General features: G+C 40.0%; 3 protein-coding genes across 6 annotated transcripts; 1 reads left to right on the top strand and 2 right to left on the bottom strand.

The window, feature by feature from the left end:
- Positions 1-2,714: 2,714 nt before the first annotated feature.
- Positions 2,715-61,720, bottom strand: itga11a (integrin, alpha 11a). Of its 2 annotated transcripts, XM_069525877.1 has the most exons (31): positions 61,580-61,720; positions 59,684-59,751; positions 36,923-37,037; positions 27,164-27,276; positions 26,617-26,708; positions 26,235-26,349; positions 25,986-26,113; positions 25,590-25,738; positions 25,354-25,498; positions 24,650-24,815; positions 24,094-24,164; positions 21,791-21,935; positions 20,863-21,011; positions 19,197-19,340; positions 16,326-16,529; positions 15,631-15,761; positions 15,360-15,526; positions 13,534-13,673; positions 12,951-13,061; positions 12,760-12,845; positions 12,397-12,607; positions 11,991-12,089; positions 8,103-8,179; positions 7,751-7,834; positions 7,011-7,101; positions 6,799-6,912; positions 5,268-5,351; positions 5,061-5,171; positions 4,788-4,883; positions 3,979-4,092; positions 2,715-3,143 (listed from the first exon to the last, which is right to left on the bottom strand). In XM_069525877.1, exons 2-31 carry the CDS (start codon positions 59,697-59,699, stop codon positions 3,066-3,068), a joined length of 3,546 nt encoding a protein of 1,181 aa, XP_069381978.1. In that variant the 5' UTR covers positions 59,700-59,751; positions 61,580-61,720; the 3' UTR covers positions 2,715-3,065. The 2 variants fall into 2 exon arrangements, with proteins under 2 accessions (XP_069381978.1, XP_019954978.1); XM_020099419.2 differs by lacking the exons at positions 59,684-59,751; positions 61,580-61,720 and adding an exon at positions 44,574-44,792.
- Positions 61,721-62,208: 488 nt separating this feature from the next.
- coro2ba (coronin, actin binding protein, 2Ba) lies at positions 62,209-99,652 on the top strand. Of its 3 annotated transcripts, none has more exons than XM_069525884.1 (13): positions 62,209-62,350; positions 64,919-65,032; positions 87,753-87,953; positions 93,327-93,443; positions 94,511-94,660; positions 95,001-95,165; positions 95,574-95,690; positions 95,837-95,941; positions 96,476-96,572; positions 96,657-96,769; positions 97,369-97,459; positions 97,547-97,686; positions 97,992-99,652. In XM_069525884.1, exons 2-13 carry the CDS (start codon positions 65,018-65,020, stop codon positions 98,124-98,126), a joined length of 1,446 nt encoding a protein of 481 aa, XP_069381985.1. In that variant the 5' UTR covers positions 62,209-62,350; positions 64,919-65,017; the 3' UTR covers positions 98,127-99,652. The 3 variants fall into 3 exon arrangements, with proteins under 3 accessions (XP_069381985.1, XP_019955133.1, XP_019955134.1); XM_020099574.2 differs by lacking the exon at positions 62,209-62,350 and adding an exon at positions 64,680-64,698; XM_020099575.2 differs by lacking the exons at positions 62,209-62,350; positions 64,919-65,032 and adding an exon at positions 85,068-85,211.
- A 1,208-nt stretch (positions 99,653-100,860) lies between these two features.
- On the bottom strand, positions 100,861-106,326 carry anp32a (acidic (leucine-rich) nuclear phosphoprotein 32 family, member A). Its single transcript, XM_020099527.2, has 7 exons — positions 106,050-106,326; positions 104,033-104,182; positions 103,829-103,951; positions 103,548-103,746; positions 103,338-103,453; positions 103,170-103,242; positions 100,861-102,139 (listed from the first exon to the last, which is right to left on the bottom strand). The coding sequence occupies exons 1-7, from the start codon at positions 106,101-106,103 to the stop codon at positions 102,072-102,074; spliced, it is 783 nt and encodes a 260-aa protein (XP_019955086.1). The 5' UTR covers positions 106,104-106,326; the 3' UTR covers positions 100,861-102,071.
- Between the last annotated feature and the right edge of the window lie 14,266 nt (positions 106,327-120,592).

Genomic DNA, 120,592 nt, shown 5'->3' with positions numbered 1-120,592 from the left:
AATTATAAAGAGACAAGATTTGTGTCTTCATCTTATTTAAGTCAGTTTTAACTGGAGATATTTGATGATACATTTGATTTCTCAAAACGACAACAGAGGGAAGTTTTAGTTGTTGTTTTTATTGCTTGTATTTATTTCATTTTTATCTTAACTTCCTTTTAATGATACAAATGATCATGATTCATGTTTACTGTATTGAGGGTTAAGAACAGAGGATGTCACACCTTGTTAAAGCCCTATGAGACAAATTGTGATTTGTGAATATGAGCTATACAAATAAAATTTGATTTGATCAACTTAACTTTCTTTTATTCTTTACCTTTCTGCCATTGAATGTTTTTGAATGTATTAGTTTTTAAATACACATTTTTCAAACTAATTTTAAATTCATTTTAACGTCCCATGTTTTGATACTATAATAGATATTTAGAGTAGAGCTACAATCATCCAGTTAAAAGTGACACTGATGAATGAACAAAGCAAAACTGAATCCATCGTCTTTCATATTTGTCTCATTCACGTCAATGTTCTCCAGCATGTTTCCATTTAACATCACATTATATCAACTGTTGTGTTCAGTATTTATTGTTTATCTTTAATTCTGTTTGTGTGTCTGCTGCACACATTTTATTCTATCAGTGAATCAGATTACATTTGCAGCAGTGACATTGTGACTCTAATTTCCCCTCAGGGATTAATATGTTGTCATTGTTGTCGGTGGCAGATGACACTTCAAACCGAGGCCACACAGCATCATTATTTATTTATTCGTTTGAAAAAAAAAAAAGAGAGGAGCACAGAGAGCTGAAACCTTCTTTGCCTTCAGCCGAGGTTTCTGCAGCTCTCATTGACGCCACTGCAGCAACAAAAGCAGCGGATATGAATTGGCTCTGACCAGCAGGGGTTTTTGTGCTCCAAGGTAACCGAGTCTCTGTGAAGCTGGAAATAATCACTGAGGGTTCGAGGTCTTGAGATAATTTATATCAAGGTTGGCGCCAGACTAATAAAAATAAAATAAATCAGGACATGACCCAAGTGTTGAAAGCTTTCGGTTTAATTGAACAGACACTGACTTGGTTAAACTTCACACTTTGAATTAAGGACATGGCGCTCTGCTGTTGTTAGGAACGTCTGATGGAATACAGCAAAAACGACTCATTCCAAACCTCATCTCCAGAGGACGCTGGGTTTACTGTCTTCAAGTGTCCTCACAGTTTCAGGTGCAGCAGAGTGAGCAGGTTTTTTAAAGAGATAAGAGCAGAGGTGAGAGTGGATTGAAGTTCTTGTCAGGAACCTTCAGTGCTTGTCCTCCTACACTGAGCTCCATTCATCCCTGAACACACACATTCAAACACCTGAGTGGTCTAAACAGAATGATAAACACCTTTTCTGATACGAGATATGAAAATCAACCAAGACAAATATTAAGAATTTTGGTGGAGACGTTTATTATACATCCGGTGTAAATGACATCGATAACGTTAATGGTTGGTGCAAGTGAAAAAAAATGGAAGTACGCTGTCGGGCAAGTCTTGTTGTTGGAAAATCGATTGTAATGGGCCTTATTGTTGCCAGCTGTCGTCCATTCTGGATCAGGGGACTGAATCTTTTGTGGTGTGGACAAATGGATAATACCAGCACAGGATAAAACACTGGGAGGACAAATCAATTACCAATATATCTTCCCCCTCTTTGTTTCCTTCAAGTCAATACGGCTGATAAATGAGGCTTTATCCAAAAGTAATTGTGAAAACCGTTCATATCTCTGCAGCATTGGAGAAACTTTCTAAAGTCTGGTTAACAATCCTGTGTTTGAAACACAACAAATGCATTTATCTGATTTTGTTTCTCGTGCCTTCTCTCTAAAGTTGCATCTCTGCAGATAATCATTCAAAAGACATTTGTAGACATATGTTTACATGTTTTATTTGTTGGTGTATTACATCTGTACACCTCATCAAAACAGAACAAACTGACATTCATCTGTAACACTGGGATGGTGCTGACTTATGTGCATTCATACGACTCATCTTCAGAATCATTTAGTTACAGTTTCATCTTTAAAGTTTTGTTAAAGTTTTGCCAGCAGTATTCAATGCACACCCTTCGCTCTGATGCAGTGCATGTTGAAAGGCATGCAGCCGTCTCACACTGTGACAGGTTCAGTGACATACTTTTACTTTTTTAATTTGCCTTGTAAATGCCATGAAAATACTGAAAAGTACTATAATACTGAAAGGGTATAAAAAGCTACTTGACTATTTACAAAGTTCAAGTTAATTTTGTACAAAGTAAAAGTGCATCAAATGTTTAAAGACCATCCTGCTTGTTTTCCAAGATGAAAATATTAATAAGTAAAGAAGTGAAAGTTACGTATTTGGAAGATTTGTCTCTGCAGCGAAAGATCAAGAAAGTCTTTCGAAGTCAAACGTCATGAATCTTCCTCGTGTTGTGGAGACGTGTGTTCAGTTGTGTTTCTTTATAAATTATAATGCAAGTCGACTGAACATGTTGCAGATAAAAATCTTTTAAACATCGAATTCAATATACAGAATAGTAACTTTACACTTGCCGTAGCTTTCGGGTGGCGAAGTCACCCTTGAGGTTTTTAATGTTTTTCAAAATTTACCATAAGAGTTAAATAAATACACAGAAGAGACAAGAGAGTGATTGGCTGACGTTCGCCTCAGGGGGAGGAACATGCGGCCTGAAATTCTTGGAACAAATCAATCAAAGTTTGCTCTTCTCTTCATTTCAAAGCCGAGCACGAGCCGAGAAAACGAGAGCGGAGGGACGACACGAGGGCAGTAAATACATGAAGGAAGAAGGCCCTGACGCCGTAACAGTGCAGGAACGCTAGGTGAGTGTGACAGTGCTGACTCTTGGGGGTCAGGGGTCGTGGCGTGGGACAGATCCAGTGCACTGAAAAAAGCGATCATCATCATGCGGAGCTGTCGATGCAGTGCCACTGTGGTGGTGGTGTTGGGGAGCAGGGGGAGGTGGGTTGGTCCCTGAGTGTTGGGTCCCCTGTGGAAAAGGTGTCTGCTGGGGGCCCTGAACCTGCGTTACCGCTCCTCTGCCACTTTCCCGTTCACCTCCTGCTCGTCATCGTCTCTTCTCTTCTGCCTCCGGAAGAAGCCGAGCTAAGTGGAGGTTTCAAACAAGCGTAAAATCAGCCAAGAAGTAAAGTTAGAGCTTTAGTGTCCAACACGGTGTCAGTGTGTTAACCACTGAACTCTGGTGGGACTGTTTCTTCTTCATGTCAGTGACAATTAAAATGACGAAAGCTTCAAATCCAAACTGAAACTCCTCTGCAGAAATACTAACAGCTGTGTGGCTGTCATCATGCTAACATGCTCACAAGGACAAACATGCAGATGTTTTAAGGTGAAGCCTGTATTCTGCTTCCAAATGTGAATATGTGCTGGTTTTTCTTGGTCTTCGTTAACAACATTAATTAACTTGATGTCTATTGATTTTGTTCTGTTGACGACATTTGAAGGTTACTTTACAAACATTTGTCATTTTTTTCTGACATTTGTTAGATATTAAATTGATTAATCAAGAAAAACAACTGGTACATTTATTTTTAGTTTAAAATGACTCGTGACTCAAAAACAAACACAAACATCATTAGACTTTAATCACACTGTAATAAGGGAAAACATTTTTTTAAAGGTTTGACATTTTTAAATATTTAATTAAAAAAACCTCTCTTAATAGAATCACTTGAATCACTTGCACTGCAGACAGATGGTACTTCATTCTCTACTGGGGGGGGGGGGGGGGGCAGTCTGACTACACTGAATGACTTAAGTTGAGGTTCAACCACGAGTAAAGTACATAGAACAATTTATATAATTGTTTAAATTACAATATGACCTTTTTCATTATTTATGAAATGATAAATAGGGATTAAAAAGACATATTGTACATCTTAATACAACACACCTATTTATAATGAGTGTGATGTCTTACCTTCCACAGAGCGAGACTGAGCAGGGCTAACAACAGGAGTCCTCCCAGCGTGCTGCCAACGATGATCCAGGTGGGGATCCTGTAATCGCCCTCCTTCCTGATCTCCAATATTATCTGTCACACGAAATGAGAAAGGATTTAATTTCATTTATTTTTCAAATACAAACAGAACCCAATGTAACTTACTATAGGCTATAAATATTTGTTCAGGCATTTCTTTCGTGTACAGTTTAACGGATGACTCATCAGATTCACCGAAAAAAAAATTCAGTATAAAGCACAAAGCACTTGAGTCAGCTAAAATAAATCAGGTTTCATTTCCTCATGCAAACAGTAAAGAGAAAATGTATAAGTGCTTGTACTGGCCAATAGATGGCAGCAAACATCAGTGTACACGTCCAGACTTGGACATGTTGTGCCGCTGGTCCTTTCGGTCCCTGAGCACCACACAGCAAGTGAGCTCCAACACCAACCTTCACTGTCTGACTCTACACTGCCTCAGTCATCAACTGAAGCAGGGCTCATTCATGCTCTTTTAGAAAGTGGGCCAACAGCAAAATATGTCTTTGTTTAGTTTTTGATGAAATGTTCCATTACATTTAATAAACATGTTTGATTCTTTCAGTTGTTTCAATACATTTTAACGACTCATCTCCTGGAGCTGAAAACACGTTATTCACACATGGACAGGATTAAAATCAAAGAGAGGCTATGTCTGAATACATTAGGATGTGTCTGTGAACTCGGTGTCTGAGTCCGGTCAGTCTCAGGGCAGGGACAGTTTACAACATCAGTCGTTGTTGACTCACATGTCTGACAGGCCTCTCTTCATGTAGAAACATGGGGCTGGAGGAGGGGAGCTCCACTGAGGCACTGGTTACCAGCTCGAGGATTTTAAACTTCAGCTGAGGAACAAATCAAAACAAGCAGTCAATCTTCACAAACACGATGACGCAGCTGGTAGACGACCAAGCAGAATCAAAGCAGAGTAACAGTAAGAGGAATGGAGAAACTGCATGCATGTGTATGTTGTTTTTAAGCTGGGCGAAATCATGATCATTACACGTTTGGTTTATACTCACTGCGTGTAAGGTATCTATTCGTAGCGCTCCTGTGATTCTAACTGCAATTTCTCTTTGGGAGGCCACATTGACGGAGCATTGGATTGGCAGAATCAGGGTGTTGGATCGGTTCTGTGTGTAGAAACCAGACATTAGCCTCAAGCAAAAATGACAATGGAGGAAATTAACTCTTATTTTGGAAATTCATTTGACTTGTATGTATTTTACCAAGCGGGAGAAGCGTGTGAGGTCCTCAGGCGACGCTCTGCTCTGTGCCACATGCTGAGGTGGTAAACAGTGAGTACCATCTCTCTGGGGGGGGTGACATGAACGTAGATTACCTGTTAGTATATTACAGTCTCGTGTCCGCAGAGAGAAGCTGTGTCTAAATTCAGTGGCTGCATCCTTAGGAGAGCGCTCATGTCACACCGGCTGTCTCATTTAGACAGCTCCTTCAAATGTGCCTGCTTCAATTCCCGATGCAAAAAAAAAATCTATCTGATGGGGATCATAGAATCTATTGAGCCAGTGATGAGGCTAACAAACTAGCTATGTGGGTGACCGAGCTGCAGTAAATGCAGCTGCTCGAGGAACCCAATGATGCAGCGGTAAGAGACTAGCTGGAGCGGTAAAGAGGAAATTCTCCGTAGACCAGACCGCTTCACCTCGCTTCAGCCCCTCAATTGGGATACAGCTGAAATAATATTATAAGTTGTATGTATGGTTGAACCTCATGAGATCAATGTGAGAAACTGAGGACTTAGTTGAAAACAGCTGTCAACTATGTTAAAATGGAAAGTGGCTAAAACCTGCTTGAAAGGTCACTAAATGTCACTGATGATACAAGCTAATTAGTATATTAATGACGTGATTGCATCATTGTTGTGTTACACCTAGTTTAAGTCTTTGTTTGCTTCTCTCTGCTCAAATAAAACAGCATTTTAATACACAGCTGAATTCCCAGTAAAGCTTCTGTCATTTAATTTTTTTCTGTTCCTGCTGTCCAACACTAGACGAGCATGAAATAGAAACTGCAAGGCTGGGTCAACGTGTCCCCCCCCCCCCAACAACGTTAACAAAATAGACAAAACCACCTGAGCGCCAATCCCTAATGAACAGGGTCTGAAGAGATCAAATCTACAATGGGCCACAAATACACGTAGAGTAACTAGATTTTTGTTGCTAACAGAATCTGCAAAGTCAGTAAATCAAATATAGTGATCACAGCACTAAGCTGCCTTAACCCCCTATTGACGTAATAGAAACTTTATTTTGAAACAGCACCGCCAAATGGAGAAACTCTACACTAACACAACACTATTTATAACAACCTTATACGACTTTTACTGAGCAACTGTGACCACAAGAGACAACTGCTCCATAATTGTAGATGCTAAAAAATAAACGGACTAAACCCCTACTCCGAATGGCTATTGTCCAATCACAGCGTAGCAAGCTTATCCAGGCACCGCAGAGGTGTCAAGCTTTGGATTTTTTCACTTGTTGAGGTGAAGTGAACGATGCTGCAGTAAATATGAACATAAAAAGTTAGTTTTTTTACCCTCTGGAAAAGTTTAAGGAAAAGATTAAAGCATGTGTAGTCTCCTCCATCACGACATTAGCATGTCTAGCTAACCTTATGACCAACAGTCGCTGCAAAGCTCCTGAGAGTATAATAAACTGAGCAGGGAGTTCAAAAAGAAGAATGTGCTATTAATCTTTCATCAGTGACACATTCTCACTGAGGCTCCACACTCACCTGATCAATTTGGAATTCAGATATCTGCAGGAGTTGGTTCCCATTTTTTGTCATTTCTGGGATCTCAATGTTCAGCTGTAGATCTTTTACTGGAAAGTAGCCAAGGTTCTGGATCTGAGAGACAACAGAGCGGAAACTGTGAATTATTTCTCATCAGTGTTTTCCCCTGTTGCGTAAATTAAACTCAGGGAGACGATGTTGTTGGCTCTTACCTGGAAAGTGAAGTTGACAGGGGGACCGATAACTCCAGGCTCCTCCAGCGACAGCTCTGATTTGATGTCATACCGGGTTGGATTTGAATCCCTTTGGAGGCGACGAATAAACATGAACAAGTAATGTGTAAATAAAAAATCTTCAATTTATCTGGGGTTTGAGGTATATTGCAATAAATAATGTGAAGCTAAATACATGATGACAAATCACACATTCCAACGGGTATCAGGGGAAAAGGGAAAAATATTATCAAGGCCATTATATTATGAGAATAAGGTGATAATATTTGGATAGATGTCATTTTAGAGGAGGAACATCTCAGAAGATCAGCCTGTCGTCTTGAATTATACTGTTTAACAAATGACAAAGTACCTAATAGTTTGACACATCAGCACATTATCAAAAGTATCAGACTTATTTTCCTTGTAATAATATGACTACCACTTTATCTTGGTAATATTATGACTCTCTTTTTTCTTCAGTATGGCCCTAATACCTCTTCGCATATGTCCATACCTGGTTCTAGGCTTCATTATTTTTTTAATTGCCAATACTTCGCTTAAGTATGTGCATTTAATATATGTTATATATATATATATATATATATATATATATATATATATATTAATAAATATTTTTTCCAGAAGACATCTAATCACTCTTCTTACTTCTACGTTCACTGCCTCCACAATCACCTCGCCATGCTTTGTTTGGAAAGAGTCTGAGATAACTGACAAACCTCGTGAAGAGAAGGTCTCCCTCGTATTTCAGTGAGTAATAGATGTCATTAAAGTTATCAGCTGTGCTCATTTCCTCGCCGTCGCTGTCGAGAGAAGGAGACAAAATATAATACAACTTGAGCAGTGATGTCACAGCGGGACACCAGATGAAATATTTATCACTGCAGCTCATTTGGGTTTTCAGCTTTTTAGCTTATCTCGAGCACAGTACTTGGTACGTACGGTGGGAGTAATGAGTGGTTGTTATTTTGTTTGTGTCAGTTAAGGACAGTTACAATAAATGCAAAGAGGGACGATGTAAAAGTGTCCAGATTTCAAAATACAGGGAAGAATTTTAATTGATGTTCACACCTGCTGGCCTCCAGGATGACCCTGACGTGCTCCAGAAAGACAGTACGACTGAACTCAAACTCCAGGCGAAACGAGACCTACACGGTGGAGAAAATAAAGTTCAGAGGAATAAATCACTCATTTATTACATGGCCTTAAAACAATCTAATATTTCATCTTTTAATCAGTATTCCTTTCGCGGTTTACCCGTTTATCATCATTACATTTTATAACAACACTAAAAGCACAAGTCAAAGCTTCCCCTGACTTTGTGCTGCAGTACAGTATTTACCCTCTGCAGCAGTAAGTCCTGCATTATGGATTAGGAGGTAAAGCCTGTAAGTCTCAGGCTTTGACCTCTGGCAGCCGGATGCACAGTTGCACCAACTGCTTAAAGAGAGCAAGGGAATTTCCCCCATGGTTGGGGACAATAGCATAAACCCACAGCGACATGACTACACACACACACACACACACAAAAATAAACAAACAAACACACACACACACACACACAAAGTAGAAGTGAAAGTCAGATCGAGGATAGAATACAGAGAAGGAGAAAAGAGAAAAAGAAGAGATGGTCAAAAACAGAAGAGACAAAATGGAAAACCATGGATGAACAACAACAGAGGGAGAAGTCTGTAAAGAGGAGAGTAGAGGAGAGACGAGAGGAGGAGAGAAGGAGAAGAGAGGAGGAGAGGAGAGGAGGAAAGAAGGAGAAGGGCGGGGAGAGGAGAGGAAAGGAGGGTTGATTGGCAGCAGAAAGAATCAGAGCATTGTTTACAGTCTTCTGTGCAGTAATGAAATCCTGACAGATTCAGTCTGACCATAGCGGGATTGCATAACAATGTTTAATGTTGCGTCCCTCCTCCATATAGAGTTCTCCTTGACAGACCACAGATATAGAACACACTGCACATAATCTTTTACTGTTTGTGGAGAATGTTCCCAAGTCTTTTCTTAATACCAACGTTCTAAGAGAAGAAAACTTTTTGTCCAACCTATTTTCAAAATAGTTAAATGGAAGAGAAGCAGATGAAAACACACATCCACATAAGAATGCGCAGACACACACACACATGTGTTTGGAAGACATTACTGTCTGTGGCCAGAGGATTTTTTTATGCGACAGCATAGTTTAACATGGAAATTCCGTCAGCGCCTGAAGCTCCTGTCCCTCCTTTGGGTTGTCATTGCCTGCCCACATCACTGGGCCACATTCACCAAATGATTGATTGCAATAAGTAGTATACACCAAGAACACCAACAAGAAAACCTCATTTTGCTGCAGCTGTACTAAAGTTTACAGTAAATCAAATTCAACCGGAAAAGTCAAACATGAGTGAAAACTGGCTATTTAAAAAAAGGCTTGTCCTCAGGTCCTAACTTTCCCTCTGCTAAGAAGTGGTTTGAGCTGGATTGGCAGTGGCACCGATGTACAATCAGCCGTGTTTAACTCTGTGCCACATTTTTAAAAGGGCCTCGACCAGAACAGATCAGCTCTGTGGCTCTGGATGCTGTTCAGGCCGAATGAGTGGGTATGAATCACTCAGGGAGTTTGAGGGGTGACCAGAGTCCTCTTGGTTCGGTAGCTGGAGAGTGCTACAGAGAAATGTGCTGATATTTCCATTGCCAAGGAGACAACTATTGTTTGTGATAATGACGTGGTCATGAACTCCTTCATTCACTTTCATTACTTCATTCCTTCGATATTCGTCAGCAGATTTTGTATCTGTATAGTAAGAAAGTTTAAAGTCGGAAAGACGAGGCATCAATGGAAAAGACTGACGATGTGTAATCTGCTCGCTGTTTAATAGCTTTTAACTGCAGTGTGATGTACGACCAGTGTCATCCCCATCACAGTGAATTCAAACATCACCCTCTTGGAAATAAAACTTGAGGCAGTTGCGTAAACGTAAACTGGAAAGTGCAGAGTTTCATAAATATCTTTGACATTACAAGCCTGTGGAAAAGCTTGGAAACAGCATGTGAACGTGAGAATCAGGAACAGATGAGAGAAAGAAATACATCTCACTGTCTCTGACTCCATCTCACCTGGTGCACCAGGGTGAAGTGGTAAAATATTTTAACTAAGACAGAAGTTTCTTCTTCTTGTTTATACCTTTCAAGCTCTATCTGCATATCAAATAAAGTCATTATAACCAAACATGACATTTTAATTATAACAGCGAATAGAGGAAGAAGGAACTGCTCCACTGATAATGAATAACCTTTGCATAGTTAAAAAACATACAAAGTCTCTTTCAGAAAACTACGTGTGTGATGGCAAAAGGACTTGTTCACACTTTAGTCCCAGACCGCAGACTGTAAGTTTTTGGTTGGAGCGGACTGTAGAGGTTCAATCTTGACCCCAGGGACACATAAAATACGAACCCACAGTCGTCGTCATCAGGGACATGACCTAGGTGGCTTAGAAAAGGGATCATAAATACTTTATGGTCAAATATCACATCACCAAACCCTGAGCAATGGCATTTGCGAACCATGGCCTTTAAAGAACAGTAAACACATTTAATGTGGAAGAATATCACTCAACAGTATATAACACTTAAAAACCACTGCTCATTCACTCTCCCTCCACACTGCTAGAGTCTTCTTTAACGTTGCTGGTTAGAGTCTTTATTATTCTCAAATGGTAGCGTGTTTAAAACCCCTAATTTTGGATGATGGATCACGGAGGCACTAAAATATGTCAAGCTTTAGAAAATAAGATACTGATACAGAGGGCTCTCTACCAACTTTATGTGGATCACTTACAATCCTTTATCATTGGTGCATGATGATGATGTCACACTAAGCATTTATTTTAATTAATATATCAAATAATCAATTTCATCTGTATGTAGAAAAAAACGACATAATTTGGTAATAATATAACAACAACTGCAAAAAGAAACTTAATCTGATGTCAATGTCTAACTGAGAAAGAAAAAAATCCAACTAATCGAACTGAAAACTACAGGAGCCATAAAATAAAGCTTTACCCAAAATTTATAAATAGTATTAGCATATAAAATCTCTCATGAACTACAGTATGACGCAGAGTAACTTGATATTTAATGTGTTCAGGTTTAAGAGCATGTAACGGGTCTGGTAAGAAACACAAAGCATCAAGTTTCAACATCATAAAGAGTGAGAGAACCGTCTTCTACACATCGAACCATAAATAAGGTGAAATCACAGATAAATCAAGGATGTGTCTGTTTCTTTAATGTGTTACTGTTAAGCCACTGAAATATTTTTACACAAGTATTCGCGGATGTTATCACAGTTTCTTATTAGTAGTTTGAAAGTTAAATACAGGAGCATGTGTGTTTGTGTTGGAACTGTAGACTTAGATGTCAGATTAGAGAAAGAAGGGATCTCACAAACCAGAACTAAACTGGTTTCCTCTGGCTGGTTTGTGGTTCTTACATTAACCAGTGTGGTCTGTCGTTGTCAACTCAAGCCTTCAGCATGTGTACTTGGTCAGTGTGGCCTAATACAGGCCACATCTATGTCTTTTGCAGCCTCTGTCAGAGCAGACATACGTATCTGAGATTTTTATTTTAGTCAGAGGTGAAAGCTTCTCAACTGATTTTTTATCTCATGTGGCAATCAGTCTGAAAACTCCAGAATGAATGAATTTTTCATGGTTGGAAACATTTTAGATCTGCTTTCCACTAAGTCAGGTTAAATAAAAATGTTAGATATAATGTAGGAAAATACTCAAGACTCCTGAAAACCTGCCAATCTATTTGGTTTTAGTATTTTTACATTACATTTTTACAAAATTTACGTCAGATGAAGTAAATTTTCCATAGTTAACTATATAATGGCATAAACAATGTCACCCAGTTGAGTTGAGTGTTGTAGTTTATTTCTTATAATAAAATGTGGTTAGCTCACCTGAGACTTGGCCCTCATGAATGGAGCACTGACGTTGCAGATCTTCTCATTCCTCAGTTTGTCCTCGATGTAGCACTCAATCTTGATGTCAGAGTTGTCCTGCATCAAAAATAAGAACGTTTTTTAAATTTTTTATTACAGTACTGGTCACTTAATTATAGCACGCATCTAATATTATCAGCTGGTTAGAATTGTTTATAAATCTAAGGGCCCTATACTTTGTTTGGTTCTCAGTAGAGGTGGTCTTTGTCTGAATAAAACTGAACCATGGTTTGGTTTGTTTGAAGCAAGAAATTGTAAACCAAACCCAACAAACAACCAAATACAAACAACTTGGTGAAATTGTGAAAAACAGCCTTAGAATCTCACAAATGAAGACACTTGGTTTATGGCGATGAGAAGGTACCTTGACTATCAGACTGGAGAAGCGAAGATTGTGTGAGTAGGAGATATTAAGGCGAGCGCTGTAGGCGTTCTCTCCTTTGTTCTCCAGCCGGAGGTCCACCACCATCCTTCTCCTGTTTCCCTCCAGCACACGCTGAGATCCCTCCATCTCTCGTTCACTGAACTGGCGGCAGAAAGCACCACGAGACTGTACAGGCTGCGCACAGAACTGACTGGGATCCAGGGAGGGAGAAGGACATAAGAGTAAATCATAAGAAAAGAAACAAGTCAAAGAATGATTCTATGTTTTACATATAGTAGATGTGTAAATACAGTAAATCTGGGCCTTTCTCTGATTGTGCTTTGTGTTGTGAGTGTCACCTACCTTCGAGTCATCAGGTCAGTCATACTCTGCAGTGCAAGGTCCGGTATGCAGCGGTCATCCTCATCACACCCATTCCAGAAGGGCAGCTAGCCAAAGAGACAAGCTTTGCTAAGTCAGAGTAACATTCAATGCTTCCCTTTCTATTTGTATTTGTGAGAACCGCATGAGGATTAACTGTCAGATTGACTCACCTCAGTCCTCACAACAGTTGGCCAGCTTTCATCTAGAACTGGTCCTTGCTCTGGATCTTGCAGTCCCACTTGTACAGCGAAAATTATGGGTCTTGCATAATCTGTGGTCTCCTAATATAAAAGTTTAAAGAAGAGGATTTACTCTATCGTGGCACTTTATCTATGGCATCCAACAATTTATTTTAGTGATTGGTTCAATCCAGATGAAGAAACCCTCAAAGGTTACGATTATAATCTCACTCATGTAGACTTCTGGAAGTTTGCTGAATTTAAATGTTTAAAAATATCAATAATTTAACACAAAATGATGAATACCAAGTGATTCTGACAGAAAAACATCTGAAACAGCATTTAACCTCCATGTGATACTTTAAGTTTCCACAGAATCATAGATGCAATAAACGTAAATCTTTCTTCCATCTCACATATTCAAAAATGGAATAAAACGCTTAGTGAATGAAAAACATTGTTGGGATGAATTACAAACAAAGTTAAACGAACTAATCCAGTTCCCTCACTGCAAATTATGTCTTTGGAATCCCTGGTCGTATGAGGCTCTTGCAACTGTCATCACAGAACTCACCATGACGTGGAAATAGATGTGTTCGCAGGTCTCCTCTCCAGGAAGCAGCGTCAGGTTCTGAGGCTGCAGCTTGTTCGGGTTGTCCAGTACGGCCCGGGGATTGAAACGTCTCTCCGCGATGGAGACGTTGTATTTGATTCCTGGTGGGTCATAGGAAAAGTGAATAGATTACACTTGAAAGATACTTTTCTATTCAAGTGTTTCTAAGTTGTATGGGCTTCTGTTCTTATCGTGTAGAGGAGATTAATTGACAAATGGCAGAGGCCATAGAAAGTGAATATATGATGAACGTGTGATCAACGCGTACAAGAATCTAAACCCTCTGGCGTCAGGATTCACAAGCCACGTTGTTTAAAAAGCTTCACATTTATTTACAGCTTGTTGTAAATAAATGTGAAGCTTTTTAAAACAATGTGGCTTGAAAAAATTCCACTGAGACTAAATCTGTGTATTTGTTGTGTTGGGGCTCACATAGAGAATAATTAGAAGATTATAGATACTAAATTTAGTTTTTCTCCACTTTTCAAACATCACAAATATCAAAAGATATAAAAATATATATTTTCTATTGAGAGAAACTGAGAATAACTAAACACTTTAATGTATTCACGTTTAAACGACACCATATCAAGAGTGATGGGGCCTCACAGCAGCACCCGTCAATCACCTCAAATCCCCACGCTGCACATCTGAAAAGAAGTTTGTAGAGTCTCTTTGTTTGAAGACGCCACCCTCAGATGTTGTAAATAGACATTTGCATAAAAAAGATTTACATGAATGAGACAGAAAAAAATCCATTTCATGCAGCAGACCACTGCGAACTCACAAACACCAGCACATCTGCCATGAATTACCAGCCAGACAAGGAGAGGAAAATTAAATAAACCTGTTCCACTGTATGTAACCGTGGAAGAAAAGATAACTCTGTCTGTTCTTCTTCTGCTCTGTTTTGACATAACTGATAGATTTGATGAAGATGTTGGAGGGTCAAGAGGTTAACTCAGAACACGCTCCCCCTGCACCTCTGCTTCCTCCCCCCAAAACACCGTGAAACTGGACCCTGACATGAAATCTCTTAAAACAAATTGTGGGCACAGAAACCTGACGTTTATTTACAGGTGGGCCACCCATCTGCTGAACTGAATTGCCTGTGAGCTGTCACTAACACCAACAGTTTGCTTTTTAGAGCTGAATCAAACAAAAAAGAAGATGAACAAGTAGATGCATTCCAGCCAGTGTTGACACAATATAAGGAACATTTAACATCACCAGCGTGGTTCAGATATACCAGCTTTGGAGGCGGCAGCTTTAGCTTTGGCAGAGGAACAGCAGTGAGATCAAGATATCTTTCCGCAGTTTTCAGCTTTCGAAGCAACCCACATGCTGAGAAGTCTGATGGATCCAAGACATGGAGGATAATATACGTTCAGAGGGGCCTAATGCCTTTTCTAACTGGAAACCAGCCATGTTTCATATCCATATACCAATGTACAAACAGTAACAGCTGATTTATTGGACATTGCGAGTTACAAATCCAAAATATGAATTTCTCTACTTGAGTGTATCAGTGAATTGGTCTGTTAAAGTGTGACAGTATCCAGATGTTTCATTCCAGAAAAAAAAAACTGCATTTGCTCCTTTATTGTGTCTCTTCATCTATATATATTTGTTAGGCTGTAAAATGTATAAAAGGCTCTTTATTTCTAATATATAAACTAATGATTTGTTAACAGTTCGGAAGATGCCAAACATCAGGCAAAGACATGGAGAGGAACTAGGAAACTTTGCAGTGCTTCAACAACAGTGGATTATTTTTGCTGGCTTACCAATTTCCTGTGTGGGCAGAATGGCTGTCCTGGCAGTGATGTTGAAGCACACAATGGCTGACATACAGGTCACGTCTTTTCCACCTCTCTGACAGTCCTTCACAAAGATGTTGACCTTACTGGGCTCAAACCTGACTGTGGCATATATCCGGACAACACTCTGTGACCTGTGAGGGCATAAAGGTGTTACATGTGACCTACGATATTCTCAAGACGCACATAAAACGCTATTGGCTGACGACAGTATTTTCTTAATGGATGAAATACTAACCAAAGGAGAACAGCTGCACCGAGGGAACCTACTGCCAGGTCCACTAAACCGTCATTGTTCATGTCCATTGTGCCATGAATACTGCGCCCAAAGTACTGCAGGCCGGGAGCCAAATCTACTGCGGCGATCCTCTGAGGAACAGGCAGAGGAAATCACACAACCACAGTTTCCAATGTCATGATTAAGTCATTGTTAAAGTAACCAATTAAACTGTGTTTTTAAAGTTTTGGGGGGAAAAGAGTTTGCAAATGTAAAGCCACAATAACAAATAGACACTACTCATTACAATGATTTGGTTAAGAATCATGACAAATTCATCAAGAATCCAGGATTTCTCTAACTAGATTATTAGTTTCTCAGTGCCTCCACTTCCTGTTATGAAAGAGTCAGAAAGAGTTCAGAAGTCCTATTAGTTCATTTTGAAAAAAACTTTTCCCCCCGTTCTACGGTTTATGTGCTGTGTCCTGTCATTTTCAGTCACCTGATCTCCACATCTGCTGGTCTACCTGCTCCTCCTCCCTTCATCAATCACTCAGTGTGAATGAATCAACTCCATATTATTAACCACACTGATAATAACGTGGTAAACTAAATGAAACACTGGAGCGTGATCTGCAGTAATTGTAGTCAGGAGACAAAAGACGTCCGGATACATTTGCAGTGTCTTTCGACTGTACTTTCGGTACACTCCCTACCTGTTTGTATTTGCGTAGAATTCTGTTTTGCTGGCAAAAGAAAACATAAATGGCTCCTTTGTGGTCGTCCTCCAGTGGCGCTCCCACCACCAAGTCGTTGAAGCCATCACCGTTTAGATCAGGGACGGGAGCGAGAGATGAACCAAAGCGAGCGTTCTGGCCGTCTTTATGGATTTCCAACGCCCCTTCAAGAATAAACCGATTCTGAGGGAGGAAGGGAAACGTAAAGTCACTAAAGCTGGTGTCGTAATTTGTTTTTGTGCATATCTTAATAAATACATACTACGTTACACGTGTGACATATTATTCTCGTCTTGCTGCCATGAGAATGTACTTGATTTCTCTTTGGATCCCATTTCATAAATATCTGGAAACAGCTGGCCCTTGAAAGATAGTTATTGAATTCTGCATTAATGGGCTAATGTTAAAGAATGCCTGGAAAAACACAGTCAGCATTCAAACATCCTGATGACAGTATGCACATGTGTGTATGACATGAATCCATCAACAAATATGCACTGAACAGGACAAAGGATTTAATGGAAACTGAAGCATATGCCAAAACGACATGATAAAAATAGCACTTATACTGTTAGTGGAGAGATTCATGTCCTCTGGTACAGGGGTCAAAGGACTGATCCATTTGTTTAATGATAAATGCCATTATTTTTTTGTAAGACATTCTTGTCCTCTCAGCAAGATTGTTGTTTCAGTTATCTCAAAGCCATCTTTAAACAACTAATCGTTTCGTAATTTACACAGGAAAAAGTAGCAAACAAGAGTTATAAAAAGCTTTCTTCTGGTAAAGCGGAAGATAAATGTTGGATCAGCTTCTTTGTTTTCCACTTAATCCTCTAATTCTGCCTTTTTGAACTCAAAAATCTTAAACATCTGGGACCGCAGAAGTTTGGAATTTTACCTAAGGGTCATAAACGGACTAAAGAATGCCATATCGCTTTAGTACATTTATCTGAAGTTCTCCTCTTAGTGTGTGAGTCTTAAGTCACATGGAAAATATCCTTGTCTTTCAACAACACAACTGGAAATAAAGAAAAAATCATGCTGACAAACCGGAGCCAAATACTTGAGCCCATTAGTAGTCATGCATATTATTGCTCCACTTGGCATCCCCAGTTCGTAATATAATTTAGAGTCGGCAGACAAAACATGAGATCACTTGTTTTCTCAGTTAAACAAATGGGAAGAGATTTGATTTAGGACGGTAGCTTGTACTTCCCAGCTACTTGATGTGAGCATGTGTGCCAGAGGGGGAGATTGATAAGAGAAATGCGGAAAAATATATTCAGCACTGTTTCAATTTGAAACATATGGTTTGTGGGGAGGTCGTGAGGGGTCATGACCGGCCCGTCACTGACTCCGAGGGTGAGTTAAAAGTGCAACTTCTCCACGTGTTAGACTCAAATGGAGTTTTATTTTTGTCCAGCTGCCAGATTTTATTTAGATTTAAACCTGGAGTTTTTGCTTTAAGTTTTAGTCAGAGTGCTTGATGCAAAAGCAGCTGAGTAGCAACTCAGTATTTTAGAAGAAAACAGCTGCCAGAAAAATGAAACCACACAAGTAGAGACAGTGAAGCAAAACAAAGTGTAATAGAAAAACAGAAGAATAGGCTTAAAGACATAGAACTGAGGGAAACTGCAGGCTTGGGGGACAATCCTTTGGCATTACGAGCGAATCCTTCCACCTACAAGAACTAGAGTGGCCCTCAGTGTAGCGTATACCTCTGCTGAGTCCTCTTATGAAATCCCATTTAAATCCACTATTGCACACACCCAGAGATATCAATGATTTTTCTTCATCAAGATCATTGAATTATTCCCTTAGACATCTATGAAAAAAAAAGCCCAATCTCATAATGATTAAGTGATAAAACTTTCCTGGATCTGCACCAAAATTCAATAGGTTTAAAATGTTGTGGCAATCTGTGCAGTAGTTTTTTTGTGAAATGCTGCTTAATAACAATGAAAGCATAATCTCCTCAGCAAAAGTATTGACTGTGAAATAAAATTGATTATAGCCATTTTAAAATGCATAATGTACTAAATGTCATGGGGATCATTTACTGAGGGAAAATGAAGTAGCAGGAAAAAAATAACTTTTTTGATAAGATATAAATCGATAGCACCATATATACACATTGCCAACGGAAATGTTAATGTTCTCTGTGATTACAGGGACACATTCTTGGACCAAGAATCCCAACCTTAAATTTCCAGACCAATATCACTGTGCAGCATCTGCAGCGGCACCTATATCAACAACACAGTGATAATTGATTGCCCTGGACATATGGTATTTCTGTCCTGAAGATGACAGACCTTTTTAACAGTGATTTCTTTCTGTTTGTGTTTTTGGCTGTTAGGTTTGGCCTGCCACCTGTGATGTGGTTTGGGCCACACCAGATATTTAAATACCTCGTCTATGCCTGTTCAATGGATTCAAAACAACAGAGGACATTCATTGACATTCAATGAGCAAGACAGACCTGGAACACCGGGAAATTTCCTTCTATTAAAGAAAGTTCTCGCCTCCAAACGCTTCGCTGGAAATGGTTTTAAAAAGCCCCGAATACTTTCCTGTTGAGTTCATTATATACATCTAATAAAGTCTGCACACTGGCATGGCAAGGTTTTCCAAATGTCTGCCTGCAGCATGGCATTCTGTTAAAAGTGGAGCTGGAATGCAAAAGAGTCTGGTTTGGTGTGTGTTACCGGATACTCCTGGTGAGGTGTGTGAGAAATTACTGTGTGATTCTGGAGTTTAAACAGGTGCTGACCCAGTTCTGTGAGGTGGGGTAACTTGGTCCGGAGTTGATTGTATGTGGCCAGCCTCTGTGTATTTGTTTCTACCTACCAGCTCTGTCACTCTGTAGATGTAGACTTTTCCCTTCTCCATGCCGCCACTGAAGAACATCGGGGCTGCCACTAAAAGGTTGTCAGTTATGCCATCCCCATCAATGTCCAATGGTGCAATCTCACTGCCGTAATAGGAACCAATCTGTAAAGAGACACATGCATGCCACTCTTATCTTTACACAATTCAGTAAGTTGTTAGACTGATGCATGTATGTAAGTTTGCATTTCATTAATTTAAAGGACAACTTTCTTCTGTGACATATTCTTGAATGTTGATTGGTTTTGATGATTTGCTAGAGAGCTGGAGAGGATGAATATTATAAACAAATGGAAGCGTGTGTTGAGTCACATCAAGTGGCCAGAGTCCTGGTGGTTTTTGTTGATGCTGAAACTGTGAAATCTTTACAGATATAAACTGGATTAGTCACTGGAGTGGATGGAACATCATCTATGGGTTTTACAGATTAGAAACATCTGCCTATAAAAAGCTTGTATTTCAAGAGCTATTACATAAAGAAAAAACATTCTCTTCAAAAAAACATCTGCTACTCTGGATGAGCTGTTGCTGACAGGGTACAATGTAAACTGCTGCAGGATCAATTCAGACTTGCAGCCTGTGAAGAGCTGCCAGGTATGAGTGTAGCGGACATTGACACACAGCCATCATTTTTCAACTTGATGTGACAAATGTGATTGTGGGATTAAAACCCAACAGATGATCTGCTGCACAGTATTAAAACCCACATGTTCACATGTTAAAACTATAAAACACCAATTAACCAAATCAAATCTATCAAATAGTCAACACAGATGAACATAAAGCAAATTTGTTGCTATGTCAACTCACACCATCAGTGCAGTGTGTTATGTTTATGTCATTTGGACTGCAGTGGTGGAGCTCAGTCTTTTTATTGAGCTTAAATTTCAAAATCAAAGTGGCCGGTTACGGTTAGTGGCCTTATCCGTTGAAAAATACTTCCCTGTCATGATTTTTTCTCTGGTCCTTTTGTCTAAATTAATATGCTCATGAATTGAAATAAATGTAATTCTTTCCAAAGTTAAATACATTTGATATCCTGAGTACTAACATACTTAAAAGTAATACAGAGAAAGAGGAGATGTATTCCTAAAAAGTAGTGTCTGACTCTGATCACACTCAGTTATAATCCAGGGGTTTATGCACATTATTTAAGGATATGAAAAGGTGCATTACTGAATGTTTTTCTTTCTTTCCTTACAAACGTACTATAACTGTCTTCACTATAACTTAATTTTAAAATGTTAACAAATACATTTAAGCCATACAGAATTAAAACAGATCAATTTTTGATGCTGCTCAGAGGGAGTATCAATGGACAGTGGCAGATGGCATGAGTATATTATTAATAGGCTTAAAATCACTCAGACTCCTCCAGCATTCGCTTTTTCTTTTTTGTCAAAAAAGTTTTATGGCATGAAGTTAATTTGTAGGATGTTGAAATCACTTCATAATAATCTACATAAGACTATGATAACCAACTAATCTGTACCAGAGGCAGTAAAAATGTGTGTTTTATAACAATGTTTCATAACACGTCCTTATCGACTGTGGCATTCTTCCAAAGCTTACAGCTGGCGAACCTTCATCGTATCATAAGTAGGGTAAGTGTTGGACACTACAGTACCTGCTGGCCTTTGAGGGAGTGCTGGATGGTCAGGTTGCCTGAGTTCTTGAGAGTGAAGATGATGACTTTCCCCGTGTGGTTAAATCGTGGAGCTCCAGCTACGAGTAGACGTCCATTTTTGGCTGACACCACAGACGTCACAGTGTAACCTGGTTACATAAAACACAAACCTCTGAGATACACTTTGATTAAGCTTTTGACAAATCAACCCATGCAGCGTATCGCTTCTGATGTAAGTACTTGTGTTTATTTACTTTATACTATGTCTTACTTCTTTTGGCTATGGATTGTCTAATGATCAAATTCAAACAATCATTCTCGGGACCTTTAAGGTAGAATTTCATAGCAGTGATTGCTGTGAAATATTGCAATTTGAGGCGTTAAAACTCAGTCAGCTGCATTCAGCTACGCAGAAGTGGCAACTCTGGTTATCAGATTTCTTTTTCTTCTGTTTTGTCTTTTCCCACTGAAAATTCCACTTACTCCCTGTGTACTTTTCCGCCTTCTTTTCTCATCTTCATACCTCTTTTTTCCCAGCTTTGACTTTCTCCCTGCCTGTCCAAAATTAAGCTTCCACCTCATATTACTATTGAGTCTAGAATGGCTTCCATTGGCAGCCTGGTGGATATGCTCAAACACAAACCACTGATGGTAAAAGCAGAGGTCTGCGGTGGTGGAGTGAGATGGGGTCGGATATGATGGGAAGCACCGGAGCAATGGGTACACTTAAGAGATGGAGTTTGGTTTGCAGCTTAGGCAGTTGGTGCTAAACCGCAGGTCTGCTATGAGGGCAACCATACATCCATCCCTCCAAAGAAGGATTTAAACCAAAACTAAAGGCTGACGAGTTAGCGTGCAAATCATCAAGGGGTAACTCAATGATAAAATAACAACACTGTCCTATTCAGTTGTTTTGGTTGTCACTTACCCAAATAGGCACCATGATTTTTGAGCTCTTCAGGGAACTCCTGTGTGTAGGATGACTTGGGAGGGACCACCTTCCCCTGACGTGTTTCTTTCAGCACTGCTCCGTTCCAATCATAAGCCCCAACAGCACCCACCAGAATCCCATCCTGTAGGTGAGAAGAGGTGTAGTACATTTTTATATTTCAAGTCAATGGTGTGCCTTTGCATCAATTATAATGATACCAAAGAGGAAGTGGTACCACTCGTACAACAGCATTCTGTCCCTTTAGCCTGTGATAATGCCTTTTTACAATAATCTTACAATTTACTAAGCAGGCTACTGTGTTTGTAAACTAGGCTGACTACTGGCCACCGCATCAATTGTCTGTGTCATTGTTGTATATGCACATTTGGGAAAAGCCTGGAGTCTTTGACGGTTGATGAACTATAGCTAGCTACAGGCAAGTCACTGATGATATTGCCCAAATGATTATACTCATGACGCACATGGAAACTGTGAAAAATTGCACTTCTTCTCTTTGGTTCTACATTTCCTCTGAAGCGTAAAGAGGTATCCGTAGCAAATGACAGATTTATCCCTTAAATTCGGTATAAGATGTCTTAATAACCACATTGGTCAGCATTTGGTAATGACTATGAGTCAGGGTGTACTTTAAAAGGTCATGAAGAATAAGAGATTTCTCTACCACAGCACATAATATCTACTTCATTCACAAACATACTCACAGTTTTAGTCTTTGTGCAGTCAAAAACATTACAAACCACAGACAAAAAATCTACCTTAACATCTAAAATCAAGCCACAAAAAAAACCTTTGTATTTTTAAACAATATCTAACAAAGCAAACAAACCAGCCAGTGCAATTTGTTGCAGACACGAGAAGAAACAAGAGGAAGGATTTTCTGTATTCCAGGGTTCACCATACTCTCTATCACTGACAATATAATTATAGGGTTCTTCTGCTTAATGAGCTAAGTTTTTTTTTCTTGCCAAGCACAATATGCCAACGACACATTTTCCAGCGTTAAAGTAAAAGCACGAAGGCTTGTGATTTCCTTCCTGAAAGACGGAATTGTGTGCTCACCACGCTTGCACTACGTCACAGCAGCGTTATGCCAGTGTGGTTATATGTTTTGGTCAGAATGGTCTCCATGGCAAATGAATGAAAACTCAAAACAGTTCAGCCTTTTAAATCAGTGACCTATTTCTGCTGCAGTCACTGCATGTATGGACATGTGCCTTGCTTTGGTTAGTATGTCAAATTTGTATTTTTCTAGAGGAGCCCAGAGTTGTGGTTATACATAAATATAAAGAATTGTATAGAGGGTTTGTACACTTTATACTAGTTCCAAAAACAACTAATGTATGTTCTGCATTATGGTCAATACAGGAATCAAATTTGCAAACAAGCAAAAGGTTTATTTAGCAAACAATGAACTTTAAGATTTCATTCACAAAAAGAAAATACACAAAAACTGCTTCGTATGCAGATGCATCAAACCTCTGGGTCGTATATGACATAAGCAGCCCTCAGAGCTGGCACATATCTTATTCAGAAAAACCATCTGGACTTTTAGGACTGTTTTCTCCTTTAAGGCCCTGACATTCTTTCCAAGAACTTATCTTACTCTTGACGCTCAGGCTGATGTTGTCGAGCATCTCTGGAATCTGACATTGGGGACTGAATTTCCAACCAGTCCTACCACCCGGTTGCACATTCTGCTTTATGCTTTATTTATTTTTCATCATAAATAGGATATATTTGCTTCACCCTCAATAAATCACACTGTCAATTGGAACTGGAAAATGAAAGGAGTTGCATTAGCAGACAACTGGAAAGAGGTAGAAAGTGAGGAATGGTAATAGATTAATTGGTATGAAGTACAGAAGAGATGAGCTTTATCTTCCTCCTCCAGCTGTGTCGCCCTGCAGCACACCAGCATCTGTCTGATCTGAGATACATTCAAATATCTCTAGGAAATGAAAAAGAAAAAAACCCATTCTGAAGGATGACTGTCTCAACCTGGTCCCAGGTTCTCACTAATATGTTTCCCTGGGGAACAAGTGGTTTCTCATTTCGCGTTAGTGCACGGTTGAAGTGGAAAAAGACCCGTCTCTACTGTCAGGGGCTCCTAAATCAGGATTACCTAAACCTCTGGGGCCACACAACAGGAATCTCAGGGGGGACTGGAGAGTGATAAATGGCAAGTTGTGGGAAGCGACGATGATGCACCAGAAATTGAGACAATGTGTGGTGTTTTACAGACGCTATGAGATGACGTGGTAGCAAAAGTCAAGACTCACCTCAACGTTGTGTGCGGAAAATCCAGCCTGAGACATCTGGAGGCCAAACGCTGTCCCATTCTTACTGGTTCCTGTGTAAACAAATCATTCTTCAAGAGCTCTGAACCACTGCGGCAGCTGAGAAACTTCATCTTCCTACCACAATTATATTCTAAGAAGAATGGCATTGAAATCCCATGGAGGGTATGTTTCATATTAAGGAGATGTCAGTGATATTCTTAGGCACTAATTGCAACAGGCTTAATTTTAGGGTGACCACTAGGGCTTCAACACATAATAACTTTCATAATCAGTTCATATTTAATCTGATTATTATCTAGCCTCTAAAATGTCACAAAATATGAGAAGACGTGCATTAAATATCCCAAAGCAGTCCAAACCCCAAGTGAATCCAGTTTACAAAGACAGAAAAGAGAAGAAATCCCATAAGAGAAGCTGAAACTAGCATTTTTTTGGGTCATTTTTTCTTGATAGATAACTTTTTAAATTAATATATCGGTTGTAAATAAGGTTTCTGTCAAACAACTCATTGATCGATAAGCTCATCTTTGCTTACCTTCCAAGCTGAAGATGCGCTCTCCAAGAGCATCCACAATGTCCTTCAATGCTGACTCATCTGTCACATTAAAGAAATGTTTGTCATCTGGGTCGCTGGCGATGTACTTGATTTCATTGAGGAAGGCCTCAGGGTTTATTCCTCTACGGTTGTAATAGCCGAGGACCTGTGACAACAACAATGAACTGTGATATTTTGCATGAAGTTCTTTTGTGTCATCCAATAATGAATAAATCACATCTTAACAGCTCGATAACAGGTTAATATTAGCTCTCTCTCAGAAGGTTTTAGAATTGTTTTACTTTTTACACCAAATGCCAGCACTTTCACCATCGACTTTAGAGCTTCAGTTCAGATGTCTTTGCCCAGCTGAGCCACTGGATGGAAACAAGTCTGCCATTAGTTGTAGCAGCAGACGCACAAACCAAAAACCATCTGGTCTGGAGGATATCATTTGCACCTTTAACTGCTCTTCAACTGAGATTATGGATGGAGCTCTTGGAGAGGTCTGAGTGTGTTTGGCTCTGTTCTTAACTCAGTTTTTAAGAGACTCACTTTCACTGAACTCCGTGAGGTCATCACATTAATGTTTACAGTGTTTTTAATACTGCAAAGAACATTTTATTTGACATCAGAAAACCAAGTGAAAACTAATAAAGTGTAAGCCATCTAAGCCAGGTGAATAATAGGTTTAGCAGACTCACAGCGATGGCATAACGTGTGATTCCATCCTTCTCACTGTCCTCGATGGCTTGCTGGAGATCTGGACTGTCATGCGACTCTCCGTCAGTTATCACGATCATCACCTTCTTGGCACCGCGTCGACCTCCTTGTTTGAAAGCTTGTGAGCTGTGTGAACATATTTGATTAGTTCAGTGAAATGAATTACAGGATGGAGGAGCAGTGAAGTAGAGCATTTATACAAAAGCAGAAACTGTACCGTGCTGTGTTGATGCCAAGTGCTGTGTTGGTCTCCTCACCGCCCCGCTGGTTAATGCTGCGTGCTCTTTTCACCACTTCCTCAACTGATTTGTAGTCGCTGAGTTTGAATTCATGAACGACTTTCTCACCATACTGAACGACTCCAACCTGAGCCCAAGAAACAACAACAGTGATTAATTATAATTAATAAGAGTTCAGTCTTTTTGCAGCTGGCAATATTAATGATTAAATACTACCAATCTACATATAGGCACAATTAAATTAAAAACAGAATTAGCTGAAGTAAAGAACACATATAAATCCAGTAGATCCAATATTTGACTGTATCCAACAAGGAGCATTACTAACATACAATATCTTATCTTCTTTTAGTATTACTTCCTGTCTTACACACCTGTATTTGACCTGGTCCAATATAAAACTTCTGAAGGATGTTGATGAGAAAAGCCTGCACTTCATACCAGGGGTAGATGGAGTTTGAGCCATCCAGAACAATAACTATGTCCATATAGGTCTCACATCCTGAAAGACATTTTAAAGATGAGACTTGCAGCTGAGATCATACATGGAGAAAACAGATGCTCATAAATGAGTAAATAATCCTCTGCTGTGAGGAATACAGAAAGGATACTTTAAATCTTACTCTGAAAGGCAGGCGCGATCGTTCTAGAGAACTTGAAGCTTGCATTGACCCTGGAGCATATTCCTGTGCTGTAGTAAGAGCTGCCACACTCGTAGGACCAAAGTGGCCCACAGGCCTGAAACATAAAAGAAAGCATTTACGCAAGCAACTTTACTGACCCCAGCATATTACAAAAAATTATCTTTAAGCTCTCAGAAAACTTCCGGAAGGAGGTCTGCTGCTTGACAACCATGTAATCAAAAGACAATCTTGTGGGATAGTCCTCTTTTCCCAATTTGACCATTGCTATTTCATCAAATGTGTCCATAATTACTTTAAGATTCTGCTGCAACATGCCATTACTTTGTTATATCTCAAGATAAAGTTTTAAACTCGCTCTCACCACAAAGCTGTTGTCTTTGGGGTTGGATGTGAGCGTCATTCCCAGCCTCATCTTGTCTTTGCGCTCTGATACGTTGGTCAGAGATATCCTTCCTTAAGGGAAAATGAATCTCACTGAGATGATCTTAGATACACAGACTCATACACACATCAATACATGCACAGTCCTCCGGAGACCAAACGTAAGTTCCACCATCTGGGACTTGGGTTTGTTATTGCTGTCTGGGCAGGCGAACCAGTGTCTACATCCTCAGATCTAAACGTTTACTTCACAAAACTTCATGTGCCTACCTTAGCAGCACAACACATGTGCAACCCATATGAAGAAGCATGCGGTGGGATGTGTGGCATCACCCACATGTGGAAATATACATAAACCATTTAAAAATAATAGTAAAAGGTGGAATGATAGGTATGGTCCCCACACTCACACCATGATGTTTATTGGAAAAAAAACATGCTGACATCTAAAACACACATGCAAACACATTTTAAGCACATTCATCATTGCCAGTCTTAAGGATTTAGTGTTGTTTATGATACTTTACCTAAGTTGAGCTTGGAGCAACCGTTGCCATTGGTTCTTTTGCTCAGTGAACATTTGTAAACATCCCCTGTCTGGTAAGGGCCATTCATTTCATACGGGGCGCCCACTAATAACCTGCAAAAAAAAATAAAATACAGGGGTAAGAATCACTTCAAACTAATGTCAGTATTAAAGTATGCTTTAATAAAAGGTCACAGTTGTTTATTTATCATCTATAAACAGTTGAATAGTGATGATAGAGCCAGACTGAGAACTACCTTTGTTCCATTTAAGAGCAGTCAGTCTTTGCCTGGTAGCTAATCCTCTGAGGGAATATGACTGTGACTGTTGACATCAGTAACCCAGACAAAACATATGGGCCAACCAGGAATATTTTAAACCTTTATTTTTCCAAGAGAGGATAACAAAGCATGTTTAATCATGTCCAGCAGCACTAGACTTCACTGTCATTCACAGTTCCACACAGTCAACACCCAGTAGCTGACCAGTACAACCACTCATCTGATCCCACCCTATTTCTTAAGCTTTATTCGCAGAATGTGGAATCAAATGTTGCATAGTCATACACTTATCTGTTTTAATGTTGTGGCTGATTGGTCAGGTTGTGTGCTAGTCTCGTATTTGTACAATGATGTTATTTTAAAGATAATTTTGGGCATTAAGCCTTTATTCGATAGGAGAGCTAAATGTGAATGGGTAGAAAGTTGGGAAACATGTAGCAAAGAGCCGATTCAAAACCAAACCTGCAGCTGCTGCAGGAGGACATGGGGTGAAACTTAAACCATACTTTCTTAAGAGCCCCAACCAAAGTATGGTCATCATACTATCATATTAATTATGACATTGACATTAGATCAGAGGTTGCCTCCAAGAACTTCTTATTCAAAATACAGAAAACTGAAAACTGTTGCTGGGCAGAAGCTACAATGATCTTCACATTGGGACCAAAGAGAGAAATCAACATGACTGAACTGAAATCTAATAAGAGGTATTATAGACCACGATGGGATTTAAGTTTCCTCCAATATCACTGTTGAATGCTGGACATTCTTTTCACATGACATAGTGGAGTCAGTCGAGCACTTGATTTAACAGTGGGGTTCCTGTGCAGGGTCAGTGTGGTCTTATAAATGTCACTAAAAGGCCTTAAAGGCCTTAAAGGGTATCGTTTTTCAAATTTATTACAGAGATAAGAAATCTTTGAGTTATTTACGTGAAACACAAAAAGGCGATTAAAGCTGCTGTTTTCATAAATGACAATATCCTTAAGTTCATTCATTTAAATCCAATTTCTGTTTATGTCTTAAGATTAAATTGTTCACCAATTCAATGCTGCACTATCACAAGATGTTAAGTCCAACTGCCTTAGGTGTTAAAGGTCCAGTGTGTAAGATTTAAGAATTATTGACAGAAATTTAATGAAGAATAATCCTCATGATGTTTTCACTAGTTCATTTCATCTAAATTGTATGAATTGTAGTTTTCTTTACCCCAGAAAAGGCCCTTTATATTTAAATACTTTATATTTAAATACTTTATATTTACATTGAGGGGACCCTCTCTACGGACGCCGCCATGTTTTTTACATTAGTCCAGACTGGACAAACTAAACATTGTTTGAGTTTTTATGACAACTGAAGCTACCACAGGTTCTTTTTTATGTTTGGAAGGGGAGGGTGAGGTGAGGGGTGTTCAACTGCAACAAGCAATTTCAACGCTTGATGTCACAAAATTCTACACACTGTCCCTTTAACAGTTATACAGTATCTCAGCAGATAACGTGTTCTTTTTCTCTTTAGTTATATTCAAGTAAGGGATCCCAAGTTGATAAAGTCTGAAAGTTGTTTTTTTATATTTTATTTGATGAAAGTTTATAATCCAAGAATTCAATGGCTTGTGTTTGGCTGTCCTCAAGATATCACATATTTGGCAAAGCTTCAGTAAATACAACAGGTCAACTAGGAATTTAAACATCAGTGGTGTCCAAGTCAAAATCCCAGGGAAGGCAGGCAGCAAAGGAACAACTCCCAGGTCAGTTGTGCCCCAAAGGAAAGACACTCGACACCACTTTATTGAAAAAGCAGATCACAGCCAACCTCCTGCGTGGCCTTCTAGGGTCAGGGACTTACAAATAAAGAGAGACAGATCTTTAAATTGAGGAGTTTTACTTCAGACTTAAGGTCCCTGGAGTTTCTTAACTGCTCCAAAGTCCTAAACAATTACTTTTTTAAATATCTAGCTGGAAAAGTCTGATGATCATTCCTAAAAGGTTAGCATGACACAACAGGATATGCACTATGATTTCAGAGTAAATCCAGGGTGATCCAGGGATTGCAATGTATTAAGTAGGCTCAGATACAAAGACAGTGTCATTCTCATCTAATTTACTATGGCACAACAACATTAGATAAGAGTTGACAGTTGACACTTTGCAGCTAAGGTCGAGAATTAACTTTCAGTCTTTCTAGTTGTGATGAGACCTACCATCTTTATTTGTGAATTTCCTTTAGCTCAGCTGGACATATAATGGAAGGTATTTTCAGGACACGTTCACAGAATCATACCAGCAATGACGAGATTTTACAGCAGCAATTGAGGTCAAGAGGAAATGTTGTTCAAACAATCCATCACGTCACATCAAAGAGCGACTCATATGGAAGTAAGCTTCGGTGTTATTGCTCCTGAAGCCAACTCTTAAAGTCTCACAGACACTGGAAGTCATTTTCACCGCAGTTGCTCCAGCAGAGTACAGAGCAGTTCCATAGCTATTAATATCATGATTATTACTTCAGTTACTGCAATCCGTTGACATGAGGACACTGCGGCAGGAGTTCAGGTCAGGATACCTTGATGAAAAGGGACCATTGTTGCCTTTGACTTGGACTCCTGCCTCGGTACCTCCTGAATTTCACCAGAAGCTGTTTAAAAGATCATGTTCCAGAGCTAATTTGGGTTGAATGCAAGCCTCAATGCATCAGTGGAAGAATTGTAATGACACTGAAAGAAATAACTTGACCCAAAATCAATACATGGACTATTTTTTACCATTTGTTACCAGCATCGAGGATTTTGGGGTTTGAGGAAGCGCCATCCCCAAGCCCAGGCTCTCATTAATGTTGTAATGTTTTTCAAATTTGGAAGGAGATGTATACGCTATAAAACCACATCCTTGTCCCAAACACAAATGTGCTACTCCAATGTTGCGCTTGCTCATCACATTCCATTCGTCTGAATTAACAGGGAATTATTTTGTTACTCATGCTGCCACAAAAATAAAGGCAATTGTATGGTCACATAGTTATTTTCCAAAAATATTAATTAATGTGCCTGTTTCACTTGAAAGTATTGTGTCAGAGGTTTATTAGAAGAGGAAATTACAAGCACTCATTGACCCACAAACATTTTGATTGTTCTCAGCTGGAATATCAAGCTCTCTTTATTTATTTTTAAAGCTATGGCAGTTAGTTGTTCCGTCACAATCATTAAATTGGATTAAAAAAACAGTACTGGTCCCCACAGGATGAATCCTGCTGACTTTATTCCCTCACTTCTCCCCAAATGAATGTACTTAGATAAAACATTCAACTTGCGCTCAGTGTAGATTATCATAACTTTGATGATCCCTTACCTTTCCATCTGTAGTGCCATCATCAGGTCAACATTTTAATTTGTCCAATAGTTTGGTTTCATTCTCACAGTCCTCAGCTTTACATTACGTTTGGTGCCATTTATGCCAAATGTTAGCATGCCAACATCTCAAACTAAGATGGTAACCATCAAACCTAAAGTTAGCGCAACTAAACCTTAATCCCCTTGACATTGCCATTGTGTGTGTTAGCATGTTGAGTTTAGCATTGAGTTCAAGCATCACTGCACCTACATACAGCCTCACAGAGCTGCAGGCTTGATTAGACTATTGATCCCTTTCTTATTCAGTAATTTAGTTTTAAATTTTTCTCAGCCCCATAACAAGCATCTCTTTGTATCTTGAATACTTGTATAGACATTACAATAACATGACTGCTGTTTCTCAACTAAAATAGATAGATCGAGTTCTGTTTTCCTTCCAATCTCAGAAGGCGTAAAAAAACACTTTTCTTTGTAGCTCTGCAAACAGGCGAAATAAAAGGAACACTATTTAACGCCAGTGGTGAAAGATTTCACAGAATCCCAGTAGTTCTTTGTCGCGGGCAACTTATAACTAAGGTAAAGAGCAAAGGTCAGGTCTCCACTGAGAAGACCTGATTGAACTGTAGAAAAATAAACAGTGGAAATAGAAAGTGGGAGTAGTATGCAGGTCCGTGTATCCCATCAAGTTGAAAGGCCCAAGCTATTTGCCAATTGGAAGTGATGTGGCCTCCTCTCAGCTCCCCATAGAGTCTGCTTTGCTCTGGCAGAGTGTTTAGAGCACCTCATCGCTGCGTGGACACGTGAGGAAATGATACATTCTTGACACAGTGACCTTTCCTTAGCTTGACAGCCCCATCAGCCGCCACAGACAGAAACTGTCAACAGACATATCATCATCTAGAAATCAAAGTAACAAAATATTTTTGTTTTACTTACTCAAATTTAGATATGAAAAAAAATGTGCTAAGGGGAAACCAATCTTAAGAATCAGGCAAGTTTTCTTTTACACACTGTTTTAATATTCCAGATATATGAAAGCTCTTGTCCTACTAAAATCAGCAAATACTATTTTCCTTCACTATTTTTCCGAATAGAAATCCTTTTCACTGCGTGCCTGCCTTACATAAAGATCGGGTCATAAAAAGGTTTTTTTCTTTTTTAATACAGAGTCACTTTCCATCTGTGATCCTGTTCCTATCCAAACAGAGCCGAGGGTTTTGAGAAATCAGACAAATCTGGAAAAATTGACAGTGCTGGAGTTAGGCACAGATTCTCACAGGCAATGTTGGTAGAAATTTAAATACTCTTGAAAGCTCAATTGAGGAGAAACCTCTTGGCCTGAAGAAAAAGTGGAGGTTAGAAAGTAAAAACATGAATGGTCAGTGGCAACAAAGACTATTTTCTTCAGTTTATAGTAGAATTAAAAAAGTGTGTTCCAGTTTTCTATTGGGCTTGTGGTGTTTTTCCTACTTTCCTTTGTGTCTCTTGCCTTCCCCCATCTATTTATCTCTGTGTATAAGTGAATTCACATTTCTGAATCGAGTGAACACAATTACTCAGGCCATCAGATAAACACACTAACCCACACAATCAGTGAGAAAGCCCCCCTGAAGTGCTGACACTTAGCAAGCACATGTCTTGCTGCAGAGTTGCTGTCTGTAACTTCAAAGTTGGATTTTTCATTGACTCGAAAAAGAAAAGACCAGATTCTGTCCTCATGTGCAGAAATATTTGCTCTATCAGCACATTAAGTTTGAGGGAAACATGTAAAGTAATGAATTAACGTTACTGTCATCCCAGACACAACTCCACAACAAAGACTCACTGATCTGGTAGTGATGGAAAATAACAAATAAAGTGTGTCTGTGTTCTGTATAATTCATTCTTCTACTTCAATTGATTTTAGAGAGCTGATTTTACTACACACATGTTTTTCAGAAGTAGTGACCATGCAGTTTGAATGCAGAAAGCAGGGCCCTTTAATTAAATGCTATGATTTATAATTTCCTCTACAACTGTCAAATAAATGTTCTCATTCTTTAAATAAGATAACACTTGTGAAAGTAACAATATCCTGAACAACAGTATGATTGACTTAGTCAGAAAATAAAGAAATAAAATCAAATTGATAATGCTGCGTTTTTCCCATGTATCCTCAGATGCTGAGACATTCCTTCTTCCTGCTGTGAACTGTCTGACTATGCACACTCCCACAGACGTACACAAATAAACAGTCTTGCTTGATTATGCGAATGCAGCTGTGTGTCCACATACCCAGACCAAAGCATCCTGCTGCACTGACTTTAGAGACCTTAAATCAGCTGGGTGAGTAAGTTGTCTACTGAGCAGACAGACGAGTAATCACCAAGTGTAAAGCGTGGGAGACTCAGTAGTGTTGGATCCACAAGGTTTGGCTAGGCGGTATATTGTATTGCCCCAAAATAGAAACAGAACTTCTATTGCTTATGAAAAATGTAACTTTACAGAAGACATTTGAACACCTAATAAAGAAGCCAAAACCCTGGTCCCTATAGCTCCATTTGGTGGTTTGCTGTATGCATGGCCTGAGCTCCACTATTCTTCCACTGCAAATCTTTTCACCTCGTTCTCAGGCATTTACCTCAGTTAAGGCAGTGTCTCTAGTGACCTTTATTCCACACATGTCAGCCTCATCAGACCTTTTCAGTTCAAGTAGTGGTGAGCCGACAGTTGCTCGGAATGGTAAAGAATCTGGATTTTAAATGTCCAGTGTCCATGTGTGACCAGTGGCAGAGGAAAACTTCGACTTCTGTGTGTTGGCAGCTTTTGCCAGTTTGAAACTTCATGTATGTCGTTGTCCCTTCTTGTTCACAAAGAAAATGCATTTGCATTCCCTAGCCATTAACCTATACCTCAATGGATAGTAATGGTTATTACCTGTGAGTGGTTCCTATTAAAAAACCAAATCTTTAACAACCGGTCACAAATATTTACATTTTCATACAAATCTTTACAACCTGCATTTACTGTGCCTTTATTGTTTACGTTAAATTCAACTAAATCACCATCATTTATAGTGGATTAGTTTCAGCTGTAGAGTTTTTAAGACAGCAGGATGGTGGTTCTTCGATCGCCTCATTCATTAACTACAGTTCCTGTGTTCATTATAATGACGAAACATCACTGACTCTACCAGTGTGGTTGCTTTAATAGTTTTTCAACATCTTTGGCACAGACTGTTGGTTTTTGCCTTTAACCATCAGAGCCTAAAACCTAAATGTCTCAAAGCTTCTAGACACCCACACAGCTGTTTTTAATGACTCTGGATGATTAGAGCTAGTCTATGGTGGTACTATGGAGGGAATGCATGATGTCACCAAACCCTGAGTGCCAATAAGACTGATTACACGTCAACAAGTCACCCCAACCAAACAGGTGCTATGAAATAAACAGAAGAGCTGACCTATAATCAAACTATAGGTGTGCAGAGGCTTTAACCCTAAAATCACCCTGTGAAGAAATTACACTTTCCAAACATGTGTCACTCTCATGGTTAAAGGCTCAAACTGGGCCTCACAAAGATTTGACGTCCAGAACGCATCAAGATACACACAGAGTTTTTCTAGCTTTTTTAACTTTGAGTTTACTAACACACATTGTGATCTGGGATTTCGAGCAGGATATAGTTATTTCAGTGCCAAGCTAAATATTCCAAAGCATCTTTATATGAATACAATACTCCCTCTCTTCCACATACACACCAGACGTCATATCTTGCTCCAAGGTGATGGATAACTTGCCAATGGAACAGTAAAAATAATCAGCATGGGACACTAAGCACAGAATGTTATTTACCGCATATACGTAGGTGTCCTTATGTTAACCCTACAGCACTTGATGTAAAACCTTTGTTGGATTGTCCTTATTTTTTCTGTTAGCTGTATTCAGCATGTAATGGCATAAAGGGTTATGCACTTCTTTAAATAAAACTTATCCTCTCAACCCAAGCTGTATGTTGTTGAACAGGTGTTCAGGGAACAGAGGAGAGAGATGCACCACCAGGAATATTTTTTCTTACCAGTCACCATGTGGTGGCGTTCATGTTACAAAGTGCAGATTGACATAATTACAGATGACACTTTATTGTGTAGATGTAAATATTGATCTTGACTTCACACAATGATCCAAATCAATCAGTGCTCACGCACTTCATTTGTCTGTCTGAATATGGCTTGTAAGTGTGTGTATGGAGCATAGACTGTAATATAAAGATGGACAACGTGTCTCCACTTTCTCCCACTATCCAAAAATCAGGCCAAAATATCCTAGATACGAATGCAGCCACCTTGCTTCTTTGGAGTCCCTCGACCAATCGTGAGCCAGTCTCAGCTCATGACGTTTCACCAATTATTATAGCATCAAATAATAAATAAATACCAAGCTTATCAGAAAAGTTAGCACTGGAACATACAGCAGTGTGATAACAAGTACCTAAACTGACAGAAACAATCTTTGAGAAAAATGTATTTTAGTTTGGCCCACGTTGTATCCGCTAACATGAAGGAGGCAGAGTATATGACCTATATTGCAGCCAGCCAACAGGTGGTGATATAGATGCTTTGGCTTCACTTTTGGGGATCAGTTATGTCCTCTAACTTTAAATTCAGTTTACGGTATGAATAGGTAAAACTCTGATCAAACAAAGTTGAGTGTTGGAAGGACTCGGGATGTGATAGCGTCGATTTTGCATCGACTCCACCCTTAAATGAAGCCACTCAGAGGATACAATCATTATTTACACAACTACAGGAAGCCATTTGCCAGGAATTTGTAAATAAAAGTTGTTTTAAACATTTAAAGAAACAGCCAAAGCTAAAATATATGCAATGAAGCAGGTCTGCATGTCACATTAAAACATATATAGACAAAACTTATGATTTAAACACATTCACATGCACAGCACAGCACAGCAGCATTGCTGGAACTCTGCATGGTCATAGAACAGTTCTCGCAACCAGACATATTGGGGATGCCAGAAACTAATTTTGGCCACAGCTTTGTGCCAGTTGGCGTAATATTAGTGTGCGTCAGGAGTCCGCTTGTGCTATGAGGTAAGATGATGAATGTGAGGTATCCTGCTCAGGACTACAATTTTTTCTGCAAGCACAAATTATGGGAGGAAACTTTGCACATCACAGGAGAGGCACAATAGATCACTATCTTTCCAGAGATAAAAGGAGACATCCTATTGTCTCGCAGCCAAGTCAGTCTTTCAGCACTACACCTTGTCAGCATGTGTTTTACAGTCATAATGTACTTGCTCACTGACATAAACTCTGGCAGGTTTACAGAAACTCAAAAAAATATACATCACAATAAGACATACAGATGTTTAAGGTCATAAAGTACACATGATAAAAGTTGACACTCCAATTCAAGTACTTGTGGAGTTGGAAGCTGGAATTCTATCAAAACAGCAGTTTTTCCAGTTGCTGGAAAGGTCTATTAGAGGCTGTCACATAATTGGCACTAGGGCAGATGCACAATGAACTCAACTTGAAGCTGTAGGAATAGTTTGCAATCCCAGAAATAAATACTGAATATATTTGATCCATGATGGATGGGGAGATTGCTAATAGTGAGTGATTTTCAAAACTACTCAATTAATTGACTTTAAAGAGCGGAATAATTTCAAATTTGATTACAATTATTAAATTGTATAGAAACCAGACATCTATCAGGAAATAACTGACAGATTTACAGCTGCAATGGAAGTGAATTAAGCCTTGAAAGTTCATGCTGTCTGCACAAAGAAGTATTGAAACAAACTGTGATGCACCATCCGATGCATTGTTGGGACAATGAGCAACCCATTTGGGGGATCTCCTGCAACAAACTTTTCAAACAATGTTACTCTGTGCTTGGCTGCTTTAGGATTAGGATTTAAGATTTCATCACTCATTTTTTCATTTTTACTTCTGCCAAGAAGTTTTTGTTGCCATTTCTCTGTCAGCAGAATTACACAACTACAACAACTTGGTGGAAGAACTGGACATGGGCAAAGGAAGAAGTCAATAAATTCAGGTGCAAATCATTATTAAGCTACAATATTAAGCAAAGCGGCAATGTGTAAATCATAGGAGTCTCTTACCACTTTTCACCTCCAGCACCCACATGTTGCTGCACAGTGTATCCAAACTGGGCATGTTTAGGGCCTTTAATTATCCTGTGTTTCTTTGTGTCAATATTGAAGCAGTCATGGAATCCTTGAAGAAAGAAAAGACAAGTTTCCATCAGCACTGAAAGAAGAGCTTTACATTTTACCGCTAATGCCAGGTTCCGTAGTTCTACAGCATTAGTATAGATTATCTGAGCTTGTTTTATGGATGTTTGTACAAAAAGAAACACAGATTACATTAACACTGATTAAACATAAGCATTTGGCCAGAGTGCAACAAATAGCAGCAAGTCATCATTACTCAACCCTAAACATATCTCAACCGTGTCTCGTGTCTGTTTGTCCCCCTGCGGCAGTTTAAACACTGACTTCCCACAAAGGAAACAAAAATTAATTGTTTCAGCAGAACAGCTGTGCTGTTGTCACATTTGACTGATATTCTTCCATCGGAAATTTGCAGAGCCAGAGTTTTGGTTAAGCAGCATTGTATGAAACTATGAATAATCTGGCATATCTCATCACAACATACACATGCAAGAAGCCTTCAAAACAGATGACAGATGTGTTCTTTACTCTGTAAAGGTGAGGGAGCTGGAGGAGCTGCAGGAAGTTCTTTCCATTTGTAGAAATTACAAAAAAACCTTTATTATATCAACTTGCCTGAAAGTTTGGACCAAGACACACACCAATTTACTGTAGGTTCATGTCTCTATTAAACTTTAGATTGAGTTATCCAGCAAGCTGCTTCTGCGTCTTCCTCTTCTACTGTTTAATGCTGTCTCAATTTCCAACAATTGGTCCAAAAGTCTGAACTATCAAAAAAAACAAACCAAACCATGGCTCAGTTTGATCCAAACCAAGACCACCTCTCTTGGTCAAGCTAATTTCTGGTCTGTTGATCCGGATCATTGTCAAAAGAACATTTCACAAATGTTGTTTTGGTTCTGACTAAACTGAATAGTTCAGAGGTCTGGACCAAACAAGGTATGTGTAAAAGCCGCCAATATCAGAGGCTATTATTTTGCCACTTCAATAATAAGATCAGTAAGGAGACTCAGCAGTGAGTTCTGTGTTGTTGGAATTGAGAGCTGGTGAAGTTTAACTTGACCTGTAGACAAAGGGTACAAAGTGAAAGCTAATATCGGACCTGATCAAAACATCTGTTCTCCTGGTTGTGTATTTAACTTTATATCTTAGCAGCAGTGAATGCCTGCTTTCAATTAAGATCCAGTCAGAGAAGGTATTTGTCAGATTTTGTATGTCACCAAGTCCCCCCATTTTGGCTTACTAATAGTGACAGCATAATTTGGCTTTAAATTTCCATGAAAACATGATGACTGTGAGAGGACATGGAGGTGATAGGATTTACTTTTTGGCAGAGGAGAAGAGGGAAAATATGTAATCGTCTACCACTCTCCTCTTCTCCATCCATCTCTCTCCGTTCATCTGTCTTCTACTTAATCTCCTGCTGATCCTCCGTTTTCACCAGTTTCCAGACTAACAGTAAGTGTGGGTTGATCGTCGTCATTGATGTTTCAGCTACTGTAAGGTCAGTGATCGTGTTGATCTTACCACTAGAGCTCAATGATCCTTTAAATCCCTGAATATAGCAACTCAGATTGGGGAAAGATGTTTGAAGAAAAGAATGTGTGAAGGAAAGTGAAGTATATCTTATGTTCAATGAGACATTGTGGGTTGTCTTGTAAAAGTTGGAGACTATTGAGTAAAAAAGTGTTTTCTCACAGTTTGAGCTGCACAGCTGAACTCAGAGCACAGGGGCCTCTGCTTTTAACCACCACAAGACCCCCCACTGTTGGACATATTCATTCCCTCACGCTTAAAGTCGCTCACAGCTCACTCCCCATCTGTTAGGCTTCGGGGTCATGTCAATCCAAGTGAGCCTTTTTTTCCACTGGAAGGGGAATAACAGTTAAATGCTCACCACAAGGTGAATGAATGCTGGACAAAGTTAGAAAACATCTAATTCAATTTAACTCACAACAAAGCACAGATGAGTTCAAATCAAAGTCCAGGTTGTCTTGATGAGAGGAGTGAAGTTTTGTGCAGGTTATCGCACTTAAAAACTGCCACTGCACCACACGCAACCCAAAATCTGTGAAGTACAACAAAAAAGTTCCTTGGTTGCACCAGTGCGCCTAAAATTTAGCTGGTGTGTCTACGTGTATTTGATCAAGTCTTGTAGCTTCCTCATCTCATCTCCTTAGTGGAGTTTACACTCACACACACACACATACACACACAGGCAGAGGAGAGTCTGTGAACGAGCTGGTAAATGTTGAACAGTGGCATCAAAAACTGTTTGATACAGGGTTTCCATGACGGGCCACAAATGTAAAACGATTAGCGCAGTGTATTCAGGATCAGGGCAGAGGTTGGTTTATGCCATGTCAGTTTATCCTGTGTGGGTGTCCTACCGCCACACTTCTCACTTTACACTTTAACAATAAACACCAGCACTTATCTCAAGTTATTAGGACCCGAACAGAACTTAAGTTTACTTTGTGTTTGTTTGATTCGCTCCAGAGTTTATGAGGCACGTATTTAAACACATTGAAAAAAAGTCCAACATTTTGTGTGCATGCAACACACACAATAAGTGATGCACACAACCAGTACATCAGTGTTTAGGTGACCCGAACGATCCAGATTTATGATCTGACATCATCGATAAATAACTCAATACATGTTTTAGTTCTCTGAGAATCTCTTTCATATCCAAGCAGACTTGGCATTGTACAATTAAATATCCTAAATTGAATTGATATCGAATTATATCAGAAATCTGATCGACGCCTTGTGAATTTGGATTGAAATCGATACCCAGCCCCAGTTATGAAATCACCGATGTGTATGGAAACTGTCAAGAAAAGGTAAAATGTGTTTAATTTAATTCTATATTATGAACATATCCCATGTTACATTTCAGTCACGGTTCGAAGAGCTGCAACTTAGAATCATTCTGTTGCATAGAAGATAAGAAGAATTTGTTTGGGTGTGCAGTTGTTTGTGTTTGATTTGCAGATACATTTTGAGCAGCTGTACGCCCTCAGAAAACAGTCATTTAACAAGAATGCAACATCATCAACATTCCTCAGATAGTGACTATTTAGGAAAGTTAACAGATTGTGTCAACAAACAGTAAACCATATAACTTCTCCTGCTGTTCTTTTGCAAGTATCCATGGACATTGGACTGAAACAGAGAGTTTTCCGGCTGCAGGCACCATCAAAACAATTGTGCCACAATTTTACCACAGGACATTATGTGAGTGAAGTGACCACAGAGTGAATTCATTCATCGTTGACTGTCAAGTGTCCAGGAGTATATCACACCTTGATTGCCACAACCACAGACCATTTGTTCTGTTTCATGAAAACCTCCATTAAACTAAAAAGCCATCTCTGCCATGCAGAGATTTCATGTAAATATTGACACATGCTCCACTTTGCTCATTTCCTGTAGTATGAATGGATCACATGTTCAGCTGGTCTTTCATCTTGCCACCAAACTTCCTCCAAAAGTTTCTGTTTGTCTAGAAACATTAAAGCGTTGGCTGAAAATAGATGGTTGGGAACAGATAGGTGTACAACAAATAAATAAGAAACCAGTAGGTGACTATTTTACAAATGGAGGGCAGTGAGCTGTATCTTTCTGGCATCCATTGCTTTTCAACTGGAGCTTGTAAATATTCCGGTTCAGAAGCTGATTTAATGCTAGGATGACTTCTAAGCGCGGAAAATAAATTTCCCAAGATGCGATCACAGAAAAGCTGAAGCCTGACCAAGAAATGAGCGAAAGCTAAGACGGGCACAGGGGAAAGTGTCAGGGTGAAAAGCATGAGAATGGAGGTGATCCAGTTTCCATTTCTACTAATGTAGCAGAGCAATTTAATATTCCCAGTAATATCAGCAGCTTCTGAGGCAATGTTGGATTCCTACTGAGTTTCCTGTGTACCGGCTTCCATGCCCAGATAAATAAACCTCAGGCCGGTGGCTGCCGGTGTGACCCACATTAGGCCCGCTGCTGCCTTTGGATCAACATCAAGCTGCAGGAGCTCCACCACAGACACACTGACATAGAGCAGCCGTGGGGGTGCATTGTGCAAACTGCTGGCTTGGAGACGTCCTCATCTCAGAAATGCATAATGAAGTAATTTTATAAGAGTGAGACGGTTTGGATTTATGAAAAACACACTTCTTTACTGCTTTTTAGTCTGTTCATTTTCAGTTCTGGTATGTGATTCTGTAGACGTTGCAGTATGATGGCATCTGGTTGATGTTACACGGCCAGTGGCGCAACTTTTTAACAAATATGATAACAGAGTCCCCACGTGAAGTAAACCTCGATGGCAACACAATGTACTGTCCATTGATCTATTCTGACTTTCCATTTTAGCGGTTTTCTCTGGAAAGATCCTTCACAGTGGGCAATATACTTTCAAAAATTTTGGCACATTATATCAGTGTTACCCCACGCCAGTGCAAATACTCAGAGAAGCACAGGGTATCTAAAACCAGATGTTCCCAATACACAAAAGCCAACTGGGCACTGCTTAACAATCAACAAAAGCACCTCCAGGGAATGAAACCACATCTCTGTGGCAGCTTAATGGAGGATGTAAACCACCAGCTATCACAAACAACTACATGACAGTGTCAAGACCTTTGCAGAGTTAGTGAGTGGTGAGTTTGTTATTTCATGATGTGGATTTTTTTAAAGGGGGAGGATTCATTTCTTTTGACCAATGAAATATTAACTGCGATACTGAAACTTTTAACAGCCAACAAATATAAATGCTGTCAAACCAAATTTCTCTTGATTAATGAGCAAATATTTTCCCAACATTCTCACATTATTTCAAAAAATACTTTTTTTTTTAATAATGAGACATTTTAACTATAACTACAACTTGGATACCTATTGCTACCATATTAAATGTCAGTAAATGCTGACAATTGACTGTATATAAAGATGGATGCTTCCCAAAAGTGAAGCCTCCTGGTGGCTGGCTGCAGCGTAGGTCATAAATCCCACCTGCTCTATGTTATTCGATGGGACAGGAAGCAAACTAAAAGTCAAAGTACATGTCAAATAAATTTTGCTCAAAGATGGTTCCTGTAATTTTAGTTCTTGTCCCACTGATGTTTGTTCAAGTGTTATTTTTCCAGTACGTTTGCTTTCAATTACTTATTTGAGGTAAAACAAATGGAGTGAAACATCAAGATTGACAGCTGATTCTAAATTGGTCGAGCATGTGTAATGAATGGACCTTGATACTGTTCCCTACTTATGTGGAAAAGAAAGACACCTGACACAGCACAAACATCTGCAATCATTAAAAAAGGAATAAGAAATTCAGATTCAGACTCTCATCAAACTAAAATCCTCATTTTAAAGTGTAATTTATCAAGATTTCAACTTTGGTTTCTTGTTAAAATGATTACCCATGAAACCAAAACCCAGATGTCTCTGTTAAACTAACTGGGCATTTAACTAGGAATGCAAAACACTACCTGATATTCCTAACCATGCTGTTCTTGTGCCAAAACCCAACCAAACCTTCACCATATACATACATTCACAACATGACCAGCACAACGCAAGTAAGCAAAACAGATCTATAGGCAGAGTAATATTGGAATCTTTTAATGATCACTTTAATTAATGCTAATGTTGCTACATATTAGCCATAACAAAAGCAGAAGATGATATTATGACAGGAAAGAGTGTCTGCCGTTTTGTTTTGGAGTTTATCTGTCCCCTAGTGGGGAAAAATGGCAAATGCAGCTAGAAGTATAAAGATAAATATTATGCACAGTGAGCAACAATATGGCAGACAGAAATACTATGGTTCTCTTCATTAAGCTTTGTGCTATGGTATCAACTAACTCAGTGGTGAAACAGATAGGAATGGGTTTGGAAAACAATAAATGCTATAAGTGGAGGATGAAACCAAAACTCTTTCCACCGGGAAGCGGCCATGATGTAAGTGTGACAAGGCATTTGAACCTTACTCATTGGAAAATAATGTATTGGGCCCTTTATAAATTATCACAACACTTTATAAAGTATTATTGTCTAATCAATCTTGTCACTTTCTGGCATACTATAACATTTTCCCTAATGAACCACAGGTTTTGTATTTCAGGGGGACTCCAATAATGGCCACTTCATGTGAGAGTTAGGGTTAGGGTTATTTTATCAGCCCTGTATTGAGTACCTATGTTTAGTGTCGCTGAGAAGGATGAAATTATAAGTTCAGATAGGTAAAATCCTTTTAATCTACTAATGAAACTGAAAGTGCTTATGAGGAAATGTCTGATTAATGGATGAAAAAAGGATAGTGTAATATTGAATATATACGAATATTAGGTTAAACTTACATGTCGAAAGGTATTATCTGAGGAGATGCTCTCCAGCTGTTTCCACCTCATATAGATGAGCTATAGGACATGGTTATACTCACACTTATCAGGAAATGGGATCATTGGTCCAGAAGTCCCAGGATTTCACTCAAACAACAGACTTAAATACAACCTCCCTCTTGTGTGCCTGCCAAAACATCTCCCACCACAGCCAGAATCAAATCTTCTCTCCGCAGACTCCAGCTACAAGGTCAGTGTCTCCCTCACTGTGGCATCAGTCCAAAAGTGAGTTCCAACAAATTCCAAAACCAAACCAAATATTTACATTACAGATTTCCTCTCCCCCATGCCTTTTATTTACCAAACCAAATTCAAGATTAATGAACTACTACATCTAAAAACAATTGCAGCCTTATTACCCCTCAAATCCTTCAGTATTACCTCGGGATGATGCAGCTTAACAGAACAGGAGTGAATAATGCTTTAGAGAAAATTTGGAAAACAAAATGTTCATATGCAGCCATAATGACAATATCCATATTATGGAAAGGTTGTCTCACTGTAGTGCATTTGAACAATGTGGTTACAGTTAACAGCTTCACAGCTCAAAACCAAACCATATAGAGAATTGAATGCGGCACGACACCAGCTACTGAACTTTTTACTGTATATTCAATGTGGGAAATGCATCAGGTTTGATTGGTTTTATTCACACATGCAGTGAACACTTGATGTAGAATTTTGTCTCTTTCGCACTTTCTTTCCTGCAGACAAAATGTGTTGCTGCTATAGTGATTTCACTGGTAATTGAACACAGTTCTGGCTCAGCACCAATTACTCTCCAGTCACTGGAAACTTGTGGGTGAACAGATAGTTAGTAGTATCAACTTTCATAGAAAGTTTCAGAGAACATGTGAGGGACAGCACCTCCGTAGAGCTGAGGGTGACAACACATCCTTCAACTTTCAAATAAAAAGTTATTCAGTGTCACTTCTTTTTAAAACTTTTTCCCTCTAGCTATTTATGTCAATCCTTTAAAAGCAACAGAGTCAACGTTTCCTGTATCTGCTGGAACCGGTCAAAGTATAATTAACAGTTATTATGACTTTATGATACTTTCCAAAGAAAGAAAGAAGGTCAGATTCATAAGTCAGCACAACACAATCAAAGTAAAGCCAAACACACATACACACTGTCACTTTAACATTAACACACATACATAAACACCTTTCACTCACCTAACTGCTGGCTGCAGATCCAGAGCAGGATGAAGCAGTAGTACTCCATATGTTTGTCGGTGCAAGTGTGCATGTGTGTATGTGTGTGTGTGTCTGTGTGTGTGTGTGTGTGTGTGTGGGTGTGGGTGCGGGTGCGGGTGCGTGTGTGTGAGTGTGAACTGCTGTGAATGTGTATGTGGTGGGCTGAGGCAAAGAGACCCAGTGGCAGGCACAGTTAAAGATCCCACTCTGATTGACTCTCAGTCTAAGTTAAAGCGCTGCCTATATCTTGGGGAAGTAGGAGGGGACTGTAGAAGAAGAAGGAGGTCCACTCTGACCCAGGAGGCAGAAATACTCTCTCACACACTCATTCAACTCAGACAGACTGGGTGAACATTCTCAAAGGGGTCACCTTTGTTTTTTTTTGTGAATATGTGTTTATGTGGAACAAATAAAATCAGAATTGTAATGAACTGAAGCTGAGCTGTACAGAGCTGATTTTATGAAATGCATAAGGTAACTAGCATGGGGTTGCTTGATTGAGAAGGGAATAATGAACCGACAAGTATAAAGGTCATGAAAGGGAAAATAAAGAGGCAGACAGATGCATAACATCATCACATTATTATGCTCACCATGATTTTGAAAGGTATTTAGAACTGTTGAAATTAAAAAAAACATACAGTAGCACCACCAAACCCTTACTAATAACAGACCAAAAATGTCTTGTGTCAGACTCAAGCTATGCACCGCAAATGCTATCATCATGGCACAACCACAAACTAACCAGTGTATTAGCAGTGGAACGCAGATTGTGGGGTTTGTATGTTACCTCATACCTTGAACCATCCAGTCCTAAATACAGAATGCATAATGATCCTACTTACGCAACAAGACAACGTTTGTGTACATTAGCTATCCCAGAATCCATTTTGTGGTCACCTAGTAGATCTCCAGTTCACCATTGAACTACTGAATGTAACAGAGGAGAAAATCCTCATTTTCACTCTGGTTTGGAAAATGATTTTTATACTGACAATATTGGGGACTATATCCGATTACACCAACACCTGTGCTAACATAATAATCCATTTATGTATACACAGAAATGTTAGGATGTTACATCAAGCAACGTTGTGACGTAGGTGGCATGTTCTACTGACACAGAGACAAAGCCATGATATTTATGCTAATTTATTTAACTAAATGATATCATGTATATTGTACTGATATTAGTACTTAGAGAATAACATCAGTAATACACACTGTCCGGTAGATGAAACATCATGATTGACTGCTGAGACTCACTCACGATTGGACAGGCCTGTGTATCGACAGAACCTTCACATTGTCCATCTTTAGAATTTGTTTTTATAGGGATACTATAGACTAATAAGAAAATATATTGCCAGAGTCAAATACTGAGACTTATAGGGAGCAATGAATAAAAGAGTTAGGGAGTAAGAATAAGTAGCCTTTAACAATAGGTGTCCTACATTTCTCCTGTGCTGCATATACAGTATTCAGCAGCAGACACAGGGTCAGACAGTCCATGTTAGACTAAAGTGCCTGTGAAACTCATTAACACTGAGTTTATCACACATCCAGATCTGATATCCATCCTGTGAGCAGCTCTTGATCTGAAAATCTGAAAAAGATATACTTCCTTGGTTTGAGCAGTCATTTCCTCTTAGTTTGCAATCACAGTCCCTTCTTCTTTTCAACACAGGCAAACCACACATCACAAAACATCTACCAAATGTTTGTGCTTAAATGACTTAGCATCAATTAAACTCTAATAAAAGAGAAACAAGCCTTGCTTTCATTAAAGGCGATTAAAAGCTCATTGGATTGATTTCCTCCATCACTTCTCCTAAGTCAATTACCACCACCTATGTTTCTTTCAAGTCAGGAAATTAAGCTCCATGCCTTCTACTGCTGCTTGAAAATGTCTACAAAGCACTGCTGATGTAAATATCAATGAACAAGGCTCATGAAATGAGTTACTGTATTAAGTGAAGCAAAGTAAGTGAAATTCCATGGTTGGATACATTGCAAATGTTTGCATTTGACATTAAGACTTTCTCTCTGTCCCAAACTATACAAACATTAACACAAACACTGACTTTATATTGTTTTATAGCATTAGCAGGTCTACAGGATATACAGGGTTACATTATGATGACGCAGTAATTCCCTCAAGCACCTTAACAAGATAGTACAACAAAGGAATGTTTTAAAAGGCAGCATTCCTTGACCATCAAACTCTATTGAAATAAAGGACACAAATTGCAGGGGAAACTAAAAAGTTATAGGGCTTTGTCTGACATTATAACATACAGGAATTCTCCTTAAACATGAAAAGTTTCATAACAAGAATTGTTTTAGCCAGTATTGTGGGTACATACTCATAGCTCAAAAATCTCCCACTGTCAGCTTGTAAGACAAATGATAGATCAGGGAGGAACCTACAATTAAGATGAAGGTCTGGTGCTCTGAATCAAGGCAGTGTGCCAAGGTAGTTAAGGAGTCGGGCTCTTTTTGTTGATTTTTCAAGACCAATGCTTTGCTGCTAACCAAAATTGCCATGTAGATTATTTAACTCACTGTCAGTAAGGGGGGAATGGTGTTAGGGAGACCAGAGGAGAACTGAGTGTGACAAATTTGGTTTTTAAATCCTAATCTTTCTCCCTCCTCCAGACCATATAAACCATACGGAGTCTCACTGTTTAGAGCAGCCTGAAATCAATACTCAACAGGAGCTGCACATACATCACCTTTTCAGGGCCCTCGCCAACACTCCGACACAACTGCAAGCAATTACCTCAATCACCCCAGGATTATCTGTTTGTGTGCAATATATGGCTGCCACCCCAGGCTACAGCAGGAGCTCTGGCTAGACACAGGACAAGTCTTCTCGGATCAGATGTAAAGAAGCAAAAAGCCAACCCCCTGTCAGAGTCCAGGCGTAGTGCATGCCTCATGTTGAGACTCACCATTAGAATGTTGTCAAGTAAGAGACCTCCAAGCCTGGTCTCTGGGGGCTTTATTTAAGTGCTTCTTAACTGCTTGTTCCTGAGGCATCATTATTTAAGCATTAGTTCAATGGCCAAGGTAAGAAGTGAATGATTCTGTTTTTTAAAATGGCCAAACTTTATTTAAATGACTATTAACTTTAACTGTTTTTCCAGGCATAAGATGGTCAATGCATCTTCACTTCTTGACATTATCCAGGAGCCAGATTCTGCACATTAGTGATCAGGGGATGGAGCCACATGTGTTGGAGGTTCTGCAGATACACACTCAAAGTCAATCTCAGCTGTCATCATGACGTTCACCTTATTTGTATAGCATCAAATAAGTAATTAAAACCATGCCAGAGAAATGAACACTTCAGTCTGAGAAGAACTACCTAGAATGACAGAAACCATCTTTGAGAAACTGTAGCCACCAGGGGACAATTGAAACGTTTTGGCTTCACTTTTTCGGAACTGTCATATTGTTCATCTTTACAAATAGTCTTTTACTGTAACATAACTTTTCACATTTTGCAAGCCATGTGAACATTATAAAATATATTGATGGATTTTTGACTTCGTAGTGGGTGGAAAACCATTTGCACAAGTTTGACAGGTATACAACCGCCATCAAATTTCCAGCTTTTGAAGTCATCGTGGCTGATACGTTAGCAAACAATGGCTTTCTTTCAAATCAAGAGAGTTTAAATATTCTGACTAATTTGACAGAATTTTGGTGGATGTCATTTAATTTCATCAAAACTCCAACTAGTCCAACAACTTTAATGTAATTAATATACAGAATAAAGAAAACACAACCTCCTGTTTTATCCATAAAAACATGCAAGAACATACACAACAGACACAAATTCAAACAGTGATGTCTATGAACATCTCACAGCACTGAAAACATTACGAGTTACTGCTGTAGATCTTAAGCCAAGCAGGCACAAGAGCTCAGTTTTCTTATGAATTGAGAAAATAATCTTTCTCTGCCCATTACTGCTACTGTTGATGTCAAGAGGGAGTTACTCAAAAGTGCATGAGATCTGAAGCAAGAAATCAAAACAATGCAAGGGAGTGTTCACCCAAGTGAGAGAGAGATTCAGAACATCCCATCTGGGTGTAAGGCCTCCGCTGTCTAGTGATACTGAATGCTTCATATGGAGTCACAATAGCCATAGCCCCATATCTTGATGTCAGAAGTCATCACCAGATACTTCTTGGAAGCCCTACATGCTGAAGCTTATTGCCCAAGGAGATGTAACTTTCCACAAATCATAGCCAAGTAAGGCAGGGGTGGGATGAAACAAAGGATGTATTTTGTGGTAAGAGAGAACACATTCAAAGTCCTCTAAGGAGCTTTTGAAACATGTTACTGTTCCAGCAGTTCGTTTTTGGCCATGTACCATCTGCTGTGAGGACGGCAGGGAGAAACCACTGCTCAGCTCCAGCAGGTATCCCTGCATAACGCATTAACCTGCAGAAAGTGTTGGGAGGTCATCTGCAGGAAGCTCTTGACAAGCCCTCTGTCAAGCATTAAATGCTGTACATGAACCAAACAAGCCTCCAACTATTATCTGCATAGAAAAACTCAAAGATGAAACGGTTTCATCAATCATAGGCTAACATTTCTGTAATATGGTGTAATTGTATATCTGCTGTGAAAGTATTTTCACAAGCTTAAATATGCCAAGTGGACAGATATTAGGAGACAGCAAAGAATCATGTCTGCACTTTAATCAAAGATACTAAAAGATTTTGTCAGCAGAAAAAGTTTCCTTTAGAATGTTACTTAAATAAATGTTCACAAATTATGAGTGACAAAACATAAGATGTACAACAGATCTCCACTTCCTCCAACTATCCAAATTTGAAGCCAAAATATCCCAAATAGAAATTCTGCCATCTTATGCTGATGACATGATTTGGAGCCAGAGTCTGCACAGTAGTGATCAGAGGGATGGAGCATCTGTTGCAAGGTCCTGCCGATACTTGACCAACCGTGAGCCTCAGTTGTCAATCATGATGTTTCACAGTCATGACAGCTCAACTAATTAAAACCAAATTTTCAGTAAAGAATGAAAAAACATCAGTGTGGTAAAATTACCTCAAATAATAGAAACCGTATTTGAGATATTTTGTTTGGTCCATATCCCTTCCATGAAAATGAAGGAGGCTGGATATATGACCTGTACTGCAGCCAGTAACCAGAAGGTTATCAAGCCAATTTGGCGTAACTGTTTATATAGAGTAAACATAAACAAACTATTGTATTTAACTTGTCAAAACTGTATTGATGATTATATCAACTTTGGTTTAAATATTTGAAACCCATGACTTCTGTTTCACCAAATGCATTAAATCATCTTTCTGGTATGAGAAGAGATGGTCAACCCATGTGGAAGCAACACAAATCAAAGCAATGTGAGTGGATTTGGATCAGGGGAACCTGAGTGACAGAATGCAGTCTAGGAGGAATTCAGTGGTTTTCAGTCTGCCATGCAAAATCCAGTTTCTCTCCAGAGAACAGACAGTTCATTTTTCATTATTATTATTATTCACGGTTACGGTAAATCTTAGACTTTCTGCTTGTTCTAGTTGGCTTTACGTAGCTTTATGAAATTGTATTGTATGAAGGTGATGTGTTTACTCCACCAATAAACAAGATTATACTGATGAGTAAATAAACACAGCAGGAACCTCTCTCTGTGTTTGTTAAACTAAAATAGACTTAGCTTGGGATGTTCCACCAGGGATGTTTTTTTCTGTGAATGTTTTATAAAGATGACATTCAGGATAAGCAGTCTATGTTAGATGTAAACTCAACGTGAGATCTTTGGTTTTAAGCTTTAAACACTGTCTACCCACATGGCTGAAGTGGACATGCCTCATATCATTATGTGGAAGTCACTGCAGCATCTTTGAAAACTGCTAAATCGGAAATGCAAGCTATATACTTCTGTTCAGGGTCATGGAGAGCTGAAGTGTCCCAAGAGAGCAGGAAGGAGGACGTATCTTAAATATCTTAAACAGGCAAGTAAAATTTATAGTTTTGGATAATGTCTCCAAACAATGAGAACTACATATTTGGGTAAATTATTATATAATATTTACCAATTTTTTTATATGTACTTACTGAATTTTTTTTTAGGGCTTTCACAGTCATAACCACTGATTAAAGTGAATTTCTGGCACCTGCATTTAGTGGTACTAATATTTAATAACAACACTCATACAAATTTCACACCAGCGTCTACCAAGAAATACAAAATTAATGAATTAAGAAATGTGTTCATTGTTGAGCACCAGCTTGAAAAATTAAATCTGTGTAAATGCTGTAAATCTTAAATGTATGTTATAAAATACTCTATCAAATTGACACTAAATCAAGTTGCATCTCGTAATGTTAAAGGTCCATTGACCTCGAGGAAAAAAAGGAAGAACGAATGCTTTACCCTGTAACTCTGAGTAGCTTTTTAGCTCTTTTAAGACACAGCACTCACATTTACAGGATAGACCAAAGCCTCAGCACGTCTCCTCAGTCATTGTCGGCTGAAAGAAAGGGGAAACCTCAGAAAGGAGAGTGAATAAATGAATGTGAATGTTGTTGTGCTTGCTTGCTGTAAAAGTAGGTAACTGCTGATGGGATGTTAATTCTTCAGTCTCAGGTGACCTTGCTCAGCATTTGTGAGACTTGGCCAGTACAGAGTCAACTCAGTTTGAGAAAACAATAATAACTGGAATCCTGAATCTTACATGGTTCAAACTAAGAAATGTGACCTTCCCAAGGAGAAAAACAATTATTTGATTACAGACACAATCTTATCAGTAGCTGACTGCCTATGGAAAATTCCAATATAAAGTAAAAAAAAAAAAGAACATATTAAAAAAGACGCATGCAGAGAATTAGAAAAGTAAATTTTTCTGTCTGAGCTTGAGTGAGTCATTCTAACTTTTCCAGATCTCTGGCTGTGCGTTGTGCAGGTCTAGTTGTGCCAGTAGCAATAGTGGGAAATAGACTAATGTGGAAACTAAAGCCACACGCCACAAGATGGACGACAATGGAACCCGCAAAGCTCACACATTCCAGATTCAGGGCAAAGTCTTGTCTCTCGACACCCAGCTTAGACATAAAGCCTTGCTGCCCTTATGAAATTACTTTCAAAAACGTAGTTATGTGCTATATGTCACTAAGGATTTTTTTCCCCAATAATGGATTTCAATATCGTGCTGAGTGTGAGACATAGACATAAAAAATAATCAGCTCTTACAAAACCCCCTTCTTGGAGTTTTATTACTTTCCAGAACATGTTAATATCATAATGAATTATGCTCACTCACCATATTCCTATATCCAATCAGGCAACTCACAAATCATAATTTCTCATACAGAGACTTGGGTCATAACGTTTTGTGGTAAATTAAACTTCAACATGTCTTCATCATGGGAGAACACACACTCCTGTTTCATTGCGCTTGCATTTACATTCATTGGGAGACAGATGGAAAAATTGTACTCTGCTTTTTTTTCCCCTTTTGGATCTCAACGGAAAACCAAACAGTCTACAATTTTTTTTCATGTAATTATTAGGTTTCACGAAGCTTATATGCAATTTTCTCCTGCAGGTTGACCGCTCTTACACCAAGTTAAATCTCTCTCATAGACCTTTTTAAAATGCAACCTTTATGATAACACATTAATGGCTAATGCAACACAACTTGTGGTGCAGTGTTTCCAAGGGGACAGTCTACATGTGATGGCGTTGTATGTTGTTTTACACTCTGGCAGCTACTGTTCTAATGAGGGTTTAAACCTTCTGTTTATTTTTGCACCAGCCTTGGCTATTCATTTGCTCACAAGAAGACAGATTCAGTTTCTTTAACTATGTTTGTATTTTCAAAAGAACTATTTAATTTGCAAAGCAGAGGATCCCTGCCCTTAATAGGTGCTAATCGAGTTCAGTTTTTTTAGTATTTAAAAAATACTGCCAAGATTACAGCGAGTCAGGGAGCACAATCTGCATTCGATGTTTAGCTTTAGGTTTTACAAACTAAATGAAAATGTCCTTATCTCAGCATGAATTTAACAGTTCTCCATGCATAGTCAGAAAAAGTATGCTAGAATGGCACAGCATACCCCCACCAAGACCAAACAGTCCCCTTATGCAAGCACATGATCCAGATTTACTTTTGGATCTGCACCGAATTGCAAATTATTCTCTGAGAAAGCAAGGAAAATGTATGTACATATACATTTTAAAAAAGCCCTATCTCACATTGTTAAAGAAAATTGAATGGGTTTTCCCTCACCCATGGTGCTTCATTCCACTAAGTTTTTGCACAAACTTGCTTACAAACAAACCATAACCTCTTTGGCAGAGGTAATATATATTATTATCATATTAGAAAAAACACTTAACAGGTGTATCAGTGTATCTTGTAGGGAAACATGTTATTTACCTTAGATAGCTGATATGGTTAAATAACTGTATAACAACCAATTCAGAAACGGAAGGTTTTTTGTTATGCTGTACATAAAGTGAGGTTTGTATTTTTGGCATGTGTCACTTGGGATGGATAGTTGACAAAGCCTTTGGTCTTTAGCCAGAGGCCTCTCACCTCCAGGGGACTTGCCCTTATGTTGGCCTTAGCCCCCATATTCAGAGGCCCTGGGGCCTTCTTGAAAAATAAATAGGAATGTGTGAATGGGGCAGCAATGGCCTTAAGGTTTGAGGAGTGAGCTTGTGACCAGAGAGTTGCCAGGTTCCTTACACTGGCAGAATACATCTGGTCAGGGAAAACAAAAGAGCAGGCTGTGTCCACCACTTAGTGCAGCTTCCCAGTGGTCAAACCATCTTACTGTGGTTATACTGGGAGGCTTGTGTGACACCTTAAAATTGTTTCTTTGGAATAAATAATAGTACAATGTGAAATGAGTCAGGAATGTTATTGGTGTCTCTGGTGACCACATGATCTGGAGAACAAACTCAATTTATGAAGTGTCAACTATTAAAACTTTACATGTGCACAAAGCCTTGACTGAGTCAAGTACAGGCGACATACCGCTGAGCCTTTCATGAGCTAATGAGTGTTATGTAAAAGGAAAGATTGGAAAAAAGGAAATAAACCATTGTACTAAATGTGTTTTCAATTTCTCAGGGAATGTAGACTATGTACCTTAAATGACTGTGCACTGATATGTATGCCTTCCTTAAAAGGACATACTGATGTGTGATGACAAATTACACAGTCTTGATTATACAGCTAATTCTGATCAATGGATTATGTGTTGAGTTGAACTAAATTTGGTCGAGTTTGGAGGGGTTTCAGATAATCAAAGTGCAGTCCATGTGAAAGTCTTATAATCTCACCACAAACCAATTCTTGCACCACATGAAAAGACAATTGACCAATTTAAGCTTAACTCCCCGCAGCAATAATAGGTTTGAAGTAACTGCATACCCACATTCATCTCATATTTCATGTAACTGTAGAAATCCAAATGGGATCATGGTGGCATGGAGTGAAATACACATTTTCCTGAAGAAATTTAAAACTCATTTATTTCATCTTTATACTTTTGTATAAACTGACTACACTGGAAAAAATGCAGACATTGGCACTAAATGCAAGAGATTTAATGATTCTCACAAATACACTTGACTATATTCAAAGCCACAAAAATTTTGATTTCTTCAACTGTGCCACCTTGGAGGACATTTTTATAGGCTAAGACTATATTATATTATTAAATGTCCTGGGCGGCACCTGGAGTATAAAACATTGAGTGGACTCCCCAGTACACACACACTAAGTATCTTTCTATAGATGTGAGGACACTGCAGCAGTTTTCAGACATGCAATGCAGTCTGAAGGGTCTGCATACAAGAATGCAAATGTCATTTGCTTGTTCATTTCGATGGACATTTTCCAGAATTTTTCTGCCAGACCCCAAGCATGATGTTCGGAAAATGTCCAAGTGAGTCCATGTGAGAATAAAGTAGAGAAATGTTCAGAAAAAGAAAGCAAGCAGGCATGTGAATGACATTTCTATCATGCCACGGACTAGAAACTGGAGTGATGGAAAAAGAGGTGGCATACATTCACACAACAATTTGGACAATTTCACAATTTGGAAAGACAATGAGACTGGAGAGCTTTTGTGCAATAAGGGCCAACGTCAGTGTCGATGTGCTGTAAACAAAAAACACTGAGCTTTCCCTGGTGGAATTGTGCTCAGGCAGTGAAAGGCCATCTCCATGGACATTTTACAGAGTTCATGCCTGATGCTTCATTGACATCTGCAGCCTCATACCATAACCATCACAAATAAATGCCTTACCCCAGAAAATACTCAAGAAACACATCTTAACCCTAAAAAAAAACCTTTGAAATAAGGGGGACCGACCAAAATGTTCTTACTAAAATTATTTCTTAAGATATCTTGTGTATAGGTTTTCAGGTTACCAAACAAAAACAAATATACTTTTGCAGTACAGAACCCCTTCCTCTCACACATCCTTCCCCACAACCATAGAAAGACACCATGCCCTCGCCAATCAGACACTACAACTAACCTAAAATGAGCATCAAATATCCTCCACGACAAAGTCTGAATAATGAGCCATGGAAAATATACCACTGAGATATATAGCTGGCTGGTGCCCCATTTTTACTCTCCCAAACAGCTGGTGTCCAGGAATGAGATGTTTAGCTGGAAATACCAACTCAGACTTTTAAACTTTTTCAACAACCCCTACTGCTCCGTGATTTACTGTAAGAGGACAGCACGATTCCAGGAGCAGGGTCCAGGGCTGCCCAGGGTCCCTGCATGCTGAGTGTCTTGCCTTTGCCAAGCACAGGTAAATATGTCCCCTGTGGATGTCAACAGCTGGAACCCCTTGTTCAATTACACAGTTTATGAGCACTGAGTCCATTCTGTACCTGAAGACATCTGGTCACAAACATATCTTTAGTTTCATAAAGTACTGCTGTTTTTCTATCAGTGGTTATTTGCCTTTGGGGGCCTTCAAACACTTTTATCACAATTTTATCTCACCTTGTATCACCTTCTACACCTTTCTGAAGAGAAGAAACAGGTCAAACCCTTCAAAGACCACAAACACACTTATTCAGACAATGTAATGATTGTTTTTGGCCTTCAAGTAAAAAAAAAACCCACAGGCCTCTCACCTAATTACTTTGGCTGTATTCTTTCTCACAGCTTCAAATACTTTTTCACCAGCTGTTTCCACACAGATGTGACTGTGCAGTGTGCATATGAGCTATTAGCTGCTACATGGTGAAGCATTAGAGAGGGACATCTAGCCCTAAACAGGCAAAACAAATTGCAGATGGACTGTTCTTGTCGCAGTGACAAAATACACAGTTTTCTGGCTTATATTAAATCAGGATCATGATTACTGGACGACAACAGATACTTCCAGCCATCTGTGTAAGTTTCTTATTTGTCAATCTGAATCAAGCCTTGCAGCCTTCAACTATAGAAAATGTTTGTTTATGTCTTCTACTCACATGATCTCATATTCTTAAAAAAGCATCCCAATATCCTTGTGAAAATATAAAACCAATACATACAAATGCATCTTATGTATTTAAGGAGTACGCCACCTGGAGCAAGTTTGTGATTGGGAAATATCTTTATGACATCCTTGTGTATTCCCCTGAGTTTTGAATACTATCCAATGCTCTGTCATGTGGGAATTGAATCTAAATTGCTTTATGTCATATTGAATCAAGGAAAATGCATAGATAGAACAACAATGTGTCGCTTGTTGCATGTGGTAAACATATGCCACTGGTTTCTGGCGGCTGGCACTAATCAGACTTTGCAGGCGTTCCAAGTTTGATTACTAGCTCAATCAAACACAATCAAGAGGAACGATGGAATGTAGTCAATCCTTAGCATTTAGCATTTAAGATATAAACAACAAAACAACAGACCACGAAACAGGAGGAGACAAAGAACAGACACAAATTTACAAAACAGAAATGAACCCCACAAGTATTTTAAGATCACGGAGATCCTAAACCACCCAGAAGGAGTTGATATGATACCAGACATTGACAGAGAATGCGTTTCTCTGGGACATCATTGTACTGTATATAGTAACTGACCTGACTTTTTGATTCCTGTATGCGATTCAACACAATTCAACTTCTTTTTTTATTCTTTAAGCAGTACGCTGAAAGGGATGCAGACTTCTGCAGAAGGTTCAATAGCATTCCACTGCTTTTATGATAAACCATAGCCTGTTAGTGTTAAGCCTGGGAATGAAACTTCAGGCTGGCCAGCAAGCTGTGTAAGCAATGACAGGAGCTGCAGCGATTGAAGAATGAGCATTGGTCTTAGTGCTGGACTAGGACCTAGCGTGTCTGTCCTTGCTTCCTTTGAGATAGGAAGACCACACAACCATGTCCACACCATTTTTATTTTTGTTACTCTATCATGTTAACAGAGGATCGACACAACTTACTTAGATGATCATAGTTAGAGCCAACAAAGAAAAGGACAGAAACATTCTGCAGTTTATTTTTTTGGAACAGATCCAGGAGAGAAAATTATAGTTTCGCTTAATTAAGATGGTTATATTTGAATCTGAAAGGCTACTATTTCTGAAGTCTCCATTAAGAGAGATAATTTACCTTGTCAATGAATCATTGACCATGGGTCAGTATTAAATAAATATATTTCACTAGGTTTTTGATTATTGAATTACCTGTGAAATAAAGCTAAGGGAAAGGTCAGTCAAGGAGACTGTCTGGATGCCTTTCCTTTTCATACTTGCACTTGAAGCACAATGACTCTGTGAAGTCTTTTCTTAAATGTTGAGAGGGCATCAGAGAAAAATAAAATGACAGCATCAGAAAAGGGCAAAGAAAGCAACACAAACAGAACAGTTTGGACACCGGTTTGTTTCCTCCAGGAGCACCACTGTGGGCTTGAGCACGTTTCTTTGCCTTGACAAACTGGTCAAGGAGGATTTTCCAAAGTTCCTGCAGAATTACTGTCTATACCAACAGTCTCTGCAAAGTCCCAACATGAGCCAACTGGGAATCTCCATGCTCCCTGATGAATGATGGGACATAGAGATAGGCCTGTTCACAGATTCCTTCCTCTAGATCATCCATGTTGCGCTAAACCACCCAAGTTAAAAAAGTAGGGAGGTGCACAAACACACGAAACGGCCAACGAAAACCAAGCTTACATCACATGCAGAGTTCCTGCTGTATAGACTCCACCACCTCATTTTTCTTTTACACACTTCCTTTTCCTTCAATCAGAACCTAATCAGCTCGCCTTGAGCCGATTACTTGTAAGCCGTCAAAGTTTTGAATGTTCTCTCTCCCTCCTGTCATTCAGCCGTCAGTTTAGCAACACGATCACAAAATGACACACCTTTACCCTTGCACTACCTCAACCCGGTCATCTCTCTTCCAACCAGAAGCCGTTCATGAGATGTCCCGACTTCATGCTCCATTCCTCATCACCATTTTCTAGGCTCCAACCATTCCTCTTGGCCACACCAAATTTAATTTCATTCACACTTGTTTATCTAAAAGTCTTGCCAGATTGAAATATATACATATACCTGTCACAACCACGCCATGAAACATAAAGAAACAATTGGTGGTATTTAGACCTCACAATGAGACCACATGAATATTAAGGACACTTCAAATTCATTGATGGGGACCTAGCTGACCAAAGTAATATTTCAATGTGCAGTGTCAGCAAAACTGACAAACTCAATCAGTTCAGCTCAGTGTTTTCCTCTTACCTTTTATATGAGATCCAAATACATGGCCATGGAGCATTTGGGACAAAGGTTATCTTTTTCTATGGTTTATGAGAGGTTATGTGCTATGTTTGCAGTATTTTTTTTCTTTATTTGAGGTCTATTGAACTGCAAAGGTCTACTTAACTGCTACCACATGTTAAGTCTTTGTGCTGCTGTCACTGACTTAATGTGTGTGTGTTGTTTTCCAGACTCTGTGTGTGGTGAATGTGTATGGGAGAAAGGAAAAGGGAAAAACACAGTGATAAACGGAGATGAAAAATAATTAAAAGAAAAGAATGTATACGTGTCTGGTTACTGAGTTTGGGTCTTTATTCCAAATGATGGCAGCACTAAATCCAAATCATTGATATATTTCTCTCCTTAAAGCATCTTAATTGCATTATCCTTATCTAACTCTCTTGAACTCAACAACAGGTTTACTAAGGTCATTAAAAAAGGCAGGAAGAGAGGTTATGCCAGGTCTTAAAAATATAGCATTAAGTTCAGATGTGTCTCTCCTTGATGCTGACAGGAGTCTGGTGAGGACTCAGAGAGTTGGAGGCATTTTTCCATCAGACAACTTCGTAAATGTGCCCCAATGACCGGCAGGTGAAAAAATAGAACAAACGAGAGGCTCTGTGAGGGGAAACGTAGCTGGAGACAAGACTTGGATGAATTAAAAACCAGTGGAAAATGACTTAAAGAGAAGGCGAGAGTGGAGCAATACATTTGTTCGCATGCTATGGAATTGTCGACTCATGATTAAGCTATGCATCACGTACACAAAGAGGCACAAACTTGTGAGGACACTGCAGAGTGTGCTTCCACGAAATACACACGACTGATTGCTGACGACCTCAATCACTCTCATTCCCACTAGCTGCACTTCCTACGTCTGTCAACGTCCATCAGCTGCTTTGCCTTGCCTCCACTCATTTGTTCATGGCCTCACTTGCTGCCTTCCCCTCTTCTGCTTTTCCCTCTCCTTCTTCACTTTGCTTCTGTTAAAGGAAGTGGTTAGTGTGCAGACTGTGGCTGGCTGGAACACTGTGCAGTGCACCGGAGAAGCCGAAATCTGAGCCCCCGTGCATTAAATGTTCCACTAGAGCAACAATTTCTGTGAGGGGAAATCACGCGGTGGGCCAGTGTTAGAGGATCCAAAGGGGGGACTCAGTCAGGGTACATAGGAGAGTATGAGAGAGGGAGCTGGGGTAATGGGGCAAATTGCTCATAACTGTAAATAAAAACTTGGCCATTCTTTTGGTTCACACTCATATATTGTAAATCTGATTTAAATCTGACCACATACCTTTGCTGTGTGTCATTGTCTTCTTTCTCCTCCATCATTCTTATCTCTCTCCCTCCCTCTGCGGTCAGCTGGCCAGTGAAGCAGAAACAAGAAAAAGAAACACAGACATTAGTTGCAGCACAGAAGGAGCAATGTATGTGCACTGTGTGTGTTTCACGACAAAGAACCACAGCGCCACCTGTGGATAGGATCCAATTCAATACATATTTTATGGTGATTCATTTAAATTCATTGCAAGGCTCAGCGTTTCAAAAAATACTTGTTGAGGTCTCACTGTGGAAGTTATGAGCAACTAACTTAGTAAAGGATTCACAGTTTTGTAATCAGGGTTAATTAACCTATGCAGGCAGGTGTAAGAACAGCTGAGGAGAGTTTGCACTGCAGCCTATATGCATATATATCTCTTGATTGATGGATTAAGTTCCTAATTTGTCAAACTATGGCTAAAATTTAAGATGCACAGTAATATAATATAGTAGTATTTGTTGGGCTATAGTCTTTAGGGTTATAGATCATTGCTATGTAGCTATTCCAGTAAATGGAAACATTAGCCACAGTTCAGTTTCTGGATTCTGTCGGCTTCCCTTCAAGCATGAAATCGTTTTTTAAGTTGCCTATGCAAGCAGCCTTTAGTCTGTCAGGCAAGTGATCGGATTTAATGATTATAATTTGTTTTTTGAACGGTGAGTCAGCTGAGGGTTCCTTGAATCATTGCAATGACTTCCTGTGTGTCAAAGGATAGATTTTTAAATTCTATTACTTCGATATATAGTCGATATAGCACCTAATGTTTGTGGGCCTGAATGCATCTCTGATAGATTTGTATTACAAAGCCTCCAGACCTGAAGACAGGTTTACTCAGTGACAGTAGAATCAAAAATGAAGTGAAGCAAATATCAGTTTCTTTTCCCCACCTGTAAAAACTTTTTTTAAATCATCTTGTAGGATTAACAAAACAATAAAGGCAATACTTTAACAAAAATATTAGAAAATATGAGGCCTGCTGGCAATTTTAGGCTTTTAGAAATTTAACCACATATCATATTACTGCAAATTGTTGCTGGAGGTGGTGTAGTTCTAGGGTTTATGGAGATCTTAACTGAATCTGAAATATCTAAATCTCTAAATGATCAGATTACATCGAGAAAGATCATCTTCATCATCTATGCCAACAATCTCCATCAGAACAAGTAGACTAGTTGTCATTATCATCTCGTCTCTAAAGTCAACAGACAAACAATCTTTTGATGAGATCATACATGCGAGACAACATGCCACAATGTTACTGACAGTTGATTTTCTTTGGGCTCAACACATCTGTCTGGAAACCTCACAGTCTTTAGCCAAACAGAACCCGTCAAAGAAGCCAGGCTCCTCATCCAAAAATGGAAACATCTCTATAAAGCCAACACATAAAAGTTATTTTTGTTCACAGAAAATAAAAATGGAAACTAGAGAGATTTACTGTTACCATTACAAGTAAGGTTAAATATTGCCGGTATATTGGGTTGTCCTGTGTTTGTGTGTGTGTGTGTGTGTGTGTGTGTGTGTGCATAAAACTAATTTATTCCCACTTGAGAACCTGTAAAGTTTCCTGTGGCCATTCAATGACAAAAAAAACGTTTCAAACCCATCACTTATCGAGAAAATGCAAAAAGCCCATGTGGAAGACATTCAACTCATTTAATCTTCAATATAGAAGATTATAGTATAGACATCTAAAATATGAAATAACTGAAATATGTTGATGTTTGTAGCCAGTTGAATTCACAGATACTAAGTTGTGATTAATTAAAGTATATTTGACATTCAGTTTCTACACTAATGGATATACTGTATATCATATATGGTTTTAATAAATGGTGACACAACAAATCATATTAAAAGTCTACAAACCTGTGAATATATGTGGGTCCGGTCAATTCACACAAGAGAACAACAGCTGCCACCAAGTTCAAACAAGAAGCCAAGTTAATGCTACAGCCTTTCAATCTCAACATAAGACAGCTAGTCTTTTAGCTAAGTGGTTAGTTGACTTTTAGGTAAGTGGCTAGTGATTTTTAGCTAGGTAGCTAGTTGACTTTTAGCTAGGTGGCTAGTAAACTTTTAGCTGAGTGGTTAGTTGACTTTTAGCTAAGTGGCTAGTAAACTTTTAGCTGAGTGGTTAGTTGACTTTCAGCTAGGTGGCTAGTTGACTTTTAGCTAGGTGGCTAGTTAACTTTTAGCTAAGTGGCTAGTGATTTTTAGCTAGGTAGCTAGTTGACTTTTAGCTAGGTGGCTAGTAAACTTTTAGCTGAGTGGTTAGTTGACTTTTAGCTAAGTGGCTAGTAAACTTTTAGCTGAGTGGTTAGTTGACTTTCAGCTAGGTGGCTAGTTAACGTTTATATAAATAGTGCATCCCGTGTTAGTCCCGTATTTCCGTGTTGTCTTGAACGCAGCATGATGAAACGAAAGCGGAAGTAGAAACACAGAAAGTGGGAAGATTGAAACACCTGGACGGAGTCAGCGGAAGTGAATTCAGAGCTGATTGCTAAATATGGAAGAGGTGCGACATGTTGTTCCATTCGAACATGTCAGAGTGAACGGGAACCAAACAGCCACAGTCCTTCATTACTACAAACTGCTCCTGATACAGTCATGATGGGTTTTATCTCATCCCTCTATAAGGTGAGAGATGAATTAACTTACACCTGCATCAATGGAAAGGAACTTACACAGACACGGTTGTATTTTGGCACCATAAAAAGCACTGGAATATCCAATAGCAATAATTATCCAATAACTAGTGTAACTGTAAATTAGGGGAATTAAATTATTGGTACATTTTTACTTCCAAGAGTATGTCAAACCCACATTTCTAAATTTATGAGAAATCTTTTTTATGAAGCTTATATTTCATAGTAACCATTAACCTCCAGAAATGGCAAAGAGTGAATTTGCTTCTGATCCTTGAATAACTTTACATTTGTCTCTCAGTAGAAAGAAAAATAGATATTGCTTAATGATGATAGTTCAATGTTTCTTTAATATAATATCTATCAGCTCTGCTCTGGATTATAGAGGGGTGACTCAACATTTACTGCACAAGTAAAAAGTTAAAAATATCACAAGTGGAAATAATTTAACAGGTTAGTTTACAAGCCCTGTTAAATAGAAATAAGCGTTTTTCTCCAAGTCTTGAAAAAAGATAAGGTATAGTTCAAATACATTGACAATATACTGTGAGTCAAACTACGTGGAGGTAACAATAGAAGATTACCACTAGAGGGCAGCAAACTACTAAGTATGATGGATTCCCCCAAGTACCTGTCCAGAGAGAGATTTAGAAAAAGTAAACAAGGAAATTAAATTCCCATTCAAATTCCTAAACATAATTTACTATAGTTAATAGTAAGGGAGGGAAGCAGAACGTCATTTATCAACATTAAATTTATCACCATTGACTTTCACATGAAAATTTAATAAAAATCTTCTCTCCTCCCACCTCCATGTTCTGTAAATAGGAGCATTTACACAAGGAACATTTGAGACTCTGTGTCTGCAGGTCTCTGGTTTGCCACCTCCACCCAGTGGAGGTTGTCTGGTCCCCTCACGTCCTTTACAAGGGGTGAAATGGAAAGATTACGCACTTCCAATGTCCTGAAAACTTTAACTTAGATCACACTCCTTCCGTTTTGTAGAAATTACTACTTTCTTTATGTTCTCTTCATTTCAAGGGGTTGAAACACCATGTCTTGCCACAGCTTTTAAGATAAAGGTAATTCCTTTATTTTAACATTAACCCCTCAAGTGTTTGTCATGATAAACTACAATTTATGTTGATGTGCTTTAAGTGGCAGTTGTTTATTCCAGATATTCTCTCATAGATTTTGAAGACCCTCTTCCCCATAATATGCACACAGGAAATACTATTGTTCTAGACAGGAAATACTAAGAGTGGGGCCTCAGATGACACTCCTGAAGACTGAGGAGCAAAGTGACCACTTAATGACAATATGGCTTTGTGATAAAAACGCAAAACTGTAATGACCTGCCAGCAGTGGATCATTTCTGTCAAAGAAAAACCTCACTGTCTTTGTTGCCTTCATCAGCATGTAAAGACACAACACACACACACACACACACACAGCATGTACATGTAGATGCACAAAACAAAGCCACTATTGTGGGTTGCAGCCTCCCACTCAGATACTTGGTGTTACAGTAGTATGACAGAGACATATGAGTGTGTTTATGTGACCATACTATGAATAGATGCAGACATTATACCTGTTCAAGAGGTTTAAGGTCTTAGACCAGCATTTGCTTTTATAATTGGAAGGTAAGTGCACAACAACATTTAGATCTAAAATCATTGTGTTGATACACTAATAATTATTTTGTGATATAAATATACAATATGGCTAATGTGTGCAACATATTCACCACATTTATTTGTGTCCCACTCATACATGTAAAGCAAAAGTCTCGATAATTGCTGAGATCATCACAGTAATACTCCACTGAATAATTAATAGCATCTGTTCTAGTTAAGCGTTGGGTTAATGAAGGACATAATGAGGATTTGGGTGAAGGATAAGGAGATAAATCGCATCAGTCTGTGTCCTCGCAAGTGCAGCTTTCCAACTTTTACCTTATTTACATGTAAACACGTGTTTGTACCAGGGCTTCTAGATTCTGTGCAGCTTTGACTTCTCAAAAAATCTTGCCTCCTCCCATCAATGCTTGTGTCACTCACTCAGACACACATGCATTCATACACACCAGAGGTCGTGCAGTCAGCTCAGTGCCTGAGTAGCAGACTGCGACACAGCGTCCAACTCCCTCCCTCCCTCCCCCTGGTTCTGCAGTCCTCCCCCCTCCTGTCCCAGGCAGCACTGCTCTTCCCGCCTCCTCCTGCAGCCCTGCCTCACTGCTCATCAATAAGCTGAATTCGCCCATCACTAATCATATTGCGAGAGACAGAAGCGAAGAGAGGGCAGGGCAGCCAGACCTTGCGTGCATCATCAGTGTGTGTGCGTGTGTTTTCTGTGTGTGCAGCTGGTGAGGGAGGAGGGAGGGGTGTATCCTATCAGGGAGCTTTTCCCTGTTGTAGTAACCGACCGCCAGCCATTACTTCACTGCAGCAGCAATCACCCTCTCGGCATTAGTGAGCCAGACACACTAACCTGTCTGTCCCCTCCTCTTTTCTCTCTCTCTCTCTCTCTCTCTCTCTCTCTCACTCTGCATATTCAGCATAGCTGCCCTCCTCTCCTCCTCATCACTCTGCCACTCCTGCGGCACTGCTCTCTGCTTGAAGGGGACACTGGCCTGCTCCTCACCCACTGATTCTGCATGACTGTCACAAAGGTAAGACCACTTCAGATGGAGTGTGGGGGGGGGCAATTTTCAGTCACGTCACCAGTGATTTGAGCCTGGAGGGGTTATTTAAGGGTGTTATTGTCGTTTGTGTGTTTTGTCTGTGGAGGATGAGTTTTTGAGGAGTGTGTTGGAGTTGCCGGGTTGTCAGGATGCTGCTGCCTGAGGATGTGTGAGAATGTGAGCTGGTGTGACTGCTCCCATCAGAAACGCAATCAGGTTCAGATAAAATCAATCAAATTCTGTGTTTACACTCTCTGTTTTTCGTACTTTCTGGGTATGAGGAAGTTGTTTATATATGTAGAAGCTACATTCACTTTATTTAGATGAGACTTTGTGTTCAGAGAAGAAATTCAATGTCAGATTTGGCTTTAAAAGACCTGTTTCTTTTAAATGGTTTGACTCCATTTCAGTCTCAGTTATCACATCACATGTGCAGGATTTAAGGGTTGTTGTGACCTACTGTGACTTGAGCCTCACTTTTTGGGGGATTTTGATAGTGTGCTCTGGTCATCGTAGCTTCTCCTTGATCTAAAATCAATTTGTAAAAATGCATCTGCTTCTGGAACTGCAGTCACATTATGGGGACTCATCGCCCATAAGAGGATGTAAAGCTGTGGTTAAAACTCGCTATGTGGTTAATGTTAGGGTTTGGCCTATAGCAATATTGTTATGACTATGACACCTTCTGTGGGAACAGATGGAAGTATATGCATGGTTCCCCAAGTGTGTGGGTGTGGGTGTGGGTGGGTGGTATAGCAGTCTTAAGCTTCTCTTAAATTACTCATTGACCGGGTGAGTGTTTACGTTAACCCACGTCTCTATTGGTGGTCGCAGTCTGTGCTTAACGCTGCAGCAGCCAGTTAAATCCTCTTATTCAATTAACAGAGAGGGAGAGGGAGAGAGGGGGAGAGGGGGGGGAGAGAGAGAGAGAAACAGGAAGAGACAGAGGAAATTAGCACACCTGCTCCCATGTAGAGAATTAACCTGGACCAAAATAGATGACCTACTGTAGACACAGGACAATGGCCTATTTACTCACAGTCCCACACCTGCAACTTCCACACTAAAGTTCTGTGAATGCAGAAATGTGTAGTTTGCGTTTATGGCCTGAAATGTTTAAAAACACTCCACAATAGCACAGACAGTTGCTCTCAAAGTGCAGTTTCCCTGCCTGTGGTAGGAGTGTGCAGCTGTGTAGGTGGATGTTCTCCACTATGAGAACTGAGAGAGGAAAAGGTCAGGCGCTACAAGCTGGCTCTGAGCCCAAGCCTAAATCTAACTGTAGACAAGGGCAGATGCATTGGAGAGAATTTCAATGAATTCGCCCATTTTTTTTATTTCTTTGTCTTGCATTTTAATTCCTACCTGCAATCATGGTAATGAGGTGAGGGGGGGCGGAGTGAATAAAAAAGGGAAAGACATAAACATCCTTTGACATCCATGCAAAAAAGAAAAAATGAAAGCACATTACCCAATTGGATCTAAAAGATGATGGGTGTGTGGGGGGAGGCAGGGGGAGAGGGTCTGGGGAACTGTTTTCGTAGTTCTGCCTGCCAACAGCAGTGAAGTCACCTTGGGGAGGGATACAGGACAAGAGGCTGCTGTGCTGACAGGGCTAAACAGCCTTCTACCCTCTGCTCACACATTCAATAGCCTGCGACAAGATTCAAAAGAGACAGTCTCTACCATGCCTACGTAAAAGATCAGTATCGTCTGGTCTGACCTCTTACGTTACAGATTAGGCTTACAAAAGCATATAATGTGTATTGTGCATGGAGTTTTGGCTAATGAGCACCAACACGTCAATTAAACGCACACATCGTATCAATTTTTAATTTTTTTTTTGTCATTTTAAGTTCTTATCAAACTGATGCTAATACATTTGCAAATTTTTCTGGTACATTTTGTTTTAATTAGTTTACTATTAAAAATGGGTGAAACGTCATGATTGACTTTTATCCGATCATTACAGACTCTGGCTCCAAATGTGCAAGACGGTGGCGTATTATCTCCTTTTAACTTCATTTCTGGCTGGAGGAAGGAAGTGGAGACATGTTGTCGATCTTTATATAAAGTATATTATATTATGTATTTCACTACATGTAAATAAAACATCCTATTGATCAAGAAAAAACTTCACATTAGTGGTTTTCTGTGACATAATGATGTTACTTTAATTTAACAACAGATTCTAGTATTTTTACAGCAGCAGTTTTCTTCCACATAAAGTATTCAGGCTTTTCCAGTCAAACAGTTCTCATGTCCGTTTTTATGTTTTAAGTATTGCTTCTCTCCCTCCCACTATTATACATTTTTCAAGATACTGTAGCTTTAATGTTAAAAGCAAGAGAATCCATGATTCATTTTCCATATCAGAATTTTGTTGTTGATTAATGTAAAGCTGCACGTACATATAGAAGTCATCGGTACTAATTGAAATATATCTGAACATGCAGTAGACGGATCAAGAGGAAACTTTCATTCACTCCTCTCACAAAATACTGTCAGAGAAAATGGGTCAGTGCCTGTTTAAATCCATGGCCTTTGCTTTCAAACATGACCCCACAGGGCTGAGTCCTCTGTGAGATGGGACCATAAGCTGTTTAGCTTCTTAAGACCAACACTTCAGTCTACTGGTAATCATTTATTTGGGACTGGAGGTTTATCTCATATATATTGCTACCAAATATCATAATACCAAAAATTTAAAGTCGGAATATGATTTGTAATGTTCCGGAGGGTGCTGCATCTCTAAACCTCTGGATATGTATGCTGTTTACAAGCAGGATCTACCTCCTGTGTAACATGTAGGCGGGAGGAGAGGACTTTTAACTCAGTCATTAGACATTGGAATGACACTGTAGAGTGCATACAAAAACCAAGGCCTATTGTTCCCCTTAAATTCAATCAAGCTGCACCAAATTGCACACAGAAACCAATCTCCTTAATATGCCTCATTTTCATTTTTAAATCAGGATCCATGTATTATTCCCTGGGCAATCTGTGAAAATAAAAAATAAAAAAAGCCCAATCTCACAATATTAAATTAAGTGATAAAAAAATATTGCTGGATCTGCCTCCTGATTCAGATCTGCACCAATATATTATTGGTTCTTCCCTGAGCAAGACCACATCCTTCCAGGTTTTGTGTTAATCCGTCCAGTTTCTCAGCATTTGTTTGTCTGAAACTACGTCATAGACCAAAAAGAAAAACAAGTTTGAGAGAATGCAACACAGGCTCTCGACTCAGTGACATTACATTTACATGGTGCACATGTTAGTACCATGTTAGTGCACTACCCTTCCATGACACCCCATAAATAATAATCATTTTATTCTGAAGGCCATATTGCAAAACCTACTGACCTTTTTTACAACTGCTTTTTTACAGCTTTGTTACATTTCCATTGACATTTTAACATTTATTTCCACTGAAAATCAGCTTCCAGATACAGAACTTGCAGCTTGTTGGAGATTCAGTAGTCAGTCTAATACAGAGAATGTATCTTGTGTCACTTTTACCTCGTGTGCAAAGGCAGCCTGACTACAAATGATTGACGCTTGATATCCTATGGCTGTGACCTGGAAATAAGTAGAATGTTAAACTCAAAATAAAAGAATATATTGAGACGTGCAGTAGTGCTACATACAGCATGCTGTAGTGGTGTAGCAGAGAACTGCCAACACAGCGAGCACACTGCATGAGATTATTATAACTATATCTGGACACTCTGTTCCCATCTGCTTTGTGATTGCATGTTTGTCTGTGTGTGTGTGTGTGTATGTGTGTGTGTGTGTGTGTGTGACAGGTGTGTGCACATGGGTGGGAGGGCACAAGTGTGAGTTTGGCAGACACATTGCATGTAGGTGGGTGGATAACTTCCATTACTACTAAATCGGCAGCGAGTAGTCGAGATCCCGTGAAACCAGCAAAATAGCAAACGTTTATCGGCTGCCTTCTGACCTCAAACTGTGTGAATGTGTGCATATGAAATATATCCTGCCCTGATGTGAGATAAAGGAGTAACAGAAAAGCTAAACAGTAAAGCTACTCAGCGTTCAGCTTGTTACATAAAGGCCACATCAGCATCCTCAAACAACGCAGGGGGGCAACAGAGGCTGGGCTCTGGCATTGATCGTTGCCCTGAGTTACCTTCCTGCCAGTTTTAGCTCTGCTCTCAGTCCACAGGGCTCAGGGGAGAGGCATAATGGCCACGGCGGGATTTTTCTGTGAAAGAAACTGACCTCCCCAAAGGACGAAGGTCACTCAGCCCTCTGTCTGCCAAACAACCTTCCGTCACAGACTTGAGGCATAAAAGCACTAAGGGGCTGAGTCCTGTTTCATAGTCAAAGCAATTTCTGAGCATTTAGCAAACGATTCAAATATTGCCATAAAGCATAACGGCAACTTGCTGGCATGGAAAGAGCTGCACAGACAGTGCTGACAGTTCTGCTGAATTAGAAAGCTGTGATATGCATGGCGACCCCTTAAATGGTCCAATTGTTTTTAGTTGGATACCACAGAAAGAGCAGTGTGCCAGGATGGAAAGGGAGGGGTGGGAAGAGGGACGCTGAGGGAGGAGGAGAGCGACCAAAGGGAGGAGGGGGGGACTCTGACCTTTGGAGTATCCCTTTGTTGTTTCTTTGGACACCAGCAGAAACGCTCCCCAGCGAACGCTAAAGGGAGCCCATACGGTGATAAATACTGTTCCCAGAGGACACACACACACACACACACACACACACACACACACACACACACACCCTTATGTCCATATGACTGCTCCTACAAGCAACATGTAAGGCTTAATTAATTTTCTGGCTCATAACCTTAACCATCTGCAATGCAACCCCAACCTCACCCTCATCCAATTTAAACTTTAAACGGATGTACGCCCGTTATAAAAGATAATTCTGTAGATCTAAAACTCAGCCATCACACATGTTTATAAAGGTTTCACTTCAGCAAAAGGTTTATATTTAACCTGCTGACGTGAATTCTGGATAATTCAAAGTAACGTTCCAGCTGTGTTAAGTGTGTTTGCAATTACATATCTGCAAGCACCCCAATTATAAAGGACACCCATGCTGCTCTGATGTCAGGCACACATGTGGTTGGAAAACATCTGAAAGCCATCTCACTGTGTTTATGATATAGCTTCTGCTGTTAACTGTAAGGCCGTTAAGGCTCTTGTAGCATAAAACGATTCGGGATTCATTTCAAGATATGAACGCTTTTGCAAATCTATCCTGATTCATTTTTATGTGCTTTTAATAGTGATTTTATTTGTCTAGTCAAAATAGAACATACTGTTTCCTGTGAAAGTGCTGTGCCCGCTCACACACACAGATCCAAGCACATTTGCACTCAAACTGTTTAAATCCTTTACTCGGGGCATCTTGCCCACTATAAATCCTAATTGAGTCTGATTTAGACCACTGGCCATTTGTCAAGCTTAATGTTTACCCGCACGCTCTCTCACACACAGTGACACGCAGACTGGCACATTAAACTGAGAGCTAAATCGCTAACCTAGCAACCCAAAACCCCACTATTCCTGGAGCAAGAGAAACATAGCCTAACACAACAGTTTAGCAGATTAAGAATACTAAATCCTGGATGAAGAGTTTTTTTCTGTTTCTTATATTAACTTTAAATGGAGCAGTGTGTGTGTGTGTGCGTGTGAGAAAGACAGACGGAAAAAGGGGAATAGTTGTAAGAAAGCCACAGAAAAGCATTCACCACAGGAAGACATTCAGATCTCATGAGCTCATTGCCTGTCAGAAAGCTTCCTTATGATCGCTATGTGTGTGTGTGTGTGTGTGTCTGCCATTTCAAATCTGTGTGAAAAGCCTGAGGTCTCTTTCCAAAAGAGTTGGGAAACTCTTCTCTCCTTGTGTCACTGCATAAAATCCTCCACTGCAAAAGCATTTTGCACAATCCAGACTCTTGTATAGTAGATGACTTTCTCAACAAAGTATGTCTTCAGAATTCCTCGTGAAAAGTGCAGAGGGCAAAGATTTCTTTGTGGCTTTTAGTTTGGGCGAGGTAGCTGAAATTATTTGTGAGCATCCTGCAGCAGAAATAAAGACATATAGGAGAGAGTGACCACTACCAGCATCCTCTTTCCCCTCCAGCTGAGCTTAGGTACACAGCCCATGGAATGTGTCTTTGTGTCTATATAGATTAGAAATTAGAGAAACAATTAGATATTTAATCATAATTCAAAGAAGCTTCAGTTTCTTAAGGAAATTGTTTTTGTATTAATTTAATTTAGCTTAAATCGTTCTAGGAAACATAACTTATTTGTTGAGTTTCTAGTCAAAGACTTGTAGATCCTCTTTCCCTTATTGTTTGAACATTTCTTTTCATCCACTCAACTATACGTTTCAGTATGAAATCTTCAATTTGTTTTCGTCACTTGTCTCCTGCTGTTGTGTCTTTTTGGCTTTGAATCTCTATTATACCATAGAGCTATCTGTCTTGCTAGCGGCCTTTATCTGTGTCTTTATTTTTCCCTCTTCTCTGGCCATTACAACAGCATCATAGTGACATAAGCAGCTCTATCGTCACTCTGGCTCTGGCGCCTTGAAACAGACGGAGTGGCTTGAAGCAGCTGTAAAGATGAACATCAGAAATAAATAATGGCAACAGAATATTCTTCTCATGAATTTTATTTTTATAGTTCCAGAGGTAATTACCAAAAAATCAGACTATGGACATCGTCAGAGCAGATTTAGAGTTGACTTCAGTGGAAAATGTGTATATATAAGTTATATATTTAGAGAACACAACATATAAACACAGTTGGCAAATGTATTGTGTTAAACTCAGAGATTTTATATTATTTTTCACTCTCATATCAATTAAACAAGTTTAAATGCCAGAGAAGTTCCTCACTCCTGCAACACAATTCAGCAGCAACACAAACTACATTAACACAATTGTTATAAAGTTGAATAAATAATAATAAAAACCTTGTCTCACACAGTGACTCTTCATTAGTTGTAACTAGTGACACCTAATGAACTTTCATCTTGGTGTATACTAACTCTGTATTCACCAAAGTTATTAAAAAAAATAAAAGCAATGCGACTCACCATCTAACGAACCTGCAGATTTGTGGAATTATAAAAACTTTGTGGCATAAACATCCACAGCCGTTTACAGAGCAGCTTCCTTTTGTTTTGTCTGCTGTAGATTCCATAGTTTTGACAAACTCATTGTTATCTTCTATTGTTAGGGATTTCAGATTTGGAATTCAAACCTCAGCTTGCTTACAACCTGTTTGATTATTTGACTGTTTGCTTTTCATTGTTACTGGGTCTGGTTTGGTGATGTTGACGTGACCACAGACATTTCCTGAACACAAATTATTGTGTGTGGCAGGCAGGTAAACTAAAAGTCCAAACCCCAAAGAAAACTAAAAACTAAAACTAAAAAAACAAATCAGGAAACATCAGGGAGCAAAACTGACGCCCAAAAAAATGCAGGGATGTAAACAGACGAACTGATAAAGGAGAGTGGAGAGAACACAGGTGTGACACATTCAGGCAGGACAATCACAAAGGAGGGAAACCAAACAAAGACAGGAAGCAAAGTAAGAGAGAGAAACAGGAGAAAAGAAGCTTTAAATTAAAACAGGAAGTAACAAATCCAAAATGCAAACAGAGAGATAAATTCAAACGCTCAAATCCAAAATCCAAACGTAACCAAACATTGGTTTGCTCACTGAATCAGTAGCTGCCTGGTTTGGAGGATTGATGACGTAGTGTCATGGAATCACATTCACAAGCTTTAGACTGACAATAGCTTTGTGTTGCATACAAAAACAACACACTATACGACACTTTGCATTTCTACTAACATTTCATTTATAGTCTGTCGTTGAAGCAGAAACCTTATGATTTGTGTTTATTCCTCTCACCTTTTTATGATGGTCACTCTTGATTTTCTGTGATGCCACCTGCTGATCTGTACTCTTTAACACACAGATGATTATATTATATTATATAGTCTTTGTATATATCATGTGATACTTCAAGAAGAACTGTTTTCTACACTGAACGAGACAGTGCTGATGAGCTGAGTGAACAGAAGTGAGCAGTGAGTGGGGAGTGGGGCAATGAGAGAAATCACATCGAGGGAGGATGATACTACCACCCACACTGTAACACACACACACACACACACACACACACACACACACACACACACACACACACGTCGGAGTTCATCAGGGTCAAATCCAGCTCAGTATTTTGCCTATGGGCACAGAAAGCAGTGTAAATATAGATATCAGTCTCTGTAGCACAAAATAATTTCCCTCCCTCGTGTGTCTTCATTCTTAGCTCTTGTCTCTACTGTTCTATCTTTTTCTTTATATTTAACATGTGTTTTAATAACCATGCACCAATTTCAAATGGAGTCATTCAGCACTGCTAAAAATTAGAGCAAGTTAGTCATGGTGATTTGTTGCTCTGAACCAACTGATGATGATCACATAAACCATTAATACATAAGCCTCTTATAAAGGATGCAGTATAAAGTGTGAGCTTTGAGCCTCGGATAAACCCTGGCGTGTCAGCGGTTTCTTAAATGAGCGTGGCCAAAGAAATCGGTTTTATAAATGAGGCTGGTTTGAGTTCAGTTGGCGTTTAGAGAGATCGGTCGAGAAGATGCAGATGGCGCTGCAGAAACCTGGTGTGAGTTCAGACAGTCGTCAGACTTGGGACCTAACAAATGTTTTGGCAGAAGAAGAAGCTAGATTCCGTGGTGATATGTATTAGTGCTGCAATGGTACTGCAACTGTTTTTTGAGGGGGTTGTGTAGTGGGTGCTTAAGATAAAGTGAGGAGGACATTTCTGGGTTCATGGATTAACTTGTGTTGTGATTTTAAACATTTCTAGAAAGTGTTGCATAAGCAGCCACATGACACTGCATTACTGGAGTTGATTTATACTGGAATTCATTTCACAGAACTATTATCTGATGTTTCCTTCGGAGGAACGTCGGTGTAAATGTCAATCATCCATATATTTGGAGGATTTGTTATTAATTCCAGCTGTCTGGATTTCTGTCTCTCAGTACGGTAACACAGTGGGTATGACTGTCTGTCCGTCCAACCACGCGAGAGACAAAGAAGCTTTACAAAGTACTGAGCATTAGAATTCATAAAACTCCAGTCATACATAATCTGCATCTGTTACTTGTGGATTTTATTAACATTTGTGATTATTATTATTATTCACCATCACACATTAAGTGTTTTTAACCTTAACCCCAGTAATAGAACCTATTTCCCATTCATGCAGAATTCTATAAAATATCAGTTTAAATACTTTGGGCAGTTTTCCAGGGACATTTTCACGCACCTGCAAACTCCTTTGTCTTCTTTGATTATGAAGTGACCTCTTCCTTCTGTCTGCTTCAGTTTGTTAAAAAGACATTTCCATAACCTTATGTTGAATTTTTTTGATAGCAAGTTCAGTGCTCAGGAAATTCTTGTGGACAAAAGATGGTTGTGCATAGAGCTACTCTATGCATTTTCTCTGCGTGTTATTGTTTACTGGACGAATTCACCAGCTGAGAGCCAGCTGCTTCTGCATTCCTCTCCACTGTGGGTGCTGACTGCCGCTGAGAGGGTTTTCAGGGTCTACACTGATGTGCCAGGTCATTTATTTATGTAGATGGTCCGTGGAAAGAGATGAAGTGGAAACAAGGACAAAAACACACACATGTCAAAAAGACTGAGGAAAAGGGAGGGAGGGTGACGAAAGCACAAGATTAAGCACAAATTGAATTTTCTCGTAATGTTGATTTCAGATGTTTGCATAAATAGTGTAAGATTTGCAACTAAAACAAACCCGACACAAAATTATCCTGAGCTTTTCTAACTTGTTTTTTCTTGATGAATTTCTGGTGAAGAAAAGCAAGATAAATAGTTTCTCATCAATGAAAATCTGGGATGACATCAAAACCACTGAAGTCAAATTTTCTGGTAAAAGGAAAGCGGACATCTAAGAGTTGCCCATTTTGGTCTGTTTCATCTGGATGTATGCACAGAACTTGCTCTAGATACTTCACATGCATCTCCCAATGCACCTGAACACATCATCAGTGATGTAACCTGGGGTCATTGGATGTTTTAGATCTTCCAACATCAGACACCCTCGCTCAGGCGACCCGGTCGTGGTTGATCAAGCCACGACTTCTTTTTAGATGGCACTTGCTTGTCCATGTGGACCCCCTCTCTGGGTCCAGAGCCACCTCGAGGCTTTCTCAGCTGCCTTGATGCTCCTAGCAGCTCCTGTGACGCCCAGCACATGAAGGCTTTGTGGAGTGAGTGCCCCACGAAACTTCTGCAGCCTACCTCATATCGAATATTAAAATAAGACCAACAACAAACAACAAATAGATGCAAAATAACATTAAACAGCCAGTAACAATACATTCAAAACAATAAAACAGATGTAGAAAGCCAAATTTTGTGAATCTAAAAAAAAATCAACTTAGTTCTCCTGCTTTTACAATGTTCAGTTGCATTCTACAAACTGCTCTCAGTCTCCATCCGGTCGGTCACAGAATAGGCACCGTGGCAGCTGGCACCGCGCCTGACAGTGAAGAATAGGAGCTTTGAACCTCTGTGCACAGGGTAAATGCTCAGAGACGTTATTCCACAGCGTCAGGGGCTAAAAAACAGTTGTGGTTTTAAGTGGAAAGGTGCCGAGGGCAACAGCGGAGAAAAGCTCGCAAAATTAACTACGGTCCTTGTGTCATGGAAAGAGAGGATTTGCCGAAACTGAAGCATGTAATTTTCATGAAGGTAGCGCTTGTTGAAGGTTAAACTAAGCGTACATTAATGGAATGTTAAACATATAGATCATGTCTACAAATCAGGGATGACTTGAAAAACCTGTATGTATATATATTAGTCTCATTCACACTATAATCCAAAAAGACTTGGATACACAGAAACACAATGCAGATAATAAGGTAAATACGAGTATGACTCAGGAAGTGAGCAGATCAGCAGGGAGTAGATGGTGCCAATAAAGAATTCCTGATGGAATAATATCCCAAATTAAACGTGTGTCTCCACAGAGGACAGTGTAACGAGGTCTTTGTTTTACAAATGGATTTTTAATTGGGACACATCGGCCTGTAGAAGTCCAATCGACAGGCTAGCAACAAACAGATCAATGCAACAGACCCGGAAAGAGAAACATGAGTGACCATTAAATAACATACAGCAAAATGATCCACTGTTCTGCCACGTGTGTGGTACTTATATTTGATATTAACTCTATAATACAGTTCAACAGTGCAAAAACGAAAATAAACATATGGAGGCACGTGCAGTTAGAATGACAGCAGCATTAATATTGCAGTGCTGTGGTTAGTTCCTCCTGGGTGAGCTCATCAACACAGTGGCTCCTCGAAAATAGGTCAAAGTCACAACACATTAACCTTCACCCACATATGGGAATATTGTCGTTCCAACCAGCTCTCATATGGAGACAGAGGTGATGGCAGCTGCCTCGTTCTCTGAGTGTGTGAGTGTGTGTGTGTGTGTGTGTGTGTGTGTGTGTGTGTGTGTGTGTGTGTGTGTGTGTGTGTGTGTGTGTGTGTGTGTGTGTGTGTGTGTGTGTGTGTGTGTGTGTGTGTGTGTGTGTGTGTGTGGAGAATTAAGATCTACAGGAGTGAATATTCTGTTCCTTATAAAGTTGTTTTAACCACCACTGCACATGCCTCAAGCTGCTTTCAGACTAGTGTGGATACCTAAACCACTCGGGATGCGACGGGCTCGTCCAGATTCTGACAAAATTGTGAAATGATATTCAGGTTACTGAAATTATCCGTAGAGGGAGTGTATGTGGTATGTGAGAGAACTTTTCCTTCCAGCCCTCTCCTAAGATGTCCGGAAAATGTCTGAGTGAACTCATGTGATTACAGCTGTAAAATATTCAGAAAACTCAGAGCGAGCGAGCAGTCATACTGATGATGTTTGAAATATGTATGGTATGTATGTATGTACAAATATGTCAAAAGAAAAAGAGGAGCCATATGTATAGAAGATGCTGACAGATATGTTAGAAAGACAAAGAGATTCACAGGGTTTGGTGATAAGAAGTTGTTGATCTGCTGTAAACAAAAACACTGTCCTTTCCATGTCAGTATTGATACATCATGTCCTGCATCCTGCTGCTGCCCCAGCCGCCACCCTTCGCCTCCTGTTGCCGTGTAAAGGGTCTGACTTGGGTCAATCTCTCCTGCTGCGTTCTTCAAATGTGAAAGGCAAACTCCAGAAAACGCCTGGACATTTTCTGGAATTCATGTCTGAAAACTAGACCAGTTAGAAATAGCACTTTCTCGCTCTTCATTTCAGCTGCACTCATGATCTGGCTTAGAATTATATCTTTTCCTAATTTGATAGTGTAAATGACTTAATGCCGTTACTGCAGTTCTTGTTCAACCTGCTTAGTTCAGTAGAAAAACCCATTAAGAGTATTTGCTCACGCTCCTGCCCTGAATAAACAGGAACATCTGGAGTCTCCCTGCCCCCACTTTAAAGCTGGCAAAGGTGCCAGAGCTGCAATCTGTGTGTCTCTGGACCTTCTTTGTTTCGTGCCAATGATGATAAACTGTGATCTCTCATTCCTGTTGAGTAAATAATAATAATTTTTGGCCCATTTAGTCGTCTTATAGCATCATGAAGAAGCTCTATCTTTCTATGCTTTCATTTTACTAAATTAACATCATCACACTACTCATTGCCTCAGAAACCCAAACCTCATCATGTCCAAATGATAAACTGATTAAGATAGAGCTCAGTTACAAATACTGTTTTTTCCAGCGAGACTGAATATTTCTCTATATAATTTCCTAGAGCCTTTATTCACTTCATTTTGAAAAGACCATGATATTACTGTGAGATAGATGAGAACTGACCTTGCAAACTGTTATCACATTGATGTGTTTGAGGTTCCTGGACAAGAATATCACTTATCTCATTGCCCTGCGTAACTGAATCAGACAAATAGCCATGTAATAGCTTTTTACTCCTGGTATCCGGCATCTGCACCCACTGCCGATCAGTTAATCTCTCAACAAGATACCCCAACATTGATCAGACAGACGATTACGGTCGCACAATGACCCTACATCATGTGTAGCACATAGACTGTATATAAAGAGGTGTAGCACCACCATAAGGCCAAAATGTCCACTGGTGCACAGGAAAAATAAAATCCAACAGGCAGAGATGGTATAGAATTTACTTATTCATGCCCCTCAGAGGAAGAATCCTTTCAATCAGTATATACACTGTACTGTGTCAAACATCAAAACAAAGTATGGTTTCCCTTATGTAAATGTATTTGTGGCTCCAAGACTATTAACTTCTGATTTTCTGATACTTCGTTTGGAAGTATTAGAATAGTTGATCTGTTGCATTCTGTTCCTTTTTAGATTAATGATCTTAATCTTCTATGTCTTTCCAAGCGTATCACATAAGTGACAGGAGGTTCAGTATTCTAGCAGCACATATTCAAGGTTAGACAGTCACTGTCTGGATTGGAGAAGTCCTTGGCCAGGCAGATGGTCTGGCAGTTGGTTTGGCACAGTCCTCTGTCTAGGATTTGCTTTTTCACGCTCTCCTTCCATCCAGTCCTGCGAAGAGAGACAGAGTGACAGAAAGAGATGGTGAGAGGACATAAGAGAGAAAGAAAACACAGAGAAAGACAATGCAATTATAGTTTGAGAAGGTATTCAAGAGCGTGATCGATCAGGTTGCTGAAGCAGTTGAGCAGAATTTCCCGACGTACAGAGTCTCTGTGGTACTGAACTTCAAAGCTTTGTGACTCGTCCAGTTTGGATGAACAAGTCGTTTTCACCAGAATGAAAAGCTGAGTAATAAATATTTCTGATAATCTGAAATATTAGAGGTGACTGCGTTTGAACCAGTTACTTGATTGATTTATGGTTTTACAGAGAATGAATAGTGGCTGGCAAGAACTGTTCAATCTTAGCTCCTGGTTAGGGTTTCGTTTTAGAGCTTGTTTGTGTTAGCACTGTTTGAATACATATTTTGGTATTTTACACAGCTGTCATGCTGCTACAGCTTCACATAAGGGCTTTGATTTAAGCACATGTGTAAGGAACATAGTGTGAGGGTATTTAGGGTGTGTCCAAATCCACTTTTGTTAGTTTAATAGTGGAAAAATGGTTTCTGCACCAGGCTTATGTTCAGAAAGTGTTTTTCTTAGTTTCTTTTTAAGTCATGGGTGTAACATGCAATAAACCAATCAGAGCGCCAACTCCCATTCCCTGTAAGAGATGCACTTGCAATGTGGCAGATTTGTTTGATAATGGTGGATCTGCTCAGTAGTAAGAGCGAGTGTTTCCCTGCAGAGGAAGCAGTTACACTTTGCTCACATGTAGACCATCTGTGTGTGTAAAGAAAACTGAGGGCATGTGGTTTGTGCAGCCGCCTGTGTAGGCGCGTTGTACTATCTTGATTATGCACTCTTAAAATATCAGTGAAACTCTGACTTCAGACCAGGTTTTTGTTGGTGAAATTGTTTTTCACTGCCTCAAAACAACCCGACCGCACCTCATTTACAGACCAACACGCCCATGGGTGCACAAGAGCAATTTCTATTTAAATAATAACATACGAAATCTGGAAGTAGAAACTTATATTGTGCACGCGCCGCTTTGCGCCATGTTCAATATAAAGTAGGTGTTTCCCAGTAGGCCTTAATGGTGCGATAATGAGTCAGCATCAACAATACAAGAAATTAATGTGGGAGATGTAATTAAACCATCATTTACTGTATTATTTAAACCTGTACTTTTCCACCTGTGGCATGTCTAGACCAACTAGAATAGCACTCAGTTGAGCCAAACCTCTGCCGAGGCCCAACAGTCTCTTAAATTTAATCAAGCTGCATCACATTTTAGACACTCAGAGATATTGGTTCCTTAAATGAGTTTTCTCATTAAGATCCATTTATCAATCCCAGGAAAAATGGTCGCCCTATCTCGCAAACTTAAAGACAGTGAAAAAGATTCCTTGATCCGTCCCCTGACTCACATCCTTCCACCAAGTTTCAATGCTGCAAAATATCAGACAAACACACACAGATGGAAACTCCTTGAAGCAGCTAATTAACATGGACCTACACACTTGTATGAACAGAACTTGCACCGAGATCATTTTGTTGTCTATTCAGAAGTCACTGTACACAATGAAACATCATATAAAGAACGGACCAGCCACCCGTAGCTTCTATACATTCTTCAGGCTGTTAACATTCAGTCCTCAGCGATCACCTTCATGTTTGGAAACACAGTATCAGAGCAAATGTGAGGTAATAACTCATCCCACAGAGCAGCTTCTGTGGTCTTATTTCAGTGATGCATTTCAATAATCTGATGAAAGTGCACCTTCATCTCCTGCGTCTGTGTTTTGGGCTCGTTGCCATTTAGCTTTTTTTATTTTGAACCTCTGCCTGAGGGATTTCTGTTTAGAGCTGGTTGTGTTCTATGCCACGAGTGAACTTTCTTTTGATTTGCTTCTGTCAAATTGTGTAAGCTTCCACCTGAACATCATTTTAATTATCTTTATGTGTTAAGAGATGTCCGCCATGTGAAATGTATTTTGTTTCCTCAAACATCACTTTTGTTACAAAGCTTTTGTTACTGTACTAAAAGTAAACTTCAAAATACAACACATAATATAACAATAGCAAGTATTATTATTTATTTACAGCTTTGAGGATGGAGCATTGGCACGGATATTTTCATGTTTTTGATGCTACAGTTATTGAATTCTGTGTGTGTGCGCGTGTGTGTGCGTGTGTGTGTGTGTGCGCACACGCTGTGCAGGTGGTTTAACAGAGGGGATTTAATCTCTGCCGGGTAAAAGCCTTGTCTGCTCCTCCTCCTCTCTGTCTGCTCTTTTCTTTGTTTCTTTAAATATTTCATCATGTCAGTCTCTTCCTCTCTTTTCTCTTCTTATCTTGTCGTCTCTTTCACCTTTACCTCCTCGTTCTTCTCTTTTGAAACAGTGCTCACCTCTCTGTATGTGTCATTTGTCTCTGTGCTCCACACGTCCTCTGGTTTCTATTTCTTTATTTTTCCCCAGCTTGCGTCTACAACCCCCCCTCTGTCGGTCGGGGTGTGGGGCTCAGCTCAAATCATTATGCTCCAAAAAGCATGTGGCAGAAACTCCTGGGGGAAAAGCCAAAGTGAGCACTAGGGAGATTATTAATTGAGACCTTTCTTCAGGTTTTTCTTCAGGATGACTGACCATAAGTGCAAAATAGAAAAATGTGTCTCTGACTTGTGTTTAAATTTAAAATATTTCATCAAACAGAAAGAAATATGAAGAAAATACCTAGAACTAGTATTTGTGAGCATGTATGTATAGATTCCTGAGACAGTATGTACCCATAGTGATTATATTACCATGATGAACTCATGTCAACAAACTCTGTAGGATGGATTCCTGGACTCCCACTCCTCCATGTTCCCGTGCTCTGATAAGTGCCCTTCAGCTGCGTTTCTCGGTTTCCTGTCCTTGAGCAGTGCGCTCTTTGCACCATTACCGCTGCTTAATAGGGCCGGTTTTAAGCCTGAGAGCTGCCATTAGCTCCTGCATCTCCTGCCATTATCACAGAGTAATACCCGATCATCATGCAGACACACTCCACCACTCATGCAGCGCTGGCTCTGGATCTGTGGGGCAAACACGGGTAAAGGCGAAGCTCTATTATTACTTGGTCCACGAGAGGTGCTGATGTTTAGCAGGTTTAATGTTCCAAACACTTTGTTATCAGAATTTTGAAAAGTGCTCAGTGAATGAATATTGTCATTGTAGATCGTTTTTATTGCCATGTTAGAGTGTGAACATCTTAAACAGTTATCAGTTTAGGTTGATAACTGAGAGTTTACGTAATGTTATGTTTACACCCGTGTTAGTGAGCAGGATTACGCTAAAACTACCGGACGGTACTACTAAACTTGATGTAAAGATGTGATATGGGTCAGAGAAGAGCCTGTAGAATTTTTCACTTTCTTTGTTAGATGAGGGGAATTTTTTACTGAGGAAATCATTCATGGGTCTTGAAGAAGGAAATCAGGCACATTTAGGAGAGTGATGCACCATTGAACATCTGTAGATATTTGGTCATCTAGTCACAAAGTGCTGAGTTAATAGTTTGACCTGATAAAGTTATTACAAATCATCCTGTTGGGGCCATGAATTTTTATAACATAGCTGTAAACTGCAGTTTTGCACAACTGCCTCCATCCAAATGAGACATCTTGTTGGTTTACAGAGCTGATGTGATTTATATTCTCTCACCCAAGACTTAAGTCGTACACGTCACATTAAAGTGAACAGCAGGGTTTACTGTTCACTTTAATGTGACGTGTATGACTTCAGTCTTGTGTGTGTCATTAAATGTTTGATAAACTTCCAGTCGCTCCTGTGACCTCTATTTTCAGCTGATTGAAATTGATGCGGGCTCAAATAAAAGATTTTACCTTTCCAACATTCCTGAACTGGCTGTCTGGAAAATCAGACAAAACGCCAGATGGACTGATTTAGTGTGGGCTGCTGGAGCAGGTGTGTTAAATCTATTCTGTTTGACTTTGCTTTATTCCATTTGCCACTAACAGCTGCTTTTGCCTGCAGTGTTGGTCGTGGCTTTTATTTACTTGCTTTTGACTAAGATGCTTAAGTATCATGCATGTTCTCTCTGCACCAGGCACTTATGGTTTCAGTTGATTTTTGAAGTATGTTTATAGTCTAATGTCTCGTGGAAACATGTAGATGCACCTTTCAAGGAAGTCCCAACTTGTCCTTTAGTTGCTGCTCATACTTTAGTTATGACTTTTTTATTTCATCCAACAATGATGCTGTTTTCACCTCTGTCCATTTGTCCGGTTGTTTGTCAGCAGGATTATATAAAAACTGCTGAGCAGACTGAACACTACTTAGTGCAGGATGTTGTTAATAGACCGTTATTTTGATTCCCTCTTAAAAAAGAGCTGATGAAGTTTCTGTGCTGTATTATAATCATAGGATTAACGTGCACAAGTGATGTTGACGGTCGGCTGATGGTTCACACTTTGCTCTGATAATCAACAACGGCACACAGAAGCCTTTTAGAACCATGTCCCATCAGACATCACCATGGCAGACATCACTATAGCAGCGTACAAAGCATTTCAGTGCTTTCAGCTGAGCTGTGACACTTCCTGTGTGAGTCCCACTTCACGCTGAGAGGACATTTTTGCCAATGGAGCCAATAGGATATCTCTTGTTTTGTTAAATTTACTTCTTGCAGTGAGGGGAAGTCATCATAAATGACTGTACAGTGTCTGTGCCAAGAGAGGGGAGGAAAAGACGGAGCATGACACGATGGCCTGACAGGGCTTCACTATGTCTGAGTGACAAGATGCACAGTCGCCCTGCAGATTTGCCTTTTGCACTGAACTTGAGCTCAGATGGTTCCACTTCCTTATTTGGCACCAACACTGAGAAAATCCTGATTGGGGTAGTTCTGCTTATTGATTTTATTTGGTGGAGATTGAATGGTCTTTTATGTTTCAGACTGTGATTGTTTCTAACAAAAAAATGTGCTGCATTTAGGAAACGGGGTGAAAAACTCATACAGATAGAAAATGACTGAGTGAGCACCAATCAGCAGGAGCAGTGTCCAGAGGCAAGATGTAAAAAAAATCAATAAACACACTGTCTCGAGTGGTCTGTGCCTCACAGCCACAAACTACAGTAAATGTGTACTGGTGTAAACACACAACATATGGTCAGACATGGACTAACACACACACACACACACACACACACACACACACACACGCACACACACACACACAACACACACACACACACACACACACACACACACACACACACACACACACACACACACACACACACACACACCAGGCCAAGAGGTCAAGGCAAACCTCCTCAATAGTGAACCTGCAGGGCTCCATCTACATTTCATGCTCACACAATCACCAGGGGACGCAATTTTCAGTACAGCACCTGCACCAGTACTGACCTGAGGGGTCGTATCAGAAACTTTGTAGTAAACAACACAATTCCACTTAGCTCCATCTTTATGTGCATTTATTTGTTACAGGTTTCCTGGTATTATGCTGACAATGTAAAAATCATACATTCCTGTAAGAAGGAGTATTTTGTACATAATGTAATCACTGTTCCTTATGGAATCAGGCAAACACTAATATTAATTCCAACTGTTTCCAGTGTTACACGTTGTTGACACAGACCAATTGATTCATCTGTTGGCCAATAATAACAATCATTATCGAGATTTTCACAAACGTGTCAGTATCAGCGTTTATGCTTGCCAGTTTTTTTTATTTAATTTATATTGGTATCAGGAACTTTTCGCTCCCTGATATAATTTCAGCATGAGCCCAGAAAAATCTGTCGGAGTCTAGTAACAATACTTTCATAAACATGGATCATATTTTACTCTGATTGTTGGTCATAAAAAAAAATATCTTTGAGGCCAGGACTAATAACAGTGCACCAGAGAACATGAAATTACAGGTTTATGATATTAAGTTTAAAATATAAATATTTCATACTCAACAAGGCTTTGTTATCATCTTCCACAAATGCAGATGTTTATTCCATGTTTCACTCGTCTCTTCAATTAATAGGAAACTTTCACCCCAGTGGATTAGAGTAAAACATGGGATTAGAAATAGGGATGGAGGGAGTGAAAACTGTTGCTGAGGAGAAGGACTGTTCTGATTCTAAACAAGCAGTGTGTGGGAAAGGAAGGAGCTTTGACTGTGGTGGAGGCAGAGAGAGACGGAGGGCTGAGTGAATGGCAGGATGGGAGAGAAGAGTAAGAGCAGGGAGGAGGGGAGTGCTACAGTCCTCTGGCTATCAGTACGAGTAGGAGGAGGAGAAGAGGGTGGGAAGAGTGAGTTTAAAGGAGTGGAGGGGGGGGCAGCATGAGAGCGGAGGCACACACATGCCGTCTGCTCGGATCTGAAGGGGAAGGAAGGGAGAGCGGAGATCCTGGCGGCTCAGTTAGGAAAGGAGGGTGGATGTTTGCAAAGTGAGGAGGCCACAGGAACACTGGGAAGGTAAGGGGACATTTTCAAATAGGACATTAGAGTGCCGCTCAGAGTTGGGTTGAATAGTAGAAAGTTCAAATTTGTTTATTGTGGAAAATGTGCAAGAAAAAATTGCAGAGTTAAAGTCTCATGCTGGGTTGCCCTGGAAGGAATGCACAAGTGCACCAGTCTTGTGATGTAGAAACAGAGTCATTTCTTTTTTGTGTATGAGCACATCACTGCTCAGTGTGTGTGTGTGTGAGTGTTGGCTGCAAACACTCATGAGATTAGAAAACAACACACCCACACACACACACACATCCTTTCTGTACCATACGCCAGCGGCCCGTGAATGAGCATCCTTGTACAGAGAGAGAGCTCAAAGCAGATGAGTCTCCTCCGTCTCTCTCCTCTAACCGTCCCTCAGGCCACTTTCTGCTCCTCTTCTGTTCTGCAGTCATCCCTCAACAAGCTGCCATTATCCCGCTCAGACAGACACGGCTACAGTGCAGAAGACATGGACCTTAATAGGACGAGGGTTGAGACAGCTCACATGGGAATCTGCTTTGTGCAAGGACACATTCCGCCTGCGCACATTTCATTCTCGTGGTCAAGTTTGTTGTTTTGATAGAAAAACATCACTCACAGGAAGTGAAATCTATTATAAAAATAATAATTTCATAAACAATTACAAAATAACCAACAAATCATTTCAGCACCATATCTGAAATTTAAAAGTATAAGGAAGGAATTCAGAAGAGCTCATACCTCTGTCATGTTCGTTTTGAAATAGTTCGAATGCTATTGAAGATTCTTATAAAATGTCGATGCTCGTATGAATCCACATCATCTCAGCTACATGTTGAAGGTAGTTATATGTTTGTAGACGTATTTGTTACTGTACAGCATAGTCCCCTAAATTCAATCAAGTTGCACCAAAATGCACAAACTCATTGATATCCCATTGTTCCCTAAATGTGTCAGATTTCTTTCATAGATCCATGAATTATTCCCTGAGAAATCGGAAAAAGTTTAAAAAATATATTTTTTGTAATGTTAAAGAAAGTGATTAAAAAAATCCTGGATCTACCCCCTAATCTGGATTCACACAGAAATTCAATGAGCTCTTCCCTGACCCATCCTGCATCCTTCCACCCAGTTTTGTGGTGATCTCTTCTGTAGTTTTTGGTGAAAACATTGCCTCCTTGGTGGAGGTAAAGAATTGTTGTGGCCCTGTACACTTAATGAACTGGAACAGCAGCAGCACTGCAGCCTCCACGTGTTTGAGGCTGACGCGAGGGCAGAGTGATCGTCCACTGTTGCCATCTCAGTCTAGTTGTGAGATGGGGACTCACAGGGAAAGACAATGGCAGCAGCACGGTCATCGGATGTTTGTGTTTGCATACGTAACCTCCCATCCAAGGAACAATACTGAATAGAGGATTGCCTGATGTCATCCAGCGTTGCTGCCACTGATCTGACAGGAATCGTAATCTCTTTCCCCCTTCAGTTCCTCTCCTGAACTGAACTAAGTCGCATCAATCGTGTCCCTGAAACTGAGCTTGTGATCAGATCCGAATTTCAGGAAATTTTCTAAAAATGTTGCCAAATTCATTATCGAGAAATTCCCACAACTTCTTTCCCCTGTGGTACAAAGGCCAATTCACATCACTTCCTGTGGCTGAGTCAAGTTTTGAGCCAAACATCCAGCGCTCCATCGATGGTGAAGTCACAGACAAAAGACGGGTCTCTTTTGTTGTGTGTGGTGGCTGCAAACAAAGGCGGCTTTTCTCTGGTGCAGGATCCTCATGGACTTAAACTGAGTGAAACAACAGCACATGCAGTAATGTGCTCGTCAGAGATTAATCATTTTGCCTTCCTTGTCTCCTCTGTGATCACGTGATGTGGAGGAAGGTCTTTGATGTTGAATATCACATTCATCACTGGCTCTAAGGCTCGAACATGAAATAGTTTCAGAACAGTTTTCACCCTGTTTCAAATGTCTCACTCTCTGGACCGATCTGGGCGACTTCACACAACTGCATGTGTGACTGTTATCATGTCTGCACAGATGGGACAACCCATCCTGCAACTGTGGGTTTGCTAAATGTGACATTAGACTTCACTGATTCTTTCATCATTACGAGTACAACATTACCAATGTAGAACAAAAGTTAAGATAAGCTTGTTCAGCTTGGTTTTTTTTCATTCTGGTGTGTTTATTTAATGTTAAAAATTGCTGCTTGTTTTATTTCTACACATTTACCAGATGATGAGTCATCAGAAGCAAACACAGCACAGTGTGTTTACAGTATGTTGAAACGCTAAAGTAGAATCTAAACACAAAGGTCCTAAAGCAAGCGATAGAAAATGAATATTATAATACCTGAAGTTGTCTGATTCCAACTATAATGTGAGACTTTTCCTCTTATATCATTTATCGTTTATATCATCGTGTTTTGAATATCTTTGCTCAATGTGTTGTTTTTCGTCCAAACTTGCGATTGGATGGATGGATGCGTCAATGAACGTTTTAGAGACAATAAATACGATCTTTGTTTTTCTCCTCAGATGTCATGGCGTCCGACCTACCGAAGCTCCAAGTTTCGAAATGTCTACGGGAAGGTAACCAACCGGGAGCACTGCTTCGACGGTGTCCCCATCACCAAGAACGTCCATGACAACCACTTCTGTGCCGTCAACTCCAAATTCCTCGCAGTCGTCACAGAGAGTTCGGGCGGAGGCTCTTTCATCGTCATACCTGTGGCTCAGGTAACTGATTCCCTTTATTCTCTTGCGCTGATGTTTGTTGCAATGTCAAACACTGAGTTTGCTCAGTAGAAGATAAACCTTAAAGTTGCACATTTAGTGATTCATTGTCTGTGTAAAAATCCTTTCTCTAAGAACGGCATTCATCTGAAACAGTAGATTTGTTGTGGTGACCCTGGGTTTGATGTGAAGTAGTGGTAAAGGTGTTTGAAATCATTTTCCCACTGATTATGATGTCGCCCCACTTTGCTAATGACACTGTGGGTCTGAGAAACCAATTGGTGCTTTGTCTCTTTAACAGAGACTCTGCCAAAGTGCTTGAGAAGCTCTCAGCAGCTGAGTGGAGTCCAGTCAGTCTGTTATCAACAAGTGTTCAGTGAGTCTGACGCAGAGAGCTCAGCTGTATTTTACCGTACGACATCCTGAGCTGTGTGTGTGTGTGTGTGTGTGTGTAGTGTGTAGTGTGTGTGTGTGTGTCTGTGTGTGTGTGTGTGTGGAGATCAGCCTTTTTTAATATTCGTATCATTTCTTCAGATTTGAAATAACACTCCATGATTTTCTGTCTATATTTTACATACTGAGGATCAGACAACATAATTAGGGCATCACTTGATACCTATTGCAAGTAATTATCTATAATAACTCATATCACACTGTTTTTTTTAATGCTGCGTAAAGTCTCTTTCCACATTAACCCGTCCAAAGATTTCCTGAAGTAAATAAAGGGGTGGTCAAAGTTTTGTGGTGTCAAATCTTTTTTGGGTTATAGATGCGTATTAAAAGTGGCTTATCCAAAGGAAACCAACATGCTGAACGGATGAATGGGATTTACTCTTCACTAGAAGGAGGTGTGGTAAACAGATGGATGTCACCAGTCATCTATTCACCGGAATCAATGGCTGTCTGCTCTGTTTAGGAGATGTGATGAGAAAAGGTACAAAAATGACAAAGGTACAGGAACGTTGGGTTATTATTTTATTAAGGTTGGAAAAAATCTGTAATACATCAATTCAAAATCAAATTTTAGTCTGACTTTTAAAATTCAGCAAAAAGATCTGTGGTGTTTATATCTAATGGCTGTAGCAGACATGTTATGATGACCACAGCCGGCGAGACGACCATATGGATCACCCCAGAATCTGTCACTGAGGAGGGACCGCCGCTGGTGCACCACCTGGCACCCGGCCCGGCCCAGAAAATGACACACAAGGTCACAAACACTTCTTCATCACCTCCGAGGAACAGGGACTCACATACTATTACTATACAATTACTACTACTAGAATTAGTTGAGTGATCAATCAGTTGATCAGCGGAAAAACAACAGTTTTGATGTTTCATCATTTTCAAGCAAAAATTCCAGGAAGTTAGATTTCTAGCTTATTTGAGTGTAGATCTGATACAATATGATATGATAATACATCAGCACAAACAAGTTACCAGCATCAGGGGAAACACTGAGAATAAAATAGGAATAAAAACAATAATGTACTGTAGTAATGTACAAATACAATACAATACATATTATTCGATACATGTGCAAGTATGAAAGGTAGTTTATATATTTGTTCAATATGTGCAATATGACAATGGAGTACAGATTGTTTATGTATGTGTACAATGTGTTCATTGCAGTGTTTTTTTGCTTTGGTTTAAGTCACTAAGCTGCTGTGGTGCAGTCTAATGGTTGATGGTATGAAGCCCCCCCCCCAACAAGCTCTTTGTGGCACGTGGCTGAATGAGCATCTTCAGGTTTTGAGCTCTGGACGTGGACGTCACGTTGGGCTATGTAATATTATGTATTTGTATTTTTGGGATATCTTATAGAACAAATTAATCCACAATGTATTAGCTGGAACCCAGCTACTGCAAATTAATATTAAGCGCATTGAATATATCTGTTTTTGTATTGTTTACTAGCAGAATCTATGAATGTGATCATATGATCCACAGATTCCCTTAAAGACGTCTTAAATAATTTACTGTGCACATGTTTCATTGGTACATATAGGTATTTATTTATTAGTTGTATAAGGGTATTCCCACGGTCTGATGGATAATGCTCATATTCACAAACAGGGCTGTTTCCTGGCTACAGAATTATGACCATTTAATTTGAATTTGTCACTGTAAACACTGTAAACAAGGTCTCTTACTGTGCAGTGAAACAAATACTCCAGTGACAGCGAGCGAAGCAGCTGACTGTCCAAACACTGCAGAGCACATACATGCATACACATATATATGTATATATATAAATATATATATATATATACACCAGGAACATGCATTAGACTGTCAACACGATATAAACCACAGCCTGAGGAAATTGAATTTGTCTGATTTACTGAACATGACTCAGCATGTGTTTTCTTTTCAGTTCAGAGAGCAGCGGCCGTTCATATGGGAGAATAAACCTCAGCATGTTCTGCTGCAAATCCTCTGCTCAGATCTACAGGCTTTTGAATTAACATGCAGCAGCAGTAACATCCTTAAAGAAACTCACAGCAGCAAAATTTAAAACTAGTTTCACTAAAATATGAGCAGTTCCTCAGTTTATCCACGTTAGATTTTCAAAACATGAATGTTCTGAATGTTGTAGTGACACTGTCATCACAGAGCAGCAGCGGTATAGTTCAGATTAGTGAGGATGTAGTGTTTGTTATGGATCAGTGTGAGAGACCTGTGCAGCTGTAACATCTGTACGTCACCAGCAGGTCTCCTCTTTCTCAGGAAATGAGCTGATGAGTTGTTTTCCTGTCAGTGGATATATTTCTCATATATTTCTCATTATTTTATTTTCTATCGGTAGCAGTGGAGGCAAATATGAACATTAGTTTTATTAATTTCACGTTCCGTCATGATTTTTTTGATTCCCTTAAAAAACCTCTTGAGCCTCTGAAGCCTCTACTTTCCATCAGACTTCATTTCTTTGCAGTTAATTAGTGGCAGCTAAATCAGGAGTCCCTTAGATCCGGGGTTATTAATGTTTCAAGGTCGTGTGTGACATTTATAGAAAAAGCATTTATCTAAATGACTTGTCATTTTTTCACATGGTTTGTATTACATACGTTCCTGATATTTAAAAACATACATGTGTTTATGTTTGTGCAGTGTTGAGTTTCCACACGAGCACAGTGAGAATCTTTCACAGTTCAAGGTTTCAATGATGTGTTTGAGATTCTGTTAATGGATGATTCTGATGACTCTGGGTTGTGTTTACGCTCAGTCCTTTTTTTCTCTTCTCTTTGATTTCATCGTTAAGTTTTGGCACAGACGCAGATTTTCTCTGGTTTTAAAATCTGCTCCTGATCTTATATCCTGTCATCACATCTTGCTTAACCTGGCTGTTTGGAATGACCTGTTTGTTTGGCTTGTGGTGACTCAGGACTCAGGCCACTGAGCCCTGCCGCTGCTGCACAGCCGCTGCTGCACATAGAGCTGTTCACCTATTTATTCAAATTAATAATATTGAACTTATCACGTGTCCAAATCGCACCCAATTCAACACTTCACTTCCTTGGGCCTTGAACAATAAACCTGCAAAGTGAGAAGCTGATAAGATGAACAGCTCTCACATTATGTGAGACAGACAGAGAGAGATTTCAAGGAGATTACGCTTCTATGGCTGTTTGTTTGTCTTTTAGCAGGATAACATAAAAACTACTGAACTGATTTTCTTGGAACTTGGTGGAAGGAGGACGTCGGGAAGAATCCATTAACTTCAGTGGCAGATTTCAATAAGGCCGTAGATCCAGGGATTTCCACTGTCTTTAATAGATAAGGTCTTTTTCGAGAGAGCCAACATTTATGAACAGGTGAAATTTGGTGTGGATGTGGATGATGAGCTGGATTTTGTGAATCAAAATAAGTGTTTTTAGGTGGGTGAGCTTTATTCAGTTACTCTGCAGTAAGAAATAATCCTTCGAGCTGTAACAATACATGGTATTGAGATACTGCATCTGTGATTTATGTTGCTGAGCTTTTATTTTGGTTCAGATTTTGAAACTCAAGACTTTACTGAAAATAGTAAACGATTCATCATTCAAAGGAGAGTTTGTTAAAAGGTCTGAGAGTTAGTGAGTGAATCTGCAGGGTTGTGTGAGGACAGTGCCAACACACGCACACACACACACAAACACACAAACACACACCAGGCGGCTGGACGCTGAACAAATCTCTGAGGAAATAAAAAGAAAGAGGTCAGTGGATTGAAGTCATCAAACATTCATGACATCACGACAGACGTTAAAAGGTTTTGGTCGTCTGCTGTTATGAGCCAGTGCCCCTCTGTGGACTCTGTGGGTTATTGCAATAACATTAGCAATGTGCCTCAGACGTCCCCGTGCAATAACCAAGTCCGTTTCTGTTTTGTTCTGCTTAGGATTTATTGAATCATCTCACTGATGTGATTTAACCGGGACTATGTTTCATTAGTTTTTCATGTTCACATCAGTATGAGCAAAGAATAGTTTTTTCTGAATGCAGATGTAATAAATTCGTTTCACTTATATTACTGCTTATTAGGTATCGGACCAATATTTTCTACTACAGATGGGTGGGATCTATGACACAAGCTGTTTTATTGTGGTAGCATTAATTTGTAATCTGTGATTGATGGACCTCATGGTTTATTTTTTTTAAAGTTGCTTCCATATTTCTCTATACTGATTTCAAATCTGCAAACCACCTGATTCTCTCTGAAGAGATGCTTCTCACCACAACAGCTAATCTCATCCAAAATGCAGAAAAAGCAACTGAGACACTTCATTTATATTTCAGTATCAACAGTGACTGCGTTCGTCTTCCACCAAGAAAACACCATCAACCAGGAGCTCTGCAATATTTCCCACTGTTGTTTCTCTCCAGCAGTTTTTCGTATCATTAAGTGATGTTTATTTATTTGACACAAACTAAGAATGTACTCCAACAAAATAATTAATTGCTGATTAGTTCATTTATTGCATAGACTGTGTGACTAGTGTCTGAGAAATTTATCAGAAATGCTTACAAGCTTTTTGTCTTTTTGGCCATCTTTCTATAGAGTGCACAAAGTATTTCTAGATATGCAACACAAATCTATACATATTCACGATCATGCATGTAGAGTTTAGCTACAGATACAGAAATATATGAGTCAACTCTGTATTCAGCTTTTGGTCACAAGATGCTCATCTCATGTCGTCTCTACAATAAATATCTCTTTGCCTTGGATATTTTCAGACATCCAGTATAAATGGTGTCCAATAAAGAGATTTAAAAACAACCTCATGCTGATTTTTTTTCACCTGCCTGCCTGACATTCCAAAACAGAAACATTTGATTTTAGATCAAATAAGTAAATGAAATGTTTCTGCTCCTGTCGTTCTGTTTCAGTCCGGCCGTCTGGACTCTCACTACCCAAAAGTGTGTGGTCACCAAGGCAACGTGCTGGACATCAAATGGAATCCATTCTTTGAAAACATCATTGCATCTTGCTCTGAGGACACGTCGGTGAGTGACCCACATGTCTCACGATAATCACAGAGGGTAAAGCTTTAACTTCATGACTTTGAGGATGTGAAAATCACTGCATTTGTGAAAAAGTTTATTAGCTGCTGAGGTTGATGACCACAGGCCCTGAGGGTAAACAGGTCATCAATGATTCACAGGGTCACTGATTCACTCTGGACTCGAGCTTGTGATTGGATTCCGGTCGATGATGTTGTTATGGGTCAGTGCCCAGAAAATGGCAAGTGACAGATGTGAAATGACTTTGAGCAAGGCATTAATCTGTTATAGGACTTACATAAATCACATCTCCCTCACTATCACTCACATGTTACATGACCAACGATAAGACCCCTGGTGGCCCTTTTTATTCCAGTACATGCACCTGTTACATGACTGAGTCCAGCAGAGCGAGAGCACCGAGTCCTGTTCAGTGCTTTCACTTGTTGGAGGATAATCTCCTCTGCTCCAACACAGAGCCTGGAGCCATCGCTATAATCCACTCTAATCCTACTGCAACGGCCTGCATTGATAGCAAGAGGTGTTTTTGATCAGAGGGATCTATCACTGCTTTACACTGATTGGGTTTTTGCAGTCCACAGTAATAAGATGAGATAAATGTGTAACAGTAATACATCTACTAACCTGTTATGTAAGAATTACAGCCCGACCATATGATGTCAATATTATATATATACATATATATATATATAATTCCTAAGATGTTGAAAAAGAAATGTACCTGAGGCTTGATATTTTACAGTTTAACCATAAACTTTAATGATAACCACTATAAATAAAAAGAAAGCAGAAATATACCCAATTATAGAAAATTTAAATTTTTACTTAAAATATCAACATCACTGTGCCTGAATTCTGTAGTGTTAATACATAAAATACACATTTCTATATTGGCGCATATTAGCAAACACATGTATGTCTGTGAAAAGGCTCATATTGTTCATGCTCTCATGAAAGTGCTGATAAATATTTGTGTTTTGTGTGCATGCTTTATGACGTTGAGTTGTGTATTCACATATATTGTTTGTGTGTATTTGTGAACGTGTCAGGTGCGAGTATGGGAGATCCCAGAGGGGGGCCTGAGGCGCAGCATGACGGAGGCCGTGCTGGAGCTGTATGGTCACAGCAGACGGGTGGGTCTGATCGAGTGGCATCCCACCAGCAGTGGCATCCTCTTCAGCGCCGGCTACGACTACAAGGTACTACATCAATTAATAATGTCCCTGGGCTTTGGTCGGATAAAACCATGCATTTGATACCTTGGTCTATGGTTGTTTCTAGATAAAATATTCATAGATTTATAGACCAAAACATTGACAGATTAAGGGATAATGATGATGATGATGTCTAATGTTTCAAAAGCTTTCAACAGCCCTGTATATTTCAATTAGTGATGATATTTAAAACCCCAGTGCTATCAGACATTCTTCTTACTTCACTTTGGATCTCTTGGATCAGCAGAGAAACTGTTGTGTCTGTGGCACCGCAACATTCACAACCTCCCAACATAATCACACAATCTTTTCCTGGCTGCACCAGATCCTGATCTGGAACCTGGAGATCGGAGAGCCGGTGAAAATGATCGACTGTCACAATGACGTCATCCTCAGCATGTCCTTCAACACGGACGGCAGCCTGCTGGCCACCAGCTGCAAAGACAAGACGCTGCGAGTCATTGAGCCGCGCTCGGGCAGAGTCCTGCAGGTCAGAGCGGGGGGACTGATTTTATTGGAGTGTGCATGGACATGAAGAACTTTTAAAAATATATATCTTTTTACCATGTTACATGACTGTTAATAGGGAAAATATCTGTTTATTGGCCATTACAAGTAAAATACATTTGAATGATTATAAATTATTTGCAGCTGAATACCCCTCACCTCACCCTCCCCAACATGAGAGAGAACCTGTGTTGGTCTTCAGTTTTCATAAAAACTCAAAAGGTGTTAAGTTTATGCAATCATTAACATCACTAGGATTATTTTATATTTGATTTCTGCCACTGGATCCCTTTCTCCTAAATCTTACACACTGGACCTTTAACTGTGTAAAAACTGTGAGCTATCATGTTGCACTAATGCTTCATTTAATCTTTGCATGTTGATCCACCAGCAAGCCAGTTGTAAGAACCACCGTGTAAACCGAGTGGTTTTCCTGGGCAACATGAAGCGGCTGCTCACCACAGGGGTTTCTCGCTGGAACACCCGGCAGATCGCTCTGTGGGATCAGGTCAGACAACGCCTCCATATGGCTCATGCCTATAATGCCAGAGTGGGTGGAGCAAGCGTGTGTTTGTGTGTTAAATCTGTGTGTGTGTGTGTGTGTGTGTGTGTGTGTGTGTGTGTGTGTGTGTGTGTGTGTGCTGCTCTTCCCAGGAGGATTTGTCGATGCCAATTGTGGAGGAGGATATAGACGGCCTCTCAGGACTGTTGTTTCCCTTCTACGACGCTGACACACACATGTTGTACCTGGCAGGAAAGGTTAGAACTTCCCCTGACTGTGCCACAACATTGACTGTTGACATATTTCCCACATTTACTGTTGTATACCATGTGTAGAAAGTGATATTTTTGATTGACATTTATAGGTCGGCTATAAGTTCAGAAACTGAGTCCATGAAAAGAAGAAAATGTGCAGAACATTTTTTATTACCATGATAAATGAGGTTTGAGCACTGATGACGGCAGGTGTGTGTGAGTAGTAACATCCTGCACATTGCACCTGCAGAAAACTATATTTCTGGTTTTGGTCTTGATATTTTATAAAGACGTGTTCAGGCAGCCACATAAAGCAGTTATGAGCTGTTGTACACTGTTTTTACATAATTATGCTAAAACACAGACAAGCGGCAATTAAATCACAACCTCCTTCCAGAGGTAAATATTAAAAGAAGCAAAATCTAAAGCAGCATAATTTTACTTTGGAAATCAGAGCCTCTAGTATCATTTGATCATTAAAATGTCTAATGTTAACAACTTAAAAGAGTTACTACTTTCATTCTGGTTTCTTGGCAGGGGGACGGTAACATCCGTTACTTTGAGATCACCACAGAGAAGCCGTTCTTGCAGTATCTAATGGAGTTCAGGTCCCCGGCTCCACAGAAGGGACTTGGTAAGTCATGTGTCCATCAGTAACACACGATCTCACTAACTGAGAGCACACAGTGTCATCTCATGCTTCTGTCCCCGTCCACAGGGGTGATGCCAAAGCACGGGCTGGACGTGGCGGCCTGCGAGGTGTTCCGCTTCTACAAGCTCGTCACCCTGAAGGGTTTGATTGAACCCATTTCAATGATTGTGCCGAGGAGGGTAAGAGTGAAAATGAACTAATAATGGAATCGACTGATTCGACTCTGTTCTTGTACTTATTAATAATTTGTGTAGTATATTACATTTATCCAGCACATAATGACTTTAGAACTTCCAGTATTGTGGCAGGAAATAAACAGAAATCGACCGTGAGAAAACTCTCTGGTAAATAATTAAGAGCAAACCAGGGGAAATTAGAAAGACACTCAGCAGACGGCACACCTCAGCCAAAAAATGTACTGGGTAAGGGTTAGGGTGTTGTTCTATTTCTTTCAATAAGATCCATGTATTCCCTGGGAAATCTGTGAACATTTCAAAATTAAATCTCAAAATGTTAAAGAAAGTGGTGAAACATATATTCCTGGATCCTCCCTTTGATCCGGTTCCACACGATGTTCCATCCTTCCTCAAAGTTTCATGGAAATCGTTACTCAGGGATGAAAACATGAAGACAAAAGCTAAATAGAGCTGAGAGGCCAGCGACTGATAGAGAGTGTCATTATAATAAACTCTTTGCCCTCTGATTTTCAGATAATCAACCACGCCAAATGTAATTGTTGAAACCAGAAATGAATGTGATGTTTTCCTGGTTTTCACAGTCAGACACATACCAGGAGGACATCTACCCCATGACCGCAGGAACAGAACCGGCGCTGTCTGCCAGCGAATGGCTGAGCGGCATCGACAGAGGTAAACAACACTTCTGACATGTGACACTTGTGCGTCGTGTTGGTTTTTACTTGCTCAGGACTGTTTCTGCTCCCTTTGTACAAACAGACCCAGTGTTGATGTCTCTGAAGGACGGTTACCACCGACCAAACCAGTTAGTGTTCAAGGCCCCAGTGAAGGAGAAGAAGAGTGTGGTGGTGAATGGCATCGACCTGCTGGAGAACGTTCCACCCCGGACAGAGAACGAGGTCTGTGGGGAAGTGACGCCGTCAAAAAAAAAGATTTTGTCAAACTAAAAATGTGAAGTTCACTCTTGACTTTGAAAACAGAAGTTCTAAATTAAGGTGAAATTAACAAACTGGTTTTCAAAATAAAGAACTTACAGAACTCACAGTCGGGGCAGTCCTGATGTGATGGTGTGAAAAAAACATAATTCGCTGAAGTGACCATTAAAAGATTTGAGCTTTTTTCTCTTTTCATGCTTGTGTCGAACTATATTTGTTAAATGAAGTGATTTTGTCTTTTTTTTTTTTCTTCTCCTGTTCCTATGCAGCTCTTGCGGATGTTCTTCCGGCAGCAGGACGAGCTCCGGCGGCTGAAGGAGGAGCTGACCACCAAGGACGTGCGAATACGCCAACTGGAGCTGGAGCTCAACAACCTGAAGAACGTTAGCCCCAACAACGTGTGACCTCGCAGCCTCCTGGACTGACACAGCTGCTTCCTTTGCCTCCGGATCTGACCTCCGACAAGCTTCTGAGCCCCCCCCCCCCAACTCCACTGTTTTGATATATCACATTATATCCTAACTAAATTCCTGCTGCCCCTGGATATATGTAGTGCACCCGATTTGTTTGATATCTTAGATGGTGCGATTCCTGGAATATTGTAATAATGACAAGTATGATGGGTAACTGACAAAAGGAAGTGTTGGTGGATTGCCACCTTGACACAAAATAAACGATAGAGAAAGTTTGAGATCCAATCAATTTTGGTATCATCTGTTTCTACAAATCAATTTTGTCGAGCGTTAATGATCAGTTGTTGCATATTTCTGGTGAGAGCGTCGAGATGTTTGCCTCACTTTGCCTTTTTGTCCGCGCAAAACTGGAAGATACAGAAGACTCGTCACTGGTTCCTACTCTTCTTCCCCAAGGCCTTAGACCCTGCCGCAGACACGGTCGGCTGCGAGCTGCAACGTCATCTCAAGATGGCTGCCATGACTTAGTTTCGCACCAAACGAACGTGAAGTGTTCGGAGACGTGGATTGTGTTTTTCCACAGAGCTGCTTATCCCATTGCATCTTTCCTCACCTGCAAACATTGGCTGTAAACTTACAGTGACACGTAGTTGTATCCAAATGCAGTTTTTTTACCAAGGACTGGATAGTTCATTCACTCACCATGTTTTTATTTAAATAGTGGGAGAGCAGCGAGGGAGACATGGATCCAGAGGTGTCGGACTAAACCGCTCAAACTTCATCTCAAGGGAAGCTTTGCAGGCTGTAATTGGTTTTTCGGGCTGATTCTGAGGGCGATAATGTATATTTGCTTCTATTTATTTGTCACGTTCGACCTTTTTAGCCATTAACTTGTACATTTGTTTAATCTCATTGTTTTTGTACGACGTGGCGGATGTGCAGGTCATGAATGTGACGCTTGATAGATTTTGCTGAATGTTTGAATTGAACCTTGAGGTTCATTTGAGGTGTGAAGATTTGCTCTTGGCTCTTCCTAACAGAAAACTGTAATAATAACCACCTGTTCACATTTAATCAAAGTACATAACTGTTTCTGAGACATGTTTACTGTAGATGTGTAACTTTGCTCTAGAGACTTGAGGTCATTTTCTCCTGCTCCCCTTGTATCATCAACTAGATCATGTTTCTTTTTCTTTTTTTCATTTAAGAGAAGTTGGAGTTGGACTCCAATGATTGGATGGGTTATTTCAGCTACCAGCTTCAACTGGATACCTACATTTAGAAAAGTTAAACAATCAGGAAACAAACAGTTTTGCATTCACTTGAGAAAAGAAAAATTCTGCTTTATTTTGCTTTAATTTTTCAACTCAAAATCCTTGTACTTTCCTTCAGAACAATCCAGAAGTCCTGACGTGCCTGCGTAAATCAGACAAACGTGATAATGCCATGTACAGTGTATTACTCAGAGACACGAGTATGTCCCAAACCCAAACCAAATAAAACTGGATCCAACCACACAGATCGCTCGTTTCCTTGTTCTCAAAGATACAGATTTTCTCTTGGGATTTTGAGGTAAAGGTGATCCATCTCATATATTAAGAAAAACCGAGCAGTTTTTTCTCACGTGAATGGAAGAGATTTCCATAGAAAGCCGCTGACACATCAATGGTAAATGTATGTTACTTCCAAGGTGAAATGAAGAGTGAAAGTAGAAGGTGGAGGAAGACGACGGAGTCAGGGCCTCTCATGTTGTTAAGTGAGGAATGAGATATAATCACATGACTGTTTGTGGAAAGGTGTTAAAGATGAATTGATTGGCAGGTTGGCTTCGACAAACTAGTGTTACCTTGGCACTGCCTCCAAATGTGTCTGGCATTGAACCTGACGAACTTTTTGGTAAAGAAGAAAACTTTGGCTGATATTATTGCTCAGTTTGATCTTTGTTAAAACTGCGGGTCTTTAGAACTAATGTGCAGCGTACAGAGTCACATCTCAGTCTATGTATCCTGGATAAGAAAAGAAAAAATACCTGATGAATTAAATGACGTATTCTGCTCATATTCATTATTTTTATTTGTGTTTTTATTTTAAACGGTTTTCATGCTCCAATGTTCAGAAAACATCACTTTCTTAATTTTGTCCTTTGCTGCTGCTCCTCTCTTCAGCCTCTGTCTCAAACACTTGGTTTTAGCTCCTGTCTCTTTAAGCCCCCCCCCCCCTCCTGATAAAGCACAGGCTGCTCTGATTGGTCAGTTGGTAAACTGTGTTGTGATTGGTCCACCACTTACAGCAGATGCAGGAAATGTAGGCGTCTGCTTTAATTTCACCTGAGCTGCGTTCAGCCAAGACAAAATGTAGACAATGGTACCAGCGTTGTCATTCCTGGATTTTATGCGGTGGAAATCTCAGACGTAGTTGACCTGAGTTTGAATAAGTTGTCTTCGTATTCAATTTATTACAAACATGTCTTCAAACATCCTAAATAGATGCAAACTCCAGGCTGCATTTGTAAAGAACTGAAGGATCAACTGAGTGCACTGCCTTTTTTAATCTGGTGGGGTTTGTAAACGCATCACTGCTATCAGAGAAAACGTACCTTCAAGTTTGTTGCACATTCAAGCACACACTGGCCCCGAGGACTACTGCATTATGCAAATATGGGCCATCAACACAAACCTTTATACAGTAACAAGGTGTTGTTGCACAAGGACCACAAACTTCCAAACATATATAAAAGGGATTTATTGAAGTGAATGGGAGGGAAAAACAAAGAATTTGGCTGATGACAGTGGATTTAACAGAGTGAAGAATCACTGAGGTAGGCCAAATTGACCGCTGCGTATACGAGTGGAAACAAAGTCCAAATAACTGAGCGTTTTCCAGAGCTTACACTTTGAAACGATACATCTTCAATGCACATATGTTGCAGTTGTAGCCTCCATTTATATATCAATTAACTTCTCTACTCTACCAACACAAATTCAAACATTGCCACCTGCGTGTCACGGAAAAGAACATGGAAAAGCAAGAGTGAGTTCTGATGTTGAACATGTCTCTTCATGGAAAGATTGATGCATACAAAGTTCTCTTCAAATTCAAGAAATTTCACACTGCGTATTTGAGACAAAGCAGCATTACATATTTAATATCTTATTACAATTCAAAGTTTCACCTCAGTTGTCTGTTCAATGTCTGCCGTCATCAAAGAGAATACAAAAAAATAGTATTTGGTCATTATTTACAAGAACACGTAATTTCCGAACTATCAAAGCTGAGGGTTGAAGGAGGAGGAGCTTTGACAAGGGCAGACATGTTTTTTTTAATTTTTTTTTTATGTTTTTGCTATGATTTAAAAATACGCCCTGTGAGGGTCACACTGTGCATGATCAGACACAAGTTTCACACCAGGACAGCAGAGTATTGGCATACTGGTGACACTACAAACACATAACTTACATTAAAAATAAAAAAGTACAATGCAAAAATAAGTTTAAGACGAGGAGAGGACAGCCGCACATGGAATCCAGTTGTTGACTTTAAAATGTATTAGACATGCACTCTTTTTTTTTTGTTTCATTTTCTGTTTTTCTTTTGAAGGGGGGGGTCTTCAAATACACAAGTCATCAGAAACTCGTCTTACACAAACAGTGAGAAAACAGAATGTTTCTTAAAAAGGTTTATCTTTGCTAATATTCGATATTACAAAACTCGGTGTCCACGAAGCAGTCACCAGTGGACATTAAAGACGGGAACACGGGAGCATCAAGGGTACAGAAGTTTTACTTATTTCCTCAGACAACCCCGTCTACCTGACTGGCCAATAACAAGAAACCACTCCTACTGCAATATGAAACTGGGGGGATACATGGGGCTGCTGGGGAGTGACTGGGAGATAACAAGTTTAAAACAGTTCACAACTTAGCTTCACGAGGATTCTCAATCATCCTCATCCTCCTCCCCTTCTTCGTCCAGCTCCCGTTTTCTCTTCTGACCTCGCTCCTCCTCTGGAAAATAAAGCGTTTAAAAGATGAAGATGCAAGAAACAAGAAAATAAAGATTTCCTGACAAACTTCTCTTTTCACGTTTAAACAGACGCTAAGAGCACGTTTGTGTTCGCACCAGAAAAATCACCAAATTAAAATAAAATTGATTTACCAGCCTTGTGTGTGTCGACATAAAATTTAACCTTTGAGATGTAAAATATGACTTCGTTTCATTGTGTTTGAGGAATGTGTTGTTAATTATTAGTGTTGAAATTCTGAAGTTGTGTTTTGTGATGTCGCAGTGACCTTTGACCTTCAGAATCTAAGTCAACGTTCGTGCCGAATTTAACGAAACTCCCTCAAAGTGTTCCTGAGGTGATCGATGACATTGCTGGGACAGTAGGACGGACGGATGCTCGGACAACACAGACATTTAAAACAAATTTAAACGGACCTCATTTCTGAGCGTTAAGGACACAATGAGATACACAAAGTAGATTTAAGAACGTCAAAAAAATTGTGATGAATTTTTGAAAAATACTTTTAATCAATTCAAGTGTGTGTCTTCTGAGCGTTCCTCTGCTTTCTAACCAGGAGATATTTTCTTTTAGAAGCATCATCAACCTCCCACTCGCTTTCAGTCCCCTTCAATCTACATTCGCCAATTAACCTAACATGCATGTCTACTGATTTTGTGACTCACAGAGAGCATTCAAACTCCACACAGGAAGAGTCTGCATTAGTCGGGTTCGAACCTCGAGCGTTCTTGCTATGAGGCGACAGAGCCAGCCGCTGCTCCACCATGCCACCCTTTGACAATACAGTTTCACTTTCTAAGTCCTAATGGTGGTTTCATGGTTTAGTGCTGGTGCTGCTCAGCAGACTGTGGTGGTAACACGGAGGTCCTGCACGAACATGCAAACATGTAAACAACGTACGATTGGAGGCGTTTTCTAGAAAATAATCTCAGAAAAATCCTGATGTGGAAAAGATAACTTTGTTTACAAGGAGGCGTCGAGAAAACCTCTGAGCCAGCCACCATTTTACTCACCCTCATCATCATCATCGTCAGCATCTTTGTCATCATCAGCATCTTTGTCGTTCACATCTTCCTCCTCTTCCTCCTTGTTTAAACAGACGAGGTAAAGTTAGTCTCCATTATTTAATACTCGACACTTTAAAAGCTACAGGATGAAAATCTCATTTATTCTCATCCCACCTCTCCGCTGATGTCGTCGTCTTCCTCTTCATCGTTCTCCTCTTCATCGTCCTCCCCCTCGTCCTCCTCCTCGTCTCCTGGTACTGCATCTTCATCGTACTCCTCCTCATCTACATCTGAGTGAAACCGATTCAAATGTTCATATCCCAGAATAAGCACCTTTAAGAGCAGCTTCCCATCATGCGGGTACGTGCAGCACCTCGTACTTACCATCATCGTCTTCCTCGTCGTCATCCAAGCCCTCTGCGTAAACCTCGGCGTCAGAATCCGGCGCCTCCTTGTCGTCTTTGTCGTAGCCGTCCAGGTACGTGAGCTGGGGTAGTAGCTTGAACACGTTGTCTCTGTATTCGTTCAGGTTTGTCACTTCACAGTTAAACAGATCGAGGCTTTTCAGCGTCGCCAGTTCTTTCTGTCAGAGGAGAATAACCAAAGTTTAGATAAAACACTCGGCCGGTTTCTCTCTCTCTTGAATATTCCCGGGTGTCACTCACCAATGGCTCTATCGTGCTGAGGTCTTTAATCTTGTTGCCGCTGAGGTTGAGGTGTGTGAGGTTGGGGCACTTGTCGGCCAGAACTTCCAACCCTCCTGAGATCCTGTTATCGCTGAGTTCAAGCTGCGGAGCGGTGGAAATATTCAACACCTTCAAGTCACAGATTCGTTTTTACTTTGGGAAACAAAAAGAAAACACACCCACCTTTTTGAGTTTGTTTAGCTTTGGCAAGTGGGCGACTGTCGTCAGTCCAACGTTGATTGTGCTTAGAAATTCCAGCTCCTCGAACTCGTCTGTTAGACCCTCGATCTTTCCTTTGTTCGAGCGACAGTTGTCTAACACGAGTTCTTTGACCTGCACAACAAAACAGACATCTCATCAGTATTGGTCCGTTCTGAGAAAAGGTCTGTATGGATGTTGTTTTATTCAAGTGTCTTTTGAGGGATTCTATCTTTTATTCCTAATGCAATCCATATTAGTTTCAGCTTTGGGGGAGTTATCATACTTTGGTAAATGTACTACTCCATTAACCTGACTAGTTACTACTTACTTTGCAGTGTATGTATTTTTAAACTTGTAAAATATGGTCTACTTCCATTTACTGAACTTTCCAGCAGGATGTTTAGTAGTAAAACTGGCTCCACTTTGAAAAAAGAAAAAGACAAAAAGCTCAAAGTGCTGAAAGATCGATACTTCCTCCGTGAAGTAGTTAGTGACTGCTGATCTTGTTTCGCGAGAACATGCGATAGCTGCAGCAGTAGCTAGTAGGAGGCTACGAGAGGTTGTTTAGGCTAAAAACCTGCTGAAAATGACGCCATTTTGAGTCTAATTTGATTGTCGGGGCTTGTGAACACCTGAATGACACCAGAGGAGCCGTGTGGAGGCATTTGATGTTCATCATAGTGGTGAGTAGATGAGTGCATTTTCATTTTGGGTTAACTATCCCTTTAAATGGAAAACATTGCATTAGCATGTGGAGTCTGAAGTGTGCAGATGTGTGAGGTGCAGATGTTTGAGATAGAAGCTGCAGCTTGGTGCATTGATGTCCAAACAGGTGCTGTTACCACATATTTAACGAGCTTCAGCCAATCAGGAGCGGGACAATTGCGCAGAGATATCACGTAACCTGCGCACATTTCTACGCTGCAGGTATCGCGATGCGCCGATTCTCCTCCCACTGCGTAAATATCACACTTTACGATGCTTCGATGAAACAAAGTGAGCGTCGGTCGATCTGACAGAAGGAGACAGAGCCGGAGCTACGGGTCGTGTTCAGGGACATGTGTGAGTAGGAGGGGCGGGTAAAGACGACCGGGAGCCGAGAGCAAAACCCGACCAGCTGTCGGAGCCAAACCGTCGTTCAATGGACCGATGTTTGGGGGAGACTTCCGTTAAAAACCCGGGGAGAGGAGACGTCCCTCGTCCGCGTCGTCTGCGCGGGATGATCGCGGTGTTTGGCTTCGTCTTTGTTTCTGGGTAAAATGGCGGCTTGTCCTAGTTCTGGAAAACTGGAGCAACAACAACAACGCGACGGTTTGTTTTCAGGATTCATCGCGAGGCGGTGAACCGAGCGGTTCAGTTTAAAAAACGAAGCCGGTGTTCGGGGCTCCTCTCCCGCGGTGTGGTTGCCCTCGCCCGGTGCCTGCAACGATCTTCCGGCCATCCGTGCGCGCTGAGGGGGGCTCCGCGGTCCTCGGCTGCGCGGGGCTGCGGGCTTCCCGGGTCACGCTGCCCGATCTCCCGCAGAAATAACCCGAGCAGCCGCGGGTCCTGGACGCAGCTACGAGGCGGTGATCTTTACGCATCGCTGATCATTTCATGACTTTGAGCGTCCGCGTCCTCACCGCGCAAAGTGCACGACTGAAACGCGTTAACGCATTTCCCCAGAGAAACAAACGTGGCTCCGAGAGCGATAACGCGGGGTTTTAAACGCAGAAGGGGCGCGTTCGTGGATGAAAAGTTACAAACATGGCTCCTCGCGGCGCTTCGCCTTGTTTATACCGCGGAGCTGCGAACGGGAGCCGCGCAAAAAAAGTTCACCCCGCGTCCCCCCCGCAGCACCTGCCCGCCGCCGGCACCGCAACACCGCGGGGCTTCATCTCCACCGGGTTTTAACTTAGGAGGAAACTTTGTATCCGCGCACAGACGCATCATCGCAACCGAAGCTCCTCCGTTAGCCGAGCGGGGAACACGGAGCAGCAGAGGCGGGAGGCCCACTTACATCAGCCGGAGTGCGGTTCCGCAGCTCCAGGTGAATCCTCTTCTTCATGTCCATCCTGGATCAGCGATGAACGACCCGCACTTTTGATAATTACCGCAAATCCAAGTGTGCGTCCGCGCTCCGGAGCAGCTGCTGCCGTTCATTCAAACTTGATCCGCTCGGTGGGCGGGAGCGCGGCGCAGGATTGTCGTCACCGTCGACCAATCAGAGCCGCCGGAGGAAGAGGGAGCGGATCTACGGTGACGCGGACCAATGGCGCCGCCCCGTTGGAACTGGGTGGGGTCTTTGTTGTTGAAGTTTGGTTGTTTAAGTGAAGTTTAAAAGAATAATGTGACTCTCACTGTGCTTTATTGTGAAGGAGCTCCACGAGGAGGGGAGCCACATGTGTGTTTGTGTGTGTGTGTGTGTGTGTGCAGGATGAAAAGCTCCACGTCACTTAGAACAGCTGTTTACAACATCTGGATCCTCATTCACACAACACATCAAACTGTCCTGATCCCAGGCTGATGAGAGCCACAGCTGATTGATGCAGAATGAGGAAGAGGAGACAATAAAAAAGACAAAGGAATTAACACAGGGAAAATAAATGTACATCAAATACACCTTTCACCACGAGGACGTAAAAACTGTGTTTGTGCATAAGCAGATATTAAAATATGGCGTACCTATATGTATATTTATATATACTCATAAGTAAATAGGCAGGATTTGTATACAAAAAGAATGAGTGTTAAATGCAATATGTATATATATATATATAGATGTATATGTATGCATAGGAATGGGTTTATATTCCCCATGGTATGAACAGCAGTATATTGGACTGAGAACAACTATAAAATATGTGTATAAATATTAGGGTATAAATTAAATCACAATTACAATAAAAAACATATATATTATATTATATACTGTACATACAACCTACTTTGCACTCTCCAACTCTACTCACTTCTATCTGTATGTGCTTTAACTATTCACCTGTGTATGTCTGTATGTAGTCATTCCCCACTGTCCACCACTGTGAATACTGTAGTTCTGCTGTAGTACTCACTCTTCTGTATTTATCTGTAAATAATACTGTCAGATACAAACATTGGTGTTGTACACGATGACAATTACGTTGTATAATAAAGTATAATGATGGCGGCAGATACCCGACAATACCACTTCAGTTCCAGTTGTCAAGTTCAGTGAATTATACTTCACATCATAAACCATTCTTGTGAACGTGATATCTCAAGAACGCCTTCAGGGATTTTTTTCAAATTTGGTACAAATATTCACTCGGATTTAAAGATGAACTGATTAGATTTTGGTACCTGGAGGTCACAGGTGAAGGTCAGGGTGACCTCACGTCCGTGTTAATGGGATGTATTAGGACTCCCCGTAGGGAGTTTCATTACATCTGGTACAATTCATTCGTATTTACTGATGAACTGATTTGATTTTGGTGGTCAAAGGTCAAAGGTCACAGTGGCCTCAAAAACCATGTCTTCAGCCCCTTGAATCCGATGTCTCACAACTGCTCGAGGGAATTTCTTCAACTTTTGATCAGTTTTCACTCAAAGACAAAGTGATTACGTCTCAGTCAAAAGGTCACAGTGGCCTCGTGAGTCTGGAAATAAAAATATGTTGAAATTTGTAGATTGAAACTGCACCAGTTGGTGGAAGCACACAGCCACAGTCCAGGTTTTTAATCTGTGGTTTTCCTCATTCTTCTTCAAGTATCATATTCTTTCCTTTTCTCCCTCCTTGTCTCTTTCACTAACAGTCTATCTCTTTTTACTGCCTTTGGTGTTTCCTCATTTCAAATTTATGGGACTCACAACAACATTTCCTCAGATAATATTGTTTCGCTCAGTGTGTGTGTGTGTGTGTGTGGGGGGGGGGGGGGGGGGGGTATCATTGTTATTGCTTTTATTGTGTGAAGCACTTTGTCTGTGTTGTTTGTATGAAAAGTGCTGCACAATTAAAGTCTGAATGATGGATTGATTATTGAAATGATAAACACAAACCTTTTTACACACAATGAAACACTTGCACAAATAAGAGAATGATGCAGTGATCATTCAGAAGAGAAGTCAGGCCCCCAGTCATAAGATAAGTGTGTGTGTGTGTGTGTGTGTGTGTGTGTGTGTGTGTGTTCTTCTCTCCAGCAGTGGAGAGGGGGAAGGCTTCATCCACGAGGGGGAAGCAGAGTCACTGCAGCCTGGAGCCAGTGGTCGTCAGTGGGTTGAGTCCATTTCCATTATCGGTCGAAGTTTTCTGTGAGTTTTCATATAAATAGAAACATAAATAAATGAAGGTTGATGGGTTTTTATCTCATCACATTCTCGCCTCAATCCACTCAATGAACAGTAACTGCTCTAATGAAGCGACGAGTGTGGCCTAAGTGAATTAAAACCTGATGTGGGGGAAGATAATGAAATGAATTAGCCTGAGTGGAGCCAAAGAGAAATTCATGCCAATCGTTATCAAGAGAGAGGGAGCATCGCCTCTGAGTCACTGCGTCTCCATGTGAATCTATCACGCTGATAAATAATGTGCAAATTAATGATAAGGAGACGAGCTTAACTGACAATAACGGTTTTATTACCAGCCTGTGCTACACATAACGGCCTCAACCAATAACCAGCCAATCTTTATTCTCCATTAACCTGCTGATTGCTCTGTCAATAAGATCAATTGTTCAGTCAAACATTATAAGAACTCAAGGTAATATTTTCAGATCAACCAATAATCCAATATCTGAAGATATTCAGAATTATATCAAATCCTAATAAAACTTTTACTTGAATTATGACCGAGGTGATTCATCAGGTATCAAGATCAGGTACATTTTCGCTCAGTCGACTAATTGATTAACCAATCAGCTCGACTGCACATTAACACTGTTCTTCTCTGTCAGTGTCGAGCAAACTGCACAAACTGCACGTATGCATCATGGTTAATGAGGCTAATCTTAACCAAGTGGGACAGCAGCCATTTAATGGTTCAATCCATTATGAATTTTGTATAAATAATTTAATATGATGCAAATCGCTATTAAATATTACTGCTTCATGGCAGTTGACTAAGATCTGCAGACTGAGTTAGTGAATTCAAGTCATTGCTGTTTAACATAATGTAAGTCCAGTAATAATAACAATGATACACTTTACATAGCACACGTCGTCGAGGAAGAACGACTCAAAGTGCTTCATATAAATACATCAATGATAAAACAGGAACAATAAAACACTATTGAATATAAAAAGCAGGTTGAGACAGAACTGAACAGGATGAAGTGGTCATCAGGTAAAACACTTCAGCAGCAACATATTTAATAAATGAAACTGAGAAAACACATCAGGAGTTTCCCCTTTTCACTGAATGATGATGAGTGTATACATATTTATCGTTCCATCACATATTATCTACAGGTGTTTCCACAGAACCACCCTGACATGTTTCTCCTTGAACAAAGTTTGGCAGGAAAGTGTGAGTTTGCACAAACTGGGTGTTTGCTGCTACCACCAGAGGACGCCCTCATCCTTTCCCACCACCAGATGTCGCTGTGGGCCACGTTTCCCAAACGTACCGTTACAACAAACAATCCAAACATTTGAATCTCGAACAGGAATTAAATTCAACTTTTCATCTGAGTCCAGAGTGAAGTGTCTTCTGCTTAGCTCTCAGATTCTCGTCTTCTATTTCACCGCTGCTTACAGGACCTCTCATGGAGCTCGTGGTTTAAAATACAATACATCTTCTTGAACTGAGTCTTGAATCTTGTCTTGATTAAAGGTCCAGTGTGTAAGATTTAGGTGAGAGGGATCTATTGGCAGAACTTTAATGTAGAATAATCCTCATGATGTTTTCACTAGTTCGTTTCATCTAAATTGTGTGAATTGTTGTTTTCTTTATCCCCGAAAAGGCCCTTTATATTGAAATACATTATATTTAAATACTTTATATTTAAATACTTTATATTTACATCGAGGGGACCCTCTCTACGGAGGCCGCCATGTTTTTTACATTAGTCCAGACTGGACAAACTAAACACCTTTAGAGTTTTTATGACACCTGAATATACCACAGGTTCTTTTTCATGTTTGGAAGGAGAGGGTGAGGTGAGGGGTGTTCAGCTGCAACAAGCAATTTCAACACTAGATATCACTAAATTCTACACACTGTACTTTTCAATTAGACTTGTTCTCTCGGGTTCACAGAAGAGGAGCTCACTGTCATTTCACACCAGGTGTCCTTAAATTGAGGAAGTTGTTTTCTTAATTGCGTGTGTTTTTTCTATTTGCATGGGTTTTCAGTGCGTTGAGCTCTCTCAGCCACCGTGCTGCTGACACACAGTGGTGGACTTTTCTTTCTGGAGTCTGTGAACATCCTCGGTGTTAAACGTTGAGTTTTATGTGTAAATCTTGGTGAAGTTACCAGAATGACAAACATGTTTTGTGTGAATGTGCGTCATCATGCTGGCTGGCATCATAACTCACGTCTGCAGACATTGTGCAGTGGTTTGTTTTAAACGAAGTAACTCATCTTACATATTGAAACAGGAGAAATGCTTCTTTGACCTGGTTGAACACTCAGCATGATTAATATCTGATTGTTTTGTTTCTGATATCAGTTGACTCTCCACCTCCTCTGGTGTCTTATCATATCACAGATTGCATCATTTTTAAAAGAGCTTCATGAGCCTGAGGCCATTTATTTTCACAGTGGGATAATTCTTGTTGAGATTATTCACAAAATATGTTACTCATCTAAATTTACTCACACACACACACACACACACACACACACACACACACACACACACACACACACACTCTCCATGACTTTAGAGAATACTACAACGTACATTGATTTCTCAGAAACTCTCCTCTCTACCAATTAGAAGCGATCTTGATCTAAATGTGACGACCTGATCACATTAAGATTATTTGACTTTCAGTTGAACACACAGGTTTTCCCTCTGAACATGAATCAAAATGCCTCTAATGAAAACGTCTTTTTTATCTTGAGACATTTTTGGTGTAATTCTGCCTCCAGACAAACAGAAATGAGCTTTACTGAGTGTCTTCTACTCACTTAGATATATTTTATAGGTTTTAATGATGACTAATATAAGTTCAAGACAATTCTCCAAGTTTGTATAATATGTAAAATATAAATTATGTTATTCTTACTACTGTAGATTCACTTTTTCTAACGCAAAAATTCAGTGATAGCAACAAGGGTTAAATTTAAGTGTGAATAATATTCGTGACAGAAATAAAAAATGATCTAAAGACAACATTTCTTCATTCCTGAACCACAAGAGGGCGATGTTTGCTAAGAAGAGATGGAACAGATGCGCTGTGAGGGACAATATCTGTTGTTAATGTGTTAAACATGTGGATGAAAGAAGGAAAAACTAAAGAAGAAGCTGCTCATGAGCTTTAAATTCAAAAACCTGAGCACATGTTCGAAGATGAAGTGTTCAAATCTTAAATTATCACACAACACCTTCTTTTAAATACAGTTTTTAGTCGAGCAAAATGAAAAGTGTTTTAAACTCTTCTCCTTCACACTGAGCAGCAGAACTTTAAGCTTTTCTTCTATATTTTCTTCTATATCGTCCAAACAGCAGGTTTTTCTTTGAACAGCATTTCACAGGGTTGTTTTATACGAAGCACAGGAAATATCTGGTGTCAAAACTTTGCTGCATCAGGACAAAACTAGGAAATAACTCTTAGATGTTGTCAACTGATAAATAATAAATAATTATGAAGGCTGTCTGTTGATTGTGAGATATATACAAATATAAATAAACACACGATGTGTTGAAAGCAAAGCAAGAGAAAAATGAAGCCTTCTGCGCTCACGTGTGTGACGTCCATCTTTATTAGCGACTTCCTCTCCTTGTTTCAGCACCATGACCCCTTCACATTGGAGTCGGATCTTTAACGAATATGTGACCAGCTACATAAACAAATCGGATCTAGATCACGGAGGCTTTCAGTGTGAACTTAGCTCACATAGTCGCTCCTTCATCTTTGTTAGTTTCCAGTTTATCCTGCCTGGTGTGTTTGTTGACCTCAACTCTGTCTCTGGCCTTTTGGGTTGTTTGCTTCGCTGCCTGCTTCCCTGTGAACCAACTACTTTTTGTGTTTAAAGGGCTTTGATGTTACTGGTTCCCCTCTGAGTTGTGTGTTTGAGTCCGACCTGCTTCCCATTCACTCCAGCAGGAGAGCAGTGCAGCGTCTGCTGGTGCACGGGCCACCACTGGTCAGTGACCTGGATAATATGTGTGATCCCTCCTGCTGTGTGTGCTGAAGTGTGTAAGGTGATCTCAGTGCCGGAGGAGAGACGCTTCACTGATGTCTCTTGATTTATCTCAGTGGTGTTGGTCCATATATGAGATGAAATCAATCTCATCCTCTGTGTGAATTAAATCCTTTTCTGAGAGCTACAATGGCTCTTTCATTCATTGTGATGCTGGAGTTGCAGAGTTTGTGCTGTGAAGAATATTTCAGTTTTTTACCTTCTCGTACCTTCTGCAAAATTAAAGCAAGCTCCACAAGAACAATGGAGTCTGGAACAAAATGAGCACTCCAGACCGACAGCGTCAGTGGGCATTTATTATTCATGTTAATTGATTCTGGCAGTTTGGAGACAGTACCTTGTAATGCAACACCCATCGAGGACAGGAAGACGATAAACACACACTAATCTCCTGCAGCATGCATACTGAACAGGCTGCTTCCTGCTCACGTGACGCTTTCTTCTCACATCAACCTGGAGCTGTGAGAAACTCAGACGCTCTGGTTTTATCCTGGATTCTGGAGTGTCACACTTATTGTTGGTGAATCACATTGAACTCTTGCATATTTATTTTCATATCTCAAGCAGACTGGTCTCATATTTGCAGCTACAAGCAGAATTCCTCATGTCTCACACGTTCTGTGGTGCAAAAGATGCTCATGTGTACACAAACACAGAAATGCAGATTGTTCTCATGGGACAACTGAGTAGCTTTTAATCTGTCACTGTTGTTTTTTTTTTTGCTTTAAACTGAAATTAACCGAGTACATGTTTTCACATCCAATCCGATGGAGGACAGATGAAATGTACACACTTATTTGTTCCAAATGGAAAGAGGGAGAAAAGAAGGTCAAATGCATCTGGATGTAAATGGCAGTGCTCTCAGAACGGTGCTGCAATTAAAATTTAATGAGGCCTCAGCTCCAGCAGTCAGACGTTACTGTGCAGACACTCTGCTCCTCAGCCTCTCTTCTGCTCATAGCTCCACCATCACTTACCAGAATATTTCTTTGCCACCACTGGAAAATCACATGAAAAATAATATTCAGGCTTCTTCAAAAAGAACTTCTGCTCCAGATTGATCTTGTGGATGAGGTTTCTCTAAAGTATCGACGGGAGATCTGAATCCTTCTTCTGTTTACTTTATCGTAGCTGAGACAGATGAGAGAGTTCATCAAGGAATGAAACAGAATTTGATACGTTGACTTGTGCTTTATGAATCCTGAATGAAAAACATATTCTGCTTCATCTCCTGTAAATTCACCGACACACTTGAGTCTCCTCTTCAGCTGCAGAGAGTAACGGCTCTTCCACCGACACTCTTCCAGATCATTGTTCACCTCTGATGATACTGCTCGCCCCCTCTGGATTGTACCTCTGTGTTTTTCTGCTTCCTTCCTGCCAAACAACACCGGCCTCACCCGGTCAGCCTCCATCGCCTCTGACTCATGTTTGGACTCCTGTCGGCCTCTGCCACAGGCTCTCATCTGTGGAATATCTGGACTCATAGACTGTTTATAAAGATGGACGACATGACAGCTCCCCAAAAGTGAAGCCAAAGCATCCGGATCGCCGCCCCCCCCCCCGGTGGCTGGCTGCAGTACATCCCACATCGACCCTAGATGGCAGTGTTTGTTTCTACCATCCTAAAAGTCTATGCTGTGGATATTCACTCAGTTAACTTATCCTACATTGTTACAAAATTCATATTAAACTTTCTTAAAACCACTTGTGTCCATTAAAGTGTCGGCTTAAGATCTAAATCTCAACCTCTCTCACATTCACACAAATCATCATTGCCAGAGAAATTGCATTTCAACACGGCAGACGACATTTAATTAGATATTTGCTGATCTGACACCAAGCCCTCATGTTCCTTATGATCGTTTGACACAGATCCGATCTGGGTTTTCAATAGTACTCTTCATGACAGATGTCAATGAAAACATAAACCTTGTTGGCAAAGGAAACAAAATAAATTAATTAAATTGTACCTGAGTCATGAGAAAGCTACAGTTTACCGGCTCTGAACACAGAAACCTGTTCTCACATGGTGTGTGCGACTCCTCTTTAGTCTTTTGAATTCTCGTTGCCTGCAGGAAGGAACACGCAGCAGCTGGCACAGACACATGTGAACACCGACTGTTTTCTCACTGCTGGAATATTTGTTCCCCTGCCAGGAAAAAGAAAAATTGCAACAGCAAATTTAACAACTGCTTTATTATTTGGCCCCAAATAAACAATTACCAAGACTCAATATGTCTGGATGGAATATTTCACTGTTTGGAAGATTTAAAGCACATCCTCTTAGTTTGAAATCTCCAGCTGCATTTGAATCCGAACAGAAAGAAACCGATAAAATAATGATGCAAACAATCACATTTGCTCCCTGACTGGGTTACGAGTCCACTATATATGGTGAGCGCAAAGTGGACACCAAGTTACAAGTGTTGTTAATTAACAGTTCCACCTCATCGTTACTCCTCCTCAACTGCTGGGCATTCAATCTGCTTCCTGTTTACCAGGACGTGCATGTCCAGTGTTTGTGAATATGTGGGGTTTTCAGACATGTAGGCATGGACAGAGATTATTGCTGATTATAACTCTGGAGCAGAAATGCTTGGGTTTGTTTTTAAATGCTGTTTTTTAATTGAGAACAAATTGTCAGCTTTGTATAGGGTTGTTCAGCGAGCGATCACAGCAGCAGGGATGTTGTGTACATGTACAAAACTGGAGCTGATGTTGCCACAGACGTTGTTCCAGCAGCAGAGTAACATTTCTGTAACCCGAATCAACAGGCGCGACATACAGTGCAAAATACCACAGGGTATATGAACTATACTAGTACCAACAACAACAAATACTCTTCTCCTGCTGCAAACAAATGCACTAGAGATTAAAGTAGTTGATTCAAGTAGCTGCATGTGTGACAGTAACACTGTGCACCATGAAAATGAAGAATAGAAAACTTAACTCATGATATCGACCCAAACTCCTGCATCACCTTCCTCAATCACCAAAGAACTGAGATATCAGAACAACTGGAGCTGAGGTAAAGTGCAGGACCCACTCGCTTCTCAGTTTCCTGAGCTTATTATATATTTTAATTTAGCACGGACGATACATAATGAGCAGAGTGGTCGGCCGTGACACAGAGAGTTTTCACCACTGACTCTGAATCAGCTCTTAAAACAAAAAAGCTGAGAGTGTGAGGACGATGCAAAATATGCATCGAGTGAAAAGTGCACAGACTCAGATTTGTCATATAGTGCACTTCAGCTCAGTGATGGATCACGAGTGGAAAAGCTGAGCTTTCACTCAGCTGTCAGGAGGAGCTGCCGCATTCAGCACTTCTGCAACCTCTTAAAAAATGAGCAGCTTTATGGTAATTGCCAGGAAAAGTATCGAGGTGATAAATAACACGAGTGGCGTGTTGCAAGTGTTTCAACAAAAGCACATTAGCTGGTGTTATATTGTTATTGTGGAGTTTTGCATTGACATAAACGAGTTGTGAATGTGACAGTATTTAGACTCCTATGATGAAGTGATACTCGCTATAGGTGCTTTATATTCATACTATATAATACTAGTTGATCAGAATGGTTTTTTTTGTAAGCATCAGCATGGTTCATTTCAAATATAACGAGTTAATTTGCATATAAAGATATAAAACCTACATTTCTTCTTGAATGCTGTGGTTTTAAAAATCATGTTCCCTGACTCGTCAGCCATCTTTCTTTCACTAAGTTCCCTGCTTAAACAGAACTTTCTTCAGGGAGAAGAATATCTCAACAAGGCACTGATCTTTCTTGATGTAATGCTCCACTTAAGATAAAGTATATAGAAGCCATAGGACATGAATATTTGATGTGAGAGCTGATAAAGTGAAATACAAAAGCTGCGCTCATGCTGCACTCTGGACACTCAGATCAATCACATGTTGCTGAGACAGACTCGTCTCTGAGTTGAATCTTAATCTGAGACTCAGACAGCGTCTTTGAGTTGTGCTGAAGTGCTGCAGGGGGACAGTAATGACATATAAATATAAATATATTCAACTGGAGCATTATTTAACTGTCTCTCTCCAACATGGAGTAGTGCTACAGTGTTGTTTAACGAAGTGGTGACTCACATTGTATATTAAGAGTTGTCCTTTTTTTGCAGACATGCTTTCAGCGTAAATTGAATTTAAACTAAAAGTACAGACATCCATCCATTATCTATACCTCCTGTCCTTTGAGTGTTTCAGGGGGAGCTGTAGGTAACATTGGATAAGAGTTGGGGTAAAACCTGGACAGGTCGCCAGTGTATCACAAGGCCAACAAACAACTGCTCACATCTATGGACAATTTAAAATCTCCTATCAACCTATAGAAACCTGCAAGTCTTCCTCCTACGGTGCCCCCTGCAGGGATTGGGAGAACATGGAACAATTAGGCTTAATGTCAGTTGTTCCAAATGTATTATTTTTAATGAAGGAAACCTTTGTTGGGACATAGGACAGTGTTCTTTGTTTGCCATGTGATGTTACATGTATGTGTCACTGCTGCAAAACTATTTTATTATTGTCTTATAAATCCACGTATGTTTTTTACAAAAGATTCATCAATTATTTTCTGAGAAATCAACCAAAATGTTTAAAAAAAACACCCTATCTCACATTGTTGGGGAAAATAAAAAGAAATCCTGGATACCCCCTGTGAACTGGATTCGAAAATTAATGGGTTTCTTCCCTGACCTCACGTCGCATTGTTCCAAGTTTTATGGTAATCTGTCCAGTATTTGTCACAGACAGACAAACAAACCCACTGAGATGAAAACATAACTACACCCACACAGATGCTTTTGATCACATCTTGAACAGTCTCAGTCTTATTTGAACATCTGGAGCTTGTCACTCACTTTTCCAACAGCAAGTAACTCACAGTAAATCTTCCCTTTTAAAAAATCTGTTTCAATGCAGCACCTAAGATATATAATAAAACATTACAGCTCGCAGGCTGTTCACTTCTAAAGCCACCAGCTGCATCCAAGACTGTATCCGTTGTGTCCCAGGGAACCATGTGTGAAAATTAGCATTTGATTATGTTCCTTTGCGCTCCTTCTTCTTTCATTAGCGACACAACTTTATGCTTCCCGAGAATGTAAATTAGAAGTCTGACTAACAAACTGTTATCAATCTAAATGGTCTCTGTGGGTGTCTGTGTATATTATGAGGAGGTGAGGCTGCTCTTCACTCATGCAAATTACATTACACTTAGTCTGGTCCAAAAATAATAGGAAGTAAAGGAACACGTATCACTGTGTGACGGGGGGTAGCACTGGAGAAGAAATGGTTAGACGTTGACACATTGATAGAGCTGTATGAGAGAGAGTTTGGTTTTGAATGTCTCCATCCACAGTGAGACCCTCACACCCCCCCTCAACCCCTTATCTGTGTCCATGCAGCGCTGTCAGTCAATTCATTTCTCTTTCTTGTGCCCTGGGTTGACATCAGATAAGGAGAACCCCACATTAAAGTGGCGCGCCTGCTCTCCCTTTTCCAAAAGTTAAAATGAGAAACAGGCTCGGAATACAAATGGCACAGATCAAATGAATGGTGGGGATTTCGAACGCCTTATCTCACACAGTCAGTCGGTTTGGAGTTGGCGCCTGTTACAAAGGCCCAGAGAAGACCGTGGCCTCGGAGATCCTCGCAGCTATCCCTCAGGCTGCTGTGGAAACAGGTACATCTAACACTCATATAAAATTAACTTGTGCCTCCAATATGTTATTATTTTTTGAAAGCTCCCATAAAGAATTGATTTACTTTCTACCCTGCTGATTTTTGCCCTTCCTCCGCTGTAGAAGTTGATCCACGAGGCTCCAGTTTAAGCAGCATTTTTGAGAAGGGAGTTTGATATTCGCGTCAGACTGCGAGCTGCACTAATCCCTGTGTTATGCTGCTGTTGCAGTGGAAGGATTTCTGACACTGTATTAAAACTGGTGTTTGAAGATCTATTTAAACTGCTTCAGAGAGTCCACATTTCAAACCTGGAGGTAAGAGCACACTTTGAGAGCTTGAGCCACAAAAAAACAGACAGAAATCTCCTCAGCTGTGATGTGTTTAATCAGCCTCCATCACACAATCATGGAAATTTTAAAAGGAGCCTGTTAATTTCCATAAACTTTCAGTCTTACGGTCTCTGCTGGAGAGGGCTGCTCCTGCTTGTCAATCAGGAACATGATTAAGCTCTGAAATATTCTCTGTCGATGGAGGAAATGTGAAAAGAGAAAATGATCTGCTTTCATTTGCCTCTGTTTAATCCCCAATTCAGATTCTGAGTCTGCAGAACACCAATAATAGAATCCACTACTTCTCTTCACAAAGGGAACGAGTGGATTTACATGCAACATACAGGTTTAATGGAGATATGTGTCAGACCAACATATAGACATACCAAAATAATAGCATAACGTAATAAATACACAGCATAAAAAATCTAATTCCCTTGTGTATCTTGTTAGAATCTGTTCTCTTGAGGTGTTGAGGATCCTGTTGCTAGATTTCTGCAATATTCTGGGAACATCATTCTCACAGTGGCTTCAACGTCCTGTTGTGTTAGTTGATTAAGGACTTAAAAAAGAAAAACTGGAATAAAGATACTGATAAAGAGAGTTTGCACGATTCTAAACAGTAAAAATGAAGCTCCACATAACACTGTCCTCCCACATTCGTTTTCACACTGTGCTGTGGGACAAAAATATCACCAAGGGATTCCTTGTTTTTGTAATAAAGGGATATTACACTACTTATGGAGAAAAACATGAATTTTCCCAGTTATCAAGGTTTTAATTTTTTATTTGATGCGATGAAACTAGGGTCAAACGTCACGACTGACAGCTGAGACTGACTCGGGATGGTACCTCGATACCCCAGCTCCATCCACTGATTGCCATGGTGCAGAATTTGGATATAATGACCTCATTGAGGCAAGATGGCGGCTTTCGTATCAGGTATATTTATATCTATATAGTCTATCGGTGATCACAGAAAAATGCCACGAATAGTAAAAGATATCGTCTGTGAGAATGCATAATCTAAATCTTCATAAAACCTCCCTGTCCCATTTACAGCCCAAAGGTTGTTGTCTCTGAGGTCATTTCCAGTAGTGAAGGGGATTTTGAAAATGGTAATAGGCCGAAAGCAGAAGGGGAGAAGGATGCTGCACGAGACATGCGGCCAATGTCAGGCTCAGACCTGCAGTCTACACCCAGTGAGTCAGACTCACTGTGAAAATGTGAAAGTTTTTTCAGAGGGAAGATGTTGCCTTCTTGCATCATGCATGCGCTGCACTCTGAGCTCTGTTTGCCTGTGATGATATCATCCTCCTTTAATCTTCCTTGTGGTGTGCTGTATAAGACTTGGCATCAGCAAACACTGAAGAGTGGGGAAAGCCTCATTTATTGAAGACTTTGCTTCTTGCAGCTCCGTGTAAAAGACATTACAGCATTTGAAATGAGACTTTAAAAAAGCCATTTGAACATTTTTTCTCCCTCCGGTCAAAACTACTGCAGCAAACTCTGGTCACCACCATGAACAGATTCTACATACAAAATCCAAACCAAGGATAAATAATTGTTCAGGCTACTCGATGAAATCCCACTTCAAATCAGAATCACCCTTATTAGCCAAGTACGTTTGACTCCAGGTTCCAGCGTCTCTGTGTGTTCTTACAGTGCTAAGAACAAACACACAAACATACAGTTAAAACTAGGACAACAAACCTAAACTAAAATAGGCAAAAATAAGCTAATGCTGTGTGGAAAGAGCAAACAGAACATTGTGAGAGAAACTCCAAAATGTGGAAAACATCTCACCAAATTAAGGCTAATTCATTCAAGGAATGGACAGGAGGGGATGGGATTAAATACACAGCAAACCAGGAGTTAAAATGATATTTCATCAAGGCTTGGATCCATCTGGACTGTTTATCCAATGCTTTTGCAACAATAGAAACTTTGTAAGTTTGTCAGTACTTATTCTCACAATTGATCAACTCTGCTTTCAATCGTTTCAAATTTAAAAAACATTACAAAAGGAGCAATGCAACTTGACAGCAGGGTCTATTAAACCGTTTCTACTGTGTATCTCCTTCCACTGCAGGTGGATGTATCATGATGTTTGAAGCAATATGATTCGCTCTACCCTTCCTCAGAGCAAAGAAATAAAGATTTACACACTGAGTCTTTTCCTC

Source organism: Paralichthys olivaceus, chromosome 1 (assembly GCF_024713975.1).
Source record: "Paralichthys olivaceus isolate ysfri-2021 chromosome 1, ASM2471397v2, whole genome shotgun sequence".
Taxonomy (NCBI): domain Eukaryota; kingdom Metazoa; phylum Chordata; class Actinopteri; order Pleuronectiformes; family Paralichthyidae; genus Paralichthys; species Paralichthys olivaceus.
The sequence above is the reverse complement of the archived record's forward strand: the minus strand, read 5'-3'. Positions and strand labels throughout refer to the sequence as shown.

Excerpts from the sequence above, each read along its gene's own strand:
- itga11a (XM_020099419.2), bottom strand. The coding sequence starts at position 44,646 with ATGCACACTTGCACCGACAAACATATGGAGTACTACTGCTTCATCCTG. Across the intron at positions 13,674-15,359 it reads TCTGCCCACACAGGAAATTG|GAATCAAATACAACGTCTCC; the intron begins GTAAGCCAGCAA and ends ATGACCCACCAG. Across the intron at positions 4,093-4,787 it reads AAGAGAGGCCTGTCAGACAT|ATAATATTGGAGATCAGGAA; the intron begins GTGAGTCAACAA and ends TTCGTGTGACAG.
- anp32a (XM_020099527.2), bottom strand. The coding sequence starts at position 106,103 with ATGGACATGAAGAAGAGGATTCACCTGGAGCTGCGGAACCGCACTCCG. Across the intron at positions 103,243-103,337 it reads ACGACGACATCAGCGGAGAG|GAGGAAGAGGAGGAAGATGT; the intron begins GTGGGATGAGAA and ends TGTTTAAACAAG. Across the intron at positions 102,140-103,169 it reads TGACGATGATGATGATGAGG|AGGAGGAGCGAGGTCAGAAG; the intron begins GTGAGTAAAATG and ends TTTATTTTCCAG.
- coro2ba (XM_069525884.1), top strand. Across the intron at positions 87,954-93,326 it reads TCGTCATACCTGTGGCTCAG|TCCGGCCGTCTGGACTCTCA; the intron begins GTAACTGATTCC and ends GTTCTGTTTCAG. Across the intron at positions 95,166-95,573 it reads GCTCGGGCAGAGTCCTGCAG|CAAGCCAGTTGTAAGAACCA; the intron begins GTCAGAGCGGGG and ends TTGATCCACCAG.